At 29.2% G+C, this 121,896-nt stretch overlaps 1 protein-coding gene across 3 annotated transcripts; it reads right to left on the bottom strand.

Annotated features, from left to right (window-relative positions):
- Positions 1-3,410: 3,410 nt before the first annotated feature.
- On the bottom strand, positions 3,411-77,332 carry myd (stromal cell derived factor mayday). Of its 3 annotated transcripts, none has more exons than XM_075355317.1 (6): positions 28,075-28,870; positions 26,176-26,315; positions 15,916-16,029; positions 14,478-14,627; positions 10,980-11,143; positions 3,411-3,899 (listed from the first exon to the last, which is right to left on the bottom strand). In XM_075355317.1, exons 1-6 carry the CDS (start codon positions 28,362-28,364, stop codon positions 3,723-3,725), a joined length of 1,035 nt encoding a protein of 344 aa, XP_075211432.1. In that variant the 5' UTR covers positions 28,365-28,870; the 3' UTR covers positions 3,411-3,722. The 3 variants fall into 3 exon arrangements, with proteins under 3 accessions (XP_075211432.1, XP_075211434.1, XP_075211433.1); XM_075355319.1 differs by lacking the exon at positions 28,075-28,870 and adding an exon at positions 77,221-77,332 and having other exon boundaries at positions 3,412-3,899; XM_075355318.1 differs by having other exon boundaries at positions 3,412-3,899; positions 28,545-28,870.
- Between the last annotated feature and the right edge of the window lie 44,564 nt (positions 77,333-121,896).

Genomic DNA, 121,896 nt, shown 5'->3' with positions numbered 1-121,896 from the left:
GTTCTTGATTTTGCAATTTATCTACTTGATAATGAATATATTTCTGTTAACTGATTTTATTATTTTTAAAAGTTCTTCTTTTAACATGCATTAGGTATATGCAATTTTCTTCGATTTCAACTATTCTGCAATTTCAGATTTTCGGGTTGAAGCATTTGAAATTTTTTTACTTTTCAGGTAACAGTATGGTGCATTATTAATTATTATGATGGATCCTTAAGCAATAATCTCAAAAATGTTTTTAAATCAATGCATAAAATTGCCACCGTTCATTTCAATGTGATACTGTTGTGATCTGGATTCAAATACCCATAAACCACTGTTCAAAAATCCATTTTAATTTACTTGTGCATTACTATTAATTTTTTCACTTTTCCAGCCAAATTTTCACCCCAGTTGACATACCTTTCATAAAAGCATCTTTTGTGCTCTTTATTTCTTTAATCACCCATACCTTTTTCCATACATTTCCTGCATTACCCCAAGTCTCATCTAGGTATTAAGTTGTCTTACCCTCTTCATGAAATTGCTTAAGTTCTCTTTATATATTTCCTATGCCATGAAATAATATCTTTGCATTCAGTCAACAAAAAATTATTTTTCTGGATATGAAACTGAAAAATTAATTGATTAATGTACTTTTAGAAAAATTTGGCAGTTCAGAACTGGTATTCACAGCATTTAATATTATGTTCAAGTTAGGAAGCTTGTTAGTGAATTTTTTTTTCTGACAGTGGTTTCAGTAAAATCATCCAACTTTTCAATCTTTTCAAACACTTTTGGGTCTTTTAGGACTAACATGTTTACCATCAATTTTTCTTTCTTTATTATATTAAAAATCATTCTTTCACTAATGCCTGTTGCAATATTTGCTTTTTGAGCAATGTTTCTAGCTTCAGTTTCAGAGTTATCTTGTTTTAAGGTTGCGGATTATTATTTTTTGGAGCTACGTAGGGTTTTTCCAGTTTATGTTTCACAAAAGAATCACTCATTGCCAAAATCCAATTGGCACAAAAACAAAGGGTGAATTAAAATGAATGAAAATAACACTGAATAAAACTGTTATAAAAATGAACTACAAAACTGTATTGTACCATATAGAGTAACATGATAATACAGATTTAAGTACTTCCTTTCACTGAACTGAATAATGGTGTGAAGCATTATAAATGATGTTATCAGCATTAAAAATCAATAACAAAGGCTCAATAAAATTTTTCATTGCTTATCATCGACATGCCACGACACCAGACAAGCGATAGCTTAAAGTACATTATTATACACAAAAAACAATAATTTTACTTTCACATGGCAGTGACAACATGAATCAGCTTTAACTACCGAGATATAAATCATACACGCTGAATTTATATTTACATTTATATCTAGATGAACATTTGATTAAGCAACTAGATGCTTAATTTAAATCTGCTGCACCGGTTTCTGACAGCATATAGTACCAATCATCTTAAAAATTATTATTGAGGGTATAATGTATACACAGGCTGTTCGTCATTTTGTTACTTACATGGAAGGGTCACATTAAACATTTGTGCAGCACATTGTCAAGAGCAGTTTTTGAGATTATACAACTAAAATACAGCTTGACAGTTTGCATATGGTTTATTTTAGTGTATTTCAGTGTCACCTTAATTCAGTATTCATGTAAATGGGCAGTCAGCTCATATTCAAGATATTTTGTCAAAAGAGAGGACTGTAAGAGTAATGTTGAATAAAGGTAATGGGAAACATTGCAAACCTTTGTTTAATAAATAAAAAAATCATGACTGTGATTAATCTGTACATATATTATGTATTGCTAAACGTGAAAAACAATTTAAATAATTACCATAAAAGATCTGACTTTCACGGGTATGACACAAGGGATAAACAAGCTCTGTGTTTACTATTGGTTAGACTGAATACTGTGAAGGATAGTTGGACTTCAAGAGGAATGTATTTGTTCAATGCACTTCCTTTGAAAGCACAGATGTTGTTTTTTACGTCTTTTAAAAATAGGCTGCATTAGTGGTTGGTTGGGCCTGTTTTACTCATTGAATGAATTCTTGGAGTGTGACAAAAGTATTGAATTATGATATAATTACATTTGTTTATTTTATATTTGTTTTTAATGTATCTAGGTATATTTTACTTACATGCTTGTATTTTATTTTTTATTGTGTATTTATGTACTTTGACAAATTCTATTTTAATATTACGTTGACAAATTAATGAATAAATAATAACTATTATAATTACTACATTAATTCTATGGACGGAAAAACAATCTTAATCTTATACAGATTAATAAATATAATTTTGCCATAACCTTTGTTTAAAATTATAACCTATTTATCAGGGATGTAAGCGGGGAAATGATCCATTAATATTATGAAATCGCACATAACTGGCAAAACAAATAAAAATGTATATGACTCTTTGTCATTAAAAAAAAAAAACAACTATAGTTGTTTAAATATATATATTTAAAATCTTGAATAGCATTGATAATGAGAATTTATATTTATTAAAGAAAGAAAGTGTAAATTTCATAAAGTAATTGAAAAAAAGGTGATTTCAGATTGCTTCTAAAAATTTAATGTGGTAAAACTACTTCATAAAAGAAATCATGCCTTGCTTTTAACTGCTCAGTAAAAGCAACTATATGTAAATGTCTTACAAGTATCATTCCTCTATTGAAGCAAAATATAAATTGACTTTGGCAAAAGAGTCTGTTGCCTATTAAATGTGTTGTAAATTTCGTCAGATGGAAATTTTTCTTTATTTATTTTTATACTACAAAAACAGGCTTATGTCCAATTAACAGTTACTGATGGGTGATAATGAATTTTTTACGGCGTGAAAAATGCCATGGCTGACCAGGACTCTAACCCAGAAACGCAGATACAAAGCTGTGGCATTACTACAGCTTTGTCACACAGACTAGCAGAGTGATTTTATTAATGATTTTTGTGAAAGTTCTAACACCAAAATATTATTTACTGCTTTCTAAGCTATGCCTTTTCGGAATTCTTATTTCAAAAATACCCTTTTTTCATTCAAAACATGTTATCAACCAGAAGTTTTCAAGTTCCCTTGTATCTCAAGGGCATAAGAAAAATAAAAAAATTATCAAATGCATTAAAGTATATCTTATTTCTAAAGAAAAAAGAAAAAAATTAAAATCCAAGTACGTTGTAAACTCATTAACCTGACTTGGCTAATTGGGAATATGGTGCATAAATATGAAAAACATAATATACATATGAACACATCATTTTCATGAAATAAAATTTTTTTGATTAACAGCAAAAACAATATCTAAAATATATGAAATAAATAATTTCAAAAATCATAAACATAGAGATATTAAAAGCTAATGTAAAAATTCTATAAAATAAATGTTACTGAAATATTTATGCATGACTGCAATTGCATTTAACTAATCAAGTTACGACTTATCATGACTTATTAATACCTAATGACAATAAAAATTAAATTTTGAATATAATATATGAAAAGCATCAAATTTATTCCAAAAATTATTTAGAATTTGGTCTAAAACATCAGCCTAATATCATCATACAGCCTCTAATAAATTATTTTTTTACATTCACAAATAAGAATCTTATCCTAAATAAATTAAATTGTATTTATTTACAAAATAATAAAACTTTTCGTACACATTATAAAAATTTTTTTATTGCTATAAGAAAATAATATCAAAATTCATCATGAAAACTTCTGGCAGTATCAACCATCTTACTTCCAAGAAAAAGATCAACTTTGCTTAATACTTCCTGTAGCGAAAGCTTACCATCATGACTAGTATCTGCTAATGCCACTAATGATATTGCTTCCTCTTTAGCATGTCTTGGATTTTTTGGATCAATATACATCTGCAAAATATCAAGCTAATTAATTCATTTTTAAAAAAATATGATATAAAAAAGTAAAAACTTTATCTAACCCTTTTGCATTTTGCAGCTACTTAGATAAACTGCTCACGTAGCTTTTCATGTGAGAAGAAATCAACAAAATTGTAATTAGAAATTAACTTACATGTTTCCACCAGTTTCAATCTCAAAAATTTGAAAAACTAAAAAATTAAGGGTTTGATAATCCTTTAAGCAAAATATCAGATCTATTAAGTTTTCTCTCAAAAAATGTTTCATTACTTAGATGGAAAAGAAGACTTAGATTCAATAAATTGTTTCCCAAAGAAATATGAACATTAATTTTTTGCCTTATAGTACTATTTATTCGAGTCTTTCTTAGGGTTACAACATAATAAACTATCTAAGGTAAGAATGGTACTAATCAAGTGCTGGTTTCTCTGAGAGTGATGATCTTTGGCATGTAGCTATAATCTGGGGCAAATGAAGTGAAGATGTTATTTGTAGAGTTTAATATCACCTGCCCTTTGGTGGGGTTGACATGCAACAATATATTCAGCTAAATGAAGAGAATAATGGGAAAATGAGGTCATTTTTTCTATTTAATTAAGATCAAGAATTGTGTGTGATTTCAGGATATAAAATTGTAGATCCATATTTTTTTGAAGATTATGATGAATGAGCAATAACTGTTATGGCTGGTTGTTACTGTGAAATGTTGGGGAATTGACAATAACAGTTTGAAAAATGAAGTATGGTTCAACAAGACAGCACTATAAGCCATACTGTTCTACAGACCTTTACTTTATACAATCTGTTTCCAGTATCTTATCTCCCACTTTGATGATATTTTGTGGGCAGCTTGCTTCCTAGATCTCTCAACCAATTACTATTTTTTATGGGAACACCTCAAAAGTCAACTTTTTTCCACCAAATCTCACACAATAAATGAACTTGAGAGAAAACTTCTGCCATGAAATTAGCAATATCACACCTGAGATATTTTTCTTTTTTTGCAGCATACAATTTGTAAATGAAAGAAAAAATCAACTATATTTGCTCTTTTAAATTTTTATATATATAATATTTATCATTCTAAAATAAAAAAAACCATTGCATTTTGAAAAGTGTCAGTTCTTGACTAACCTGTAAAAATATAAAAAGAAATCATCAATAAACATAATTAATAGCAAGCTCAATGCAAATAAAAAAAAGGTTACATAAAACACACTTGTTGAATCAATGGATTCATCAGTTATTAAATACTATCTCAGGCAGTATCATTACCATCATCATATGCTGAAATTGAGAGCAATAGTTATCACAATCAATTAAATTGAATCTAATTACAGTTAAATCAGTTATAAAGTCAAGTTAACCATTTGTCAAACAATTTAAAAAATTTACATATTCATTTATAAGAGTGTAATTATGTTTATATTTGCAAATGCAATATTTGTCTGGTATTCAAGTTTATTAATTATTTTATTTTTAAATCATTTACCACTGTATTTATTATTGTACATTTCTGAGTAATGCGATGATTACCAACATCTGAAAAATAATTTCTTTTACTTTTTGTATACTTTCAAATGCTCCAAAAGTTCTCTTTAAAGGACTATTAAATAAACATAACAGAATATCTGATACACTTTTTTCTGTAAAAGATTTTTATAAATTTTTATGCATATATAGAAATGACATTACTATGAACAATTTCACATAGTTATAAGTCAATTTTGGTAACGTGTGCCAGAGTAACAAAAAAAAAAATCAATGATAAGATTGCTAATACAATAGCACAATAGTTGATTTTTTATTTTCTTTCCATATTTCTTTTTTACAACACAACTTTATCAAATGATAATTGTTATACATGAAAATTCTGCTTCTAGATGATTTTTTCATAATTATTATGGAAGTTCTTCATCAGTAATGTTATTGTTAGATGATGATGATGTTACCATCTTTAAGTGGTAAGGAAAACCCTCTTGTATGGGGTCAAGTAATATGTTTGTCTGTGTAGTTTGCTCATTTATTAATTTTTTTCAAATCTGGGACTTTAATTCTATATTGTTTAAATACGTTAAATAAGAGTTTCAATAGGTTTTATAACAAACATGAAAAATTCAAACGTAAAGATTCTTTTTGTAAGTGTGTATTTGTGTGTGTGTGTGTGTGTGTGTGTGTATATATATATATATATATATATATATATATATATATATGTTTCATTTTAATCACTCCAGGTGGTTTTCTTGTAAACTACCCATAATACAAACAAATGACCTAAACAAAAGTTACCCAGATTGGACCTTTTTTGAAGGTTATGCAACTAACCATCCGAGATAGTGTTATATGGGTGACAATGTTATACAGAGATAATGTTATATGAGTTGCACATTTTTGAGGGTCATACAATATTCCTGGAATATTTATATTTAGGGCCATTTACCAAGCAAACTATGGGAAAAAGTATAAAAATGACTACACTATTGTGTAACACTATCTCTGGTGGTTAGCTGTATGACCTTCAAAGAAGGTCCAAGGTCACATGTGTGACCACCACATATTCTAATGTAACATTTTTTTGCTCTTTTCATTGGTGGAGTCAAAAAATAGGTCATTCCATTTGATAAAATCATGTTAATCTTGAAATAATGGTAAAGGTCAAATCCAAGGTCACCATGAGGTGTCCCTCTCCAATCTGAGTAACTTTTGTTTAAGTAATTTTTTGTACTGTGCATAGTTTACAAGAATATCGCCTGACGCAATTAAAATGAAACACCCTGAAAAAAAGTCAAAGGTCGTATTGTTACCACATATTTCAATATAAAATTTTCTGCTCTTTTTTATTGGTGGCATAAAAAAGAGCTAATTTCATTAGAAAAATCATGTTAACCTTGAGATAACAGTCAAGGTCAAATCCAAGGTCACCATTATGATGGGAATGTTGCTTGTGGCATTCACATTAGTGACATCCTGGCTGAGACTTGACTGAAAGATGTCATTGCTAAGGTACTGAAGATGACCTTTGGTAAAGCCCATAAGGGGGTGGCATGGTGACCAAAACCATCACATGGAGGATGTCATCCCCTATGGGGTCAGGATGTCTTCCTCCAATATGAGTAACTTTAGTTTAGGTCTTTTTTTGTATTGCATGTTTTTTTTTAAATCGAACACCTGTATATATATATATATATATATATATATATATATATATATATAACAGGCATTTTAAAACTAGATTTTTAGAACATTAGAAATTATAAAAATGGTAAATTGGGTTTATCTAATGTTGCTGACCACCTTATTAATAACAAAAATTCTGTATCTGTTATTCAAACAAATTTGAAGATAGTGGAAATCAGAAATTTAATTTAAATAATAATAGTAAAAGTTTGGACATTTTGGAGGGTTTTATATATATAAGTACAAAAGATTTTCCAACTTGATCAAGTTTTAGACAGAATTGAAGATGACACTTATAAAAGCAACAACAGATGGTAGCACGTTTTTAGATAAAAATAGATAAAATCAAAATGTATATAAATAATTTCAAATCCACTCATTAATGTAACATTGGCTGGCCAGGTTGCATGGTATAAATTTTCTATTATTTCATTTTTAAATTTAATTTTAATTTTTAATTCTTAATTGACATCATATTTAAATATATGTAGTTATTTTATTTAATTGACTTCATGTTTTGTATATATGATAGTAATTTTAATATTTTAATTTTTAATCTTATAATCTTTTTATATCTTATAATTTTTATTTAAAAAAAAAATGTTATGTTTGATATATCATTTTATATAATTTATATGCAACTGATGATGCGGGATCCTGTGAAAGTGCTGTTGGAATAAAGAAACAGAAAAATTAAGGTAAGTGTCATTTCATTTACTTAGTAATTCTGTACTTGAGTTGTTCAAGTTTGTTTTTGATCATAAAAAATACAGTACACACACATGCGCATGCACACACATGTTTGTTTCGTGCTGTGTTCTATTGCACTCCATGGTGAAACAATTTTATGAAGTATTTTAAGTAATTAAATATTTATAAATTAACTCTTAATTATTTTTATAATTAAGTAAGTATTTCTGTAATATTACAGATTATTTTCATTCATTAAAAGGAAAAAACAATTTAAAAGGAAAATAAGAGCATTTGATTTTAGGGTACCTATGTTTTGGTGAGAGCTTACTAACCATTATGATGACTGCTATTTTTGCTTAACAAATGTTACTGGTTTCAATTCAAACAAAAAAAGCAGTATTACATACACAAATGTTTGTTCAGCTATGAGATCGATTTACAGACCCTGACTGCTCAAACTTCTTGGTAAGAAATTTCTGATTCCCCAGACGGTTCAACCAATGAATCCTCAACATCAATAGATATTAATTACAATCCAGAAGAATCAATACTGAACCTCACTTCACCACACAAGCGGAACTGAATGACCTAATTCATGACTTGTATTTGTCAAAATGACATGTAGAACTCCTAGGTTCACATCTTAAAGAATGGAATTTATAGGATATTAAAATTTAAGTATATGGAAATCGAAATGAAAATTTACTGAAATATTTTATAAGAGATGGTGTAATTTGTTGCTGCCACGACGTTAGGGAGTTCAAGTCCTAGTAAAGCAAGTTATTTTTACACGGATTTGAATACTAGATCGTGGATACCGGTGTTCTTTGGTGGTTGGGTTTCAATTAACCATACATCTCAGGAATGGTCGAACTGAGAATGTACAAGACTACACTTCATTTACACTCATACATATCATCCTCTGAAGAATTATCTAAACGGTAGTTACCGGAGGCTAAACAGGAAAAAAGAGAGAGACGTTAGGGAGCTAACGTCTGAACTGGACATGGAATATGTTATTCATGATTGACGTTTACTTATACAATCATCAAAAAGAAGCTTAAAGGCAAGGTTGTTGCATAACTTGAATAGTTTTCTTTTATACTGTTAGCACATGCTGAAGGAATGAAAGAAACATATGAAAGTATGTCAAAAATTTTAAAAGCTATTAAGTAAGATGAACACTGTTGGTGAATCACTGCTGACCTGAAAGTAATAGGGCTTCTTCTTGGTCTTTCTTTTTCTGTTTTGCCTCCAAAAATACAGTAAGGTAGTATTTCAGAGGATGAATGAGGACGATATGTATGAATATAAATGAAGTGTAGTCTTGTACAGCCTCAGGTAGACCATTCCTGAGACATGTGGTTAATTGAGACCCAATCACCAAAGAACACCGGTATCCACGATCTAGCATTCAAATCCATATCAGTAACTGTCTTTTTTTACTAGGATTTGAACCTTAGAACATTTGACTTCGAAATCAGTTGATTTGCAATGACGAGTTCACCACTAGACAAACCCGGTGTGGGTTTTCTTTTCAGTCTCCAGAGTGGCTTTACAAAATATATTTGTTCCTTGTGTTTGTGGGATAGTCGGGCTACAGATAAACACTATGCAGTTAAAGACTGGCCAAAAAGAAATCAGTTTACCCCAGGAAAGGCAAATGTTGCCAATATTCCCTTTGTCAAAGCAGATCGTATTATTTTACCATTTCTACACATAAAACTAGGGCTGATGAAGAATTCTGTAAAAGCATTAGAAAAAGATGGAGATTGCTTTAAATATTTAGTTGAGGTTTTTTACAATTAAGTGAAATCAAATTATAAGGGGGAATATTCATTGGGCCACAAATAAGAAATTTAATTTGTGAAAATATATTTGACAGCAAAGTGAATTCTGAAGAACTAGCAGCATGAAAGTCATTCAAAGATGGTGTTACTGGTTTTCATGGAAACAAAAAAGCTGAAAACCATGATCGGCTTATAAATGAATTCTTAGTGAACTACAAAAATTCAGACTGTAGAATGTCATTAAAAATTAATTTTTTATATTCTCATTTGGACTTTTTCCCTTTAAACTTGGGTGATATCAGAGACAAACAAGGAGAAAGTTCCACCAAGATATATTACAGATGGAACAACGTTATCAAGGCAGATGGGATGAATCTAAAAGTGACTACTGCTGAATGATAAAAAGAGAAGACTTCACCAAATACAAAAGGAAAATAAGAAAAAATAAATCAAGATAAATGTAAATGTCTGCAAAATAAAGGTGGAATTTTAATTGTAATTATTATATTATTATTTTTTTTTATTGTATTATTCTCAATATTTTAACTAAAATTCTCAGATGATGAAGGAAAACTGATTTTATTTTAAGAGTCAGCATAAAAAATAAATCCTAATTCACCTACTTCTATCTCAGTTCTAAATTTTTATTTTTTTATTGACCTGTGCAGTAGAATATTAAATTATTTTGATGTCAATATTAAAATAAACAAGGACAACCAAAATGAAACATCAGTAAATAAAAAACATACTAATATAACAATTCATAAAAAAATCAAGTCGCCCTTGGTATCATAAAATAAAAACATATACAAATATGATCAAGGGATATAATGTATATATTGACCGATCAATTGCAGTAAATTCATTTTAGCAAATAAAAATAATGTTTTTATGAAAATAACGACAACAATAAATGAAGGCTTCAATTCACATGAATGATTTCTGAGGAATGGAGTATTGTAAATAAGGTAATGACACACCATCATGATATAGCTGTCACCATGCGGGTATATCATTCCATCCCATACTGAGGCGTATTTACACTATTCCCAACAGAATGCAAATGCTGCCACTTAATGGAAAAGATCCTAAAATTTCACTTGTCTGCGTTGATAACTTTTATGTTATCGTCTTCTATTCACAGAATACAAAGATTGCCCTTTCATCAGATCACACTTCATAGAACAGTAATATCGAAAGCCAAGACACATAAGGTTAAAAGTCCAATTTTTCCTTTTCCTTAATAAAAACATAAATAAATATAAATAAACACAGTAACAAAAACAATCACTGAATTAAAAAACATCAATAATGAAACTATATAAAATCTTCTGTGAAAAAAAAATTAGAATTAACTAAATTAGTTCATTTTCAAAATGATTACTAAATTATAACAAAAATTACCAACCACAAGCTCCTTTCTGTCTGCTTTTCCATCACTGTTTGTATCAACTAAAGTACGGAATTCCTCTCTCCTTTCTTTTTCACCTTGTGATAACAATGCTTCTCCATTATCACCCACTTTAAGTTGAGCAAATTCATCCTCTGTCAAAATATCATCATCATTCCTATCTGCAAAAAGGAAAAAGAATGATTAAAGTTATTAACTTCATAAATACATGATATTAACACAGCTTTTTATGATAGCCTTACATTTCGCTTTGTTCACTAATGTCCAATCATCCCTTTATAGTCTTCTTATTTTACCTTTAAGTTGTCAGCAATCTGGAAAATTCTTCATCCTTATTCTTTTATTCATTTCTCCTTCCCCTTAGTGCTATCCCTCAGTAAACAGTTGTTTTCACTCTCATCCAATCCAATTTTTCTTACTATTCATTATATAAGCCAATATTTCTCTTTAAAGATATCTAAAATCAGTCATGTTTGTGTAATTATTGATTACACATATTGACTTTTTGATTATTGTGTATAGATAGCATGACTACCTCATGCTATCGTTACTCATGTCCTCATTAATTGTGATTTTAAACTTTAGGTAGAAATTATAGGAAAGGAAGGTTAAGAATGGTAGGTATATTAATATTATAATAATTCCTACAAATAACTCACAGTAATACTAAACCAAAATATGAAAGAAATATAAAAATAACAGCATGAACTAATACAATAACTATTTCCACGAGTAGTCAATGAATCACAACTTTAACATTTAAGAAATGAAAAACATTATATGTACTAAAGGTAATTAAAAAACAAATTGAATTTAAAAAAATATATACAAAAAGTGAAACGATAATACTTTTACAATTCTTCTTTGGATTAATTTTCAATGTCAGTTTAAAAAAAGAAACAACTAATAACTTACTGATTCTTAATTTGATACCGATTTCAAAAATTTTGAGATTTTTAAGAAGAGATTAAAGTATAATTTTTTTTTTTAACTTTTCAGAGCATCTTTAAAAATTGGTTACATTACTTTATTTTAAGTTTGTTTAATTTTACTATTATTCTTTTAAATGATGGCAAGCAAATAATGCTACCTGTAAGAAAAAAGGCTGATTGAACAAAATGCAAACGTGAGAAACCTGGATCTTGATAATAGCCCAGAGAGGAATGCAAAAATCATGTAAAGAGACTCCTAACCCAAGCTTGCATTATGAGACTTGCAAATACAGGAATATCTATTATTTTACCTTAACTTTATACATTCACATAAAATATAAAGTCACAGAGTTTCTTGGGTCATTTTTAAATCTACTTTTTATATTTTAGACATATTAACAAAAACTTTTCCAACCAATTTTCTTGAAGATTCATGATAAAATACTTATCAAACATAACTACACTAAAAATATATTAAAAATGTAATCCTTAATTATTATTTACAGTTTACTAATTATTGAATACTACAATAAGTAACTAATTCTGAGCAGTGATGATGACAAACAAATATACAAAATCTATGTAATTTTTCACTTAAATATTCTTCAATTTAAGTAAGCTAAAAGGAATTTACCACGGGAAACTTACCAACAAAGAAACTTCTTCTATAAAATAAAATAGAATCACCGAAATCAATGCATTTGGTAAAAAGCTTCAATGTGCACAAACAAGATATATTAAGAACCCCTCTCTTTCCTGAAGTTGTGTGTTTTAAGATGTAATGAATGGATTGTAATCTCATATAAGGTTCATATCACAGGGTGTCAATGATTAAGGTAGGAATAAAGTTCATAAAGTGTTTAGAAATGAAAAACTAACTACAGCTATAATTGAATTCCATAAATAAGATACACTATTTCTTGATGTTAACATAAAATTTGAAAAATAATAATATCAATAGTTGTACATTAATAATAAAGGTAAATTAAGATACGATTACCGCTAGCCGAGCTGGAACTCGGTCGTGGTTGAGGTCTTAAACAACACTGACTGTGGAGGCAGCGCAATTACGAACCCCCACCACTCCAGATAAAACATATCCAACACAGTTAATAATAATAATATTATTGGTTGGAAGAATTTAATATATCAGTACAGAGGAGACTGGTTAAGATGAAATTGGAGAAATAAACACAGTAAAAAAATGATAAAGTAATGAAGGGAATGAAGATGGTAGCTTAATCAGAACATATCAAAATAGGAAAGCTAACTGGCTGGGGCATATCATGAGATGAGAAACATTCACTCAAATAGGGCTAAAGAAAGGAGAAAAAAAGAATTTAGAAAGATGTAATAATTATAGACAGTTGAAAAGGAAACTGAATCTACCAGAATCTTAGAAATCTGACTGGAAATAGAGGAGAATGTTGACAAACATCGTGTACTGATGATGAAAAATATGTTCTAAAAGCAAAAGCAATATGTTCTATAATTCAATCTTAGTTAAAATGCTTAAAAAATATTTTCTTATCTTTACTTTCCAATTATCTCCCACACATTTTATCTGTTGGATTTAGAACATTTAATCTACATTTTTACAAAAAAATATTATGGAAGATTACTTTTTTAATTTTTATTAACAAACATCAAACTTTATGGAAACCTTCAGCCGCTTAAAAACCCTTCATCAGGGTTACTCAAGGATTAATGGCTGCTGTTATTATTTTTCATAATAAGATTTTTCAATTTTTTTATAGCGATTGTGAATAACTTGTGGTATCATTGCACTGATTGTAAATGCATTGATACCACACAAAGTATTGTTCTTATGTGTATGATTATGAACTCTCACTTCATCTCAAGAAAGTTGTCACCTTGAACCTCATAACATGAGAGAAATGTTTAAGCAGTAATGGCTTTATTTTTCTTTTGAACGTCTGTCAACAATTTGTGTCATAATCAAATAAAAAATACCTCATATTATGTTTGGTAGCAATTATTAGAATGTGGTATAAAACAAGTTTAACTTTAACATACTAAACAATTACTTTGTGTTTTAAAGTTAAGCTTACTTGCTAAAATTAAATCAAAATTTAGAAGTGATTATTTTGTATATGTAGAATAATAATTCTATAAATTCATTTAAAATATAAACAAAAGAACAGATAATTGTCAAGATAAATATAGTAGAACACTATTATATTTACACTATTAACAGAAAATAGTGGTATAGAATGAATTTGATAATATTCAAAATGCAGGGTAAGAATTCAGTCACAGGATTTTATGCAATAGTTTTCATTAAAATAGTATATAGCTAATCTAACTCGTAAAATAATCTTAAATTATAATTTAATAGTAACTATAGGTAAAAATGAACCAAAATAATAATAATAAAAAAAAAAACATTACATCATCAATGCATGTGTTATTCAACTAAAATGTTTCAAAGAGGAAATTTTAATTAATTTAGATTTTAGGAAGTAAAGTTAACTAATAAAGGAAAGATAAAACAATCCACAATAAAAATAAATTTCTACTAATATTGTATAAAGGAAATAACCTAATTTATCAAGAAGTTCTTCTACCAGTCCAAGAATAGTTATATGACTAGACTCAGGATGTCGAAATGCAAGGAATTCATCAAGAGTTAAAAAATCTGGATCATTTCTAGCTGCTTCAGACCATGATGCTTTGTCACGAGATATTGCTTCTGTAAATTAAAAATGCAAGTCAATTCATCTTATTATTCAAATTATTAAAAATGTTCTATGAAGAAAAACAAAAGTAATCTAATAAAATAAATTCAAAAATTAATAGATGACAATTTCAGTATTTTTATAAACACTGAAATAAAAAGGCCATTTATGCAAAATAATAGTGAGTTCACTGGGTTTTTGGCACAAAGGTAATCAGTATCTTGTTATGATGTGTGGGGGATCCACAACTCCTAGCTTATCTTGGGTAGTAATATATTAAAAAAATAAGGATATATAAAATTAGGTTTTTTTCTTGGACGCACAACAAAATGCTATTATCAGTGCCTGGATGTAATATTACTATAGTAAACAATTTAAGCTAATAACACCAAACTTTAAAATTAAATAACAGCAATATAAAACAATATCAACAATTTAAACATGTGATATCATAATGAAAAGTATTCCTCATTCAGTGTAGCATAGGTGTAAAGTACCTATGCTGTACGCTAAGGGTAAAATAAAACCACAATGAAATACTACATTAAAATCTATCTTAAAACAAGATTACCATCTGGCATACACCAAATGGCATAAATAGATGAAACACAGAGTAATAATCAAATATTTGAATACAGATGCACAGCCTTAAAAATAGTAAGACAATCAATAAATAATATAAATTTGATAATTTAAATTTCCGATGCAATGCTGGATAATAGACACAATCCACAGGGATATGGTATACCATTACTTGCCAGTCACAGTGAACAAAAACGAATACATCAATCTGATTCATGAGATGCCCTTGAGTTAGATTAGTGTGCCCTATTTGCAAATAGCAAATAATAACCTTAACAATTATTCCTACATGAAGAACTCTCCACACTGACACAACTTAACTGGGCAAAGTTATAAGATTGTCATTTAAAGATAGGAAGTGATGTTTAATAAATGGGTTAACTACATTCCTATAGATTAATCACTGGAGAACATGGACACTTTTAACAGCATGGTATTTTCCACCTTACTTCATGTACATTTTTCTTTCCGGGGTGAATACTGGATGTATTTTCCTTTCAAGAAAGTAATTATTGCTTTTTGTGTTTCAATTGCTAACGGTGACAGTCTATGTTATTTAAAATGTGATAAAAAGAAGTAAGCTATATTGGCAAATTTTTTTACGTAACAATAAAATATACTCCCAATCCCAATATCCAAAACAAAAAAATATATTGTCTAATTTGGCCAATAATGTATTTATTTTTGTTTTATCACACAAATTTAATTTTATTAACTTACCTTTAAGTACCCTATCAAGGCTTGAATGTTTTTCTACATGTTTATTAGCATAATCCTCACTTAAACCATTCTGCATTAAAAAATACTTATGATACTCTTCCCATGAGACAAGACCTGAAATAAAACACAAATTCAATCCAAAGATTTAAACAAAATACATAGTTTTCGAAGTTTACTTAGTGAAATCTGTTACTAATAATTCCATATGCTTCATAAAATAATTCCTTGAATCCTAAGATAGAAGAAACAAATTATAATAAAATAGAAAACACTATTTCACTGGAATAATGTGGGTAGAACCATTACTGAATAATCTGGAAACTGAAAAGTAAATTAAAAATGTGTTTTATAAATAAATAGTGAGCACAAAACTGAATAGAAAACTTTAAATTGCATAATTAATAAAATAAATAAATGCAGAAACATTCAAAAATGGCCTCTAGATAAGAGGAAAATTGTGAAAGGGGAAACCATGCAATCCTGATCACTAAAGAATGTGTAAGATTTAATAAAGTGGAGACCTTTATTTCAGATTCATGTATCATTTCCTCCTCATTAATTATAAATAAAGAACAAACTGTTCCTTCTTCTTATTCATGTAAAGTAAAAAATTGTTACAATTCAGTTAGCCTAGCTAGCCTTTTAGAGCTGGCATCTAGAGAATATCAATACCAATGATTATATTATATTGTTTAGTCCAAATTCACACATCATTCAGTTAACAACAAGAAAGTGGAAGGCTGTTTTTTAGAATGATTTTCTCAATAACATGGAAATGAAAGAAAATATTTTAGCATGGAATTACAAATGTTTGAATGAAGAACACGTGTGTTATGTCAATGAAATGTAATTCTTTTCCAGTCTTGCTGGGGCAATTTCACAATTGTATATTATATAATTATAATATTATATTTCTTTAGCAATACACAATTCTATTGTTAGTCATTAACTTATAATATTCAGTGTTATTAATTAATATTTATTATATATTAATTACATTTATTAATGGATATAACAGGTTCAATGTTCTTGTGAGCTATTGCAAGGTTAGCAGTAAATTAATTTAAAAAATATATATTTACTTCTATAAACATATATTTAAAATTTTGAAACAGAATACTTCAGTTTCCTGGTACAAAAATAAAACCATTACAATAATGAGTATGTCATACTTTTCAGAATGATAGCATGTTCAACATTGAAGATTGTGGTTATTTAATGTCCTTTCTGTGATGATCTGGTTTCATTTATTTGAAGATGACAAATGTTGAAGGAATGTTCTAAGTCCTGTACCTGTCTTGTACCTGTCTTGTACCTGTAAAGCTAAGTTTGTGGTCTTGAATGAGTTTTAGTCAGCAAATTTGAAAATAATGAATACACAAATACATAAGTCTACATTTTGAAAGGACAGTTTTTGTGCAGATTTGGAAGGCATGTTTCAGACATGGGTGAGAGAACTATATTGTTACAATATGTGGGGTGAACCACACATATATTCTTGTCCGATTATGTAAGTGTATGTGTCTTTCTGCAGACAGGAGGAGTCTTCTCTGAATATGAGGTTTCTTATCTTTCTGTGATTGTTTTTAAATTTTATGAGGGTTTAACTTTTTTTACTGTATTTTTTACATTTTTTTATTTACTTTAACTTTAATTATTTATTCATTTTTATTTCATTTAGTGTATTTTGTTTTTATTTATTTAAAAAAAATATAATAGAAATAACTTTATATAACAGCCTACAAATAATATTCTCTTATTTACAATAACAGGTATACATACAACACAATTTAAAAGTTAACAGTATAAATAATGTATTATAATAGATCAATCCTATCCTTTTAATCTAATTCCTCAATTTTGCTCTCAGATAACTCAAATACTTCATCACTGCTGTTGTGTCATTTGAAATTACCACCCCGTCATATGCCCATAGTAATATAACTGCCATGTAATAATCATTTAAAACACGATCACAACACTTTTTCCAAAATTTAGCAACCAGTTGTCTATATTCTTTTTCATAATGATAAAATTAATTAATTTCTGCCCATCCACTTTTTTCAGTTTTTGATGTCATTTGCTACATGAGTAGCAGTGCCATTTTTTATTTTTGTCCAAATTAATTTGATCAGGTATATCTCAGGATAGTAAGGTCTCAATATTTTATTTCCTCTTGTTACAATATCCTATCAACTAATATTCGACATGCCAAAGGATTTTTCAGGGATTATGTATTATCTTCCTAAACACACATCTCTGGAAATTATCAATTTACTTATTAACAGATGGATTTTGCCTAACATTACTGAATGTTCCATTTTCTACCCATTATTTTTCCTCTGTCAACAGTTTCCTTAATATGTGAACTCTACTCTACAAGGATTAACTATGTGATCTTGAATTTCTGAATGTAAAATTGCAGGAGTTTTATTAGATATATTTATAAATACTTTCATAATGATTTAATTTGCCTCCTTAGCAATTTCGGTTGAGGCTTTTTGATTTAGCATTAAAAAAAAACTGTTTTTTTGTAGGTTATTAAAAAATAATAAAACAAGTCAAAGTGCAAGACACAAGTATGTCAAATGATGCAAAGCAATTATAGACTGAACACTGTCTTCTACTGCATAAGAATCCATTTCTTCCCTCTTCTACACACTTCAACTACTACATCCATTCATAAACACCAAAGTATACCCAGAAGTGCAAGCACAATGAACTACATTTTTTTAGAGCAACAATCAACAATGCTTACAAAACTAGACTTATTTAAAATACATAATTTACAAATGTCTACCACTATAGCTCACTGTGTCAGGATGTTAAGTAAACCTTGCCATCTTTTCCTACCACTCCTCCTCCATAACTTTCAATAAAACAACTCTTATCTTCTTTACATAATTCTGTTGACACAATCTTTCTACTTCATTTGTGGTCTGGATCTTTATTTTCTTTCTTTCATTTGCATACTTCGATTCTCTTAAGGAGTCATATCTTCAATTTTCTTATACATCCATATCATTTCAATCTTTTCTCTTAGACTATTTACATTTAATACATTTCTTACATCATACTTCTTCATCTTGTTCTTGTTTTATACAATACTGATCTCAATAAATTAAAAAAAAAAATAAATAATTAGCAAAAATAAAATAATTTCTATAATTATGTTAAATAGGTCAGTTAAAAGTCACTTCCTAATTCAAAAGATTATTTCTTGCCATAAATATACAAGTTAGCAATGGACACTATTGTCTCATATTCTACAGTGACAACAAATAATTTCTTCTAAAGTTATGACTTCATGTGCTCTTCAGCATTTACCATGTATTTCCTTAAATCAACATGTATGTTTCCTGTAGTCTATGGTAAGTGAGCAGGAATACTGGATATAATTTGATAAATTTTTTTATAAATTCATCAACTTAAATTCTTCCTTAGTTCACCCCCATGAAAAGTAATTGTAGGGGCCAGTATTTATAGGCCTCCCTGATGACCTATCAACAGGAGCATACTGGAAAGTACTCATTGAGCCAATCAACAGTCAAAGCAAAATATAGGGAGTCCTTGCATACCAATAATAACTGTTTTAAAAGTTCATGAAGCCCCACCCAATGAGAAAGACGGACTCACTGCTCTAAAGAATGTTTGCAATCAGTTCTAAATGACTGCAGTGCTGTACAAGTACTATTTTACAAAACTCACATACTGTGGCAATCTTTTGTCAAAACGTTCTTAAAACGGCAAACACAATTACAATGACAAGGAATGGTTATACATTATACTTCAAGATGACCTTAAAATTCATTGCAATATCTTTATTCATTTTAAAAATATACAAATTAAAAATTTACCATTACTTTTTAACAACTAAAGGTAATTTTATTTGTTTTGTAAATATCAATTAGATTTAAAGGTGTAAATTTTATTTTATTTCCACTGAATAAAAATTATCTCGACTCAATAAACATTTTTATCAGTGGTTAGTAATAACACTGATAAACATCATTTGTTTCCTAACATGTGATATATGATTTTAATCTGTTTTTTGATGCTAAAAACGAATATCTTTCTATCACCCACCATTTTTGAAAAATTTTTTAATTTTAATTAAAGGATTTTTTTCATTTTTAAACGTAACGTTAGCATTTTAAGTTCTTGTGCATTTTGTTGGCTCATTTTTTATTGTTTAACTTTGTTAACATAATTTTAGACTATATAATTTGTATTTATAATACTAGACAAAGAATTAAATCATATCATAGTCATATATTATGACATATCTTATACTGAAGAGTGAGCGTTCATGGACAAGATTAATCATGTCTGTGCAGGTCAAACATGCAACTGAAAACACAGCTGTGTTGTTTGTATTACGAACTGGATTTAGGAATGAATTAATTTTTTTTTTTAGTCTTATTGCTGTCAAGTTTGTTAACAGTGCAGAGTCATAATGCCTCAAAAGTGTGTAAATGATGTGGATGCCTTTTGTTATGTATGTGGTGAGTTTACCGTAAAATCATTAGAAAAAAACATTACACCTTTAATTAAAAAAGCATATCATTTGTGTTTTCAGTGTAAAATTGATCATCAGGATAAGATATAGGCTCCTCATATAGTATGCAATAATTGTTCTGTATATTCAAGAGGATGGCTAAAAGGTACATGGAAGGCTTTCCCATTTGGTGTAACAATGGTTTGACGTGAACCAAAGGATCATGTAACTGATTGTTACTTTTGTTTAATGAGTGTGTCTGGAATTTCTAAAAAAATCTGAACATATTGTAAAATATCCTTCATTGCAATCTGCAATCAGGCCTGTACCTCACAGTGAAATTATTCCAGTTCCTGAACCACCTGTGAATGCGTGTTTCAAAAGCATCAATGAAGAATGAGGCAGTACTGAAGAAGACAACAATGATTTTGAATATCTTCCAATAAGCCACATCTTGAATCACAAGGTAAATTAAATGACTTGTTTAGAGATTTAAATTTATCAAAAAATCAAGCTGAACTGTTAGGATCAAGATTGCAAAGTTGGAATTTACTTAAAAAAAATTAAAAAAATTCAGGCTTTCGAAGCTGACAAAAAGAAATTTCTCAGTACTTTGGTGATGAGAATAATTTGGTTTATTGCACAAATATTATATTGCACTTAGAACAAGTTCATAAACCTGATGACTGACACCTTTTCATAGATTAGTCTAAGTGTAGTTTAAAAGTGGTTCTACAACACAACAGTAACAAATATCCTTCGATATCAATCGCTTATGGTATTAATTTGAAAGAGACATATGATGTGATGAAAGATGTTCTTGAAAAAATAAATTATAAAAAATATAACTGGAACATATATGGTGATTTGAAAGTTATAGTTATTTTTTTAGGCATGCAGTTGGGCTATACTAAATACATGTTTTCTTTGCGAATGGGACAGCTGAGGTAGGATTAAACATTATGTTACCAAAGAGTGGAAGAAATGAGACAACTTAACTCCAAAAGGGAAAAATATTATCCATGAGCCCATTTTAGTTGAACCCAAAAAAATATTTTTACCCCCTCTTCATATCAAGCTAGGATTAATGAAAAATTTGGGAAAAGCAATGAAGAAGGATAGTCCTGGAATTTTGTACATTAGGCTGAAATTTCCAAATGTAGGTGAAGGAAAAATTAAAGAAGGAATACTTGTTGGTCCTCAAATAAGAGAGTTTGTCAAAGATGATGTATTTAAATCAATGTTAAATAATGTAGAAAGTGTAGCTTGGGCTACATTTAAAGATGTTTGCAAAAATTCTCTCAGCGAACAAAAATCCGACAATTACCATGTTATTGTTAATACACTTATACTTCATACAAAGCTATGGGATATAATATGTCTGAAAATACATTTCCTCCACTCACATCTGGATTTTTCCCCGGACAACCTTGAAGATGTAAGTGTGAACATGGTGAATTTTCATTGTATTAGAGCCGCTATTAAATTACAATTACAGTTTAGCTTTCTTTAGAATGGATTAATTGAGGTAGAAATATTTTATTAATCTTTAAATACTTTATAAATCAAAATCAGATAAATTCTAATTAATTTTATTCACTGTTTGATAATATTTATTTATTAGTTTTAATAGCGTACTACAATATTATAGTTCAGTTCTGAAAGTACTCATGGTGGGATCATCTTGGCAGGAGCCTCCCTATCTAACCAATGCCATGTTAAGTTCTCTTGGCCCCTTCTAAATGTTCATGAGTATTTCATCATTTATTGTTTAAATATATATAATTATCTCGACTTTTTGATGTTAATGTGCAGAACTGGGGCTGCTCTTTATTAAAAGATAGTTGTATACTTATACATGTTAAATAATATTTGTAATTACTTTACATTTTACCAACTAAGAGGCCTAGGTCTCAAAGTTCATTTCAGATTATTGAACAAAGCTAGCTAAAAAGGAATTATTCTGATGACATCATGGTTGGAGGGTCATATAGGACTGGAATGTGGCACTAAAGCAGCACATATATGGCTAACCTACTGGGAAGATTCCTTGATAAGAAGTTGGCCACTCTAGTTCCTAATGATGGCATAAAAATGATTATTAATAAGCTAGAACAAATTTCTAAAGATAATGGAATCTTAAAAACCTAAGATCCTGCATCTTAAAAATCAAAATTTCATTCTTAATAATAGCCTAATTACTATGAGAATCGTTCCAGACCAAGCAGTTTAATTATTAAGAAGTTACAATATGAAGAGAGGAGTGATGTAGTAGAAGTAGTTAGATGTCACAACAATTAACATAAAAGAAGATATAAAGATAAATAGAGCACACTCTTTAGGAGCTAAGCACTCTTCTGCTCCAATCATTGAACACTTTCCAGATGAATGCAACATAGAGCATCTTTTGAAAAATAAGAAAAACCTAAAAGATACTGGTTTTGAGATACCTCAGGATTTTTCATAACAAATAAGAAAAGAGAGAAAAATTTGTATGTTCTTAGAAATGAAATAAAGCAAATTTGTAAGGAAGGAATTCATAACAGTAGATAAACTGCTGCTGGTCAATGGGATTGCTTTTTTCTAGGAGAAAGAAAAACTGAAGGCAAGGAAGGACAGAGACAGAGCCAGATTTTGAGTTCTGATGCATCTAATGTAATCAAGAAGTTTGAGCAAGATGATCAGAGTGCATGATGAGATTTAGGCAGTTAAAGTTTAAACTTTAATGATAATTCTGTAAATATTGGAGATAAGATTGATAAGAGTAATGTGATAATTAGAAGGTCCAAAGATAGTGTTCTTAATCAGTTTTTTTTGTTTTTGTTTGTGGGTGAAAAACAGCTAGGCGTTATCATCGCCCGGAATTTTATTAATAAAAGGGTAAAATAACTCCAACATAATAAAATTTATAAGGTTTAAAATGAATATTAACCATATAATAAAAATTTATTAAAATAAGAGTCAAGAACGTAAAATAAAACTCAAAACTAATATTGCACACAAAGTCTTAATCAGTGTATTCTATAATTCTGAGAAGAATAATTTTAATAACTATTTTAAATGGAAGGGTTATTAGTGGTAAAGGGGAGTAACTGTATCTTAGGCCCCAACAATCATCAGTAATATATTTTTGTTATGTAGTAGTTTTAGAACTGTTCTGGTCGCAGCTGAGTTTTTTAAGACTAGATACCAATAAATTAAGGTTTCTTGTTATCATGGGAAAAGGGAGGAACACCTTTGTTGCCAAACTCAAGATCGTAGATAAGAATCTAAAAAAGGAATAAAAATAGGTTAATGGAGATGTGAATAGAGATCAACTGGGAGAGGCAAACATTAGTGGTTATATGATTATATGAGAAGTATGACCAAGGGTACACTGTTTAGTTTATTGAATTTAAACAGAAGTGACTCAGATGAAATCTAAAAAGAATATACTTTTGTTACACTAATTATAGAAAATTGTGTAAGAACAAAATACTGATGTTGTCTTGCATATCTTAGATAAATTCAAGATAGATAAGGATGCAAAAGAATTTTGGGACTGTGTACAGTATCTTAGGAAAAAAGAATTTAGGTGTGATAAAAAAAAAAAATAATATACATGTAATAAATTACCAGGAATAGACTTTTTAAAATTTGCACCATATATCTTTCTGAAAATTTTATGAAAATGTTATAATGGGATTTATTTTATTTAGTGAAAATGTACCAGAATCTTCTCTAAAATCAATTATTTTCTAATTGTTTAAAAAAGATAATGTATCGTTACACAGTAATTTAATCGGGGAATACAAGGGTAATTTAATCAAACTGTTAATGGAAATATTAGAAAAATCGGTCTCTATTTTAGGGTGTGTTAAATGAATTTTAAGCAGAATTCAGAAAATGGTATGAAACTAATAATGTTTGTAACTTGTTTGGCGTTATTAATTACTATAAAACTGGCATAGATAAAAATCTGTATGTGTTCTTTGTAAATTTTAACCCTGCTTTCAGTCACATTAACAGGGTTACACTTTTTATAAATTACATGAGTAAGCCTTATAAGGTAAATTTATATATAACTTAAAAGGGTTATATAAAAAAACATCATACTGTGGTCTAATGAGAGTTAATGGGATGGTTTCAAAATCTTTGAGTGAAACAAGAGTATCTTCATGTTATTTTCCTTATTCATTAATGATCTAGGTGATGAACTGGAAGAAAATGTCACCATTAATGGTGTAATTATCAAAACATTTTATATGCTGATGATGTACTGTGTCATGTGATTCACTTACCTTTCAAAGTTTGGTTGACAAATTGGTAGAGAACTGTAATAAATAGAACTTCGTAATTAGAAAATTAATTTGGAGAATAAAAAATAATGGTTTTCAGGAAAGTGGAAAATTAGGGAGAAATGAATGTTGGTCATTTGATGGCAGTACAGTAGTTATTATGAGTAAATATTAATAGGTCTACTACTGCTAGCTCTACATTTCTGGGGAAAGAATTGCTGTTGGAGAATTTGCTTACACGATATTTGGTGTTATTTTTTAACAAAATAAAATTTTCCTATTTCAAATAAATGGCAAATATCTAATGACAGCATATGGTGCATAGGTTTGGGAAAACAAAAGTATTGATGAGTTAGAAATATTCCAACAGTTTGTTTTGAGAAAGATCTTTTGGTTCCAATATTGCAACCCGGATTATGCAATCTATCTACAGACAGGTATTAATCTTATGAGATTTTGTTTTAGTACTGCATTTTAAAAACATTTTGAAAGTTTTTAAAATACAAGAGAGCAGATTCTCTGGTAAACTAGTTAAGTTGGCAAAATGAGGTTTGGTTTGATGTTTGTTTGCGTACTGGCAGGGAATATAACTGTGAATCAAATAATCAAGTAGAAGGATTTTATAGTCGGTTCAACTTTAAGAACTGCAAATAAAGATAAGGGAGGCTATTAGAGATTCTTGGATGTAGAAGGCCAGGTGGGCCAAGTACATAAGGCTTAAATAGGATTTAGGCAACAAGAGATACATTTTTGATGACTACGACATGCAGTATTATAAGTCTAAAACTGGGAAGTTAAGTCTTAATGACATTCAAATTAGGGAATAAAGAGTAAGATTCTGTTTGATAATAATTTCCGAGAGGCAGAGGACACTTATCATTTTATCAGAAGACGCAGCACTTTAAATGGTATAGGAAATTGTGGTTTTGAAGTAATGTTCGTAAGGAGGAAACAATTGTTTGTATTTTGACTGGCTAAGATCAGGGAATGTTTGTGGGATACATTCGGGAAGCAATGACAAGTAGAAAACATTTTATTTCAGAGTTTAACAATTACAATTTTTCTTTTGATTTTTACTGGAAATTATATATATGATTATTTTAACAACGGAGTTGTAATTAAATATAGAATATACTTTTGAGTGGGTTTTAATTGTTTATAGAAATGCAATTAAATTATGATTAGAAACAAATTATTATGACAAATGATGAAAATTATAAATAATGTTTATAGGCAAGTAAGAAATGAGGGATTTCTTTTGTTTTCTAGCTTGTCTGTTTGTTTTTATATTTTTTCCTTAAGAGATTTTTGTTCAGTTTCTCAACCCAGCAGGCAATTTCAGGTTTTGTTAATAGATTAACAATATGTTTGTATTAATATTACTTTTGAAATTATTTTTTAAATATTTTAATTTTGTGCAATTTTTTGGTAGTGAAATAAATTGACTATTATTAACAAAAAGTATTACTAAAAAAAAATCATTACCATTTCTAGGATCTACATCAATTGACATGAACAATCCATAATTTTCTTGCATGGCTGAATCAATATGTTCTTGTGTTCTTAAATTAATATACTGTGAGACTTCATCAATGCTTAACTGGCCATCATTATCTTTATCCACTCTAAGATACATAAATGGTAAATATATTAAAAGCTTGAAAACTACAAAATATTATTCACTTAAAATATATTACACGAATACAGTATAAAATTACTTAACAAAACTGTAATGTTTTAAAATCAAGTTCGTGAAGTGCCTTAAACAATTATGCAACATGTAGAATCTACATGATATAATACACCTGTAAGTATAATGTAAAACATGTATACTAGCATTAATGGAAAATAACACATTAACATAATTAAAAAAAAAAAAAAACTAATAAAATAGAAAGTATGCTTCAGCATTTTTCTCAAATTTGCTTAAACCATTTTCAAGCAGGAATGGCATATTTTGAAATTGTAATATCAGTAAAACATATTTTTTTTTTAATGACAAATATGTCACACAGGACAGAACCATCAAGAACTCAGTACAATCAAACAATACAGAATGTTAAATAAACAAGCACAAGCACAATAAACTGCAGCCAGTTTTCCTAAAATAAATAATACTGTTCTTAGCCAGATCAAATCTGCCATCATGTACAACCTAGAAAAAGCTAAGAACATGCCTAACACATATGCTAGAATAAAAAGATCTGAATGTACTACATGTCTGAGTAAATCTTAATTCTATAGTTTAATTTTTAAATTAATAAATGTTAATTAATGGTTATTCATAAATGTTAACTGTGAATAATTTATATCAAAATGTAACTGTGATAATTCAATTAAAAAAAAAATCACATTGTAAATGAAAATTGTAAAACTCAGTATCCTAAAAAGTTGAGTTCATTAGTATAATACAAGCCTGTAGAAAAATAATGCAATAATACTTTAAAATAAAGTTAAAACTTGTAAATATTATTTAACATAATGAATGGATATTTTAATCAGAGAAAGTAGTTTCTATATAAGGTAAAATTAGTCAGAAAAAAAGACACTGATTTTTATAAATCGTTTTAAAAATCAAAATTTATGCTTTTAAATTCTATAATTTTTAACCTTTTTAAGTCAAACTAAAGGAAATTAACCATCAACCATCAACCTATTAATTCTTTAAACACAGCTGACTTCAAAGGTTGAAAAATTTGGGTTGACAGTTATTATTTTTTAATTTTTAGTGTACTTGTTGAAGTTAGCTTTATTAAGTTTTTAACATATTATTTAAAAAAAATAATAATTATGAACATCAGACTTTATACTATAAAAATCTAGTACTACACAATTCTGATGATAAAAACTAAAATATATCTTCAAACTGTATGTGATAAGACACCATGTATTCTCTTAAAAATTTTACAATTGTGTTATCTGAACTAGAGAGAAACTTTCTCTATAAAAATATAATTGGTCAAATCAGTTCATTGGTTAAGTAGTATAGCTTAAGCATACTTAAAAATCCATCTGAAGAGTTAAAGTAAGAACTTCCTCTTTTTTGTTTCAATTTCAGTTAAAAGGAAGATAGACAAACCATTTAAGTGCATTTTTATACAGTAGATGCAGTAAGTACTAACTTAGACAGATATATGTCACTTGCACAAACAGGTTTGTATATTTTATATTCAATGAAGTGCATATTAGAAAAGTAAAATTTTGAACCATTACAATACATTATAATACATTTATAATGTAAATGGTAACAAAGTGCTTAATTTATGCCAGCAATACCATCACACTGTCTACATTCTACAATTAATACAAAATAAAGGTTAGTTGTTCTGGCTAAAACTTAAACACTAACAGGAATAACCTAAAAAACAAAATATAGGAACTCACTTTAAAAATATAGATTCAAGAAGTTCTGGTGGAGACAATAATTTATGTTTATTAAACTTCTCAATTGTTTTGAAATCATTATTATTCTGAAAATTATAATATTTTGAATCTGAAAACCCTTCATAATGAATCCTTCCAATAACTGTAACACCATGCTCTTTAGAATGTAATGGCACATACAATAGTAAAGCAGCAAGTAAGAGAACAAAATATAATGCCATTGGGACAAACAATGAACATTGCTCAACTGACAATGGAAAAATTGTTGAAAAATTTGTTTTTTTGAACATATCTTTCCAATTTAAAATATTGTATGCATATATTCAATTACAGCTTCATAGCTCTCCAGATTTTTTCTCTAATTCATGTTTTGTAGCGAATCTGGCCTTCGTTGTAGACCAAAAGTATGACAGTTTTCAATTCATACGGACACATTATAGTAATCGTAAATTAATAGAATAATACTCGACCTTTATAACAAAAATTCAAAAACATTGTAGTAGTTAACACTACCTAACGACAGAAATACACGTTGTCACATTATAGATAAGCAGTGAACAATTCACAAATAAAATTAGGTTAAATCGGCTGATTAAACTGACAGAACCGTAATTCGAGACAAATCGATACTCCCAGAAAATGTGCCTAATGTGATATTTAAAAAAGTGGTTTCACCATTTTAAAATAATAAGACGTGCAAAAGTGATAAATTTTTAATCATCTTAATTGAAGTGTAGATTAACCGAATACGTTTTAGTTTAAAATTAAACAATAACCTATTAAAAACAGTAAACAAACTTTCATCACGATGTGGTAGTATTTTCTGTGTACAGATAGCGTGTAGGCCTTCGAACACTAATGCTACCTTACAAGTCAAGAGGTACTAACATAATATCTTCAAATATCTCCTAATAAAAGTCCATTTTCTTCCAAACTTTTTATGTGTAGAAATATATACACAAAAATATTCCAACTTTTAGCTTTGATGTTTGAATAACGAACCCGTTTTAGATTACCTAAGTAATTAAGATTCACTTAGGTTTTAATTGTGGATTCGGTTGTGCAATATGGATTATCACTGTAGTCTCACTTTTTGGATTAAACTTTAACGGAAAATATGTTTTTATAACTGTCTGTATTCTTTGTCAGGCATCTAGAGAAACAAATCGTATATTTGAAATTATTCTGGGTAATATTTATTTTTTAGCACATAAACCACATCAAAACTTATGATCGCTAGGATCAACGATTTATTGACGGAGTACGAACTAATTCCATGAGGCAATGGAAGTTGGACAACACAGCAATCGCAAGCAGTAGATTAATGAAAGACTGCTGCGAATTGACCGGAAGGTGAACAGAAACTGAATAGGGATTATGAAAACTACTGGTTACAATTTAATAACGAACGCTCGGAGAACTGAACTGGAGTTATTGAGTGTTACCCAGTTTATATTAAAAAAAAAAAAAAAAAAAATTAAATGACAAAGCGCGTTTCTCATCAAATATTTGACCTACACCGAGATTGGGAAATTTTAAGTTTACTTTATATTATCCTCCGTATCCATTAAATCAGCGTTAAACATTAATAATCGGCTATGATTTTGTAATTACTTCCAAAACTAATACGGGGAGAAGGATTTCGTGCACCTCGTACAGACTTGCGAACTTGGTAGGTACAGTCTGGGACCAAGCATCCAAAGTGATAGGATCTAGTCACTGTCTTTAAACGACATTTTGGATCAAGAACATTACCATATCAAAAATGTCTGATTACATAGAATACTAATTTTCTTCTCACTGAAGAGAGTATAATCTAACCAAGAGGAAGGCAAATTATAAAATTGCGAATATTTCAGAAATGTGTTTGGCATGAAAATGTTGTTCCACCTTTAAAAAATACAAATATCGATCCGAAAGACGTTTGTTTTCTGCACAAAAGAGTCCCTTGTCTCAAGGAGAATACAAGCCAGAAACTGGCATAGAGAAGTGGTGTACACGTTAGAAATTCTAAGTGATCAAGCGAAATTAGATCACTTGATTTCGAAGTTGAGAGTTCTAAGGTTCAAATCCTAGTAAGGGCAGTTTACTTTTATACGGATTTGAATACTAGATCGCGGATACCAGTGTTCTTTGGTGGTTGGGTTTCAATTAACCAAACGTCACAAGAATGGTCGACCTGAGACTGAACAAGACTACACTTTATTTACATTCATGTTCATTCATCCTCTGAAGTAATACTTTACTGTGGTTCCGGAGGCAAAACAGAAAAATAAAGAAGTTATCGGGTGGATCATTTAGTTTGATTATAGCTGAGTACTATGAAGATATTTTTAAAGTTGCTCTTAAGGATCTGGTAATTACGCAACAATAATGATGTTATCGAGCAGCAATGTGAGATATCTCACAACCGTGGAACAGGATACACAACTTTTTGAAGATTTATTAGGTTCCTGTTATAAAAAGTTTCGTGCTGTTCGGAAAGCCAGTGGTGAATACAGCTCACACTTATGAAAGTGTCTATAAAAGGGTATCGGTGAACATAATAGGGTGATCTTTTGCATTATTCTATTATTTTGATTTAGATTTGAACCTAAGCATTACTTTGTAGAAAAATTTCCGACAACGATAGGCAAAGAAGTTACTTCATTCAATCGGGAGATTATTAGAAATAATTTACTCATGATTTGGGGTATTCCTACGGACTATAATTGTTTATTTTAACGTATAATATTAAAATAAAGTAAGATCAGGACTTACTTAAAACAAAACATAACGAAAACTATAGACTTTTACATTACACGTACGTGTATAGCTACACTTGTGGCAATAACAGCAGCGTTTATAGCCGACTGCTGCGGCATATGCTTTCGTAATGTGAGGGCACATTAGGATTATGCTTTTATTGATTTATCTTAATGCAAAACCACTTTTCCCTTTTTTTTATATTTTCCATATTAATCTATTTCGAGCTTTTCTATCTACTTAATTATTACATACATTATTACTACATTCGATGTAGGTTTGTACTCAGAGGTACCCGGTTTGGTCAATATCTGGACCGCAGTGAAAGTAAAATGTATTCAGAAAACCGTGAGTAATTTTTATGTTTTATATTAGGGATACTTTGAAAGTAAATTGTTTATGGTAATGTTGTAGCACTCCACTCATTTAAAAAAAGTCTTCTTTTGTTTCTAAAATAAGTTTTTAGAAATTTTTTATTCAGTTTTAAATTGTTTTTTAGGCGCTAAAACATGACTGCTATTATTTGAAATTTCCTGCCTTATTACAATTTCTAATTATTTTCTTGAAACCAAAGTTATACATTCATCCTTTATTTCCTTATAGTAATCGTTCATTAGTAAAATAATATCCCCTCCCAATCTAATTGTAAGTTATGAACGACGCCGATTTAAGCGTAACTTTAAGTCTTCTATCTCACTTCCTGAGAGTCGTTTCAACGATTACTTGATTTAGTTCCTTCAATTCAGAATCGTAATACAATCGATAAATTGGAAAAAAAGTATCGTTTTCGCAAAACTTAATAAATACATATATATATATATATATATATATATATATATATATATATATATATAAAGGTCGATTTACTGTTTGGAATGGTTTGATATGCCAATAAATAAAAACGTTTTATTAAAATTTAAAACTATCTCGGTTAATTCCATAAAAAAAAATTAATATTTTAAATATTTAAAGTGTTAATATGAATAAAAGTTTTAATAAACAAAAAAAGTTTTGAAACATTAAAAAAACGATATTTTTAAACTTTGATCGGTTCCCCCATCTCCAATATTGCCCCAAAGGTTTTTTGGGGGAAACTTGAACTACGAGACTTGCACTACTACTATGCCTAGAAAGACATAAAAAAGTGGTTAAAAATATGTAGTAAATAAAAAGATAGCTTTTTCAGGTTTTGGGAAAGGGGAAATTTTTAGGAAAAGTTTTTTTAAGATGGTAAGATAAGCATATACGCATGTACTGAGTGAGCTTAATAAGAAGTGGGGTTATGAACCTTCCCCCCATCAACTAGAGATATTTATTTCAAAATTTTACCAACAAATTGTCCCATATCAAAAATCTAGAAAATTTCATCAAAATCTGTTTATCCAGGGAAAAGTCAACATACTTACATACGTATATACGAACACTGTGTATAAACTCGTGTATATATATATATATGCGGGCGCCCTTGCGGTATGTTTGTGACTTCAACCTCATAATGCGTATAACCTCTTTTTGAAACTTATTTCTAAGGTACGGTACACAAATTCGTTTTATATTGTTTCTCTTTAAAATCAAAATAAGGTACAAGTATTCGTGTACTCCTTTAGGGCATCAAACTTTACTGAAGAACCTGAATTATTATTAAACGATCAATACATCGTTAAAGTTCTAAAAAAAAGTTAAGTGATAGAACTTTACAGTCTCATCAATTTATTTTTTATTTTATATTCGGCTGTTACTGTTAAGTAGACCTCGAAATGTAATTTTATCTTCTCATTAAAATCCAATTCATTGAAGTCAATCTAATCCAGAACCTCAAGTTTCAGAATCAGTAATAGTAATGAATGATCCTCAGAGGGGGGCTGCAAAAGATTACAAAGTTAAATTACTAAAAAAAAAAGTTTTTCCTTTCTTATCTGGTCTAATTTTTCATTTAAATTTTAACTAGCTTTTAACAATATTTTCTTGTAAAATTTCTATGCTAAACATACGAGAAAAAACTGACTAATAAATTTTTTAAATTTTAAGCATGCGTGTGAGAAACATGCTTAGCCGTGTTGCAATTTTCGCCATTCTCTTGAGTACCGTTTATTATGAAATAGGGTTAGTCTACCAGCTTATCCTCATCTATTCTTTTGAGGATAAAAGTTATTATTTAGGCAATAAAGTTTTAATATTAAGGTTAGATATTACAAAAAATAAGCTTTTCTAAACTTGTATGTTATATCGACAAACAGGGTTTATTGATATTTAGTTTTGATAGTTTACATTTTAATTACGTCAAATTTTTGCAAGTTCAACAGTTTTTCCGTGACTGCAGCAAATTAGTTTTCGCTGTTCAGTTACAAACTAATGCATCCATTTTTTATAATTTGCGTCATTATTATTATAATTACATTACCTAAGTTATTTGTCTTCCCATTAGTGTATTCTACACATAATTTAAATTTTTAATTGATATTATACTAAAACTACCGAACCGATAAAATATATTGTATATTGATGCAAAGAGCTGGGCTCCAAGAAAATATTCCTGAATTGTTATAAGACTACAGTGAGAAAGAAATCTTTTTAAAAATATTAAATATATAAGTGTATGTTGGTTTACGGCATTATAACTTCAGAACGGATGTAATTTAAAATAAATCTTTACTGAATACTTAGAAGCAAACTGAAAGAGACCAAAAGGAAAGAAAACCAAATGTTGATATTTATTTGCAAATAATAAATAAAATAAGCTTTGAGAGAAAAGTGACTTCACACATTAACAAATTCTAAATTGCATGAGTTTAAGATATTTGTATGGTTAGATTTAATCTTCTGAATAACACTGAAACATTATAGCAAAAAAGCAAATATTAGTAAATATTGTTTGCAATGCAGAGTTTATCCGTTTCCGGTGCTTTTTTTAAATTTTATTATACTACTTATTTTAAAATTCTTATCAAAAAATTAATGCAAAATTATTAAATACGTAGATCATCACTTACTATTATAACACTGCAAATCAATTATAAATCATAAGTGAAAGATTGAAAATACAGTTCTCAGAATTTCGACCGTAATTGAAGAATGGTTTATCAGTATGGGTAAATAACGTTCATCATTAGCAAAAAATAACCTCCTTCATGTCATGCTTGATAAAAATAAATTTAAGTATTAATTTTGCTTTAAATTCATTTTTATTATTATAAACTTTTATAATTTTGCATTCGAACCCTCCCCATATTACAAATATTTTATTATTTTCTTTTAATTAGTGCACAATTTACGTTATTATCATTGTAACTGTCAATCTTTTAGAATAGACAAGATCAGCTTTAAGTATGTAGTTAGATTTGTAGCCTGTTGTGAGAGAATATAATTTCACATCTATGAACGCTTAACAATTTATATTTCTTTAAAATTTAAAACCTACACCTTAAAATAATTTTTACTACAGATAAGATTATTAATTCATCAGAGAACTAAAATTGCTATTGGTACCAACTCGTACAATTACATACATGGAATTTCAAAGTAAAATAAATTATTTTAATGTTTTTGTTTTAAAATAAAGGCAAATACGATGAACGGTTTTCGAAGTAATTAGCTTACTCCTGGTAGTATCATTTGGATGTAACCTTCTTTTTTATTTGTTGTTATAACAGTTTCATAAATAGGCTTTCATAAACTCTTTTTTTGTGTTCTCATCCTCTCTCTCTCTCTCCCCCCGCATCAATCCCTCTCTTTTCCCCCTCATCGCTACCCATAAACTCATTCTCTTCATCCCCCCTCTCTCTTTCTCTTTCTCACTCACTCACTCACTACATCTCTTTCTGCTTTTTTATATATTTCATATTTAAGTAATCACTTTCTCTCTTAGTTTTGTCCATTTTGCATTTTTTTTTTTTAATACTCAAATGAAAGAGGAATCTTAAGCTCTTAACTATGCAGGTGATAAAGAGATCAATCGATTAATTTCTCTTTTTTTAAATTGTTGCATGTTTGTTTTGTTTATCTTCAAACATTTACATAAAATTAAGCTATACCAATTACATTTTACTACTTTAAGAATAAAAAAATCTACTAATATTTTTATGAATAGTAAACCTCGCTCATTTTGTAATTTAGTTAACAATTTAAGCTTCACAACGAAACTGGATAGAGTAAAAATTTAAAAAAAATTAGAAAACGGAATTAATTGTAACTGACTGCCGAAGTTTTGCAGTACTAAAATAAGTACCAAAAATAATTTTACTGTATTAAAATACTGTATCACTATTTTCAGGGATACTAGTCATTACTGATTGACGGTTTTCAAAGGGGTTATTTCCATCACTTACGTATGCTTTTTCTTGTTGTATTTTTAAAAAAATTTCTTTACTTTACTAGTTTAAACTGCAATATATAAAATAAATATAACAAAGATAATATTTACAAAATAGTGTGTACAAATAACATCCACCAAAAAGTGTTTCAATGAGTAAGGCCAGCGTAGACGCGCTTCCTAACATTGTACTGGTACTTTATGAATAATCGTTACAAATAACTTGCTCGCCTAATATAAAGGAACTTTATTCTAGTAGAAAGGAACTTTACTGAAAAATTTCATAAAAATTGGGAAACACGTTTAACCGTAACCGATTCATAAACACATAAACAAGCGAACTGCCAACTCCAGTAAAAACACAAACTCGTTTCTCTCAGTCGGTGAAAGAAGTAAAAGAAAATCATGATACTGATGTTTCGATCTCTAACCCTGAAGTTGTTAGAGTAGCTTTACGAAACAAATTATATTTTTATATCAATTTTTTTTCACCTGGTATGTGTCAAGTGATACTTTTACTGTTTTAAAATTTTTGCTTGATAATTTATTCTTAAAAATGCAGATTTAAAAAAGAAAATATGTCAGATCAATATTCAAACCTTATTTATTAATTTATATTATTTATTATTTGGACATTTAACCTGACTACATCAGAGCAGGGTGTTTGTAGCTGTGTTATTCTAGAAGAGTTAAACAGATTTTAATGAAATAGTAGTTAAACAATTTATTTCAGTGGTACAAGCGAAATTAGATACATAAAAATTGGAAAAAACATTTTTCGGATGGTAGACATCGTTTTCCTCTCTCTAAAATATCTAAGTTGTTAAAATATTAAATACCAATTTGAAAATTAAATAAATATGCTTGGAAAGTAGATTTGAAAGAATAATAAAAATAAATTTGAATATCATTTAACAAATTGTCATGTTTGAAAATTAATATGAATAGTTTAAAATAAAACTTAATAATTTAAAGTAAATTTAAGCTGAATCGCTAGAAATTAACAAAAAAAATATTTTTAAAATGATACGAAAGTAAAAAAAAAATCAAATGTTATAAAGAAAGGTATAAGATTTTCGTTTCTCTTATTCATGTGGAAATAATTCATTTTTTAGTTTTAGGATGTGTTGAAATGATTTAGTTAAATTCGACTATGATGTGGATTTACAGATAATAAAATTTCTACCAGAATCTTTACCAATTTGTTACAAGTAAGTGACATAACACGTTACATTTTTCTTTTGCTTTTTTTAATATAAATTTAAAAAAATGGTTTTATCAGTTTGTATTCTAATTCAGATTAAATTAAGTATCTCCGTATTATTTCTTCCAACTAAATGCCTTATCTAGACAATTTATATGATATAATGAAACGTTCACCGTTGAAGTTCTTGATATTTAGAGAAACGATAGGATTTATAACATCTCAAAAATATTTCTGGGTTGTCTTTCTAAAGTTAGTTAAAAATAACTAATTAATTTTTTTTAATGAATATCTGTAAAATATTAAATATTCACAATATTATAGTCATTACTATTCTGTCTTTTGTATTTAGTTTTTCTCAACTTTCTTCTTTTTCGTTTCCTCTTCTCTTTTTTTTGTACATCAAGTCTTCTTTTATGATCGATTTTTCTTTTTCTTCTTCTTCTTCTTCTTCTTCTTCCTTCCATGCAGTTTTTCAATATTTTTTATTGCAGTCTACTATTAATTATCATAAAAACATTATAAATATATATAAAAGCGAATGTTCCTTACAACCATGAAGATAATGACGCGTCGAGGTCTAGGGAGCGGAGACTCCTGGGTAGGTAGTCGGGAGAGCGAAGCGAGCCCTGACCGGCTAGTAAGTTATAAATTACATGCTGTTTGATTTTTATTCATCAGTGTTTCGATAGAATATAAAATAAGTTAGCAAATTGTAAAAAAAAAGTTTTTAACTAACAGGAGTGAGACATCCCAGAAATATTTTTGAGATGTTATAAAACCTATCGTTTCTCTAAAAATCAAGAACTTCAACGGTGAACGTAATTTCATTATATTTCTGTTGCCATGGTGAAAGAAATATAATGAAGTAAAAGGATTCATTTTTTTAAATTTAATGAACATCTTTAATTCGCAACTACACTGCCAAGGGGGCTAGAGTCTCGATCTACGGCTTAAAACCTTCTATGGGATAATACAAATGTATCCTAAAAATTTTAAAGCAATCAATCGGTTCGTTTTCGCGTGATGCTGTTGAAAACAAAAAAAAAAACAGAGATAAATTTTCGCATTTATATGTATAAATGTAAATAATTTTTGATATTTAGGACTATGCTTTACTGTTTAAAAATTGTTTTCTGTTTTTTCTTCTTTAATTTTAAATTCTAAGAAAAATTTGAAAAAAGTTAATTCACAATTTTCCTCAATGAAATGTTTAAAAAACGTTGTTTTAAAAAGTAATTTTCAAACATATTTGCAACCGCATGGAAAATCTGCTTCTCATCACTCAATTCGGTGTTTTAAATTTTATGATTAAATAATAAAAAAATTATATTTATTATTATTTAATAAGAAATAATAACAAAAAATAATTATAAACTGCTGATCGTAAAATCTATTTTTTTAAATATTTGAATAGTATATGACTTTCTTATCACATATAAAAATGTTCATCTTTGAGACGACGTAAACGCATAAGAATTCGTGGGTACAGATAATAAAAGAATTAGTCTAATAGATCGGTAATTTAATTATACACGACGAGATCAAACTACTACTCGTTTCGTATTTTAATAATATGAAAAATGTTGAATGATTTACACTGGAAACATGCTAACATAAAATTTACTTTTGTGTTTTTCTCTACAACTGAAACTGTGTACGTATATATTTGAAAAAAGAAAAGAAAAAATATATAAGGAATGGAACACCTGTTGCATCATTTGATTTTTTATAAAACTATACTACCGTATTATTCGTAGATAATTAGTTCACATTAATAGGCATAATAGCCAACATATTTTTCAAAATCGGGTAATTCTTTTATGATCTTTATTAAAGAGTAAGGTTATAAATAAGGGGTTTTAAGAATGACACTCATAATTTTGATTTGATACGTTCTTTTAAGGGTTATTTTTTAATTTGATAATTTTTTATAGTTGTTAATATTAAAGGTACTGGTACTGCTGCTACTATTATTATTTTACATCGGTTAGAGATTAGGTTAGGTTCGGTGGTTATAAGGTGTGAGATTGAAGAGACCTGAGATTGTTCTGCGGCAAGAATATTTATGTGTGTATGTGTGAACGCGCGCACGCGTGCGTTCATGTATGCGCATTTCCCCATGACCGATCCTTCGGTTGTAGTTTTGATGCCTCTCTGCTAATGGGACAACATAAATATAGACCTTATAACAAGTCAATGATAGAGTTCGGCTCGGCATCCATTACTACACAAGACATGCCGACCGAGCCGGGGACCGCTTTTTAACTGGGAAATTAGGGTAAACCTGAGTTGTTTGGAAAGCGCCTCGGGACAGTCATTTATTAACGCCGAGTATCGCCGCCTCACACTCGCGCTCTCGTATACTTGCACACAACTCATCCGTCCCCCATCACCGATTTCCACTCGTTCGCTCTGTTTTTCCCTGCTTTCATTTCTATCAGTTTGTACAGTTAGCTCTAAAACTAACTCTCTTTAAAAATGCATTACGTCAGCCGTCAAGCCGTGTTAAATTATTTAATCATGTACTATGAATCCAAATTCACGATTTTTTGTTAGCAGAACGCTAACAAAAAATTATCTTTACCTCGTAACCTCAAGTTTTTAAAGTAATAATTTTTAAAAATCGATAATAACAGTGTATATAAGAATTAAGAAAAATAAATAACAGCAATAATATGTGAAATTCTGTTTGCTAGAGATATAATGACCTAAAATTATGCTGTATGTAATAGTTTGGCTAACGAAATAAAATACCTAAACCTGAATTCGAGTTATTACATTTTTTAAAAAACAGTTGGAAAAATCATGTGTAAGCAAATTAAAGTGCAGTTTTTTCTACTGTACTTTATTAAAGCCATTTAAACATGTTGTTGATATTTTTATTACAAAAATTAAAAACACGATGTTATATCCTGTATGTACAACTTCTAAGTTCCGTAGGTTCGAAAATATTTACTCGTGTTTAAATGTCGACTTTTATTTTTACTTTCATTTAATTTCACATCATTTTGCAGCAGTAGTAAAAAATAATTGGTACCTCTATCTTTACGTATCATATCGAAAAGTCTTCTTTACAGTTTCAATAAAGAATTAGTAAAAATCGTTCTTCTGTAGTAATGTTTAATAGGAAAATCGAAAAAATACTTTTAAAATTCTTAATATTTTCGGGTGGGAATTAAGAACATCCTGCTTCTAATACCTAGATAATAAATATCCATGAAATAAATATCAAATGATTCGTCTCATTCACTCTACGGATGTAGGATGTAAGACAGTTTCATAAATAAATAAAAATAATAATGATAATAAATGACGAAAAAAATATTAATTCATTTTCTTCCATTCGTAAAACCTACATTTTTTGAAATTCTGGTGAAATGTTAAATAAAAATTCATAAACTGATTGCAAACAAATATATTTTGTAAGATTCCACTGCAATCTTATTTTGAAAATAGTAAAAGAAGAAAATTTTTTTTTTTTTTGTCTTCAGTCATTTGACTGGTTTGATGCAGCTCTCCAAGATTCCCTATCTAGTGCTAGTCGTTTCATTTCAGAATACCCTCTACATCCTACATCCCTAACAATTTTTTTTACATATTCCAAACGTGGCCTGCCTACACAATTTTTTCCTTCTACCTGTCCTTCCAATATCAAAGCGACTATTCCAGGATGCCTTAGTATGTGGCCTATATGTCTGTCTCTTCTTTTAACTATATTTTTCCAAATGCTTCTTTCTTCATCTATTTACCGCAATACCTCTTCATTTGTCACTTTATCCACCCATCTGATTTTTAACATTCTCCTATAGCACCACATTTCAAAAGCTTCTAATCTTTTCTTCTCAGAAACTCCGATTGCCAAAGTTTCACTTCCATATAAAGCGACACTCCAAACATACACTTTCAAAAATCTTTTCCTGACATTTAAATTAATTTTTGATGTAAACAAATTATATTTCTTACTGAAGGCTCGTTTAGCTTGTGCTATTCGGCATTTTATATCGCTCCTGCTTCGTCCATCTTTAGTAATTCTACTTCCCAAATAACAAAATTCTTCTACTTCCATAATCTTTTCTCCTCCTATTTTCACATTCAGTGGTCCATCTTTGTTATTTCTAGTACATTTCATTACTTTTGTTTTGTTCTTGTTTATTTTCATGCGATAGTTCTTGCGTAGGACTTCATCTATGCCGTTCATTGTTTCTTCTAAATTCTTTTTACTCTCGGCTAGAATTACTATATCATCAGCAAATCGTAGCATCTTTATCTTTTCACCTTGTACTGTTACTCCGAATCGAAATTGTTCTTTAACATCATTAACTGCTAGTTCCATGTAAAGATTAAAAAGTAACGGAGATAGGGAACATCCTTGTCGGACTCCCTTTCTTATTACGGCTTCTTTCTTATGTTCTTCAATTGTTACTGTTGCTGTTTGGTTCCTGTACATGTTATCAATTGTTCTTCTATCTCTGTATTTGAACCCTAATTTTTTTAAAATGCTGAGCATTTTATTCCAGTCTACGTTATCGAATACCTTTTCTAGGTCTATAAACGCCAAGTATGTTGGTTTGTTTTTCTTTAATCTTCCTTCTACTATTAATCTGAGGCCTAAAATTGCTTCCCTTGTCTCTATACTTTTCCTGAAACCAAATTGGTCTTCTCCTAACACTTCTTCCACTCTCTTCTCAATTCTTCTGTATAGAATTCTAGTAGAAGATTCTAATAGAAGATTTTTGATGCATGACTAGTTAAACTAATTGTTCTATATTCTTCACATTTATCTGCCCCTGCTTTCTTTGGTGACTATAACACTTTTTTGAAGTCTGACGGAAATTCCCCTTTTTCATAAATATTACACACCAGTTTGTATAATCTATCAATCGCTTCCTCACCTGCACTGCGCAGTAATTATACAGGTATTCCGTCTATTCCAGGAGCCTTTCTGCCATCTAAATCTTTTAATGCTCTCTTAAATTCAGATCTCAGTATTGTTTCTCCCATCTCATCCTCCTCAACTTCCTCTTCTTCCTCTATAACACCATTTTCTAATTCATTTCCTCCGTATAACTCTTCAATATATTCCACCCATCTATCGAGAATAAAATAGTAATTTATTAAAAATAATTATTAAAATATTAAAAAATACATTAAAATTAATTTGGAAAATATTTAATATACCAATAAAAATTAAAATAAATTTCAATAAATTATCTAAAATACATTTAAATAGAATCATAATATTGAACATTTTTAGATAAAAAGTTCGAAATTGCAAAAAAAAAAAACACCAGTGCATAAATAATAAAATTTTTAAATAAAATTTAGTCTGAATAGCTATTTTTAAGAAATTATTAGTTTTCATCAATAAGATATCATATTTTTCATCTGTATGCTATGATATGAATACCGAATACATATCTATCTAAACAAAAAACAAAAAAAACTCGCGTGTACTTATGTACGCACGTAAGAATTATCCTTCTTTGGCGTGGTGTAAAAAAAGAATTTTTTTACGCATTCAAACGAATTTGAACTGAGTCAAACGACATTAAATACCAGGATAGACGACATTAAATACCATGAATAAAAGTTTGAATAAATACTCTTAAATAATATTTATTTTATACAGTTTAAAAAGTATTGAAGTATTCGTTGTCATATAAAACAAAGTTCATAGAATATATTTCGATTAGTTTAGTTCCATTAATTCTTTGGATGACGATTGAATAGACACAAGAGTTATCAGGGCTTATGATATGACAAACATGATATAAATAGTTTTATTTTATGATACGGTATTTTATAAAAAAAATTTGTTTTTGGTAAATTTAAAATTATTTATGCAAAATCAATAATTTATCTGATGTTGCTATTTTCTGTGTCATTAAAAAATATAATTTTACTCATAAAAAATAATACTTATATATAACCTCAAATCTTCATACACAATTTTCAAAAAAAAAATATATATACGCTGCAATATAAATAAAGTTTTATGAATATGAACAACAATATTCACAGTTTAAAATATCCGTCTTCAGAAATCTGTGCATATACCATAAATAATATACATTTATTACCACTCAATATCTGTTGAATTTACAACACGTGCTAATCACTTAATTTCATTGAACGGACTGAATTAAACATTCACTACACGCATGTGCGTGCAAACTGATCCACTTGGGCCTGCACAAATTTTCATGATGTGTTACATCGGCGCGGGCAGCTTCCGTAACTTGCTGAAAAATACATTCTGATCAGTTTTTCCTAACGCGCCAAAAGAAGTATAACTTCAAAAAAAAGCACTTTATTTTTAATATTTTTAAATGATTTTGAATGTTTTTTGTTTTATTTATTTTATTCTGTTGCTTTATAACCTTATTTAATTTTTTAAAAAGTCGTACCGCTTCTCCACAATATCGTTTTAAATATAATTTATAGTATGTACTCTATTGATAGATAAGTTAATTTTAGTTAAAATAGATTATAATCAAGTATTTCGGGTTCATTTATTAACTGACCGAACGAGGTTCTGATTTAACTATAACCATTTTGTCATTTCGTCTGTGTGTATGTGGCTCAGTGCTTTTTCCAATTATTTGCAATAAAGTTTCTTGCTATGAAGAAATGAAAAACGACCATTTTTAAAAAAGTTTCCTTTTCGATGTGGCAGTTGATACTACCTCCTTTACAGATAGAGATGACGATGTGGTACGATGGAGGTTTCCATCACTAAAATGCTATTGTTCACAACCTGAACTCTTTCTCCACTCCTAACGCAAACTATTCTTGAAGTTACTCATCAATTCTAGTCAGTTATCTATCGACTATGGGTAAATATTTCACACTTTAATATTTTAATCCATATTTAAGCCGAATAACCTTTCTCTTACTCTGACCTGCTATTTTACAACATATTACTTTTCATCTGTTTAGTTTTAATGTACTACAATATTGAGCAAATTAATCCGATGTTATTTAATATAAAGTAACTTTATTTAGAAAAAACCATCACACCTCTACAATTTTTCAATATCTATTAATTAATATGTCCTCCTCTACTGTTAATCACTTCACGTAAACTTTGGCTTCGATTCAAGTGTACAACACATTTTTTTAATATTTCTTCTTCATGAAACCATACTGATATTATTACTTTATAAAGTCAATTTTTGTGGTAGAATTTACTTTTGACTATTGCTCAAATATTTTCAATTGGATTTAAGTCTAGGGGGTTGCCTGGCCACGGGAACACTATGTTTTGTTTTTAAAAACTTTTCCACTCTTTTGGCAGTATGGAATGGTGCCAAATATTGTTGGAACACTCTGTTGCCTTGTGGGAATTTATTTTGAAGCTGCGTCACAATCCTTTCCTTTAGAATCTTGATATATCCATCTCACTTTTCAACATACCATCTGCTGGACACTTTTCTAAAGTATAGAAACCCTTTACCGCTAAACATAAAAACGTGACTCGTTGGAAAATAACATTTTTCCAGTCTTCTGCGGTTCAGTTAGCATGCTTTGGCCTACAAGAGCCTTTATTTACACATTGCTGGTTTTAAAAGCTGCTTTTTAGCTGGCCGACGAGCTTTCCGTCCAGCTGCAAGAAATCGGCGTCTAAATGTTGTCACGTATAAATCTGTTCCAGTAGCTGCTAATTCTAGATTTAAGTCCATAGCAGATAATTTTGGATCAGGTTTACTTTCTCTCACTATCTATCCAGTACTATTTCAATATCTATCCCGTATTGGAGTAGATTTTCTTTGACGGCCACATTTGCCTTTCCTTTGAGGTGAAAAGGAACCAGTTTCCTCAAATAGTTTTAAAATAGCATTCACTGTCCCTAATCCAATACCACGATCAGAAGCTGTTTGTCATTGTGTCATACTGGTATGCTCAAAAGAGAAACAATTTTCATACGCTAAACAAAAAAATGAAAATATGATTTTGTAATAAAAAATTAAATAAATTTTCACCAAAACACTATTGATAACATGAAAATTGCTAAATAACCAAAGAACAATAACCTCATATTACACAGATAAGTTAAAGAATAGGCATATTAAAGTAGTGTAGCCACAACATAAAAAAAACAAAAAAATTTCCTGTTTTTGAACTAATTTGCACGTTACTGTAGTATTTGATACTTAATTTTACTCGGCTTTAAACTTTCATACTTAATCTTGCTTTAGATAAGCTTATTTTTTTCGCTTTCCCCTCCGACATCTTATTTGCTAAAAAATAATAAAACTATAACTATACTGTACAGAGTAATAATGGCGTGAAAAAGAGATATCCAGTGATACCTTCCACGACAATAAAAGTCTAAACAAGTTACAATACAATAAAAAGTACAACGAATAAAAATTTAATTAATAATGCACACAAAGTCCGTAACAAAGAATACATAATTCAGTGAGTAATTATAGAGAGCAACAAGGATAAATGGTCAAAATAATATTTTTCCAGTCTTCTATGGTTCAGTTAACATGCTTTGGCCTACAAGAGCCTTTATTTACACATATTTATAGCATGTTGTTACATAGCTATAAAGAACAAAAAAGTTAAATTATTAAAAAAACAGAGCAAGTAAATGAATTTAAAAAATAGTCACAAGTCATAATAACAATAAACAAAATCAAAACCACGAAACAAAATAATTCTGTATAATTGAACAAGACAAAAACAAAATCATTACTAAATTAAACTAATCTGTAGAAGGCAATCCGCAAATCTTCACAAAGAAAAGGACGATATTCACCGCACAACAGTCTCTAGATCCAATTTATGCAACCTTTTCAGTCGTCTCACATCTTTACTATTATACAAAATATTAACAACCAGATGGTTTTCTTGCGTTTTAATCATAAATACATTAGCTCAGCCGGTGAAATTGTTCGCGAAGAGAGGCATCTCTAGGTAATCGCGGATCTCCTTTTTCTTTGCAAACCAAGCCTCTGATATGTTCCTCAGGACGTTGTTCTGAAACCGTTGCATGATGCCAATATTGCTATTGCTTATCGTACCATAAAGCTGTATCCCGTAGGCCCGTATTGGTTTTAAAAAAAACTTATACAACAACAGTTTGTTACTTAACTACAACACGGACCTCCTTCCTAGTAACCAGTTCATTCGCCTAAGTTTAATATTTGTTTCCTCTTCTCTCTCATGTGAGTCTTCCATGTTAGGCGGTAGTCCAAATAAAGGTCTAGGTATCGTACGTTGTCTGTTTGAGGGATGCAAACACGAGCTAGGCAGACCCCCTCCTCATCGCAAACGTCACATGACTCGACATTGTAGTACTAACATGTACCTTCCATTTATTTTGCCACTCACTGAAAAGGTTTAACTCTGATTGCAGTGTTTCTGATTGCTCAGTCTCTGAGCTAGCGTTGAATCAGTATTAACCGTCAGCAAAGAACGAAAGAGTGACATAGCCCGTAGTAGGAAGATCAGCAGTGTAGATGGAATACAAACCTGTAGACTGAACTATACCCCTAATCTGGTATCAAAAGTCAGATCACTCTTGGCCGTATTTAACCTTTAAGAAACCCACCCATCCAGGTATTACGTAATCATCTCAATTTTGCAGGCTCATCTTAATTTGAACAGCAGACCAGGCAGCCACACCTTATCCTGAAAGGCTTTTGGTTGGATATCCAAAAAAACTGGTCCACACTAGAAATCAAAAATTAGAAAAATTTTTTTTGTAATTCTTCAATAAATTTTGACACTTATTAAAATTCGGCGTCAAATATAAAACGAATTACTATTGCTTAGTTTTATATCTATTAAAAATATAAATAATCATATGTTAAAAAAACACCGTCTCCTTGAAAAAAATCCATTTGCAAGAAACGCGAAGTAGAAAAATTTAATTCAAAACAAAAATAGGCAAAGTATTTAAGAAAAATGACATGCTATTAAATATGATCTAAGGTTCACTGGGATGTGGAATCTATATTACATTTAACTCTAATTTTCCAACTATGTTTTTTAAATTTTTACGTAAAAATACTTTGAATATCAGAATAATATCAATCTATATGTATCAGAATGCCAATATACTCAAAAATTTAAGCGACGAAGATGACAAAAAAATTAAAACTATCCTGAAATTGTCTTTGAAAACAGTGTTTCACTTTAAAAATAAGCGACTTAAATTAACTGGAATAGGCTTAAAATGGGAACACCAGAGGAAATTGTTACACAAAGTAAAACAAAGCATACATTTGATAAAATATAAAGGCGTGATCATTAAATTAAACATCATTATCAAAATAAACAACGAATACTTTTATTTTCATATTTTAAACGAAATATTTATGAAATTATTATTTAAAAATGTTATAATAATGAGCGGATTTACAATAATACTAACCTCTGTTAACAGTTTAGATGCACCCTCTTTAGATGGAGGTATCTTTGGTACAAACATAAAATAATTATTTTTTCGTTTCTTAGTAGTTTAGATCTGTGGTTCAAATAGAATAGGTCAAAGGTATTCGTGCTATAAAATAAATTTAAATTACAATTTAATTGTGTAATTTCGTTTTTGGGGGTTCAGTTAATGGAAATGTTTCTGTATTAATCAATGGCATGCTGAACGTAATTAACATACCAAACTTTAATGGCGTAAAAAAATATTGATAAGTGCTCACTTACATAGGACGTATATAAGCCTACAGAAACATTGTATACCTATATACGTACAATGTTTCAGTAGGCTATCTGATGACAAAGCCCTTCGTATACAGTAGTATTAGTAGAAATATTGCCATAGTATAGGTGACGGAATATGAAAGCGGTTGGGGTACGTTGGGTTAACTGACATGTTGGCTAAATACAGAGCGTACACAGCACAACACAAGGGGGCTAAGGATGAGTGGTTGCCGTCATAACCAGAGTAGAGTTGAGCGCATACTCGCACACTGACACGAATACTCTATAGAGAAACCTACTACACTAACACATACCCAGAACGTATTTGAATGTGACAGGTGAAGCGACATAGAAATGAATGCGGGTTAATAAAAAAAATATTCGTACATATATATATATATATAATATTCGTACATATAATAATATACATATGTGTGTGTGTGTATGCATATATATATATATATGTGTGTGTGTGTGTGTGTGTGTATGCATACTCATTGAACAAGCGTGGATTTGATTTCTATGCGTGAACGATGTAAACAGGGATTCACTTGTAAGAAAAAAATGTTATCTATCCACGCCATATATTTATAAATTTATTTTATTAAATAGGGGCTCCACCCTTACTGGATATCCAGTCGCCTAAGATCTTGCTCCCTACGTTTCCCACCGACTTACCACCAATAATCTTTTGTAATTTCTAAATTTCTAAATGTAACATAATATAAATCTATATTTTTTGGTGGAATTTAGCAGTTCTTGTGCTAGATTTAAAAAATTACCACAAAAATTATTTTATATTATTGGGTACATCAAACAAAAAAAATTCACTTTTGAATGATCAACTTTTTAAAAAAAAAACTTCCGGCCGACTTGAATTGTTACTTTACAAGAAGAGATTCCCTTGGATTGCCTACTTTAAAGGAATGTATGGGTACTTTGTGTCTTTATCCAGTAGTTTACAAATTCTTTTATACCATACGGTTTTTAAAAAAAATGTTTTTTTTTTTTTTTAATAAAATCTCTGCATTACATCATTATGACGTTCATCCTATCAATATTTTTTATAAGACAACCGACATGAAGGCCTTACTAAGAAGTTTATATGCAGCAGATGCTAAAAATAAATTTTATTTTTAAATTTAATTTTCAAACTTAATAATTTATAAAGAAATAATTTTATTAAAGTTTTTTCTTTTAATTTTTTATAGTAATAAAAAAAAATATGATAAATATTATTATAAATCATCGTAATGTATTAACATCGATAAATATTCAAAGATTCAATGAAAATGTTTTTTGAACAAAATTAGCTGTAAGGTTTTGCAGAACTATTGGTTAAAACGAAAAAATAGTATGATGTAGGCATAAACTTTGCAATAAATATCGTTTGGACTTTGGTTAGTAGTACTAAAATAGTCTTGAACACATACAGCGGCCTCTATATGTTCAAAATTTTGGTATCTTAATCAGCACTTTTCTTAAATCTCTGTTCACTCTTTTCTCTTCCACAAATTAACTTAGGTAAATCTTCTAATTTCCTTATTACCTTTTGAGTACAATTATTTGGCCATACTTATAATGATGAGCTCACCAAAAATGGAAATTTATTAAAAATGACCAATTAAATACCAGCACTAATTTTCAATTGTGTATTCTCTGTAGAATCCGTTTGTTTTTATTCCATTTGCGAAGAAATAAATTTAGGCCGATTTTGATATGATACACTTATTTTCAATAATGTTTATAATAAAAATACACACCACTCAACATGGCATTAATTTAAAATATCTCTAACTAATATTTATAAAATGGCAACCAATGGTAGCAAATGTGAAACAATTTGAATTACTAAAAAAAAAAATTTGTAAATAATTAAAATGTAATTTCCTGTAGGTACTAAAAGTACATGGGTAAATTTATTTATTTTAATTTTCTACACAAAAATAAACATAAATTACGATTTTATTAGAAAATATCAGAGAAAACCCGAATTTAAAAAATTCAATTTTGAAATTTTATAAAATGCAGCTTTGCATACATCTTGGTTTTTTACTTCCTTGTACGAAGTAAAGCAAGTATTGTGTTCGCGAAAAAATTTGGTTTTAAGATTTCAACAGAAATATCCATTTTTACCATCCCTGAATCCATTTTTACTAATTTGGCGTGACGTCTGTACGTATGTACATACGTATCTCGCATAACTCAAAAACTATTAGCCGTAGGATGTTGAAATTTTGGATTTAGAACTGCTGTAACATTTAGTTTTGCACCTCTCTTTTCATTGCAATCAACTTGATCAAAAATGTCCAAAAAACCCAAAATCAAAAAAATTTGGATTTTTGATTTTTTCTTAACTTTTTTTTTGATTTAAATATATTGATTTATTAATAATTGTTTCTCTGATTGTAAAAAAAAATTACAATAAACAATAATCAAACAATAATAAAAAAAAGAAATATGAAAAAATATCAGTTATTAATGAAATAAAATTTTTGTACTTTTCATTTAAAAAAAAAAATGTGTATATGTAATAGGTGTAAAGGAAGTCATGTGGTGTACACATCAAAATTTTTTTGTTTATTGTAGTGTCATTACAGTCCGTAACTCCCGGTTACGGATACACTTTGGCAGCTGTTTTGTACAATTCAGTCGGACTAATCCTAACAGACTACCGTAATTAAACGTCAACCATCAAAGTGCATCAATGACATGGTCATTCTAAACCCTGAAAGCAACTACGTCATAGTTCGAATTTGAACCTTATGTCTGTATTATGAGAATTAAACTCCATTCAGCGATTATCTTACCTTTTAATTAATTGCTGACATAAAACCACAATTTAAAATACAGCAAACGTCAACAATTAATCTTTTGATTGTAAGAAAATAAAATTTTGCGCTACAAAAAAAAATTAAATTATCCTTTCATTGTATAACTATAATTATATGGTCATCCTATTAGATATCACTTTTTTTGGGGAGTCGGAGAGAAAAATTATTGAAGGGGTTAGCTTCTCTCCTGTAACACAAATCATTTGACCTTATCACGCGCATCTACAATTAAAACAGATGAAAAAAATTTTAAAAACTGTTGCGCAGTTCTGCGCAAGAAAACCGCCTTTTATTTCCAAAGCCCTATTTCGCATTCAGAAACGCACAGATTTTCATATTACAACGAACTACATACGCTCGATTAACGAGTAGACCCTACACATGAACATACAGTTTAAACTCGCTCACCATTGTGATTCACTGCATAAGCGCGTATAAAAATACACCAATACAAAATCAACATAAGCTCAAATTGAAGTTATGTTGTCGTACATAACCTCAAATTAACGTTATATTTAATCTTAAATTGAGCGTAACTAATGAATGATTCAACCAATCTTCATAAAAATTTCACATGCATAACTTCAGATGCATTACTACAGCATATCTAAATTTCAGTGAAATTACCTGGTAGTTTTGGAGATTTTCGAGCCACAAAATTTTATACATGAACGATATTTTTGTAATTCTCATATCACAAAACGAAAGAAAATTCATTTTCATTCCCAAATGTGACCAAAAGTAATACCGTACTTTTGAAGAAAAGTTCATAATTTTCTTCAAAAAGTATCCTCTTTATTAGGAAGTTTTTTTCGATAAAAGACTTTTCATTAGACGATAAAACCATCATACTGTTTGAAGGTACAAATTTTTCAAAAAAAAAAACCAACCGAATTCAATAAATGGTTAAGAGGCGTTCAGAAAAAAAATAAACATAACATAAAAAAAAGTTTTCAATCATAAATTTAAAACTATATATTGAGATGTGCTTGTGTAGTTTTACATATTTATCAAGAGATTTATTCTGGAGATTTTATTTAATTATCTGATAAACACTTCAACTGATGCCGTTGAACCATTACAGGAAAATTTATAGGAGACAAAAATTTTAAATTAAAGTTTCTATATATGATCGATCCTAACGTGAAAAATATTAAAAATAAATTACGAACCACCCAGCTTGATGTTCCTCATAACAAGATAGAGTCAGTACATCGATATTAAGGTAATTTTTTCGTTTTGTATCTATTTACTTTTTCTTAGTAATTGAGGACGTCACACTAAAAAGCGCATATAAATCAATATGGCCTTTTAAGAAAATGAATTTTAAGTTTTTATAAGCTTGTAACAAATTTAATTTTCATCAAGTAAATTATATATTTAATAATTTGTAAGGTACAAAATAAACAATGTAATTATGTAAGTAAAACAGAAAAAAGTATCAGAAAAATTACAAAAATAACAAAATAATAACAAATACCCCTTTTATGATGAACACCATGTTTTACATCATTGAAATAATAAGAATTTATTCAGAAAAATCTCGGAAATATAATGTAATATTATTATAGTGTTAGTGACCCAGAAAACTGATTGTAATATTAAAAATTAGATTATTAACAATCGCACTAGTCTATTTATCACTATAACAGATTCAAACCAATCCTTAGCTTCTTCCTCATAAAATCTCGTTTATCTTTAATTTTAGCCAAATTTAGTGGAACTTCTTAAATATTCTGATATTTTACTTCAGAAGACGACATAAGTTTCTTTCAAAAAATAAACGGAATAAAATCGGAATAGTATGATTTTGAAGCACTGATTGTACCAGAAGTCTCACATAATATCTGTCGATGCTTTTGTATTTGAAAATTACATCTAGCTTAATAAAGTAAGGAAGCAGGCTCTGCGACCATTCTTTTAGAATAGATCTGTCCCTTAACACTCTGAAGGGCTCAGGGTTTACACGGAACATAGCTATTACTTCAAGGTACTCCTTTGCTGTTTGAATGCACGGATGCAACTTCAACTTCATTGCATAAAGGACAAAATTGCTGTCACACTGAGAATAACAATAGCCTTGAATGGGAAATATGTGTAATATTGATACATTATAAACCTTTGAAAACCAAGAGCAAAACGAGAGAAATATGAAATGTTTGTTCTGACCCTCAGCTGAGTCGGAGAAAAACAAAATATTTTTAAATGATTTAGACTTCATCAATTCAATCAGGATATTTCTTTCCTTCAGTTTCAAGGCAAGTGCACATAAAGCTTTTTGAATTTCCACTTTGAATGTGCACATTAAAAACATAAAACCACAGTAATCGTTTGTAGAGCTGAACTGTACAGTTAAGCTTTGGAATTGGTAAATTTTATGCAAAGTCGAATTCAATACATAAAAATCTGATCCTCTTGTTTTACTTAAATTAATCTTTTCTTCTTTAAGTATGATAGGCTTTAACACGCGTTTGGTGCAAATTGTATTTAATTTATGTGGATCATTTTTACCAATCTAAAGTATAAACTCAGATTTACAACAGTAATCACAAACATCAGTGTGAGGCTTATGAAAACAGTAGTTGCAGCACTCTATAAAAAACTTACGATATCTTTTGTATGAAATATTAAAATTACACCCTGTTTTTTATTTATAATAACCTTGAAATGAAATATACAGGGACTTAATTATTACATTTACATTATCAAAATACATCAACCATGACTTTGCCCGAGAGTAGTGCGACTCAGAATGTGGTATGCTTTTCAAATGTTCCTTAGCAAGCTCCTAGACTCTGGAGTAGGTTTGAATGTTTGCCCCTTTTGTCATCAAATGATTCTCCCGTTAACAGTCGATTCTGAACAGTACGCAAACGTTTTTCTGATATCTGTAATATATTTAAAAGAGCATTACGACACATATTACTTTTTCCCGTCGCTTGCAGAACTAAGTATGTTTACTATTTTCTTTAAAGGTTCTATAAAAACAGATTTTACGTTATGTTTAATCAGACAACCTGCCAAGATTAAATCTTATTCGTCTTTGATGCCTACATCCCAAAATTGTTTGAACAAATATTTTTGATCGGCATTAAAAATAGTTTTGTAACAAAAATTTGCACAGCACTTTTGAACTGGTGTAAATATCTTACTTGCATGATAGTCTCTTTTAACAGTTGCATAGGGTTCACCTTTATTTCCGTTCACTTTCCTTTCTTCTGTTTTCCACTTTGATTTATCCACTGATTTTTTCCTACCCTTGTCCCTGTTACTTTCCATTGTTTAAGAATCCTTTCTCGCAGACTAATAATATTACTAAACAACTTACAAAAGTCGCAACAACATAAAGCTTACAATCTTATAGGTTAAGACAGATTTCATTTTCCATAAAGGTTATGAAAAAGTGTTCATTATGCAAAGGGCGTATAACATCATGTTCTTTCGAAGTCTCTGTTGACTTCTGTTGTTAAAATATTAAAACGAAAATCTGTAGCCATATTATATGAAATGCGTAGATTCAGAATATAGGATCACATCAAAAAGGACGTATAACACCATACGCCCGTTTTAGTGTGACGTCCTCAATTGCGGTTGAAATAAGAAATTGGTTGAAAAATTACATTTAAAAAAAATATTACTTTAAGGCACATAGAAAGATTTTAAAATGTATTTAAAATAAAATTATTAAAAATAGAAACAAAGAAATCAGGGGATTTGTTTGTTACGAAGAACAGAATTTCATAATTAGGAACATTTTCAAAATTTGCGTTTTTGTTTGTTAACACGATTAATAACTATTTGGCACATTATTTAGTTGCGTCTGGTCTGATGCGTGAAGCTTTATGGATTCATTATAAGCTTACGCTTAGATCTAAATGTGAAAGAATTTTATATGATTAATACTTTTGAAGATATCGAAAATGGAAAAAATTAACACATTATTGTAATACATATACATTTGTTTACAAATTGTGTGAATTTTTTTAATGGAGGAAATTTTTGTGTAGCTTATATTAGTTGTCAGTTTTTGTTATTGTGCCAAATACAAACCTGAGCAGATCTACGTCTTTTGGTAAAAGAATATGTGTTCCAAAATTAGTTCAAATCGATTTGCTGTTTCCTGAGCGATTGCGTAGACTACTTTAGTCACACATATGCGCGCGCACACACATTAACTTTTTTTCGTAGTTCAAGATATTATAAAGACATTTTAAGTTGAGTCTAAAGTTGTTAAAATGTTTATTGTGTTAAAATTTTTACATTTTCATGTATTTCCTAAAGAAAAGTAATCATCTATATACATTTGTATAAAAACTTACAAAATGTAAGGATTTACAATATCTTACATTATCTAATATACAAGTTTTTTTATTGTTTCTATACATTTGTTATGCCCAAAAGAAACGTAATTCCAGTATGATATTGTGTGCGCGCGTGCGTGCGTGAGTACATGTTTAAATAAATAAAAATATTTTTTTTTGTTTTACTATTTAATGATATTGTACTTCAACAATTCAAGTAAAAAAAAAACAAAAAAAAAAAACAGATCATCACTAAACAATAGGTGTCTTGAGTAACTAATATCATATTTGCTACACTAAAAATATCTGAGTAACACTAAAAATATCATATTTGTTTATTCTAAAACATTGAGAAATATTTTCGATTATGCAGTATAATTGTGTTTTATAACAGCAATATTTTGCATCAGATCTGATTTTTTTTTTTACATAAGTACACACATATTCCTAAATCTATATTATGTTATATTACTGCTCTAATTAAATGATTAAGTTGCCTTACGAGCAATTGTAATTCCATCAGAAAATAAATTTTTATCTAATAACTTGCGCTTCGTACAGATTTCTTTCAAAAGGAATGTTACGTATGTGAAAATTTTCTGATTACTCTTAGCAGATTTTAACTAATGGTGTATTATTATCCTCTTTCGTAAAAATTGAATTATATTTTTTAATAAAAACAATATGCGTTGAAATCATTTAGTCAAAATAATCATGAAATATTCAAACTAGTAATTAAAGCATATTTGTGAATTAGTAATTAAAATATTATTAATTATGAAATTTAATTTATAAGTTAAAATAGTTTGAAATTAACTGTCAATAAAAAATAAAAATGCTGATATATAAGAAAATGTATGATGAATGCCAGATCCAACTGGTTGAACCCGACCATTTTCGTTAAGACATGTTACAAACAAAAATGGTTTAGTCGCCATTATCTAGAATAATGATCCCATGTCACATTAGATTTATTTGGGAAAGTAAGGAATGAAGTGGTTTCTTGTTACTTTATTCATTGGATTAAATGAATATCAACATTCTAAGCTTTCTGAATATTAGGAGGTATTTATTCCTGCCAGCGACACTCTCACTTACTTGACTTGTTCATATTTCGGCTATATAACTCGACTAGTGACGCTAGGATTGTGACCTAGGTGCTTCAAATTATTTTCATCGATTAGGAACAGTGAGACAGATAATATACAACATATTTATGTACACCTTTTTATGGAGAAGAACGAAATATTTGTATACATTTATTAGGAGAAATAATAATAAATATATTTTTTGAGAATACTGAGAGAAAAAATATACTGATTTAAGTAATATTTTGATTTTAGAAATAGTTTTAAATTTTGAAATTTATGAATACAATATTCAGTTTATTAATAATATTTTATGAATTAAGATCGAAAAAAATTTTCAAAAATATTATTTTTATTTGTTGAATTCGTATAGACATTAGAGGTTTAAAGAATCCGTCTTTACTCAATACTCTGATTTTGTACTTCCTCACTTAAATAATAATAATAATAATAGTGATATTTTATTTTTATCAAGTATGTTTTAATAATAATTCGAGCTAATTTATCTATATCCTCAATTATAAGCAGATTAACAAATTACTGAAAAAAATTAACATTTTTCTGAAAATATTTTTAAGTAAAAGTTGTTCAAAAATCGTACAAAGATTAAAATTTTATCTCTTATTAATTTTCCTTAAAATAACAGGTAAAGAAAAAACATTTGAAAAAAAACAGTTCCGTTTGAGAGAGATGGAGTCATTCGGCGTATTTTTAAAATGTTATGTAAACTAAGTTTGAATCAGGGCCAAAACGAAATCAACCAGCAATTCGACTGTACCGTTTAGGAATGATGACCAAATGATGGAGAGAATAACTAACATTTTAGTACTTATAAATATTACTATTATACTATTATATTACTTTACGGAATCTCAGTTAATGGAAGAATAATCTATAAAATCAAAATTTTTAGAGAAAAGGTTGTTAAAAAAACGTATCGTTTTTATAAGAGATACTTATATAAAAAAGGAAGGAATTGGAGCAAAAATAACAATCACCTTCAAAATAAAATAAGGCAGAAAATCGATCACAAGAAGCAAGTGGAGGAGGAAACAAATACTAATCAAAACAGTAATAATGAAGATATTGGATTGTATGACATCGCATGGTCAATAAACATTGTGTCACAGTCGTATGTCATTAGTATAAATAATTTATGCCAGTCTGTGTTTCGTACTTGTCAGTAATCGAAAAGTGTTTTGCAGATGTCACAATACAAAAAATATTTTAAAGCTCCCATAAAGAAACCGATAACCTCATTATATTTTTTTTTTTGTCTTCAGTCATTTGACTGGTTTGATGCAGCTCTCCAAGATTCCCTGTCTAGTGCTAGTCGTTTCATTTCAGTATACCCTCTACATCCTACATCCCTAACAATTTGTTTTACATATTCCAAACGTGGCCTGCCTACACAATTTTTCCCTTCTACCTGTCCTTCCAAAATTAAAGCGACTATTCCAGGATGCCTTAGTATGTGGCCTATAAGTCTGTCTCTTCTTTTAACTACATTTTTCCAAATGCTTCTTTCTTCATCTATTTGCCGCAATACCTCCTCATTTGTCACTTTATCCACCCATCTGATTTTTAACATTCTCCTATAGCACCACATTTCAAAAGCTTCTAACCTTTTCTTCTCAGATACTCCGATTGTCCAAGTTTCACTTCCATATAAAGCGACACTCCAAACATACACTTTCAAAAATCTTTTCCTGACATTTAAATTAATTTTTGATGTAAACAACTTATATTTCTTACTGAAGGCTCGTTTAGCTTGTGCTATTCGGCATTTTATATCGCTCCTGCTTCGTCCATCTTTAGTAATTCTACTTCCCAAATAACAAAATTCTTCTACCTCCATAATCTTTTCTCCTCCTATTTTCACATTCAGTGGTCCATCTTTGTTATTTCTACTACATTTCATTAGTTTTGTTTTTTCTTGTTTATTTTCATGGGATAGTTCTTGCGTAGGACTTCAGTTATGCCGTTCATTGTTTCTTCTAAATCCTTTTTACTCTCGGCTAGAATTACTATATCATCAGCAAATCGTAGCATCTTTATCTTTTCACCTTGTACTGTTACTCCGAATCTAAATTGTTCTTTAACATCATTAACTGCTAGTTCCATGTAAAGATTAAAAAGTAACGGAGATAGAGAACATCCTTGTCGGACTCCCTTTCTTATTATGGCTTCTTTCTTATGTTCTTCAATTGCTACTGTTGCTGTTTGGTTCCTGTACATGTTAGCAATTGTTCTTCTATCTCTGTAAAATTACCTCATTATAAAACTATATTTATTAATAATATTCATAAATCCTATTTTCGTTTGTCACAATACATTAGTGTATAATTAATCGGAATAATGTAGGCTAATTTCTTTCTGGATTAATTAGAATTACGGATTACAAGAGATTTTGAAAAAAGTGGATTACTAAGTACAATAATTTAATGGCGATTAGATTAGAAAAATACTGCCGCTTTTGAGATCAATAAAATTTAACTCTACAATAGGTTAAACAAGACAGAAAGATATAAATGTACGATAGTTAATTCAGCATTTCATCTTCAGACACGTTTAACAAATTTTATATTTCACTTAAAAAATATTCTAAAACTAGTTGTTTAATTCGGCCTCCGTGACGCGAGTGCACGCACAAGTTCTCAAGCTTATGTGGCGATATCATTAAACAAAAAAAAAAAAAAAAAAAAAAAAAATTGCTGATAAACTTATTAAATTAAAAAACGATTTTAATTTAAGAAAAGATTATTTTTGTTGAGATTAACAGTTTTTGTTAATTTTTTGTAAAAATTAATTTTTTTTTTTAATTTTACGCATTATCACGTAAATTACGTTGTGGTGTTTGTTCATAACCTTCCTACTCAACTTAAAACTATAAAATAATATTTTAGGAAGAAACCGACTAGTGTTAAGGCCAATGGTCTGAATACGCAAGGGTAAAACTGGTGCTACCTCTACCATGGGCGTTTCCCTTATCAGGGTTAGAGAATACAAACACATGCAAACACCTAAAGTGAAAGACACACCAATCAATTCGTGTTTTCTCTGAAAATAATACTTACATTATTATTAATATTAAATAATAATATTCATTATATAAACAGAACCTGTGGTGAACAGAATGGTGTCACTGGCAGGTTTGAATTTCATTTGTGTTTGGTGGGCATGTTAATGTGTAACAGTAAAATTGGGTTAGTGAAGAAGTTAAAAACTGTTTCTTACCGGTAAGCCGCATTTTATTTCATTTTTTAAGCTTAGGGCGTTTGTAATTGTTAAGATTGGCTTTGCTTCTTATTTAAGGTAACATAACCTTCCAAGAGTATAATGTATTTTTCTTCTAGACTATAAATTCTTGCTGGCCTCCGTGACGCGAATGGTAGTGTCTTGGCCTTTCATCCGGAGGTTCCGGGGTCGAATCCCGGTCAGGCATGGCATTTTCACATGCTACAAAAAAAATTTTAAGTAAAACTTAACATTGGTCCTGAAGGTTAAAAAAAGAAAAAAGACTATAAATTCTTAACAATAAAATTAATGAAATAAAATAAATTAATAAAAATTAAAAAAAAACAAATTTTCGTTCCACTTTCGAACTGTTTATATTGTAACTTCTAAACTATAAATTTTTTACTTTTCAAATTAAAATAATTTCTTCACTGCCGTATTCCATTATCCCCAAGTTGGAATAGTCATGTCTCTTACTTTATCCGGATCGGTTTTGGATTTGAATACCAGTCTAGCTTGGCGTAATTCACCTGCTGTAGAATTAATTTCTCATCATCAAAAATATGAAGGAACGAGTAAATTGGGCTTCAATCTACGATTACGAAAATTAATTATAATATGATTTTATTTCTTTAATTTCGAGGATAAACCTTTCAACAAACTGTAAGTCAAATTATGCTATGTTAATAATTTTACATGTATACATACATTTCACGTTGATTTGTTAATTTTTTTTTTACCGACTTTTCAAACAAAAGTATGGTATTACTTTCGGTCGCATGGTGGGATTGGGGTTGAAAATGAATTTTCTTTGCGTTTTGAGGTATGAGGAGTACGAAAATACCATTCAGGTTTCCTTATTCATGTATATATAGCCCTTTGTATAAAAGTTTGTGGACCAAAAATCTCCAAAACTACCAGATCAATTTCACTGAAATTTAAGTATGTTGTAGTATATCTGAAGTTATGCGTCTGAGAATCTGATGAAGATTACTTTTCTTGAAATACCCTCAATAATAGTATAATAGTGTACCTAAAGTTATGCATGTGAAAATTTTATGAAGATTGGTCGAGTCTTTCTTGAGTTATGCTCAATTTCAGGTGGACAACAGAGAACCTCAATATTGAGGTTATGTTGACTGTAGTGGTATATTTTTCACATGAGCTTATGTAATGAGTCACAGTGGTGAGTTGAAACTATATGCTTATGTGTAGGATCAACTCGTAAATTAAAAGTATTTAGTGCGTTATACTCTTAAACATTCAGTGCGTTTCTGACTTTGAAATAGTAGAGCGTCAGAAATTAAAAGTCCGTTTTCTTATGCGAACTGCGAAGGAGCATTTTTTTTGTAAAATAACTTATCGTCTTTGAAATAAAACAGATTTTTTTTCCGCAACTGAAATTTAAAAAAAAAAAATATCATTTATAAATTTACATTTGTATTAGTGAAAAATCCGACGTATTTTATAAAAAACTTTATTTCGATTAAAACAAAATTAACTGTAAATAGGATTTATGATCGAAAAACTTTAATAATTATTAATATTATAGTTTATTCGATGTATTTGTATGTCGAATATTTTTGCATCTATGTTTTATTTTTTCTTTAATTTATGTATTATTTAGGAAATAAAATAATTATTGTAAACAAATTAGCTACTAAAATTAGAATAAGATGATAATTTATTACACGTATGTAATTTTATAAAAAATGTAACTTTTATTGATCTATTTTAATTTTAAACTTAATAATGTAATACACAGATTAGTTTAACATTTTTTTCTTTTATAATATTAGAATATTTTTTTAAAAAAACGTGCTTATAGTTAACATTTTACGTGTCGGCACTATTAAGTTATAATAGAGGTTAGTTAAAATGTGTGCTACTTCTTCGTATTTTTTATATATATATATATATATAAAAAATAGATTTTTAAAATAAAGTTTTTAAATTATTAAAAATACGTATGATATATATCTATGTCTAATTTTATCGATTAAGATAGTTAAGTGTTTGGAATTAGTAGCTAATAGCTAATATCTAATGACTAGCTAACAGAACATAATAACAATAATAATAATAATAATAATAGTAGTAGTAGTAGTAGTACTTCTAATAATAGTAATAGTATTTTGTGTCGGTCGTCTATCAGTTGCACCTCTTCAAGAAACGGCGCTTGAGGGTTAATTGATCCTCGGACACCCCTCCCTGACTTGTATTAAGCATTGTAATCAATTGCCGATGTAAATTGTTGTATGATTAGTATCATTAAAGCGAGCAGCAGCCTCCATTCTCCATCGGTATTCACCCGGTTAAGTAAAACAAGAACTCTCTTCTCTCATTCTTCCCCTCCACCACAATAACCACTCATGCTCTTGTATTTTATCCGAGTGTATCTTTTTCAACGGTAATAATTGTTAACTGACCAATAAAAATGTGTATTAGAAACGGTTCTATCACTCCTCCTTTATACTACTTGATCACTTTTTTTTCCCATCTTAAATATCATCGGTCTTTTCTCCACACCTTTTTAGCCTTCATCATATATAATATACCATTTTTCTCTTATTTTACAATTTTGTCCAACCAATTTTCTAAAAAGGATTTAATTATTAAATTATTTATTATTCCAGTAATTTATACCACAAATAAGTTTGCATGTTATTATTGGAGTTTTTTTATAAGTGTAAAAATTAAAAGTCGATAAATTACTTAAAACTTTTCTTCTTCTACTTTTTTTAAATTTAAAATTCATATAATATGATTTGATTATACTTGATCGTCGAGAATTAAGAGAAGAAGATATAAATTTAATCATTGGCTTTAATTTTCATGTAAAGTAAAATTCTACACCTATGTTCATATGTGCCGTAAACATAATTCATAAAAAGTTTAGAAAATCATTAGCATATTTAACTTTTTATTTTTTTGTAATAAAATATTAATTTCTACTATTACTGACTTAACAATAGGTGGGAAGTTTAGTCGGATAGTTCCACGCATCAAACAAACAATTTCTAGAGGATAGATTGTTCTTTAGGAAAGACTGAACTAGGTTCTGGGCAATCTTTTATTTTTGATGGAAAAATAATTTGAGATATTCAATCAAATATTATTAGTCAATAATATGCTGTTCTCATCCTGAAAGGATGCCTAAAGATACTTCGATCGGCTGAGGAATTGTGGGTTAATGTCTACTACAAGGAGTATCTAAAGAGAACAAGCTACTGTATAATAGACGTTGTCGGGTATATATTACAGATTAAATCGATATAAATTTTAAAAAATCGGTTAAAACACTAAATCACAATTTCAATGAGAAAAATAAATTATTTAAACACATTTTTTGCAAACCTAAACATTAAAAAATTAAATGATAGAATTTAATGTAACTTAATTAAAATTTTTAAAAAAGATTAATTTTTTGCACCGTAACATAAAATTTACAAAATTTCTCCAGCCCCTGTTATTGAACGTCTGTAACTTATATCATGCACCCTCAGCTCTTAAAGCTCTCGGTGGGATTATTTGACTTGTGCTATTCTACGACGGTAGATGTCTTCACCGTTCACCCCATTTCCTTATCGATCCCTTTTCCTCTGCGTTAGATTCTATAGATGTAGGTCAGACCTCGAAATGTCCATACAGAAAATATCGGGACTTGTAATGTCATGTATTACTTGGCACGGCGTGGCGGGGCGCATGATCACAGGCCTATTCGGGGACACTATTTATTGTCTGGTGTTGTAGTATATGCCTAATTGCTGAAATACTTATGGAATAAAGACGGAGTCTCAAATCCTTTCTAAATCACAAACATGAATGACATATTTTTTCTGCGATCAAAAATCTGCAGAGGGAATATTTAAAATTTAGTACTTTGAAAAGAATACTTTTTGTTTCATACACCACTGAAGCCCATTATTTTTATTTATAAATATTCATTTGAAATGAATCTTATGTCATTTATTGAAATCTCTGTATGAAAAGTATTTCTTAGGCATACATAAATGATTTTATTAAAACAAGATGAATTTTAAAAGAAATTAAAAAAAAAAAAATGCATTAAAAAGTAAAATATATTACTATTAAATTTTCAAATTTCAATATTTTGAAATGCTTACAAAATTAAAAAAACAAATAACTTCTCCCAAGCTACCAACTCTTAATTTGATTTCGACTTCAAATAGTCAAATAAAGGATTGCATTTATGTATGAGTGTATTCTTTTCGTTTTTATTTCTAGTGTATCTTTTAATGTTCTATTTTTTTTTTTTTTATTTGAGCGTAAAATATGGATCGGATTGCTCAAAACCATTTTTATGAAAAAAATTGTTCACAAAAAAATAAGACAATGAAAAAAATACCATTACAATTTGCCTCAGATTGTAAGGGGTCGTGAGTTAAAGGATCTTCCTATGATGAACAAATATAAATTTTTTCATCAAATTTACTAACTTATCATCTTTCTTGAAGTTTAACATAAAAATACTTTTGCAGTATAGACCCCGGAGGAGGAGAACGGTGAGATAAGAGTTTTAGTGGGTAGGGTGCGGGTACACATAGGCTCTTAATAACATCTAGCCGAACCCGTACGAGTCCGACACTCCTCCATTTATGGGGGGTGTGTAAATGGCATTTCTCAGACTCATTTCTCAAAATAATAACTTAAAATATCAGAATAAATTCAGACTATACCAATGGTAATTTAAATTCAGTACCAAATAATGTTGACGAAAAAAAAGATATTTCGTGTTATTCATGATAATTGGAAATAAAAATTTATTTAACTACATATTTTCAGTCGCTCTTATGACCATCTTCAATGATTGGTACAGATGTTCTCACGTAGACATCAGCTGATGATACTGCTGACGGCTTTTATAAGTTTTGCTACACGTGTGTAAAATAAGCTTGAAACAGATGAGTTGAATTTTAATTGTGTCTGTTCATTTAGTATATTGTTAATGTGTTTTGGTATGGCCGAAACAACGACCGAAAGAATTATAACGTCTTGAAAAAATTTTTCTCTAGTAAATTTTGATAGGTTTTCCATTAAATAAATGAAAGTTATAAATCATTTACGAATCGTTTATGACATGAAATTTCTCGTTTGAAAAGTCTTCTGCTGCTATCATCTTGGAAGAATTTATCAATAAATTTATTTTATTGGACCACTAGAGGAGAATTTCCTACAAAAAAAAAAAAAAGGAAAAAGTAACTTAAACTTGCATAAAGCAGTACATTCCATGTAATAAGTTTCATATTTTTGGAAATCAGTTAAAAAACATAAATCGGATGAATATAAAACACATAAAATTTACAAAAATATTAATTGGATATATATTTTTGAAATGAACTGCAATTCTTGGAAACTTTTTTTGTTATTTATTCGCTAAAAATGTATTTAAAAAAAAAATATTCAAACTAAAAGAATTAATGTAAATGCAAATCTTATCAGTTTTGTTAAGAAAAATTGATTAGTATAGTGTTATCAAGAGTATTTTACCAGGCAAGAAATAAGAACTGGAATACGAATGAATGCAAAATTAAACAGGTATTTTGACTGCACGTAAATTAAATATACTTTTTGTTATGGAAAGACAAAATTAGAGTGTATGAGATATCTAAAATCAAATTTTTATAACTTAATGAATTCATAAGTGCTCATAAAATTGTAAAAAATCTTACACTAGAAAAACTATGCATTTCCAATTGGTAAAAGAATAACACATGTTCCTTAAATTATATTTTGATTGGGTAGATTTAATTATACACTGCCTCCCGATAATGGTTGATCTGACGCTGTAAATTATCATTAAAATTATATCTTTGTTAGAGATATATACTAGTATATACATGTATTAGTATATTAGCTTTAAACCAATTTTTTAATATTCACTGTATTAAAAGCTGAAGTTATTATTTACGAATATCCATTTAGGCTAATACATTTTTGTTTTGCATTTCCTGAAAGAAGTCTAACAATCCAGTTAAAAAAGAAATCTTAAGCCGAACACTCCTTCCACACACTTATAGTTAATTTAACCACAACGATTAGTGAATAGATAAAACGGACTTCATATCTCACTTTGTGTTAAAATCAGGTGGTGCAGTATCACAAATGGTAAAATAACAACCGATCGCCTTGATGTAAATTAGCAGCCGACTAATTATGGTTTACTTTAAGTTAGCCGATGTATTTTAAAATCGAATTGTATATTTAATATATATGTATATATAAGAACAAAAATACTTTCGTTTTTTATTAACTAATTTATAAATGTTTTTATTGATTTTAAATTTATTTAAAATTAAGCAATTATTAAATAAAATTACAGAATTTTCACTTGCATTTGTACATAGTGTATTTAAACGAATCAGTTAATATATTTTCAGTATTAAATTGTGAATAGGCCAGTTGAATAAGTCAACAAGCAGCACACTTTTGAGGATGATGTCAGACTTCCTTAAGGATGCCCAGGCTTATTCTCAAGTGGCTAGTTTATTAAAGCATATATTTTGTTGATCAACGTAAAAAAATTGATCAATAAATAATTTTCTGTTTTTATTTTATATTAAGATAATCCCGATCTCCCAAGGCATACGAGTTGGTTGACATTTACTGGCTAAAGAAGTTCTGTGTTGTCCCAATTTTTGGGTGATCATCCCTTTCTCACTAATAGCATAATTGTATTATTCTTGATTACATACTCCCTATTTTGTTGGGTTAAAAAAAATCTGATGTAGACACCACTTGACTTCCGTTACACCTATCAAATTACATATACACTTTTTTTTTTAATGAAAAGTACATAACTTTTTATTTCATTAACAACTTCCGATATTTTTTCATTTTTATTTTTTATTTTTTTTTGTAGTTATTGAATTATTATTTATTGTAAATTTTTTTCACAATCAGAGGTTAATATTCGTAATTATTTTAAATCCATATATTTAAGCTAACAAAAAAAGGTTAAAAAAAAGAAGATAAAGTCTGATTCGAACATATGTGCCTTCCCTTGTAAGATTCAAATATTTTATTAATTAAAATTATACTTGGCTATAACTCAATAACTAACTAAAATAAGTACCACTTATGATATATCGTTGGAAAGCTCTCAATGAGGACTTATTACTGCAGTTAAGAAAAAAGTCCAAAATCCAAATATTTTTGATTATGGGCTTTTTTGGACACTTTTGGTGCAGTCGATTGCAGTAAAAACGGGAGTTGCAAATTAGATATTACAAAAGTCGTAAATCTAAAATTTCGACATCCTACGTCTAATATTTTTTGAGATATGGGAGATACATACGGACAGACGTCACGCCGAAACTAGTCAAAATGGATTCAGGGATGGTCAGAATGTACACTTTCGATGAAATCTGAAAATCGAAATTTTTCGCTATCACAATAATTCCTTTACTTTGTACAAAGAAGTAAAAACTCCTTGAATCCATTCTAAAGAAGTGGGATGTTTTTAATACTTTTACTACTGAATTCGATATGGAGAATTTAACTTGTGATTCTTTTTCATCGGTCGCTGTACAAAAGCTTAGCCTTTAAGTTAGGTTCTTATCGGGTACCCAAAGTCTAGCTTCTTAACTTTTACAATACAAGTTGAATTGAGTGTAGCAAACCCGTTATTTCATAGCATAACAGCTTAACATTAAAAATCCATTTGCTGGAACGAACTAATGAACTGATGCCTAACAAGATTAATATGTCGAAATAAATTTCGTAAAATTCATTTCATATTTACTTAAGATAATGAGGGACAGGTAATGAAATAAATAGTCAAGCAGAATTGATACCAGATAGAGGTAAATATTGTACGTATACAAAATTGAGATCTTTATTTTCAAATGTAGTACATCATTGAGAATAAGTTTTACATTAATCCTCTATCTTTTATCGATCTGTATATTGTTTTAGACATCACGGAAAACACTCGAAATATAAACAATTTGGATCATAAGTAATTGAGCCATTGTACCATAAATAAGAAAAAGTAGATTACTAAAGCAGAAAGATAAACAGTTGATTCGATATTTCTTCCCCAATTCTCTGATCTTTATTAATTTTTTTTCAAGGAACAAATAGCTATTTTGAATGGAAAATTTTTACTTTAAAACTTTTCATTTCTGAAAAAAAAATTAAAATTAAACAAATTTTACAATTCTAAAACTCTCCTTTTTGGCCCACTTAATAGAGAATCTTAGGATCTTTTTGCAAAACTGCTAAATTTTTTATATTATTTAATTTGCCCACCTTAGATTACGTTGTGGCAAAATTCTTATCACAGAATGTTTGTTATCCTATTTTTTTCTACAATCCGTTTTCAACCGCTTTCGCTAATTTAACTGTTTAAACTTCTCCCCACATTTTCTTGTACTTCGAATTAATTAAAATATAATAAATAAATAGTATATATATGTTTATTAAAATCAGTCAAGACGGTTTACAGTCAAATATGTTTATCATCTGCGTGAGGAGCAGTGAGTATAGGATACGATTGTGTAGTATAAGCTATAGCCATAGTATGAATAAGTTAAATATTGCCCACCTTCGTGGCTGAGTAAGTAGCATCTCAGCAATTTGTGGGTAGGTCCCGGGTTCAAATCCCGGTCAGGCATGGCATCTTTTCATACATTACCATTTTCTACCTAGCTAATGACTGTAGCTGTTGATCTCCGCTCTTCATAACAAAAAGAACAAGTTAAATAATTAAGGCTTGAAACAATACTCTTTGGCAACAATAATATTAATAACTACGATGTATTTTCATCTATTGCTTTTTATTTATTATCTAGAAGAGAATCTTTCATCAATATAAAAAACAAATTCTATAAAACTATAACCTTCATATTTTTTGTGTTTTCGTATAGGCTAGTATTTTTTCTGATTACGTTTGTTCCATCGCCAGTAAGTAGATCACAAAAAGTTGTATCTGATAGACGAGGCAGAGATCCATTTGGATTTAAAAAAAAAATATTTTCTTTTTTTCTCGCAGTGTTTTATTAACAATTAGTTCCAATTTATCGGAACCAAAAGTAAATTCGAACACAAAAAAAAATAACATGCAGAAAGGGATTTTCACTGAAATCATTCAAAGAACTGTATTTGTATGTAAATGTTTACATATCTTATATAGTAGAGATAAATGTATAATAAACATAAATAAATATGTACAAAGATGAGTCCAAAAAACCTTTATCAAGTTCAGAAAAAATAATTCAAAAAACTTTTTGAATATTAAAAACTTATTTGATTCAGTTCGCTTCAATTGGAATGTTTTATTATTATTATGATTATTATTTTTATTATTATTATTATTATTATTATTATTATTATTATTATTATTATTATTATTATTATTATTATTATTATTGTTTAATATTAAATCCATCCTGAGGGTTTAAATTACACAAAAAAATTATTAATGTTTCCTTAAATTTTACAGAATTATAAAAAAATATAATAAAGTTTAATATTCATCCTATTAATATTTTCCCTGAAATACATCATGAACATATGATTTTCCAAAAAAAAATATTTTACATCTAAAAGGATCTTCAATGTAAATATTGAATGTTAAAATTTCAGTCAGGAATCATCATATAAGTTACATTACTAATTCATTTGTTCTTGTGTAAGAACCTGGACAGAGAGACATAAATTGAAATAATAAATAACAATAATAATGGAAAATAATGATAGTTGAAATAATAGATAATAATATAATGCAAACACATTACGGACAAAATTAACTTACTACAGACAGATGTTATAAAGAAAAAATAATAATCAATATATATGTATAATAAATAGTCGCGGTGAAATATTTGATTGGCAATCATCTCTCAGTAATAAATAATACTATACAAAGTTATGTTATTATTTCCTTTTAGGAAGGAAATTTAACCGGTTATATTGTAATATGATGAAGTTAAAAAAAAAGTGACAGTGACACTATCACACAACTGATTAACAGTAGATAACACATACTGTATTTTGTAATTAGTACACATTTCTTTTTTCCTTGTAATATGGAAAATTCGCATGGATGTACACACTAAGAAAGTTTAAAACAAGTAAGATCGGAGGGGTAAGAGAGAGGATGGAGGGTAGATGAAGAGAAGGGTGGAATGAATGAGAAAAGAAAAAGAAGAAATAGTAGAGGAGCTTGGTGCTTGTGAACGCAAATCCGGATGTAGTGTAAGTTGCGGACGTGAGGGTTATGGATGAAGGGGGAGTAGTTGTAGGGATAAGAGGGGTTACAGTGAGGTTTAGTGAGTGCGGCGAAGAGCAGTGGAGAAGGGGGTCGAGTTCGGTTCGTTATACACAGTACAGTGCTGTACTGGTACTGGTACTCGTTATTTTACATGGAAAACAGAAGCAAAAAGAAAAGCGTATTGTACAGTTGCCGGTTGCCACCGCCACACTCTCGCACCCGCAACCACGATCACCGAGCCGCTCTCACTGATGAAGCCGAAGCTCCAAAGTGTAGTAGAGCCAAGAGAGGAAGAGGAAAACAGAGACAGAAAGACATATAGAGAGAGAAAAGAGTAGAGAGCTATACTGGCAGTAGTAGCGGAGTTCAGTTAACAACAGCGGAGTCGGTATGGGGTATGAGATGACAGAGGGTGAAGAGCGAGGAGCGGTGAAGTAACTGAGGAGGGGTGTGATAGGGGTTGAGGTGGAATGGATGTGCATGCAGTCAACCCGGCGGTATGAGTATACGGCGCTTTAGTAACGTTCGCTGCTAGATTTTACAGAGTAATTCCAAAAATTTTATCTAACCCCTATAACCGACATCCGCCATTTTTACTCCAAAAAATTACTACAGGGCATATATTATTTTTATTTATGTTAGTTTTTCATCAGGGAATCATAAATACAGGGAGTAAGTAACAACCGTACGTTAATTAACTCGCAAAACAATTTTTTTACGTATAAAAAAAACTGGTGAATTAAGAGTAGGACAGAATTTTATAAATTAAAAAGAAAAAAAATCCTTCACAGAACAACTTTTCATTTGTAACCTGTATACACGAGGTTAGTGTATTGAATATTGCATAAATAAATGCATGATGAAATTTGACAATGCGTGATGACAACAGATAAAAGAAGTTGGTTAAAATAATTTCCTTCATTCTCAAAAAATAAATAACATTTTGAATTAAATAGTTAATTAATTTAAAGTTGATACATTCTAACACTTTTTTCAACTATTTTCTTACGTAAACAACTGAAGTTTAAAAATTAATAGATAAAGATCTGATGTGGACACTATATGACTTCCTTCTACGCCGCCTATAAAATTACACATACATATTTTTGCTGCGCTTCATTTAAACTTATTTCATTTGAAAGTGAGATATGATCCTTCAACTCTTTAATAAATTGGTCAGTTACACAATTACATTGTGGTGGATACCATATTCATCACATTTTTTTTGTGGTGTCCGTATCAGTATTTTATATTACTTTTATTTCACGTCGCTCAAGTAATGTAGTGTAAATGAGAATGTGTCGGATCCGTAACCATGCACACATCGGCTCGAATCAGACTTCATCTCCTTATTTAAACTTTTTTATTTTAATTTAAATATATTGATTTATTAATAATTTAACCTCTGTAAAAAGTTTTGAATTAAAATGAAAGTACATAAAATTCTATTTTACTAATAACTTCTGATTTTTTCATACTTTTTTTTTTAATGTCATGGAATCAGAGGTTAATAATTATTAATTAATCAATCAATTTAAATGAAAAAAAAGTAAAAAAAAAAGTATATGTATATGAAGTCGGATTCGAACCGATGTGCCATTCCCCCACATATTTCATTAATTAAAATTTCTTTTTTCTATAACTGTGAAACCAATGAAAATAAGTACCACTTATTTAGCTTTTCAACGATATATTATGATATATCGTTGAAAAGCTCTCAATGAGAACATATTACTGAAGTTCAGAAAAAGTCCAAAATCCTCTTTTTTTTGGTCTTTAGGCTTTTTTGTACACTTTTGGTCCAGTCGATTGCAATCAAAACTGGAGGTGTACAAATAGATGTTACAACAGTCCCAAATCCAAAATTTCAACATCCTACGACTAATCGTTTTTAAGTTATGCGAGATACATACGTACAGATGTCACGCCGAATCTAGTCAAAATGGATTCAGGGATGGTCAAATTGTATATTTCCGTTGAAATCTTAAACCAAATTTTTCGGAATTACAATACTTCCTTTACTTCGTACAAGGAAGTAAAAATAAATACGTACATTTAAAAATTAGAATACATAAATTTAGTAATAATCAAAACGTAAAACATAATCAATTTTTAAAATGCAGATTGGAAGCCTAGGTAGTTTTTAAAATTTAGTTATGGAAATGAATTCCACTGAAAGATACACATAACCATCCGTACTTGATGATGAAAATATTGCTTCTATTTTTAACTGACCTTTCCAAAAGGAGGTTATTAAGTCAACTACCACAATTTTGGGGATTGTTTTTGTCCTCACACGCTGTAACCAGTAAATCGATAATTTATATTTTAGTACATACATCTGCCTCTACGTGTTACTAAGTGATTAAAATATTGTTCGTAAAAATTATCGATATTGTGTAGGAGATATTTAGATCAATCATATATAAATTATCGATAGTATATTAAATCCACCTCACATACTATTGATATTTAAAATAACATAATCATTACTTTTTTCGAGGGTTTTACGTAAGAGAAGGCGGCCAAAAAACCTGCTCGCAGTTACTTTTATACGGATTTGAATACTAGATCGTGGATACCGGTATTCTTTGGTGGTTGGGGTTCAATTAAGCACACGTCTCAATAATGGTCGATCTAAGACCGTAAAAGACTACACTTCATTTACATTCGTATGTATCATCCTCATTCATTTTCTGAAGTAATACTTGACGGTGGTTCCGAAGACTAAACAGAAGAATAGATAATATATTATTATTCCTTTCATAACGGTAGTTTAATAATATTTTTATAATTAAAATAAAAAATGATTCTATTTTTTAAGTAAGAGAAGCTGATTCTTTCTTTATGACTTAATATTTAAGATTTGATTTTTTATTTTTTTTTATTTTTCAGGTTCCAATAAATTTTTCGATTACAATTTTTTTTTTTAAGAAGTAGAAATAAATTTATAAAATTGAAATTTGACTCAGAACACAGAACACAGAATAACTTGATTTTCGAAATTTTTTAATTTCAAAAACCTAAAATTTCTGTGTTCATATTGGACTTTTGGTATATTATTCATAGCAGCAGTCATATGGGAGAAGGATGATTTCTACACCAAATTTAATTATCACAGATAAAATGACATATCTCACTTTTACGGGCGGACAAAATATGTAGGGTAAAGAACTGATGATAAGATTAATAAAACATTTATTATAATTATCACAACGTAAGGCTGTTTCATTAAAAAATTAAGACTAAAATAGAATCGCATAAAATTTTTGTGGGTTTTATTCTTTTCAATTTTTTATTGGCATTCCGAAACACAACCAAAGTTTGAAATTTAAAGCTAAAGCTCCATTCTGGTTTGATGGAAACAGTTCTGTTTTATTTATTCTCTAGTGTTTCACTTTAAGAAAATTATTCAGTGGATTTATACAAAATAAAATGAAAATTTAAACAATTTTTAAGGAAACATTGCTGTGAATTTGAACAAAGATACCGTTTCAAATAATAGAAAAAAACAGTATCTGGAGGAATTTTGGTGAAATTCAATAATTATATATAATTTTTTTCCTTATTAAAATTTATTTTTATGGAATAAAATAAAATTGGTAAGGCTATATATATATATATATATATATATATATATAAAATTTGAAAGTGAATAACAAGTATTAAAATAATAGTTAATAATAAACACATTTGTAATCATATGTGGTCCATGGCGGAGAGGTATCGTGTCTGCCTTTATCATGAAGATTCTGAATTCGATTTCCCGTTAAGTTTGTCATTTTCTACACTATTAAAATTCATTTCTCATCGTAAAAAATGAGGGTTATTGTAACTGAGAATTAGTTTGTAGTTACTGAAGGGATTACAAATATAAAAAACTACCATTATAATTAGTTTATTATAAAAATCAATAATCAGCTGATTAGTAATACGCCGGGTTAGTCTAATTGTCTAGTAATTAAAGTTTTCATCGCAAAATCAGCTGATTTTTGAAGTCAAGAGTTCTATGGTTTGAGTTCTTGTAAGGGCAGTTGATTTTATATGGATTTGAATGCTAGACTTTGTATACCGGTATTCTTTGGTGGTTGGGTTTCAAGTAACCATACGTCTCAGGAGAGATCCACCTGAATCTGTTCCAGATTACATGTTTACCGGTATATTTACAGTTACATTGCACTACGTTTACAGTTACACCAGACAAGCCGGTAGCGGTAATTGAATTTGCTTATATGCACACACCCAGACCCAGCAGTAGCTGGAAAACAGTTGGAGAAAGGAGAAAACAAACAATCAGCTGGTTAGGAAAATCTAAGTATCCATTATCAGTATAGGAATAGCCTATAAAATACTTTATAGAATACTTGTAAAATAAATTAAACCAATACGTTGTACATGATGTTGCAGGATTAAGGTTCAATTCCAGTCGAAGGTGCGCTTACATTTACACGACTGCCCAAACAGGAGTTTATGAATTTAGGGTGTGTGTATGTATGTTTCTTCCATCATAGCAGCTCAACGGCTGATCGATTTAAGTGTATGACCCGCGTTGGAATCCTTACGTTACCTGAAGTGTCATAGGCCTCTTATATATATATATATATGTGTGTGTGTGTGTGTGTGTGTGTGTGTGTGTGTAGTAGTAGTAGTAGTAGTAGTAGTAGTAGTAGTAGTAGTAGTAGTAGTAGTAGTAGTAGTAGTAGTAGTAGTGATTTGCCGGTTGAAGCCCAAACTTTAATGAATTGAATTAATGAACTGTGAACTGTGAGCCTCTATAACTGTGTGAACTGGGTTAGGACTAAATGACTTAAAATCGAATGAATGATATTAGAAAAATAATAGAATTAAATTTACGCTAAATAGAATAAAACAACATTAAATTAAAGAAATTTATGTTCGGTAATAATAATAATAAGCTTTCCATGGGGACTGGGTGTGAGTCTAGAGTGATGAGGTGATGCGAACACCTCGTGCGAGGCATCTTTTGCTTAGGAAAAGGTGTTTGAGTTTATTAATGTAATCTGTATATTTCCATTTATTTTAATAAAATTAATAAAACTGCACGTGTTCTTAAAGTATTTTTTGCCTAAAAAGGAGTGTAATGTATTTAGGGTGTATGCATGTTTGTTCCACCGTAGCAGTTCAACGGTTAAATCGATTTAGATGTATGACCCCGCGTTGGAATCCTTACATTACCGGGAGTGTCATTAGCTAATTAGAAAAAAAATATACCACATACTAATACTATACACAAAATTGTCACCCGCACCTCTTTAATTATGCTATATTCAAGAGCAATATTTGTCAGCAATTTTTTTTTTGGCAGTCATAATTTTTAATTATTAATATATATCTCTTGTTTATTACTGTATTTGAATGTTAATTTTATTATTTATTTATTATTCCTTTGTCTTTAGAGAGCTCAGTCAATTGTACATTTCAGCAACCTCTACATAAATTTGAATAGCTTAGCTAACACCGGGATGTAAAAATAGGAGATAAATATTACTCAGTGTGATGTGCGATAAATTATAAATATTTCAAACATGTGTATTTGTGAGGTAAGTAAAGAAACTCCGGTGGTTAAAAAGAAATCATCCTTGAGGGGGAAATTACTAGTCATGATAGAAACAATAATTCTTAGTAAAAAAAAAGAAAAAAGTAGTAAGGGAAAACTAAACAAATATATTTGCCAATTTAAAATTACGCGTGCTTATCTTTTTAAAACAAAAACAGTTAAAACAATTAAATAAAATATTTCCCAGTAATATTATTTAAAGAAAATTTATTATACGTTATTAAATTTGTTTTACAAATTTAATTTGTGTAATTAGAATTATTCAGTTTAACTTTAGTAATTCTAATTCGAATGAAACAGTAGAAAATATGCCTACTGATGACAGTTACCTCTCGGATTTTTACGTTCGGTATTTTTCGAGGTCTTTTAATGCAAAACTTAAAAAGTGGATTATTCAGTAAGTTCTTAAATTTTCATTGCTATCTACTTACTTTTATAAAACAGTGACATTCTACCGACAATCATGAAAGTCTCATCGGTATTAGGAAATAATCACACTGATGTGTATTAAGGAGGACCTATTCATTATTTTTTGAATATTTTGATGAGACAATGGGATTGGTCATTGTAACAATTTAATGTTGTCTTTTTAAACAAAAAAAAATTAAATTTTTATCCTAAAAATACTGTTTTAAATAATATGTTATTTTATATTAAGTGATTTCAGTAAAAGTAATCCTGTAAGTAAATCACAATAAAGTTATGACCGAGCATCGGTTTGAAAATTAAAAAAAAAAAAAAAAATTAATTTAAATTTCTAAAAAACTTAAAATATATCAACGTATTATAAATCGTAATTTGGTTTCGATTTTAAAATGTTGAAATTTAAAGAACTGGATAGAATTAGTCTTCATATTTTATAGCGAGTTTTTTTTAAATCGGTTTTCAGTTCTTTTAAACGTTATTTTACTTTTATTTAAAATATATAGTAGTAGGCCTAGGAAAATCTCTACATGCATGAAAAAAACTCGTTCGCAAGATATGTAAAAAAGGAAAACCTAATAAAATCAGAAAAAGGTATAGAGAAACGATGTAGAAATATTCAGCCTGAGCTAAGATTGTCTGCATTGCGAAATATGTATTATTTTTTCACCTTATATCTTCATCTAATCTCTCTTACTTTCGAATAAAAATAGTTTGAACATCACTATGACTTTAAACTATATGTCATTACAATGGAGTAATTACATCAATATATTTTTTTTTAATAAATAAATTCTTTTATAATAATAATTTTTCTTTAAAAATTGACCAAAAAAATTTTTTTAATCTTTAGATCGTTTAAGTGAACATATAATTGTAAAATAAGTAATAATTAAATTGTAAAATAGTAAAAAATTCGGGTAAAACCTCTTACACAAGTTACTTCTAAAATAGCTATAAGAAAATACCAGAGGAATTTTCTCAATAAAAAAAAAATGAATAACGAAATGAAATAAAAAGAGAATAATCGAAATCTGTGCATTTTTTCTTAAAAAATTGACCATTTAAAAAAAATGGTTAAGAAATGTCTGTAAAAAGAGGATTTGTAAAAAAACGATTAGTTATATTCATTCAGTGCATATAAGACAACCCCCGCCCACACACACACACACACACACACACACACACACACACACACACACACACACACAAATAGAATTAAATAAGTTGCTGTACGATATAGGTTAATTGTTATCAGCTTAGTAAACTTTTTTTTATAGTATGTATCCCCGCCACTGGTAAATAGATATTTGAATTAATATTCTAAAAACAGAGTTATTTTTCTGGTCTACTGAGGTGCGTCTGATAAAGGAAATCAATAAAAGCAAAACTTCACAGACTAAATCATTATTCTTATAGATAGATATTTATCATTAGATTTGTCCTCATGAATATATTTAATCGGATCGTAGTTTTTCACTGGAAGTTGTATGTTTATCAGAATTAGGAATTTTTTTATAAATAACTTGTATAAATGCTATTTTTTTGATGAATACAACTTCTACAGACCCTATTAAAACAAAATAAATCTCGTTGGTGTATATAACTTTTCTTCGACGTTATTTTATAGACTAAATGCTTTTTATTAAATGATTATATAAGAAAAAGTCAAAAGAATTGTGCGCTCACAATATCGAGTAAATTATATTTGAGAAGTAGGTTAGTTTATTATATTCTATAACGATAAGGTTTTTGTTCTAAAAAAGTAGTAAGAGAGGGAGAGAGAGAGAGAGAGAGAGAGAGAAACTGTGTGTGAGAGAATGAAATGACGTACATCACTTAGGAAAATTCCCTTATCCTCTATTGAATATCAAGAGTCTTACAGCGAACGTCTACCGTCCAGTTTTGAAAAAAATTCAACTTGCGTACGTATTGTCGAAGGACCACCGGTCCATTAGGAGTATAAAAAACCATCCACATACCTACCTATCTACCTGCACCTTTACAATGAGCTCAGTGATATCCGCATTAGCTGATGCATACTTAAAAGAAGTAAGCATATTTTTTTAATATATATTTTCTATTACCTTCACGAATTAATATATATATATATTTTTTTAATTTTAGTATGTATCTTTACAAGATTTGTACTAAAAATCCATATAATAGCTTAATAAGAATTCTCTAGTAATGTTTTTGTTTAAGCGACTAAAACGTTTACATTCCACTGTGTCGGTTATCAACTGCAGAAAATTAACTTTTTCATATTAAAAACCTTTCTTAATAAATCGCTCGTTAAGGATACACGATATCTAATAATAGTAGTGAATACTTTCCAAGAAGCGTGAGAATAATATTTAAAGAACCGCATGAAAATATGAGATAAGTTATCAAATAATTGACCTAAATGTATTTGCAGATTATATACAGAAATTCATTTATTATATAAGAATAAAATTCTAAATTTTAAACCTCTCACCCTCCCAAAATTTCAACTGAGGTTACATAATACGTAATACCTTTATTAGAGATCTAGCTGAAGGTTTTATCTTTCAAGTGGACGTTTCTAAACGCACACGATTCAAAGCAAGGAATTACTCCGTTTCCTTTCCCGGTGTACAATGATCGTAGACAGTGTAGTATCTATCGAGTAAACCTGGACAAATGTGTTCCTCCTGAAATATAAATATAAGGCTACATTAGGTTTAAATATTCCAAAACCTTTTTTTACATAATGACAAACTACATTTAAACATCTTTTAATTAAATATCTTATTCATTATAGTATGATTACATTTTCTGAGGTAGGTTCCTTGCACCGTAACTTTTTCTCCTCTGTTCCTAGATAAATGTTAAGATTCTGACAGCTCCCACTTCCTTTTAAATCATTATAAAGTTTTACTCCTTTTATTTGTTGCACCTTCTGCTGATCTTTCTAGCACTATTTTAATCAATGTTTTCCTCACATTAAATGTTCCAGCCAGTTAGCTTTCCTATTCTGAATTGTTCTGATTAAGCCTGTATCTGTGTTAAATCTTCTAATTACTTCTTCATTTTTGTTTTTTCCCTTTGAAATTTCTACTCCATGTCCATCTTTCAAATACTTCCATCTCTTTTTTTTATAATCCATTTTTCATATTCATACAGAAGTAAACTCCAGACCTAACATTTCACAAAATATTTCTGGTCTTGCATAAAAAATCTTTCTACATAATAACTGTTTCTTTCTGTTAGATGCTTCCTTAGCCATTACTATTCTTGTTTTTTTTTTCATTTTCATTTTAGAGTCTTCAGATAACATATGTCTGTACTGGTACTAAACCTAAGTATCTGTACATAACCTAAGTGGTTTGCCATAAATTTATACGGTAAAGAATTTATTCAATTCTTTCTTCATTGCAATGATATTGTCTTCTTGTATCATATTCTCATTGCTTTAGTTTTATTAACATTCACTGTCATATCATATTTTATAAAGATAATTTCTAATTCTGAAATAATCTGTTGAATAATCTCTGCTTCCTCTCCTAAAAACAGGTTTTTTGCTAACTTTATACATTCATTTTCCTTTCTTTTACACTGATTCTTTCATCTTCTTCTAGAGCGTCTCTGATTATATCTTCATGTCCATACAAGGAAATATTACGAATTACTCAAGGGTACTGCCTATTTGAACTAAATACTAATATTTAACGTTTATTGAATAAACATTAAAAAAGTAAGAATATCATAAAATCAGTAAGAACTTGCACCTAGCATAAAGGAAATGACTCAAATTCCAGTTTTGTCCGTTTTTAGACTATCTGCATCATGTTTTTAGTGTAGTTGTGACTATCAATCTGTAGTTGTGACTCTTAATCTATGTTTAAATCACATTTTGAGAACATTTTTGTGACTAGGCTAGACATTTTAGTGTGTACATGTTTCCAGATTCATTTTAGATATACAAAAATCGTTTATACTTACTACCTTCTCGATCACAATCTGTTTCACTTTATCTCTCTTTTTTATTTGTGCCATTTCAGAATAAAACACTATTGTGATTAGTTATAATTTAATTATATGTAATTGTATCTGTTCTAATTTTTTTCTCTATGAGGAGCTTAGATGGATTTACATTTATTTTATGAGTTTAGAAAAGCATCTATAATTTGTATTTCTTAAACTGGATGTTTATTTTTTTCTTTAAACCAATATAGAAATCTATTACATTTTATGGTGTAAAATTTATTACCTGTTTCTTAAATTAATATATATATATATATATATTTATTGTCTTCATTTTATTAAAAAATATTCCAATTGTTTATTTTTAGAAAGCAATATCGGACAATTGATAACTACATAACATACATTAAGTATGACATCTTTGGCAGTAATTGATCAAAGAATGGAAAGTTCCGAGAATAATAATGTTACGTCGATTGCTCATCTTACATAATATATAAATATTAGTCCTCAATCAGAAAACAGAAGATTTTTCAAATAAGGCATTGTTCTACTCTTTAAGGTCCTTACATAATTAGTGAATTTCCTCTACGTGTATCGTTCAAGAGTTTTAAATGATCTTCAGGAATCGGGATACAGAAACTACATTAAGTTAATTTTTGCCGATAGTACAATTTCAAAATTATTTTTGATATAACAAAATTATGTTATTTAGAAGAAAATATGTTGTTCGGATATTCAAAAGATCGTTTACCCGATTTTTCTTACGAAACTTGTTTAATGAAATATGTTCTACGAAGGCTCGATATCCAGTCCTAATACCTTAAATGACAGGAGTTCGATTCAATTATCATATAAGAGATTTACAGGGACATGACTGACAGCTCGATTTGAATACAATATGAGGATTTAAGAGCTCTTAAATAAAATATATTTAGTCATTAGTTTTTAATCTAATGGATACTGTGATCGATGTAGGCAGCTTTAAAGAATATCATCAAATAAAATATAAAAGAATAAATTTAAAGTATATCACATATGGAAAAATAGCGGAAGACCATGTAGGAGATGGTTTATTTATTTATGCAATAAATGTATGTCTATGAACCAAACAAGATTTAAAATATTTACAAATAGATATAATTTTGTATCATAAGTAAATGGTTGTAAGCGAACTGACACGAGACGCAAATCATTTCCGAAAATCCCACATTTTCAATAATAACATTATCCCCGTGTAAGTCTTATCGAGAAAATGAGTTATGAAGTGATTTTACGTTACTTTCTTTATTGAACATAATATATTGTTATGTATTAATATGCCGAGCATTACAAAAAACGGTGATTCTCATGTGATATAGCGTGAACGCAACACACCTTCACTTTGTTCATCGTAACACTGGACGTACAATGAAAGTTATTCTTTATAGAAAAATAAATTTAGAGTAACGAAAATCTAACACTGTAAAGAAACTTTTAATATATCATTTTTTATGAGAATACATCACTATACTTTTCCACTTAAAAGCGAATAGTTTTTAAATTTATATTTTGATAATAAATTTGTTAACTTAATTATTACAATTAATTTATGAATTAATAAGAATAAGAATAAAAAATAAAAAAAAAAATAATAATAATAATAAGAAGAAGAAGAAGAAAAAGAAGTATCTTCTTTTTTTATAACGAGGTGCTTTCAAATCTCAGATATCTTTGTGCTTATGTCGTATATACAACAGCAAAAAGTCTGACCATTATATGAGGTAATCTATTACGCATACGTTGAATAAGACAGCTAATATTTCCTTATGCAACGTTCATTCCACTTTGACTTTAATCACATCTAATTCCTTTTTGAACTTCATTTACCACTAACACCTTTTACTACATCAAAGTACTTTTTTTAATTTTTTTAGCATACTGAATCTTCAGGAGAACATTTTACTAAATAATTAGGTTTGAAATATTTATTTTGTTATGTGGAATGATGCAATCGTGGCGAAGGAAAGGATTTAAACAATGATCAATTGCATATAAGAATACGGTTATAGTTTCATTACTTACCTTTACTGTAAAAAATTGTAGTTGGATAAACTCCAGAAAGGTTCTGATTCATAATTTAACATGTGACCCAGAACTAGTTAATGATACCCTAGAGGGTAGTTTATCATTTAAGGAGCAAGCTACAACGGTAATAATATGAAAAAAACCCTAATTCCTTCACAGATGAGTAAAATGAAATGATGATTTTTTTTAACCCGACTACACGAGGAGGAGAAAAATGGAGTTATATGTTATGGTTGTTTGTACTCCTGCCTTTCTTTCTTTTTCCTGTTTTGCCTCCGGTAACTACCGTTTAGATAATACTTCAGAGGATGAATGAGGATGATATGTATGAGTGTAAATGAAGTGTAGTCTCAGTTCGACCATTCCTGAGATGTGTGGTTAATTAAAACCCAACCACCAAAGAACACCGGTATCCACGATCTAGTATTCAAATCCGTGTAAAAATAGCTGGCTTTACTAGGACTTAAACGCTGGAACTCTTGACTTCCAATTCAACTAATTTGGAAAGACGCGTTCACCATTAGACCAACCCGGTGGGTTGTACTCCTGTCACACCAGAACAACCGTACCGATTTTCGTGAAACAGGTTTCGGATGATTTGAATCAAATCATGCAAGTGACGTCATGTATATGAAAATTTGATGAAAGTATAACACCGGATAGTAAACTTAATTATTTTTTATAAAAAAATACTTCAACGTATTATATTTAAAAGCAATGAAGAAGGTATCAAATAAAAGTACATAAAAAAAATACTATAAATAAATGCACTATACTATAAATAAAAATAATATAAATGTAATAAATAACAAGAAATGTATTGTAGTGTTTTTTAATAATGTCATACATGATAATTAGTTGCAAAAGATAGCCATCTATAATATATATAATTTATTATAAAAACTAATTAAAATATGGTTAGACCACTAATTAATTAATTAATATATAAAAATTAATACGAAGTGATAATTAAAATAGATTTATATAAAATATCTAGACACTATTTTAGTAATAAATAGGTAAAATTTTAAATTAAAAAAAAGAAGAAAACAAGAGCACACGTTTATAAGTTATGGCTTTTTAACGTCATATTGTCTTAAAATTATCGTAAACGTTTTTAAACATGCTTTTCTTTAATATTCAATCATTTTGACCACCATAATACCAAAGGCAGCAGGTTTACCTGTTACAGCTTAGGCCCCAGGAATGGTTCCTACAGGGCATGCAAATCGAATACATAACGATATACAGAGTAATTCCAAATGAAAATTTGAAAAGTTGAACTAACAAAACATACAAACTGGATGGTAAAAGTGATAACATTTTAAACAAAACAATTTTTATCGATGTTTAAACATAGTAATGTAAATCAAAGCAAATAGAAAACTTATCAGTAATAGAAAAAATGAATAAAAAATAGATTTAAAAAAATTAAAAACACATACTTTTTAAAAAAATCACAAAATAGTTTTCTAAAAATTATTAAATATCAAATACTTGATAAAGCTGCAAACAATTCTTCAAAGCGCTTGCTCAATGTGGCGGCCTTCTGTTTAACGTGCAGTTCAGCTCTGTGAATCCTTGTTAGCTGGGCACGTCTAATAGCATCGATATTATTCCTAATAATAGCTTCTATTATATGATGTCTCAATTCTTTTTCTGTGCCAGTACGAGCGGTATAAACTAACGACTTCATCCAACGCCAAAGGAAAACGTCCGCTGGCGTGACATCGGGAGATCACGGTGGCTGTTTTACTGCTCTGTTTCCACAAAAAATCCATTACTTACGAAATGTGTTATTTAAATGAATCATCACATCATGACAGTAGTGAGCAGGTGCTCTATCGCTGAAAAACCACATCTGCACTCTATCTGCAAGTGAAATATCTTCCAAGAGTCCCATCAGATTTTTTTGCAAAAAATTCATGAACTGCTCTCCATTGAGCCTTGGCGATAAGAAAAAACGGGTCTGTGAGATTATCACCAAGAAAGCCACACCACACATTAAACGAAAATGTGTTTTGGAAATTACTTGTTGCAGTCTCATGGGGACTTTCTTTTGTCCAAGTGTGAGTGTTTCAATAATTTACAACGCCATCTTTTGTAAAAAAGGATTCACCAGCAATTACAATATTACTTAGGAAATTTGGATGATTATTCACCGACAAAATTTCATCCGTTTATCAAAATCAGGCGGTAATAGCTCTTTTACCCATGTTGTATGCAATGGGTATGTTGCTTCCGTAACGTTTTCCACGAACTTGATTGCGAAACATGAAAGCTCTAGTACTTGAGTTGGGAGATTCTTGTACCGCATTCAATATAGCTTCTTCAGTGTTGGCATTTCTCACAAAACGTTCACGACCAGCATCGAATCGTTGTAGTGTAAGTATACCTCGAACTCGCTTCTCCAAGACCTCAAATGTTTTAAGATTCGGTACTTTTCGATCTGGATAATTTTCCTGGTACTCACGCATAGCAGCCAATCCATTTTTATTTACTTTACCATAAATTAAAAACTTGACCCATCACGCATCAGAAATTATATCAGGTATTATATAGTGGATACTTGGAATAATTAAATAAAATAAAAATAATGAGAAAATGTTAAAAATATTTTAAAAATATATTGTATTGTGTAAAGTCCTTATAGACGCAAAAAATCTTTGTCTTCTTAGTCTTTCATAATAAAAACAACTTTTCTATAAATGTGGTGATATAATTTGTTAAGATTTTAATGTGGGATTTTGGTTAACTTTTTTTAATTTTCGATTTTGACATTTTATTTCTTTTAATATAATTTACGGTTGAAAATATATTTAAACAATAGTTTAAAAAGGTCTACTTTTAACTGGATACCGGTGTTCTTTAGTGGTTGGGTTTCAATTAATCACACGTCTCAGGTATGGTCGAACTGAGTCTGTACAAGACTACACCGCATTCACACGTCATGATCAAGGAACATGGCTGCCTACGGGTCCCGAATATAGATAGCTGTATGGGATATCTTGAGACGTCCGGGTATTCATACGAGAATATAATATTATGGGTATTTTTTAACCATAATAAAAAATAAATTTATTAATGAGAAAAATGTTTCATTGAAGATAAGACGTATTATCTTCACATTTATAAAGATAATACTTATAAATGTACCAAAACAATTTTAAACAATTTCAAAGCATAATAATATAATAATTATAATAATACAATTTATCAAGAATACTCACAGTATAACTTAAAATTTTCCTATTAAAAATAAATTGTGGATTATTTTTCCAGATATATCTCTATCTACAACCAGACTAAGATAAATCCACCACGTGCTACTTTTATATGATAATTATCTAGTAAGTATATACGAAGAGATAAGTAGTTCAAACACACACACACATATACACACAAGAATGCACATCTATACATGTGTATTTCACATGTATTCATGAGTAATTTACTTTCCGTAAAGGACTCGTGGGAGTTGTTGAAACCTCTTTATTATCTGGAAATTTATGGTTTCAAAAAAGTTCCATTTTTTGTGATTCTAAGATTATATGGATCCTTTTATCTGCAGATAGTAGTAGTGACTAAAAGTAACGATAAATATCTAATTTTACTTTTCATATCTCCGGTCCTACTGATCCCAAAGAATTCTACGTGGTCGTATATTCTTCTTCTTATAGCTATAATTAAATAAATGCCTTCTGCACTTTCATGTTTAAAAGCATTAAAATATTGAAAAATAAAATATAGAAATGAGATATTTTTCCTAACTTCTATGCGATCACTTTCTTAGTGATTTTTTTTTTACATCTAAAACTTTGAAAATATTTTATAGTAGATACTTCCATTTGTTCTTAATTTTTAACCGATCTAAAAAATAAGGAAGAAGTTTCAAATTCCACTCTTTGTAATCTTTATGCATATTCAAGGGTCTTACTATCAAACGAACTGAGTGAGCTCGATTACTCTTAGTTTATTTTGTAATGTAAGCTATCCAGGTGATATTATAGTTAATTTCTTCAAATAATTTAATAAAGGAAAAAATCCATAGTTACTCACACTGTTTGAAGTATTTTATCTGTTATCTTCATTTCGTTGTTGAAGCCTTCAGGTTAATATATAACCTGAAATCATTTTGATGTTTTATATCACATCAAAAAAATTTAGAAAATTATTAAATAAAAATAGAACCAATTCACTTATTTTAAAATATCGGTTTGGAGAAGTAAGAAAGAAGTAAAACTAACAAATAATTCTTTGGATGAAGAAGTTTTGATGTATGAAAATGGAAAAAGTCCTTAAATCAATGATGAAGTAGAAAATTAACAGATTACGACAGCTGATTTATTCAAACTGTCTTATAGTGGATAAACAACTTTTAAACGAAAAGATAGAAAAATGATAAATTCATAAATGTTTTCTTCAGTTAAATATTGCTTAATTTTGTATGTGATGGGTTTTATTTTTAAATAAACCTACATCAGAAAATTTTGACAAAGATATATATTCCGCCCTGAATGACTTTTGGGGTAGGTACTTCAAAGAGTTTTAAATGGAGAAACTATTTCAAGACGGTATCTTATTTCAGACCCGATTGAAAAAAAAAATGAATCGAGAGGTTAATATCATGTCTCTGTAAAAATGGTGACGGGTAAAATATCTGACGATTCAATATAGTCTAATTTAAATATTACCGTTTGTTTTTCAGTTCCTCTCCAAAATGTCGTGGTTAACGCACATCATTTCTACTTTTCTATTTGGAGTAGATTCTTAATAATTGAGATAATATTTAAATCTAGAATGTTTGAATGACAACAGCTAACTTAAAATTTTAACTATTAGTATAATATAATAGCGACATTAACTATTAATATTTTAATTAAGATATTAATTTATTTGGCTTGGGGTATGAAAAAATCAGTTACTGAAATAATTTATACAAAAAATTTTAATTATTTATACAAAATTCACCAGTTCCGTCATTGAGGTTTATGTTACGACAAAATAAATCTATTAAATTTATGCCGAAGTAATTAGCAATCACGATGTAGAAAATAAAGATTTAAAATTTTCTAACAGCAGAATGTGTAACGCAATGTGTAGAAACAAACATAGTGAACAATGTACATATAAAGTTTATTGATATAACAATATTTTAGTTCGAAAAACATTAGTTGAAGAATTCGGGAGATATGAAATCATATCTGAAAAAAAAGATTGAACTACAATGGACTTTAAAATTCTTTGATTCATCGATATTTTCTACTTCTTACCTAAAGCTGTTACTCTATTTTTATTTCGTTTTCTAGGATAACCACTATTTTTCAAATTATACTCCACCAAATTAGATATTTCAACGAGCTGTTAATCAATGAGGATATATATTTGTAAATTTGAATATGTCGTCACTCTCCTCAATAGGAGACTTGATGATGAGGGATTAATTTACTTCATGTATCAAAAAGTTTGGTTTTTTACGACGCAAACATAAAAAAACGTTTCAATAAATGTGTCCGCTGATCTCCGTGGCGATATGATAGCTTCTTGGCTTTTCATCCGGAGATCTCGGGTTCAAATCCCGGTCAGGTAAATTTAAATTTTCATATTCCCTCGAACAAGCTCCTTTGTAAGCTTCTGTGGTGAATTCAATCATCAGTGTAATAATAAATTAAATATCTTAGTCGTTTTTAAAATACAGTATTAAAGTATATTTTCGTGGTTGTTTTTACATTCTTACAATTGTTTAATGTTATAAATGTTCTTGTCAGCATTGATTTTTATAAAGAAATACCAAATGATTCTTCTCAGTTGTTTAAGTAACATGAGTATTTACTTTGAAAAATAATTATAGAATAAATTTTAAAATCGTAATAATTTTCAAAAAAAAAAAAAAAAAAACATTTAGGCCTAATAAATTAAAGTAAAAGTAATAAAATTGGATAATTTAATGATTTAACTTAGCTCTAAATAAATTATTGGAAGATTATTAAATGATTATATATAATGTTACATATAAATATATATATAAAAATGAATTTGTTTGTTTGTCCCGTATGCGTTCCGATACCATTCATCCGATTGCGATGAAACTTTGGTGAGTTGTTGTGCGCAGACCCGTAAAGGTTTTTGATTTAGCTAGGACCCGTTAGGTGGCGCTGGGGACGAGATATTTCGAAAAATTGTATTTATGGTCCGATTTAGTCCATATTCTGAATATATATTAGTTACGTAAAAATAAATATTTTGCGAAAAATAGAAAAGGAAAAGAAGGGAAAAGGGGAAAAAGGGAAGCTGCAAAAAAGGGAAATGCGAAGAAGGGAAAAAGGGAGAAAGGGAAGGGTTAAATTTTGTGAAGTTCCATAATTTTCACTTTTTTAATGTTTTATCAAACTTTCATTTGTGATATATATATATATATATATATATATATATATATATATATATACTCAAATCTAGCAATGGCGAAGCATTGCCGGGTCAGCTAGTATTTTACAAAAAAAAAACAATGGAAATATTATAATAATAAAAAAACCATTTTTCTTAGTCCGAAGTGTACTTTGTAAACAAAAATAGTTCTATATTAGTTCGATAACTCTTTGATATAGTTTGATAAGAGTCGATATTGTAAGTAATTCTTTGATTGAATAACATAAAATAGTTAAAATATCTTTTATGAAATATCACTTCAATCGTATACAACTCCCATACCTGAACAAATAAAAAAAAGGTATACTTTTAAAATTATCATTTGGGGGGTTACATTGTGATATTAATCGTAGACTTTTTGACTGAAATAGTAAAAAAATTGTTAATGTTGGGAAATTTTATAAATGAACTGAATTACATTTTATAGTTTTAATGATAAAACTATGCAAAAGAAATGATTTTGTGTTATTCCATGATAAAGATAAATAAATTTCAATAAATAAAAAAATATTAATCCTGCGAGGATATAAGGTAATAGGCAAGACTTAAAAATATATAAAATAATTCAAAATAAAAATAAAGTATCCCTTTTTTGGACAAAATATGGAGGATATCGTTGGATAGCTGTACCCTATAATATTGAGCGTCACTTTATTACGTTGTGGTATGGGGTGGGGTGCAGTGCGAGATTGTGTTGTGCAGTATAGTGTTCATTCAGAGCAAAAGGGGAGTAGGTGGAAAAGGAGAGATGGAACAAGGAGAGGGTTTAGTACTGGATGATGATGATGAGGGGGAGAGGGAACTAGTCGCTGGCACCTGCCGAGGGCCAAATGGATGGATTTTAAACGCGGTGTAATGACGCGATGGAACCAACGCGCCTTGTTATTTTGAACTTCTAATTATCACCACAGGGCCGACAACGTAACAGAGTGTAACAGTGTCCGCTCCGCCCGTACCCCTCCCACATCACACCCCTCGTGCACCCGTCTAACCGTCCTCCGTCCTCTACCGACAGACCGCAAAAAGAACAACACCGGCGGCCCCGTAGTAGTAACAGGTGTAACAACCGTACGCCCTTGTCCTCCGCTACAACTCTCCTATTATCTAATATGATCACACATCTCTGTGATTAATGGGGAAAATAAAGGTATTCTGCCGTAATCATTATGCACATCGTAGTAGCTATGTATCGTATTTTACGCATACGCGCTTTACTTGTTGTTTTATGCGCAATATAATTATCGCAATATCAGATAAAAAACCCCTATGAAAAAAAAAAAATATATATATATATATATAAATTTTTTTAACTCACAGCTTAAATAGTTAAGTGAATGAATGACACATTCGTTAAGGTATGTCTAATAAAATACAAGTAACTTCTAATAATAAACCTTTTAGCTTACATTTACTTTTCAATCCCTTTATTCATTAGAATATAACGGTTTTTAATAATTAAATAAAATTATCTTAAATACTTTTATTTATAAAACATCATTAATTAATATGTTCGTAGACTGCAACGTGTAAGTTTACATCATTAAAACTTAATTTTGTTCAAAATAAAAACCGAATAAAGATGCAATTTCATTGTATTATTATCGTTACTCATTTACTTTTTATATGACAATTTACTTATTTTCACATAAAAAAACTTTCACATCATTTACATAAAGTTTACATTTTAATCCTTCTCCAGTAATGTAGTTTTAAATAATTATTCTGTCTACCACCTCGCTTATTTTGTTATTTATTTTATTTTCTTACCTAAATAAAAGTTAAAAATAAATCTCCATAATAATTTGTCTAAATACTCATAAGTTGTATAAAATCGCGATGTTCTAATTCCCTTTTTCAGAAAATTTTATTACAAATTGTAGCTAAAATCAGCTCAAATTTTTTTTAATTGTCTCAAAGCTTATTAAAATCAGTTACATTTACATAAATCTTAAGTAAATTGCAAAACATCCCTAATCACATGATAAGAAATCCTCAGTGAAAGATCTCAAAAATTATACACTACTATTATAAAAACTTTCGTTGCAAGCATATACAATTAAAAAATACGAATGACTTTCAATAACGCTAGAACAATAAGTAGCAAAATAAGATACTATGATTAGTAGAAGAAAAAAACGATGAAGCAATACAAAGATAAAAGAAAAGACACTCTAGGGACATTTAGGTCTAGAACGTGCAGTCGGTTCAACCTTCTAACGTCATTCCCATTGTCTAGTAGGTTCACTGCCAAGTTAGTGATTTGTGTGGTAGTTAAGCCGAAATTCGTACTTTGAACTGAACGTTGTATCTCTTCCCACACGGACCGTAATCCTAAATAATCTCTCGTATCTCATTATTTCTTGCAAACTAAGGTGCCTCTGCTATGTACCACACCAGCTTATTCTGAAACCGCTCTAAGATGTTCACATTGCTTCTGTTCGCGGTACCTCCATAGCTCGACCCCATAGGTTTTAGAATTGTCGATTATACCAATAGCTTATTAGATAAGAACAAACAAGATCTTCTGCCCAACAACCAGAACATTTCCTTAAAATTTAATCAGCTTAAATAAAATGAATATTTTGGTTTAATTGGAGGAAACAATTATGTTTAAAACTCTTTAAAACCTTACCTTTCTGTTAGAGAACTAGTGTAAATTTGTGATGAAGGTTTAAACATATTTCCAGCCTAAGTTTTTATAATAAAGGTAGTTTCAAGTTGAAAGTTTCAAAGAGTGAAGGTTTATTGCTATTTTTAAAAGTATTTTTTTACGACAACGAAGCGTCTAATTTAGTTTTAAAATCGATTACAGCCGGATCACTTTGAAAATTTAGTTTAAAAAAATCTGGCTAGTAATTCAGTTGGGTTATTGTTCCTACCTACTAAGTTGACAATTAAAAAAAAAAAATTATTAACTCCTTTGTTAAGGGTGGAAGTGTATTGCAGCATAAACAGAAAAAAATTCAAAACACTTACACATTCATAATTTGTGTTACTAATAAAACCACAAGAAATAGGTAGATACAGTATAAGATACGGTATCGTGGATACCGCCGGTGTTCTTTGGTGGTTGGGTTTCAATTAACCACACATCTCAGGAATGGTCGAACTGAGAATGTACAAGACTACACTTCATTTACACTCATACATATCATCCTCATTCATCCTCTGAAGAATTATCTAAACGGTAGTTACCGGAGGCTAAACAGTAAAGAAAGATACAGTATAAGAAGGCTTGTTGAAATCTACCTGACAACATCATTGGAATATATGCCGACCTACGTAGGACCAAAATTAATGGAGAAATTCCCATGAGTCATTATCTGTGGGGATAGAAATAAAAAAATCTGATATGGACACCATATGACTTCCTTGTACCTATTAAATTATATATACACATATTTTTCTGCACTTCATTTATTTAATTTGAAAATGAGATACGATCCTCCAATTTTTTAATAAAGTGGACAGTTATATAATTGCTAAAATATCAGTTTTTATTAACATCAAATATTTATACAATTATTAATAAAACAATCTTACCTGCAATAGTAGGATAAAGGTCCCTTTATTACTCTGAATAAATATAAGTCGTATATCTATCTAATCAGTATAAGGCATCTAAGATTACTGTAGCTAACAAGGGGAAGGCACGGGCTTCGGAACACCGATTTGAACCCTATTGCGTATGTGAATAGTACACTATACGTGTCTTCATTTCAAAATACTAACATACATTATTAAATTATACTCAAGAAAAATAGCCATAAAAATTTCCTTAGCATTTTATAATAGTTTATATATTAATTATGTTTCACGTCGCTCAAGTACATATGTGGTGTAAGTGAGAACGTGTCGGATCTGTAACCATGCACACATTGTTTCAAATCCGACTTCATATACATATATATTTTTTAACTTTTTTTTAATTTAAATATATTGATTTATTAATAATTATCAACCTCTGAATATAAAACATTTCTGAATTAACATTTTATTTCAGTAATAACTTTTGATTTTTTTTCATATTTTTTTTCTATTGTTATTATTGAATTATTTATTGTTAAATTTTTTTTTACAATTATAAGTTAATAATTAATTATTAATAAATCAATATATTTAAATTATAATATATATATATGAAAAATATATGTATATGTCTGATTTGAACCGATGTGCCTTCCCTAAGACCCAAATATTTCAGTAATTAAAATTTTATTTGGCTATAACTTTGGAACCAATGAAAATAAGTATCACTTAAAGCTCTCAATGAGGGCTTATTTCTGCAGTTAAGAAAAAGTCCAAAATTCAATTTTTTTGATTTTAGGCTTTTTTGGACACTTTTTGTTCAGGTAATTACAATCAAAAGGGGAAGTGCACAACTAGACGTTACAACAGTCCTAAATCAAAATTTCAACAACCTACAGCTAATCTTTTTTTGTAATAAGAGATACAAACGTACGTACAGACGTCACGCCGAAAGTAGTCAAAATGGATTCAGGGGTGTTCAAAATGGATATTTCCGTTGAAATCTGAAAATCTAAATTTTTTGCGATGACAATACTTCCTTTACTTCGTACAAAGAAGTAAAAAGGAAACAATTTAAGAAATATTTTATTGAAAAATGTTTTTAATTTATTAAAGAATTTCTTCTCCCTTCCCAAAGAAAATAAGGAAGTTAAAAAATTGTAAATTTAGGATTACAAGATTAGATGTGAGTTTAAGTTTTGAAAACTATTTTAAAAAAAATTACATCGTAGCACTTTTATAGCGGTAAGAAAATTTTTTACCGATTGATTATGCCGAATTTATATGAAAATATTTTCAAATATTAAAAAATTCTAGAGATGGAGTTATTCTATGAAATCTTTTCAAATACTTTAAAATGATTTTATGATAGGCATTCAAATTATTTTTCAATATGCTAAAAATCATGTGTTAGTAAAATTTCCATGAAGTCCAATCTCTACTAAGTAACCATCCTTTTCGTATAACATCATACCCTCTCATTCGATCTATTCTCAAATTCATAAGACCTAACCTAAAATTTCATTATTTGATGTTGTAAGGGTTAAACGTTTCCTTAGACGTGAAGCCAAATATAGACAGACATACACACCTCAGTCATACGTGGATAGATCTGTAAGCTGAATTTTAATATTTTGAAATCAGGAGAACTGAAAAGTTAAGAAATACAAAAATCTGGAAGGGACTTTTCATTGGGTCATAGTACAAAATTACTGCTATTCTAATATAGAATTCTAATTCTAATATAGTTAAAAAATAAACGTACTTAAAAGAAATAATAAATTTGTCCGGCTGGTTATTGTAATTATTAAAGTATGTTTTTTTTTTTTTAACAAAGATATTTTTGAGAAATGACGGCTATTAAAAAAATATTTTACGAATTATAGGTATCGTATAATTTTAACGAGCAGTTTCACTGAACTCAGATGAAGGCGGAATTAAGTAACAACGATTCGTTAAAAATAACAAGTAAATGAAGCCCTTTTTTTGTACATAAAAAGAGAGTTGATATGTGGGAGGGCTCAGTGCACCAGTTACAAAGATTACATTGGTACACCCTACTAGTAATTTTCCTCTTCAACAAGATCTATATATTGGCAGAAAAGACATCAACATCGTAAAACCACCTACATCTAGAACTTCTTTCATCGCAAGACGCTGTTCAGATTTTCTAATTCACTCTTGAACTAAATTCAATCTCCTGCTTTTCAATTTTTATCTTTACAGAACTATATTATATCGGAAAGGTCTCCAGTCATTACTGTATAAATTATAATAATTCACTTAGTATTAAGGTAACTGCAGTGTCTTTTAATAAAATTTTCAAATAAAAATGTTTTATAAATTAGCTTATATGTTTTAGTTTAGTACCATAAGTAACAATAGTGCATTGTACAATTTACTAATCTAATTATAAATAACTAAATAATTTTATTAACGCGCTTAAGCGTTAAAACTTTAAGTATGGTTTTACCGAAAAATGTTTAAAAAATTATGAACATGAATAAAATTCGAGATGAGAGGTCTTATATGAAATTATGCAGGAGAAATATTTGTAACAGAATCTTCAAATAAGATTAGATCGTGTAACATACTAAGGCATCAAGATTTTAATTTAATAACATAATGTATCACAAGAAGAAAATTCTCTAAGGAAAGATAAATTAAGGTAGGATATATTTAATAGTAGTTGAAAAAAATCGATTTGATTCCACAAACGAGATGCCGGATTGACAGATCTCTTAAAAGGTGAGACTGAGTGGTTTTGTAAGATGTAGATACACGTGTTGCGAGAATTCGAACGAGAAACACACAAAGGAACAGTAGCAGGTGAAGGAAGCTGTCCATCGATGATACTGAGATCCAAAATGTTGAATTTAAACCGCGTCGAGAAGAAAAATTACTCTGAATCCCTTCTGTTTTTCAGATATATAACCTTATTTTCTGTTCCAAATACTTGGGTTGTATCCAAGAAGTACCAAAGCCTTAAACAGAAACAAACAACAAAGAAAACGAAAGGTCTCATTAGCCATTTGATAAGGCCAAGATTACGTCTTGCTTTACCGACAATTGAATAAACATGCATCAGATAAATAAAGCTTGGAGGCCAACAGGATACCCAAATCCATCACAGCATAACTCTCGGTATAATGTGTTCACCTAGAGAATATTCAAATGACGAAATATTTGTCTTTCTTTATAAAAAACAAAAAATTCAAGGGTATAAAATTCTGTTGAGACTATTAAAGAACAGCACCTATATTCCTCTGTAGCAGGCGATGGTCAGCAGGAGAAGATATAGTCCGAAAGATCTTTAAATCGACCGCTTATATGATAAAATCAACAGAAATGTCATTTAAAAATAGAAGAAAGAGAATGAGGCCAAGATTAGATCTTGTGGAATTCCAGAAGTTGCAAGAAACTCACAGTTAGATGTAGCATCAGTAAAGCGAATAACAAATCGTCTGTTGCAAAGGTAAGAAAAAATCCAACTTATGAGACGGATAATAATAATAACATTAAAAAAATATAAATAGCATTAAAAATAAATAATATCATTAAAAAAATAATTAATAATATTGAAAATAGATAATAGTTTGTGCTCTAATAATAATGTAAAAAAGAATTACAAAATTTGAATAATGGAGAAATAATAATGTATAAATAAATAGAATCGAAAATAAAATTAGTTGAACTTAAAAAAAAATTAACAAGCTAAACAGAGAAGTAATTATATGGTGGCACCTTTTAAATTTACATAATACTATATCAGATAAAAAAAAAAAAATAAATAAATTAGAACAAAAAAAAAACTGATTACAAGTGGAGAGTGCAAACTCCACTTGAATTCATTTAAAGATACTCTTGTACTGTATAGCTATAGATGTTGCTGCCTTAACTCAATCTCTAGCTGAACCCTCTTTGTCAGTTTTTCTTTTTCTATCTCACACTCTTCCTGTTTTCTTTGGAATATTATCTTTTTCTTCATAGTAATATTCTTCCCCTTTATATGTATCTATTTTTCCTCGTTTTAGTAATTCTTTTTGCGCCACAATAGATATTCTGTTTAAATGAAACTCTTTCACTTCCCACCAGCTTTTACCCATCTGCAGTCCATCAAATATAAAAGAAATGTGGATTGTTAAGTGCAATTAAATTTGAATAATACTAACATATATTTTAATATTAATGTGTGTGTGTGTGTGTGTGTGTGTGTGGTAAAAGCTGGCTCCGCATTAGAATAAACCAGTCTCTTCCCATCATTCATAGACTCAAACTGTGTTTGTTAATGTGAATTACAATGTCAAGATTATAATAAATATAATTTATATGATAACCGAAATAAGGCTTTTTATTTCATTATTCGCCGTTTCATATACATAAATAAAAAGCCTTATTTCAAGTATCATATAAATTATATCTATCTTGATATTATAATTCACATTAACAAACACAATTTGAGTCTTTGAATGATGGGAAGAGACTGGTTTATTCTAATTCGGAGCCAGCTTTTACCAGCATGGATGGAACCGAGTGACCCGCCAGGAGCTGTGTGAGCCGTTCGGAGCCGAGTGAACCATCAGGAGCTGCGTCTCAACATAACTGCCCGCCAAAAATCATATGATGATTTTTTTTTTTTAACAATGTAAATGAAATTATCACCGCTATATTACAGATAATAAGATAATTAGAAATTACAAATAAGTTATGTACATTAATATAATGTATCTGTGAAATACAAATATGTAAATTTAATTATAAATGTTAATACAATGTTTATGAGTATGTTAACAATCATATCATAAGAACATAAATCAAATAAAATTATAGTAATATAGTATGAAAATGATTACATTAATAAAAAATATTATTTAAATCAATCACTTGGTAACAGGCATAATTTATGCAGGTCTTAGACCTCTGCCCGCCATGCGGATCATAATTGGACAGATTGATAAGAATTTGTTTGCGGTAGTGGTAGTACATCACTATAACTGATGTAGTTTTGTTATTCGTTTGAATGTTTTGACTGTGGTCTTAATTATTGATAAGGATTACGTTTATTATTACGATCAATATTATTATCGTTTGTATTTTTATTACTATTTTGATAATCAGGATTCTATTGTTCTTGTGAATAAGGTACATTTTAATTTATATTAATTTTATGAGTTGTTTGTGGTATACGCGATTTCCTTTATTGTAAATTGAACATTTTCTTTGACATCCGTAGGTTTTTTTGTAAATTCAAGTCGTTTTTTAGGGGTAATAAAAGTCTTCCCTTTTCAGATACGGTATGTATTTATACTTTGATTGAGGTATCTTCACTTAACTTCGCGATCTATTTACATAAATACTGTCATCTCGTTGCGACAGATAGTTATGATTATCATTGATATTTGAATGATCTAGTTTATTCTTAGAATATCGATACTCTAGGTTATAGTTTCTCAGTAAAAAAAATGTCTTTCGACGTTCGACCTTTGTTGTCTCTCTGAATTTGTTGACGCTCAGAATCGCATGAATCATGTTCTTTAACTTTCCTTCGATTGTTTTTTTCTTTATTACATCGCCAACACATGATATATATGATTGAACTCTTCCAATTTTTCTCTGTAACTGATTCTTAAACAATAATTATTAGTTTCAGACTTATTACTTTCTAAATTAGAATCATCAATTTTGTCCATATGGATGAATGTATTATGTTTCTAACACAAATCTTACATCAATTTTTTGAATAACACTGATTAATGGAATAGCCTTTTCGCAGAGAATTAGAACAATAATTATTATTTCCCAAAACGTCTTTACGAGCATCAATGGACAAATTTAAAAATTCTTTACACTTGTATCAATAATGATTTGAGTTACAGAATAAACTTTGATTAAATTTTGAATAAAAACAGATATTGTTTCTTTCATATTGCTTGTTACTAGTTAAGGTATTGGTGAAAGTTTTGGTTGAATTATTGTAGCGATTTACTATGATATTGTTTCCTGTATTCACTTGCGTATTTGAAGTGACTACGTTAATGTTTTCGAGAAGTTGTCGTCTGGTGTTGAGAAATTCTATAAAGTCTGTAAAGGTGGGAAACCTTTGATTTGACAATTTCTCATTCCATAGTCTTAAAGTGTTATAATCCAATTTAGATGTTAGAAATTGGACTACGATAGAAGTTGCATTGCTTCAAGTGAATTTACATGTGAGGATATTTCGTTAATAAATTGTGTACATATTCTCTTTTTATAGAATGTGATTTATAATGCGCTCATCATTATGACATTCAATTACATATTTTTTGTCAAATCGTGATTTTAACAATTCTAGAGTTGCAGTATAATTTTCATTTTTCAATAGTAAATTTTTAATGATACCTAAGACTTCATCCCTCAAAGAAGAATAAGTCATGCAATTTTTGAATATTAGTTAAGTCATCTCTATTATGAACTAAATCAATAAATATATTAAAATAGTATTTCCACTCTAATACATTACCTCTAAATAGAGGTATATTAATTGGTTGTAAATGTGTTTGTTTAATTGTAACAATTAAACTAACTTCTTGATTAGATGATTTTTGAATATTATTTATTAAATTTTGCAATTTGGGCATCATGCACAAGTCTTCCCCGACTCGTATACGATCCGAACATCATCATCAAATTCCATTTCAATTTCTGATTGAATGGTGTCATATCTGCTTCGCAATTCAAGAAAATTCCTTTGTAAGGTGGAAATATCACCTTGTGAAGGATCATAATTGTGAGTAAATGGGCCAGTTCTATTCTACAAACTTTTACTGATCCTCTCTGTCTAATTAATTGCTCCATTTCCAAAATAGTATTAAATTATTTTAAATTAGCAATGTGAATTATTAACAATGTAGATTAAATATGAAATGAATCAAATGATATTACATAGATGATGAAGTAATATAAATTATATGTAAAATAGATTAAAAGATATTACGTTATAAATGTAAAAATAATGTTGTAAATGTAATTGTTTGCGAACCCTGGTCGTATGAATATTGTTGAATATGAAGATTCTTGAAAGATTTTAGATTATATCTACGGTTCTGGAATTTTCCAATGATTTCCGACCAAAATGCATGTTCAAATAATTGCCGCCTTGGTGAAGTACTTCGGTTAGGTTTAATTATTTTAAACATTTAATTAATTAATTATTTCGGGTCGATATCTCATTTCTTTTGAATTTTTTATTGCAACGTGAAATTTATTTTCGAATAAATGTGTAAAATTGGTTTTAATTAATAATGGATTATTTTATCTTCTAAAAATTCGTCTGTTGATTTATTTAATTATGGATGTCCAATTTCTTTATTTTTAAAAATATACTTCAATAAGATTTAAGACAGAGGTTTTTTCCTTTGTTACGTCAGCAGTATAATCTGTGTATTATTCAACATTAGTTCAAGTTTCAATTCCTAATTAACCTCCGTTAATAGGAATGTTGTTTTGTCACTAATGCTATCATCACAACTGCCTAATATTTCCCTGTAAATTTTCCCTGCTAAATGGCTAGTCAAATTACATATAAATATATTATGTGTGAATAAATATTGTAGAATATATACATTTATATGTATTACTTTTTCACATAAATTGCTAACGAAATTTCTCATTCTATTCGCTTCTTATATGATCTTTTGATCTCTAAGCATTGCTACATTCTACATTCTCTGTTATCTAATTCATGCCCCTTTTGTTTAATTAACAAATTAGAGAAGATATGAAAAAATAAAGGGAATATAACAACTTCATAAAAAGAATTGTTCTCCCTTTAGAAAGCTGTGAACCCATAGCTTTCTAACTATAGTATAAAAAAAAAAATCTTTTCATTCTTCTAATACTAAATTATCTAACTATTTAATGACTGTATAAACAACTAGCTACGCTACTTCTTTTTATTCGTATTTATTTATTTATTTTCACAGAGAATTTATCACAAGCTTCTTATTCGTAAAATCACTATCATATTTTAGCCAACTACTAACTATTCAAAATTCTTTGTTGCTTTCCTTATCAAAATTTTAGTCTTTACTTTTCAGCTTTGCTATTGTCTATGTAATATTATATGTTTTGCTGTATCCCGGAGAGGTAACTGGAAAGCAGACTGTTGAGGCTACGTCGGGTCAGTTAAATTTTAACACATCTCGATACCGTCTTTCCGAGTCAACATCGATTTGTTAAGTTCTAAATAACCACGAATTCTAGGCTGATGAACTAGGTATGTAATGAGCTACAAAACACAAACATGTCTACATGTTTTCATACAACAAAACTGTAATATATTTAAAGATTTCCAAAATACAAATCAATTGATTTTTCATTTGTTACAAAAAAAAACTCTGAACTGTATAAAATATTTATAAAAAACTGATATGGACATTACATGTCTTCCTTGTACGCCTAATAAATCGCATATACACATTTTTTGCTGCGCTTCATTTAATCCTATTTCATTTGAAAGTGAGATACAATCCACCAATTCTTTAATAAGGTGGATAGTTACACAATTGCTAAAATATTAGTTTTTATTAACATCAAATATTTATAGAATTATTAATTCAACAGTCTTACCTGAAATATTAGGTTAGAGTAAAAGTCTCTTTATTACTCTTTAAATAAATGTAAGTTTAATTAATTTATTATTTCGGCTCGATGTCTCGCCGTAGAATAAGACAGTATTAGATACTATCTAATACTATGTATTAGATATAGATATATGTATTACTATGTATGTATATATAGTATCTATATACTATTAGAAAGGCTATCTAATACTATGTTTTTTAAATTATTATGATGTAACCATCAAAAAAATGAAAACAAAAATGAAACAGGAGAAGGTTACTAAATTTTATAGCGATATTTATTATCAAGAAGACTGAAACAAATGCATAAATAAAAATAATACGATTCTAAATTATAATTTTCAATTAATATTAATCTGATGTGGACACCACCTGACTTCCTTGTATGTCTATTAAATTACATATACACATTTTTAAAAATACATAAAATTTTATTTCACTAATAATTTCTGATTTTTTTTTCCTATATATATATTTTTTTTTTTATTGCTATTATTGCATTATTATTTATTATAATTTTTTTTTTACAATCAGAGGTTAATAATTTTTAATAAATCAATATATTTAAATTTAAAAAAAATTCGGAAACGAAGGTGGTTTAGAACCATGATCCTTACCCTTGTAAGACCCAAATATTTCATTAATTAAAATTTTAATTGGCTATAACCTTGGAACCAATGAAAGTAACTACCAATTATGACGTACCGTTCAAAAATTATCAATAATGGCTAATTACTGCAGCTAAGAAAAAGTTCAAAATCCAAAAAAATTGGATTTTGGGCTTTTTTGGTCCAGTCGATTGCAAACCTAACCAAACTATTCCTAAAGGCAACATGTCCCGAAAGGAATTGAGTTGTATACCGATTGGGGGAAACTCAAGTAATTGGACATTACATTACAAAACATTACAAAACATTTGGAAAGATATCATGCATGTATTGACCAGTAGAAGAATCGTTCCATCTAGCTTGTCAAGAGGCAAAATCGGTCTTCAATTTCTCGCATACGCCCAGAAGTAAGAAGGCCTTCCTTCTTAGAAACGTACCACTTGCTACGTTCCGTAGCTAGAAAGTAAATGGGTTTACTGCCGGCAGTCACAGAGACTGCCTCTCTCGAAAGAGTTCTGTTGCCACCGACGACAGCTAACAATAGAAGACGCTGGGCTAGCAAAAGAATGTTCCTGTAACATTGGAGTTGCAAACGATGAGCCCAAACGGGGGCAGCGTACAACATTATGGCCTCACAGATACCTTTGTAAAGAATATGCATGAACGATAATTCAACCCCAATCTAGATGGAAAAAAAACGGACACCAAAAAAGGCATCAATGGCCTTCTTTGTAACAAATTGGAGGTGCTCCTTCAACTGAAGCCTCTCATCAAGAAGTACCTACGTTCAGACGTCACGCCGAAACTAGTCAAAATGGATTCAGGGATGGTCAAAATGAATATCTCCGTTGAAATTTGAAAGCCGAAATTTTTCGCGATCACAATACTTCCTTTACTTCGTACAAGGAAGTAAAAAGATTCTTCATTCTTAAAATTAGTTTTGACCCACTCACACACACACACACACACACATATATATATATATATATATATATATATATATATATATATATATATAGGTATATTGAGGATGGATAAGGAAAGAAAACTTCTGAGTTTGAACTGTTAAACTTAACAGTGGAAAATAAAAAAATAATACTTAACAGATTGAAGTAAATTTATTTTAAAATTTTATAAAGAACTCAATCAAATAATAAGAATGTGTCTTTGTAATTTTTGAAAATCTCAACATTTACCTCAGATGTTAGTACTAGATCGTGGATACCGGTGTTCTTTGGTGGTTAGGCTTCAACAAACAGCACGTCTCAGGAATGGTCGGCCTGAGTTTATTCAAGACTACACATTTACCGGTATAGTTACATTACACTAGCAAGTCGCTAATGACTTTAATTCTTGATGGAACTATAAATAAAAGGAACCGAAATTTTAAGTAACTAGAATTTTTAACCTCCATTCTTTGATAAAATAATTTTAAAAATCCATAATAAACTATTAAACTCGTAGAAAATCTGACCTTTACATTCATTAAATTTCAGATGATTTTGTCCATTACTTCCGCCTTTAAAAACCCAATAACTCCATTCGAAGATATCATAAACGGGGTTTTCACAATAAGGTAAACAGTAGTTAAACAAAATTATCGTTCATAAAATTAATACATTTTTTGTACGGATTCTCATTTTATTTAAAAATTAAGAGTAAAATCCTTAAATTAGTTTATCCTTAATTTATGATAAAATTATTTTTAAAAGATTATTCCACTTTCAAAGCAATGCATAATATTTTTATTATCGGACAGTGATTATATGTAAGATGAAAGCGCATCCTATGAACATTTAACTATTCGATGGACACTTGAGAGAAAGTTTAGAAATTAATTTTTGTTATCGTTAACTTAACTAAACAAAAAAAAGGAAAACATATTAGTAAAAATTCAGTTCCGTGTTAAGCTATTATAATTTTAGATATCACTAAATATCGTAATTTTAAATTGCTTAAAATTACCATATGGAATACAATATCTCTGAATCAAATCAAATATTTTTTTTTTGACATTTAAAAGTTTTCTTTAATCTCTATAATAAAAAGTTTTAATTATTACAACTGAGATAAAGCGTCTTTTTGCCGTTTTTTTTAATTTACAATCGGATAATTTACAATTTACGGGAACCATAAGTAAATTTTTGTACGAAAGAATAACATGCAGAGAGGAGTTTCAATTGAAATCCCTCAAAGAAATGTATGTGTATACTTATCTTACACCTAGTAAACATAATTATATAATAAACATATGTTTATATATATAAACATATATAAACTTGAGTCAAAGAAACACTGATAAAGTTCAGAACATAAAAGCAAACAAAAGATAAAAGAAAAAATATATATATATAGTCTTATTAATCACACAAAGAATAACTAAACAAGGATAAAAAGAGTGGATTGGTAAAACAAATCAAAGAACCAACAAGAGTAAGTGGCGAAACGAAATGAAGAATTTTGACGATGCACAACACCCTAGGGTAGCTGATTCACGTCAAATCTCGGAGAACTTACAGATCTAATATATGCAGTCGCTTTAGGCGCCTTACGTCTTCGCTGTAATCCAGAAGGTTAACCGCACGCCAATTCACATGTCTTTTCAGTCTCGTTTTGTATCTTATACCGATTCACCTAACTCCTCTCGAAATTTGGCAGTCATTTATTTCAGCGTTTTTCACAAATCAAGGCGCTTCTGTTATATTCTCAATAATTTGTTCTCGAATCGCTGTACGACTTCGATGTTAGTCACAGTTGTCATGTTCCAGAGTTGGATTCCTTAGGTCTTTAAAAAAAATAAATTAAAGAATTGAAGGTACATTGAAAGAGTGAAAATATAAAGAAAAAAATTTTTTTTTATTTATCCGTAACTTTTCCAAACGGTTTTTCAGTAAAATTATTTTAATTTTATTTGAAAAATAAAATAGGTATTTTATTATTTTTAGATTTAAAACAAGGCGCAAGCCAGAATCTAACACACTTTTGAAAAAAGTTATAGATAATCCATAAAAAAATTATTTCGTTTCTTTATTTTTTTTTTACTCTTTCCATGTACCTTCAATTCTATTCTTTTTAGAAGACACTTTATCGGAATGGTAATAATTAAAACTTTTTATCATAGAGCTTAAGGATAATTTTTAACATTTTTTTAGTCATTAATTCAAACTAATTGGATGTAACATTCTTTCAATATATTCATCTCCTGATTCCATTAAAAATAAATTACAGAAAAAATAACTTTAATACAAAGAAACTAAAATTCTTAAGCTCATAACACACGAACATACACAGACAAATAATTTTGTTGTCAATTTTTTATATTGTTTGACTCGGGGAGCTCATGCAGTTCAGAAAACAGAAATTAAGGGAGGTATTATTTTTTCCAATACAGTGGTTATCTTTAGGTAAGTGTAATAAAAATTCAGGAAAGTTGAATTTTGATTAGAATTTATGAATTAACTAGCATTCATAAATATGGTGCTCTTCGTGTAGAGTACGTCTAAGAAACCACAAAACCGACTTTCCAACTTTCACCAATCTTTTACAAATCGATTCTTCAAAGGATCTCCCTTAGTCTCTCTCGCTCTAAAAAAATATATATACACTATTTCCAACAATCTGGTCTTGATGACAAATGGAATTCTTTACTAAATTCAAAACATTTTTTTGATTACATGCAATATATTTCAGAATATATTTATATAATATACACCTGGCCCATTTTTATGCATTATCACGTATTCTGAGTTAGAATTTTACCAAATTAATCTTTTATTTATAAATCCGATTTTGGTCCTAAAATGTTCAAGACTTATAATAGAAACCAAAATTTTTCAAATTCTCTTAATGTTTTTCCTTTCTGTAAAACTTTTTAAAACCAAATTAAAAAAAAAATTATACATGCTGTATTTTAGGTTCATTGTCACGCTGATATGCGTTTATGAGAACAGTAACCCAGTATTTTTGTTGTTTTGTCTATTTTTTAAATGTGTTCTACAATTTATATATTTGTATACCTCTACATGCTATAGGCTATACATATAATATACGGTAGCTATAATGTTAGGATTATAATTATTATTGACATCATAAACAGAGTCAAAGCTTGTCAACCACATGATCTGTTAATGCGTCTAGAATAATACTCTAACCGGAGGCACCACACATTTGAAATGCTTTATCATTGTTGTGGTGAAGCAGTTATAAATAGTGATAATCCATAAAAATATAAATTAGTACTGTACAATGGTGCTCCCCAATATTTTATTTTTAATTTTTATAAATTAAAAGTATTCCGTGATTTTGAAAATGATCCGTAGAAATAAAAGGGTTATTTCAATTAAAAGACATACAATTTTAAACATTATGATAATGAAACACGCGCGGTAGAAACCAATTACCCTCGCATTTACTTGTTAAAGTTGTAGGCCTAATAATTTTTATACATAAAGAAAAATTTCAAAAATAATATTTTTGTTTAAAATAATAATAATTATTATTATTTTGTTTTGTATTATTTTATTATGGAATCTTAACATTATGCTTAAAATGATGATTTCTTAATTAAAGACAACTAGTATTATTATTGAACTATTTTCAGCAATTAGAAAAATCTGATGTGGACACCCACTTTCCTTCCTTGTACCCTTGTTAAATTACTTAAACACATTTTTATTTTAATGAAAAGTAAATAAAATATTATTTCATTAATAACTTCTGATATTTTTTCATATATATATTTTTATATCGTTATTATTGAATTATTATTTATTGTAACAATTTTTTTATAATTAGAGGTAAATACTTATTAATAAATCTATATATTTAAGTTTAAAAAAAAAAGTTAAAAAAAGGGGATGAAATCTGATTCGAACCGATGTGTCTTCCCCTTTTAAGATCCAAAAAGTTCATTAATTAAAATTTTATTTGGCTATAACTCTGGAACCAATGAAAATAAGTACCACTTATATCCGTTGATAAGTTCTCAATGAGGGCTTATTACCGCAGTTAAGAAAAAGTAAACAAATCCAAATATTTGGGATTTTGGGCTTTATTGGATACTTTTGGTTCAGTCGATTACAATCGAAACACAACTAGATGTTACAACAGTCCTAAATCCAAAATTTCAAAATCCTATAGCTAATCGTTTTTGAGTTATGCGAGATCAATACGTACGGAGGTCACGTCGAAACGTCAAAATGGATTCAGGGATGTTCAAAATGGATATTTCCGTTGAAATCTAAAACCGAAATTTTTCGCTATTACAATACTTCGTTGTACGTAAAAATGTTCTTTCTATGTGGTGTAAACCAAATTTTATTTGGCTATAACTCTGGAACCAATGAAAATAAGTACCACTTATATCCGTTGATAAGTTCTCAATGAGGGCTTATTACCGCAGTTAAGAAAAAGTAAACAAATCCAAATATTTGGGATTTTGGGCTTTATTGGATACTTTTGGTTCAGTCGATTACAATCGAAACACAACTAGATGTTACAACAGTCCTAAATCCAAAATTTCAAAATCCTATAGCTAATCGTTTTTGAGTTATGCGAGATCAATACGTACGGAGGTCACGTCGAAACGTCAAAATGGATTCAGGGATGTTCAAAATGGATATTTCCGTTGAAATCTAAAACCGAAATTTTTCGCTATTACAATACTTCGTTGTACGTAAAAATGTTCTTTCTATGTGGTGTAAACTTCCAGAAGTAGTTATAATTATTATTGATTTTCACAGAATAATAAATACGAATACACGTACATCATATAAAATTTATATAACTGATAATTAATTTAATAGAATTAAAAATTAGAAACAAAAAAAAAATACACTGTTACTAGACAAGAAGGCATGAATGAAAAGAAAATATGAAAAACATACGATACTTTGATGTATACATGGGATGTATGTACGAATATCTCCGTTTGTGTATCTTCTATTAATCTTATTTTTGGAAACTGTCAATATACAAATTTGAGTAGTAGCAATTTCAATTTAGAGCGTTAAACCAAGTTATTACTATTATCTTTTTAATAAGTTCGTTGTTTTTTTTATTACAGACGGCCATTTATTTTGAATGTTTTAATGACTTAATAAATATTTTACTCTTGGCTGTTCTGTGGCTTATGAAAATGAATAATACTTTTGAAAAAAAAATTAAAAAAACAACTCTATCATAAAAAGAAATAATAAAGAATTATGGATTTTATATAACTTTTCACTATTTCAAATCATGGACCTGAAATATTATTAATTTTATCGAAATAAGCATTATCAAAGTATCAGCATCAACTATTTTAGAAGTTTACGAGTTTATCACATGGTATATTGTGGATTAATGGCCTCATACCTGCAAATCAAGATAGTAATAATTTTTTCCAAATTTTATTTTTATTTTCTAACCATATTAATTTAAGTAAACAGTAGATAAGTTAATAAAACAGCGGTACAGGATAGAAGGATAACAACTTTTTTTTTAATCGATCAGTACAATGCCATTTTAGTTAGTTTTTTTCTGTGATTTTTGATACCTTAAGACAGAGTAACTTAGAATAAAGTTGACTACATACAAATTTATATGAAATTTTATAATTCCAACTGATCAATCTCTTTCATTTTTTATCGTGTTTCTATCAGATAAAAAATAACTAATTAAGGAACCGAGTGTAAAAGAATATATAACCTTGAACGAGAATACACAATTTTTATCGCTGAAAAGAGTAGCGAAATTTTAAACTTATACCTGTGCTGGAAAAATTCAGCGACACAGCAGCCAGCTTTTTTCTGTATTTTTCTCGGGGATGAATCTTTAAAAAAGGTTCCAAGGAAACAAAATTTGGAATAGCATCCGTAGAAAATATTTCCGTAAATTTAATCAAATATTTCGCTTTCTGGTAACGAATAAAAAATTATTCCGAAAAAATACTCTGACTAATTTATCTAGTTTATAAACAAATATTGTTATAAATAGCCTATTTTTATTATTGTACATTTCATAAATGATTTTAGTAATGAAATTTTATTATTATTAATTTAATTATGAATTTAATAATTAAAACCGGGTGAAGGCGGAATGTTCAAAATTTCAATTATCCGAATTCAGTCTACTCGTATTAATTCAGACAACCGTAAGCTAATGACAATATTATCAAAATTCCCAAAATTTAATATAATTTAAATTTAACACTATCTTAAGGATAGAATTGAGTTATAGTATTTTTATCCTTTTGATTTATATTATTTTTTTACTTTTAAATTTTCACAATAATTTACTCACCAAGTACAAATTTATAAAAATTATAATAAATTCCACTTTCTGTTATATGAATACATTGTCCTAAAGTAACAAACATTATTCGTAATTAATGTATATATTAATATGCTGTTAATTAATAAGCTGTTTGAACAAAAGTTAGAATATTTACTACTCTTTTCTCGAAAAATATATCCTTCTTGATAATCCCTAATTTAAGAGTAATTTAAATAAATTACAAAAAAATGAAATAGTCAAAAGTGTTGAAAAATTTACAAAATTAAAATTTTTAATGCTGGAGTACTTTTATGAAATAAATCTTTTATTGATTGCACACACAGTTATGAGACAAGATGGCATGAAAAAATAAGATAATTTGATGCAACGGGATGTATGTGTAAGTCCTTTTGTGTATCACCTATTAATTTTTTTTTTTAGAAACTATCAGTAAACAAATATGAGCATTAAATCCAAACATTACTGATGGATTACTTTATGCATTTTATTAAACTTTTTCCTATTTTGAATCATTGATCTGAAATATTTTTATTAATTTTATCGAAATTAAGCGTTATCAAAGTAAGTGCATCTACCTTATTAGACATTTACGAGTTTATCAGAAGGTGTATTGTGAATTAATTCACCTCATATCTATAAATGAAGATAGAATTATTTTTTAATAAGTAGAAAACAGACACTTCAAGAAGTATAATCCATTTCGAGATATAACACCTCTTCATTCTATTTTATCACAAATTTAATAAATTTTATTATTTTTTGACACAGGTATCCCATTATGTTGAGAGAAACAAAAATTGGGAGAAGGTTAGTTTTTATTTGAAAAGTAATTTCTATCGGGTTTAAAATATTTACTAGCCAGAAAATGTTAACTGAAAATTTAAGCTGACGGTTTACGTAAAAATTACTGACTTTTTAAATATAAAACTAAATAATATTATTAAAACGTATATATATATATATATATATGTATATATATATATATATATATAGCCTACAATTAAGTCAATAACTTGTTTTTATAAAGAAAAGTTAATAAGGAATAAAAGGAAGTTAAGATAAACTGTTTATCTAAAAATTACTGATAATTTAAAAAAACTTAATAATATTAATTAACCGCAATACGAGTATTTTTGCATTTTCCCTAGACAGTATGCAATGCGGTTAATGAGTAGAGAGAATTTAATCATTGTCAATTTGGGGTTTGACAAGAAGTAAAAGTAGTGCATCGAGCAACCTTCTTAACTAGTGATGGAATATTCCTTATTCAGTAACAGCTGTTTATTCTTCAACAAAACTTACTTGTAGGTAATAAGCTACTGATTCGAATTGTACGGATATTCGTTTTTATGTGAAATACGCTGCTGCAGTTTTCTACTTTTTCTAATCAGCTAACCAACTGTGTAAGCGTTTGTACAATTCATGGTCTCTTTTGGACCAGTTTAGGATAGATATAAATTTTTCAGATCCAGAGGATACTGGAATGAAAAGTCAGTACATCTTTAATAAAATTTTGTGAGAGACTAATACTTAAGCCTAATGGCTTAAGGCACTTCAGCCATTATTTGATAGGTACTATCAAATAAACGAGTCTCTTATAATTCCTCCTACAAAAACATAAATCAGTTGATTCTTTAAAATTTAACTACATTTTTATGATTTTGTAAATCCCCAGTTTTTCGAAATCACACACATTTTTTATATCATTTTTTATTTTATATTACGTAGTGTAAACAAATTTATTTACAACTTTTTAAAACTTGTATAAAAAGCCTGATTTTAGGATCAAATAAACCTCCTTTTAAAAAAGTTAACTCAAATAAATACTCACATCCAAACAAAATCTTTTTTTGGATCAAATAAGGTTGTACGAAACATAAAAATTCAAGGAAGGGTGAGTCAATTAAACGTAAAAATACCTGCTTCTTACCTCGTGTTTGCTTGTGCGATAAAACAGTCAGTATTAAAATGATGATGTCGATTTAAATTGGCAACAATGTAATACACTTTATGTAAGGAAGTGAATATGGGTCGTACGGTTTACAAGTAGTATACGTAGTTCAACCGTGCACAACCCACCGACATTATTTCTAAGCTAACAGTGAACAGCGGTAACACCCAGAGTCGTTACAACTTACACGTTATCAAATATTATAGCTTATACATAAATGTGTATACAATATGACACGTTTTATGCCCAGCCCGTTCTAGTATATTGCACTATATCCAAAGTACAGTAGTGAACTTCCCGCCTGCCCGCATCGTATGATGTTTTACTATATTTATTTGTACAATTTTGTATATATCACAGCTGCTGTACACTGTATATTGAAACGCGTCTCTTTTATTCTTATCTGAAATGCACATAATTCCACGTTATACACACTGTTTAACATTTTAGAAACTAAAAACCTGTAACAGTTACACTACATGTGATCCAATATAAACAACATTTTTAATTTAAAATAAAACTTATTTTAAAGATCATATATCACCAACGTTTTCTCTAAATAGCATTATAATTTGGGTTGACCAAAAAAAATAACTTTAATGAAAATATTCAGTTATCACTGAATATTTTCATAAAATCATAAAATCATTGTAGACTACCTACAATGATTTTCAGTAAAAAAAATTTAAAAAAGTCATTTTAATATTACATTATCTGATGTTATAAATTAAGTTCATTTTCACGCAATTCTGATAATTATAAAATTTTTCTATGATTTTTCTTTATGAAATCATACCAATCTTAATGAATTGTTCAGCTTTAATAAGCACACATCTATAGTATGAAAAATTTGATAAGCATGATTACCAGTTTCATTTCTTTGAAAGTATAATGAAACATATAAACCTATTATTTGAGATGTTTCTCAGCCAGAACTATTAAAAAATGCCTCCTTTGAAAAACGAAGCACACAAACGAGTCTATGAATAACATCATCTGGACTGGAATTCTAAAACTACACTGATACCAACATTTGAAAAAAAATTCAATTTGTTGTATATGAGGCAATATCGTGTTTCAATCAAAGAAATATTACAGAAATCTTATTTTCAAGTCATTAAACGTAAAAGTTTGAAAAATTGTGCTCAGGCTATGATAAGCTTCAGTAATATAACTTGAACGAAATAACACTCTCTTTTCCCAATATACGTTTTCGTTCATTATTAAAAAAGGGATCCCTTAAATTGCCATACATAATTTAAAAAAAATAAAATATTTATCTCATTAAATACGTTCCATTAAAATGCTTATCTATTAAATAAATTAAAAAAAAAAAAAACTGTTTCCGGTTGAAGGGAACGAAGGATCCATTTGAAATTTTAAATATCCTATAAATTTCAGTCCTCGATTTAAATGTTCTACAAACAATGTTTAAAATTATACTTTATTTTTATTTCTGTTGTTGAAAATTCTCGCTATAAAGCATTATAAGATAATAAATATAAATAAAAATGGCAAGAGGGTGAGGTAACAACATTTACCAATAAAATGAAAAAAAAAAATACAGTAAAGTAGAACAAAGTAGTAAAAGAAGTTATTTTATTAATTAAATTATTCATTAAGATGCATTATAAGTATGTATAAAATGAAAGTTACACAAATAGGTAAAATATTTTTGAAAGAAGCTCTTGTTTGAAATTTCAAAAACTGCGCTATATAAAGCTGTTAGATATGTTATTTTCTTATTTTACAAACTGCATTAACAAGAAAATTTTTAAAAGTAAAGGTTTTTGGTGGAAGACAAAAATATGTAATAAAATATTATGAAATTTAATTTCTGTTCTATTAATTTTTTTATTTTTTATTATGTATTATTTTGGCATCATTCTTAAGTAGTCCTTAATAATTCTAAAAAAACAATATTCCTGTTCGACGAGGAATATAGCGGTAAATCACCGCTATAAATATTTAATTTGTATCATGATTTAAACCACAGTTTATGCTCAAAATTTCGTTAAAACTTTAAAACTATTCAGCCTTAACTTGATACATCAGAACGGACATACGGATGAAAATCACAGCTTTTCTTCAGTCCTCAATCAGTTTTAAATAAACTCAAACATATTTTGAAGTAAGAGTATCAAATCTAAACAATGTAGAAACTTCAAATTTTATACATGTAGGTAGGATTCATCAGTGCAATAACAAATCTCTCCTCTATATATTAAAAAAAGTGAAAAGAAAATTCTGCTTCCAATTTCTGATGTTCATAGAACGAATTATTTCATTTTTATGAAAAAACCAAAAGTAAATTCAGAGTACGATTCAAGGTTTTACTACAAAGCCTTGAATTATTTGTAGCAGAAAGTGAATTAGTCAGCAACTTGAAATATCAAAATATGAAAAACTAAGGATTTTTGAAAGTTGTTCATTCAAAATGCGGTTTTCAAAAAAAATATGAAGATTAATTAACTTTTTCTCATCATATATTAAAATATATCTTATTTAACATAGTTTTAACAGTGTTTTCAATCACAGGTAAACAAATATGACTTCCAGTAAATTACGAACAGGTCGATAAAACTTACATTACGTTGTGTACGATACAGAAAATTACGTTTCTCATCTATCAACAAATAAAGTGGACTACAAAATTCTCTTTAAGTTGTTGAATATGTAGAGAATTAATTGATTAATTCTGGTAAATGTAAACTAGAACAAAAATCAAACAATTTTTTGAACTTAAATCGAGAGAATCGTGTAATTACGAAAATGTCTAACAGACAGCGATTAAGTTAACGAATTAAAACATCATTACTGAAATATGAGTCGCTGAAGAACCATATTTTTTTCTCCTACTAATGAGTAATCGAATTATATTTTTAACTTAAACCTTTGACAAAATTCATTAAACACAGTGGTAAAAGCATCGTTCAGAAAGTTAATGTGGACTCATACATATGTAGATTCAATTTTATGTGCGGTATGTGGAAGTTAAGTAATTTTTTTTTTAATTTTATGAAAATGATTTGTGGTTGCTGAAGATATGTGAAAAAATATCTTCATAAATCTAAAAAATAATTCTGAAGGATAAAAATGTAACGCTTTTGAGAAATTCAACATTTTTTCAGAATAATGGTATTGTCTACAATAAAAGGTGTTTTCTGTATAACAAAAAAAATAAACTTCACAGAACATTCCTATACAATTATTATAACCAATTTTTTTTTTAATTTTTAACTTGAATCATTCAAAATTCACTAATCCGATATAAAATTGAATTTTTGTACAATAAAATTTTAACTTAAAATTGTTGTATAGTTATTTACTTCTAAAAGTACGATGATGTTTCATTTAAACTATGTTTAGAATTGATCCAGCGTTTAGAAAGAAATGAATTTTTTTGTGTACATTACTGATATTACAGATGAAAATAATTTAAATAAATAATAGATCTTTGTTTACGCGTTTGAAATAAGAAAAAGAAAAAGTAAAACTTAAGTTTTTCATAGCCCCAGTAAGATAGGGATACGAAAATTCTCTCCTAATAAAGCCTCTGTCATCATATGAAGTGGCCTAACACTTTTTATTGCTACTTTACATACGAAAAGAAGTTAAACCACAAAACCGAAGGAAAATTTCATTTAGAGATTGATAACGCTAGTAATCACTCTTTATTCAGACAATTAGTATGAATTTTTCGATATCTACGTTTTAAACTTTGTTATTTATTTCAGACGCAATTTATCTATTCTTCTATTCTTCATCGATTCAGTCTATTCTTTCACGATGGAATTTATTTTAGATGGAAAACAAATTCCATTTATTAACTACTTTTTATTTTTATGTTCATCATGTGTAATGATTATCCTAACTATCAAAAGTTTTTCACAGTGTGAAATTTTTATATCAGTTTGAATTTCAATGAAAATATTCAAACTAACTCTATTATCCTTTGGGCAATATTAGAAGTGAGTACAAGAAACTTCGTCGCTCTAACGGCTGTTTCAATGTAAACTTGTAAGGTTTATAACAAGATCGAATTTTATTTTATTGATTTTATAGTATCACTTTAGCAATTACATTAAAGTTGTAATTCTACTAATTACAAAAGATGGGCAATAGTATTTTATATTTGTCTATAAGAGTCGTATTTTGAGACGACATAGGATTTAGTGAACTTAAAAATAAAATATAATTAAAATAGTGATGCGAGTTCTGATTTTCCGCTCCTTAAATTTTTCTATTCCTTAAGAGAAATATTAGAAGGTATTTTTGTAATGGGTATACAGTATAGTCTGATTACTGTTATTTCTGACTTTGCTGTTTGAAACTTTTTTTACCCGTTTTTGAAAGCATATAAAAAAGGTTTGTGCATTTTACATGTGGTTAAAGCGTTGAAATGGGTCTAAAATATTTAATTAATCTGATTCTTGATTACGTTGTTTAAAAAATTTACAAAATTTAACAAAAATTTAAAGCTTTTACATCGTAAATTTTTAACATTATTATATGTAAAGCATCAAATGTTAATGTGAATTAGAATATTGAAATATTTAATTCATTGCAAGAACAAGGTGATTACAATAAGAATTCAAATAATATAAAAATGGAAAACAAAGAAACTCAAGCTTCAATACAGACAAAATTGAATAGGGGAGTACGTAGCGTAGACCCATTGTTTATCAACTAGTATATATATATATATATTTTTTTTTTTTGTTCTCTATATATATTTATTTATTTATATATCTATACTAGTACTTTATATATAATACATGGAAGATGCAACAAAGAAACCCCTTTAGAGTATTATTTCAATTTAACAAAGAAATAAAAATGTTTAGATGGGTTGATGATATTGTTCTTCAAACGGATATTACAACTAAATTAGAAACAAAAGCCTTCTAAACTATAATTGTGACTAAATATATGTTAGGATTATCCTACGAATAAATGAGGATAAAGATGAATTGAAGATAAGAGAATGAAATATTTTACAAATTAATATATCAGAATACTTAAATTGGTAAAATTATTACGGATGGATGAGTTAAAAACAATACCGGACTTGCACTAAAAAAAAACTTTCATACAGTTGCCTTGTAACGAAAACTCATGTTTTTAATATTATACAGAACATCATTAATTTATTTTCAATAAATGACTCGATTTGGAGGTATGAATATTTGTCGAATACGTTAACCTTGTAATTGTAAAATATTGAAATTACGAGTTATTTGAGCGTCTGGACGAGAAAGAGCAGCAGAATTTTGTATAGAAAAGTCTCTGAGTTGTATAGAGAGTAAAATATGTAATGAAAAACAAAGATTATAATACACGAACCGGTAATTAAGGATGTTAAATGAAGTCAATATTTTAAGATTAAATGACTGATACAGAGCAGAACGATATGAAAGATGCATTATTATAAAATTAAACTATTAATTGCAAATTATTAATTATTAAACATCTTTTTGAAATTGCAAATAAATTGGAAATAAAAAACTTCGTATTAACATATTGTTTGTTTTTAATGTTTCGCCTACTTCGAAAACTTTAAATATAAAAACTTGAAAAAGTATTATATTTAAACAATTTTTTTTAAGTCTGTCTTATTTATTTATTTTTGTCTATTTAAACATTTTTAGTTTTATTTTTATTTAAAATATGAACAGGATCATAAAGAATTTTTAGTGTAAAAAAAAGTTGTTAGCGGGAAAAGCAAAGCGCAAAAAGTTGCTTATTAATAATATAAAAAAAAGAATTAATGTAGGGAAAGGTGAAGAAACTACTACTGAGAGTGATTTAAGGCTTTCTGAGATGCGGAGTAGATACTACACACGATAGGACAGTGATTTATTTAATTTGATACAAAGCTTTCATCAAATGAGATTGCCGACCAACGTTTACATTGCTCGGCATAGAGACAACTATTGAACGTGTCTGTGGAATAACAACGTTCGTGTCGACTGACCGCTATATGAAACCTTTACTGTTTCAAGTTACGAAAAAGTCTCCGGTAGTATAACTGAAATCGTAGCTGACAAAAATTCTTGGGCCTTTCTAGAATAATATTTAACAAATCTTTTTTAAGCGTAATGTCAGAAAAAATATAATTTCTTCAAATGGTCTACAAAGGGCATGCAATTTTTCATTTCAAATATGTTTTTGTAGTTTCTACTTAAATTTTCTGGAAGAAAATTTATTTGAAGAGCAAACTTGCTACGATTCAACAATTAAAAATTGAATTTTCGGAATTGACTAAAAGTACGATTTTAACATAAATAAAGAATATATCGAGCTAACAGCCATCTATTTTTTTAAATTCGGCTTAAAAAAAATTACTTAAATGTTTCCTGTTGCAAACTATAAAGGGGGATTTTTATAGTCATATATTATTATTGTTAAAAATTAATTCAATATTTGAATAACTATTTGCGAAAATAACCATTTTAATTTTTAGATATTTTTATTCATTTCTTGAACCAAAAGTTTTTCAAAAAAGTAAAGTCGGTCTCAGTATTAAGGAAAAATTTGTGATAAAAAAAAAAAATTGTAAAAGAATCAGTTTAGTTGCTTAACCGCTACAGCCAGCTTAAAAAAGAGCAAACTAACAAAACTTGTAAAAATGTTTTCAGACGTTGTATCAGGAACTTCATTTTTTAGAGAAATCAGAACGACAATTTATTTCCATTTATAATCATGAAATTCATAAAGGATTTTTGTGTAGTTCTGGGGTACCTGAAAGGAGCCTCAACGTAGATTGCAATTATGCACCCAAGCAAATAACAATCGGGCTTACCCTAGGCAACGTCAAGTGTTAACTCTTGACGGCGGATCCTTTCACCACCGAGCATAGAGACAATGCAACCTAGTCCAATAAAAAGGCACTTTTCAGTGCCATTTTTGACGACCATCGCAGTTAATATTGAGGGAATTACAAGAGACAAGGAAGAGCTTCTTGCTCTTCTATGTAAAAATACTTATTGTGACATATTGTGCGTACAAAATCCATGTGACCACAAATCCATGGAATGACACTGGTAGTTGAAGTGCCAAGTTCGAAGTACGGCAGTGCTATTTTTACCAGAGAAGACTTACTCTAAAGTCAACCTCTTTTACCAACTATAACGATATTGAAATACTCACAATTAAACTAACAAACTGCACTGTAACATCCGTTTACAAGCCACCAGGAAAGCCTTTCAGTTTCCTCCCACCTAAGAATTTTTTTTCACAAAGAATTCAGCTGATATTAGGGGATTTTAAAAGCCGTAGTTTATCATGGGGATATACGGAAACAGACCTGAACGGACAATTAGTTGAGGAGTGGGCAGTAGAGAATCAGCTGAGTCTGGTCCACGATCCGAAACTCCCAAATTCTTTTTATAGTAAAATATGGAGAATAGGGTATAACCCTGATCTGTGTTTTGCAAGTGTATGTGTTGGGGGGAGTTGTGCCAAAGAGGTATATGACCATATCCCGAGATCGCAGCAAAGACCTGTTGGAATAAGCGCCTACTCAGCCATTAAAACTACTGAAATTCCATTAAAAAGGAGATTTAACTTTAAAAAAGCGGACTGGGAGCAATTTTCCTCTGAATTGGATATAGTTGTTACTGATCTTGAGCCGACACCTCAAAATTATGAAACCTTTGTTAACATCCTAAGGGAAATTTCCCGTAAGCATATTCCTAGAGGATGTAGAAAGAACTACATACCTGGTTTATCAAAGGACAGCCAGCATGTACTGACCAGATAAAAGCAGCTTTCTGATCAGGACCCTTTCAGGGAGGAAACAATCGCATGTGGAGAAACCTTGATCCAGTCGATGGGTCAAAAAGACAAAGAAAGTGGATAGAGACCCTGGAAAGGATGGATATGACACATAGTAGTAAAGTGGCTTGGAACTTGATAAAGCAGCTTAACGGGGATAGGAAAGTTTTAACTACATCTAGCCAGATAACCTCCAACCAAATAGCACATCAACTTCTTCTGAATGATAAAACCCAACATGCAAATTTTAAGCGGCCAAAGAGTATCATAATACCAGCAACTAGTAGAATGTTTAACTCTCCTTTCAGAATGCAAGAACTGGAGAAATGTGTGAGTGAATTGAAGATTGGGAAGGCCGCAGGAGAGGATGATATTTTTACAATTAAAACATTTCGGAGACATAATCAGGAGCTGGGTCCTTAAACTCTTTAACAACTGTGCTATTAAATACACTATTCCGAAACTATGGAGGAAATCCAAGGTGGTCGCACTTCTCAAGCCGGGCAAAGCTCCTGAAGAACCCAGCAGTTACAGACCTATATCACTTCTCAGTCACATGTACAAGCTTTACGAGAGAATGATTCTGGAACGCATTCAACCAGTTATTGAACAAATACTTATTCCTCAGCAAGCTGGGTTTAGACCGGACAAAAACTGTACAGGTCAAGTTTTAAAGCTAACAGAGCACATTGAACAGGGCTTTCAGGAGAAACTCATCACAGGCGTTGCATACGTCGACTTATCGGCGGCTTACGATACAATAAACCACAGACTGCTTCTACAAAAAAATACTTATATCAACAGGGGATCACCAACTAGCTAAAATAGTAGAATCATTACTACAGAACAGGCGTTTTTATGTTAGCTTCGATGGAAAGAAAAGTCGCTGGAGAAACCAGAGGAATGGACTGCCTCAGGGCGGTGTGCTATCACCCTTACTTTTCAACCTGTATACCAACGATCAACCTATCTTCCCCGAGGCTGAGCATTTCCTGTATGCGAACGACCTTGCCTTGGCTGTTCAAGATCGAACTTTTCCAGAAGTTGAGAAGAGACTTACCGCAGCCCTAAATGGGTTAACTGAGTATTATAAAACAAATTCCTTAAAACCAAATCCAGCGAAAACAGATGTATGCGCGTACCATCTGAAAACCAGGGAAGCAAAAAGACGATTGAATGTTACATGGAACGATCAGCAGCTGGAACACTCAGAAGTGCCAAAGTACCTTGGAGTTATATTAGACAGATCACTTACGTATAGGGCTCACTGTCAAAGCACAATGTTGAAAGTAAATACGAGGAACAATCTCCTGAGGAAACTCCGAAGCAGTAAATGGGGTGCTAAGCCAACCGTCCTGTCGACGACAGCTAGAGCTTTCTGCTACAGGCGAATATGCATGTCCTGTGTGGAACAGATCAACACCAAAAAGGTTGATATAGCGCTGAACGAGACCTGTCGTTTAATAACGGGATGTATGAAACCCACTCCTATTGAAAAGCTGCACCGAGCGGCGGGCATGGAGGAACCTTGAATACGTCGAGCTGAAGCCGAGTACATTGAACGGTTCAGACAATCTTTCGATACAAGGCATACAATGTACCAGATGGAGCGACCACCCCCTCCGAGAAATTGAGAAAGGGATTTTTGAACTCTACATCTATTGAGCCCCCTCCATGGTTCCCAAAAAGGGCTCCAACAACTCCAGGCCCTGCACTAGCAAACGTGGGTGACTTTAAACCGGCTTCGAACTGGGGTTACACCTACCAGTTAACCATACTAGATGGTGTCAAATAGAGCCTAACGACCTGAACTGCGAGTGCGGTGAGATTCAGAACATCTCCTAAAATGCACCCTCTGCCCAACCAAATGCACACTAGTAGATCTGTGGCAAGGAAATGCTTCTGATGTTTCGGTGGCACAATACTGGTCGCAAAGGTTTTAATGTCTCATCGCTCGGACTCGAAAAAGTAAAGTTTGTGTAGTTCTTAAAGCGAAAACAGATTTAAATTTCTAAATGAGTAATTTTGTAATCGATACTGGTTTAACATCAGCCGATCCATTAATTTTATTAAAATTATACTTTTGGTCTCTACTTGCAAGTAATATTTAACTAATTAATTTTGAACTATTACCGGTAAAATAAATTACGGTGTACACAACTGTTACGAATTAGGTTTCCTGAACGGTAAGGAAGTGAAGCGTATAATATTTTTAATAAAACGTGCCTGTTATCAAGTCTCCTTTCGTCGCCATTTCTATCTCTTTCTAGTTCTGGTTATTTTATAAGAAATCTTTCAATACAACTTGTAAAAACGCATTCCGATTGTGAGAAGTCTAAAAAAAAGAAGACGTGAGAACCCAATGTTGAATTGTACAACCGGACCAAATAACATCCGTATACTGCGAGAACGCATCGGTTGAAAGCGACAATACGCGTAATTCTGTTTTGAATAGTAAAGGAATGATGAGGACTCTACGATTACCAGAATGTCATTACTGTCATGAGCCAATCATAGAACAAAAAAAAAACTTGCGATAATATTCCTTCTCAGATAGTTGAAAAAAGGTACCGTTTGCATAAAACTGTCCGAAGTGTTTTTGCGTTAACCTTAGCATAATCATTTCTTTGCAGTGAATAAAATTTTTTTACACATCTATTCTAAGACAGTACAGTTAAAAAAAAAAGATAGTGTAATTATTGAACGGTTGTTAAAGGAAATTGTTCACTAAATTGTAGGTTCACGTCCAAGTAATCTATTTGCTTTCATCTGGATTTGAATACCCTACACCTGTGAACTTCGATCGTTTAGATTCAGTGCACGTCAATATCTCAGGACTAGTCCCTTGAGACAGGCGGATCATATATTCAACCTGTAACTAAAATACGATTTGCATTTCGGAAATGATTTCTTTTTTTTGAAGCGGAACAATCTTTTTTCTCAAAGTGGAAAAATTAAGTCTTTCGTTTTTTAATTTTCTTTTTCAAATTTATATAGTGAAGGAGTTCCCCCCCCCCCTTAAACTAAATTATTACTAATATAATATTTTTACAATATGTTATAATAAAGTCGAAATATTTTTTTCTATACTAAAACTGTTAGACAGAATTTATTTTAACATTAAAACTTGAGAAGCTCTACAGATATATTATATATCATCCGAGCCGAAAAAAAAAATATTTAGAAACTTTTCTTCGTCTGTTAAATTCCTTTAATAAATAAAAAATACGACGTAAATACTTATAAACATTTTGTTGCTATGTTTATAGATATGTCCTAATTATTTTAGCCACTTAATGACGGGACAGGCTGGTATTTAAATGAATACCCATCGATTCCTTCTAATAATTTACGAAAAAACTACCTTACCTTTTCCTGAATTCTCTCTTTCTTTCTAATACGCATTTTTAAGCGAGTTAGTGCGTTCTGGTTACTAGGTACGCGTAATATACATACGTATGTGAATGTGTGTCTATGTGTGTGTGTGCGTTGGAAGTGAAGTTGAACGGATCTAGTAATAGTACTAATAGTAGTAATAATAATAGTACTTACATTGACGCGCTCGCGTGTGTTTGTGTGTGTGCGTGCGCGAGTGTGTATGTGTGGTGCAGAGGCGATGATGGTGCAGAATGGAGAGGAGCGGCGCTGTGTGGCTGTGTCGGGTGGCGGTGAGGTGGGTATATGTGGTAGTTTGAACTGCACGCTTTTCTCTCTAATGACCGGCCGTCACAAACACACAGACACACACACACATACACACACACACACACACACACACACACACACACAATGCAAAGTACAGTATAGCACTGTACGAGCGTAAAGAGCTAGACTGGATGGGATGAGTGTAGGTTCCGCCCATACCAGGCGCCTAAACTCTATCGTGCCATCTCATTTTATCGCACCTCACCCTCTAACATTCTCTTTCTCTTCATTCCCTCCCTCACAAAGTTCGCTCACTTTATTTCTATCTCTATCTCTCTCTCACTCACGCCTTTATACTATTCTATCTCACAATACTAAACCACCCTACGCCCTGTGTACTATTACCACTACTAGTATTATTATTATTATTAGTATTACATCCAGTAGTAGTACTACTAGCAGCAAAAGCAATAGTACTACTAGTAGTAGTACTGTCGCTAGTAGTATTACTGCTACCATAGAACTGCTATAGCCAGCCAGCTACTGCTCGCCAGGGTGACACAGTTCACTTTAAACAACCCCCTCGTGACGGAAACCGACGCAAGCACAAGGATATGAAATACAACATAGATCCGTAGACCGTGTGCACGGACGTGCGAGCGTGTACACGTACTAACACTCAACCGTATACGCACATAGATAGAGGGGAACCACGGCACATAAGAAGAAATATCTTTATTTATGTGACGACGGAGTTAGGATTATAAAGTCTTCTTTGCCGTTCAATCAAAACATAGATGGTAGAAGGGTGAGAAAATTGGAATAGATAGAGAATAGTACTTGCAGACTACCATTTATCAATATGTTATAATTAATAGAGATAGCACTAGATTTCTCTGCCGGAATCCGTATAGTAAACTATATTGTTACCTTTCCATTGTCTCTGCTTTGACAACAACGTTTCCGTAACTTTCGGTAAAAGGTTTTAGCTAATACTTATAAAAATATGGTAACTGTCATAAAATGCTTTTCCTTTCCTGCGATGGGATTAAAATGACTTCCATTTAGTAAAATTTTTCTATCAGGTTATATTTCGTCACAAATAATTTGCAAGTAACAGAATTATTATGAAGGCATTCATATCTTTGAAAATTTTATAATAATCCTCCATCAATATTTTTCTAATGTTACATGCATTCACGTAGATATGAATCTTTTAATGACGAATTTTTAATTCCATTTTGAGAAAGGATAGAATGGTTATGTGATCATTAAATTCCAAGAAATATAAAATCGGGATCACCAAAATGGAAGTTTCTTTGAATCTATTGATTCTTGTTCTAGAAA

The sequence above is a fragment of the Lycorma delicatula genome, chromosome 2 (genome assembly GCF_047948215.1).
Source record: "Lycorma delicatula isolate Av1 chromosome 2, ASM4794821v1, whole genome shotgun sequence".
In the NCBI taxonomy this organism is placed as follows: Eukaryota; Metazoa; Arthropoda; class Insecta; order Hemiptera; family Fulgoridae; genus Lycorma; species Lycorma delicatula.
This window is presented reverse-complemented; position numbering and strand designations above follow the sequence as displayed.

What these genes read in the sequence shown, in the direction of transcription:
- myd (XM_075355317.1), bottom strand. Translation starts at nt 28,364, where the DNA reads ATGTTCAAAAAAACAAATTTTTCAACAATTTTTCCATTGTCAGTTGAG. An exon ending in TGATGTAGATCCTAGAAATG is followed by an intron (nt 16,030 to 26,175) that starts GTAATGATTTTT and finishes GTTTTATTTCAG; the next exon opens with GTCTTGTCTCATGGGAAGAG. An exon ending in AGAACTTCTTGATAAATTAG is followed by an intron (nt 11,144 to 14,477) that starts GTTATTTCCTTT and finishes TCCTTTTTGCAG; the next exon opens with ATAGGAATGATGATGATATT.